At 48.7% G+C, this 140193-nt stretch overlaps 7 protein-coding genes and 1 long non-coding RNA gene across 10 annotated transcripts in view; 4 read left to right on the plus strand and 4 right to left on the minus strand.

Annotated features, from left to right (window-relative positions):
• Positions 1 to 1639, minus strand: part of CBLIF (cobalamin binding intrinsic factor) — a 7690-nt gene extending 6051 nt beyond the window's left edge. The window contains exons 1-2 of the mRNA XM_059721327.1: positions 1633 to 1639; positions 1304 to 1489 (exon numbers count right to left, since the gene is read on the minus strand). Coding sequence (XP_059577310.1) covers positions 1304 to 1489; positions 1633 to 1639 — 193 coding nt within the window. The remainder of the gene's footprint in view (positions 1 to 1303; positions 1490 to 1632) is intronic.
• Positions 1640 to 21579: 19940 nt separating this feature from the next.
• Positions 21580 to 36293, minus strand: LOC106738408 (transcobalamin-1). Its single transcript, XM_059722479.1, has 9 exons — positions 36178 to 36293; positions 27815 to 27997; positions 27105 to 27254; positions 26719 to 26874; positions 24539 to 24708; positions 23951 to 24122; positions 22705 to 22894; positions 22189 to 22307; positions 21580 to 21880 (listed from the first exon to the last, which is right to left on the minus strand). Exons 1-9 carry the CDS (start codon positions 36254 to 36256, stop codon positions 21819 to 21821), a joined length of 1281 nt encoding a protein of 426 aa, XP_059578462.1. The 5' UTR covers positions 36257 to 36293; the 3' UTR covers positions 21580 to 21818.
• Positions 36294 to 39503: 3210 nt separating this feature from the next.
• LOC132243180 (transcobalamin-1-like) lies at positions 39504 to 47069 on the minus strand. Its single transcript, XM_059722481.1, has 9 exons — positions 46938 to 47069; positions 45285 to 45467; positions 44615 to 44764; positions 44236 to 44391; positions 42720 to 42889; positions 42122 to 42293; positions 40632 to 40809; positions 40113 to 40231; positions 39504 to 39804 (listed from the first exon to the last, which is right to left on the minus strand). The coding sequence occupies exons 1-9, from the start codon at positions 47014 to 47016 to the stop codon at positions 39743 to 39745; spliced, it is 1269 nt and encodes a 422-aa protein (XP_059578464.1). The 5' UTR covers positions 47017 to 47069; the 3' UTR covers positions 39504 to 39742.
• Positions 47070 to 52302: 5233 nt separating this feature from the next.
• LOC109282633 (transcobalamin-1) lies at positions 52303 to 56159 on the minus strand. The gene is made up of 4 exons (XM_019485303.1): positions 56064 to 56159; positions 54058 to 54223; positions 53576 to 53694; positions 52303 to 52610 (listed from the first exon to the last, which is right to left on the minus strand). Exons 1-4 carry the CDS (start codon positions 56140 to 56142, stop codon positions 52549 to 52551), a joined length of 426 nt encoding a protein of 141 aa, XP_019340848.1. The 5' UTR covers positions 56143 to 56159; the 3' UTR covers positions 52303 to 52548.
• Positions 56160 to 58031: 1872 nt separating this feature from the next.
• LOC102572504 (zona pellucida sperm-binding protein 3) lies at positions 58032 to 66964 on the plus strand. Of its 2 annotated transcripts, none has more exons than XM_059721379.1 (9): positions 58032 to 58248; positions 60652 to 60830; positions 63206 to 63318; positions 63934 to 64037; positions 64341 to 64512; positions 64871 to 64982; positions 65374 to 65560; positions 65897 to 66142; positions 66651 to 66964. In XM_059721379.1, exons 1-9 carry the CDS (start codon positions 58047 to 58049, stop codon positions 66905 to 66907), a joined length of 1572 nt encoding a protein of 523 aa, XP_059577362.1. In that variant the 5' UTR covers positions 58032 to 58046; the 3' UTR covers positions 66908 to 66964. The 2 variants fall into 2 exon arrangements, with proteins under 2 accessions (XP_059577362.1, XP_014448932.1); XM_014593446.3 differs by having other exon boundaries at positions 58032 to 58116.
• Positions 66965 to 89073: 22109 nt separating this feature from the next.
• On the plus strand, positions 89074 to 100832 carry LOC106737813 (B-lymphocyte antigen CD20). 2 transcript variants are annotated; one of them, XM_014593447.3, is made up of 6 exons: positions 89074 to 89272; positions 92538 to 92697; positions 93486 to 93605; positions 98246 to 98470; positions 99365 to 99439; positions 100078 to 100832. In XM_014593447.3, the coding sequence occupies exons 2-6, from the start codon at positions 92554 to 92556 to the stop codon at positions 100153 to 100155; spliced, it is 642 nt and encodes a 213-aa protein (XP_014448933.1). In that variant the 5' UTR covers positions 89074 to 89272; positions 92538 to 92553; the 3' UTR covers positions 100156 to 100832. The 2 variants fall into 2 exon arrangements, with proteins under 2 accessions (XP_014448933.1, XP_019340840.1); XM_019485295.2 differs by lacking the exon at positions 99365 to 99439.
• Positions 100833 to 114954: 14122 nt separating this feature from the next.
• Positions 114955 to 123285, plus strand: LOC109282631 (membrane-spanning 4-domains subfamily A member 15-like). The gene is made up of 6 exons (XM_019485293.2): positions 114955 to 115208; positions 116959 to 117078; positions 117911 to 117967; positions 119784 to 119915; positions 121406 to 121516; positions 121875 to 123285. Exons 1-6 carry the CDS (start codon positions 115119 to 115121, stop codon positions 121989 to 121991), a joined length of 627 nt encoding a protein of 208 aa, XP_019340838.1. The 5' UTR covers positions 114955 to 115118; the 3' UTR covers positions 121992 to 123285.
• A 13225-nt stretch (positions 123286 to 136510) lies between these two features.
• LOC106738068 (uncharacterized) overlaps positions 136511 to 140193 on the plus strand; it is a 9759-nt gene continuing 6076 nt past the window's right edge. The window contains exon 1 of the long non-coding RNA XR_001371479.2: positions 136511 to 136692. This is a non-coding gene — a long non-coding RNA (uncharacterized LOC106738068). The remainder of the gene's footprint in view (positions 136693 to 140193) is intronic.

The raw sequence follows: 140193 nt of genomic DNA on the forward strand, positions 1-140193 counted from the left end.
CTAAGGAACAGAGAGGTCAGGTGGATTGTCACAGAAGCAGAAGAAGGGGCCTCAATCCAGAACCCAGACTCTCTGCCTTTCTGTCCTCACTGGATTTAGAATGCCCCTTGCTAACCTGTTGTAGGGCATGTCTAGGGTGAGTTATAAAGAGCTGTTCTCAGGAGATAGCTGGATAAACAGATCTCAGTTTCGACTGAAAAAAAGCTTCAGAGCAGAAAGTGTTATAGCTAAGGGTGCCGATACACATGCTCTGATGTGTTAAATTAGAACACGTCGGAGCAAATTTGATTAATGAAGTCTGCAGGAGCATTCTAATTATTCAGTGTCCCAAGTTTCAAAATGGTGGCAGGGGTGCTTTAACTAAAGCTCGTTCAATGTCGAACGTCAAATGAGCTTTAGTTAAAGCACTCCTTCAAACACTTTGAAATGTGGACTGCTGAATACATGTGATGCTGCGGCATTTTAGTTAGAGCGGCTGTCCAGGAGCTGCTCCTAACTATAATGCCCCCACCTCGGAGCATGTGTATAGACACCCTGTCTCTCCTTCCTCCCTTTTGCCTCCAGCTACTCTTAATATAGAGAGGTTTTCACCTTCACGTGGCTTTCTCCTCTTGTGACAGCCATGCAAAAGGACAGAGATGAGGTTCCATATGAAATCTTTATTGGGTTATTGCCTGGCTTTTCAGCACTTGACTGTGGAGATATAACATACTTTTAACAAGTGGAGGTGGGAAGTTTAAGTTAGATATTAGGAAAATCTTTCTCACTCGGAGGATAATAAAGCACTGGAACAGGTTACCCAGAGAGGTTGTGCTATCTCTATCCTTAGAAATTTTGAAGGCCCAGGTAGACAAAACCTTGGCTATAGTTGGAGATGGTTCTGCTTTGAGCAGCAAGTTGGGCTAGATGTCTTCCTAAGATCCCTTCCAACCGTAATTTTCTATGATTCTATAACCATCCCCAAACGCAGCAAAGTGCTGCCATATGAAGGGACATTCTTCTCTGTAATAACTAGGAAGTATCACTTTCATTATTGATTACATGGTGAAAATGGGTCATCAGGTGTTTTTCTCAAGGAGCCAGCTGTAGTTATACGAAGTAGCCAAAGGACAGGACACAAGCATATAGCAGTTCCACATCTATAGGTAGAACACCTGGCTGGTCAGCAGTACTGCTGGGGAAGGGTGATAAGGCCCATGCAGATAACCTGGCTCTCACAACCTTTGGAAACAATGCAGACATCATCCTCAGTGGACTTTGGATCAGATGCCTAGAGAGGAAACTCTAGCACTGAGCCTCCTACCTGTCACTTTTCCAACAGACTCATTCTTTATCTGCTGAATCAGCTTCTTGCGCACTTGGATGTCCGCGTTACCAGCAAGGTTCATAGCAATGAGGATGCTGGGGTTTGGCAGGCTCAGTGGCTTGACAGAGTTCTCCATCTGGTGCTGCAAGTCATTGACCAGGTACTGCTTGTTGGCAGGGATGGCTGGAAACAGAGAGGAACAGACATTTGTCAATACGTATAAGCGTCCCTGGAGCTTCACCTAATGATGGGATAAGGCATCGGCATTCCCGTTGAGGAAATCAGCCCTCAGGGATTCACTTCCTTTGGGGGCTGGGGACAGTCACCAGCCATGGGAACCCTTGAGATGCCATGCCACCTCTGCTGATTTCCTTACCTGTGCTCTGTCAGGAAGGAGAGGACAGAAGCAAGTGGGCCTCCAGAGTAATGCTGAACTACCTTGGATTCCCTGTCTCAGTTAATGTCCTTATAGAATCATAGAAAGTTAGGGTCGGAAGGGACCTCAGGAGGTCATGTAGTCCAACCCCCTGCTCAAACCAGGATGAGCCCCAACTATATCATCCCAGCCAAAGCTTTGTCCAGTCAGGTTTTGAAAACCCCCAAGGATGGAGCTTCTACCACCTCTCTGGGTGACCTGTTCCAGTGCTTTACTACCATCTTAGTGAGAAAATTCTTCCTAATACCTAACCTAAACTTCCCTGGCTGCAACTTGAGACCATTGCCCCTAGTTCTGTCATCTGCCACCACTGAGAACGGTCTAGCTCCATCCTCTTTCGAACCCCTGTTCAGGTAGTTGAAGACTGCTATGAAGTCTCATCTCGGTCTCCTCTTCCCTAGACTAAATAAACCCAGTTCCCATAGTCTTTCCTCATAAGTCATGCTGGAACACCTTGCTTCCAGTGCTGCTAAGGGGTTGGCAGGGGAAGGAGAAGGCCACATGCCACAAGTATGCCTTGACGGCTGTCAGTCCTCCCTACCGCAATCCTAGGGATTCTGAGGTGTGTGTCCATACCACTTCAGACTGTGGGCAGGGCAGGGAGGGATGGGGGAAGGTTCAAGGTGGTGCCAGACTAGCATAGTCTGGTATGGTATAGATGTGCCTTCGGAAGGCCCAATACTCACAGCAGTTCGGTAGTTTGCTGGGGGCAGTGCTGGCCACAATGTAGAGCACTCCAAGAATGCCAAGAACCCAAGGTAACATCCTGCCTTCTCTTTGGGGCTCACGGTTCTTGACAGGACAGGACTTTTAAGTCCCAGAGAACCTCAGCAGCCTGTGTGTGACACAGTGCCTTTGGCATCATCCTTTATATGCATTCTCCAGCACAACTCCCATCCCCCTCCATATCTTTCTCCTCCAGTTCTGATACTATTCAACCTTATTTGCTTATGTCAGTTGCCAACAACATGGACTCTCAAGGGTGTTGCAAGGTGAGGTTGAGAACATATCCAGGAGTTGGGAGCAGGAGGGGGTCAAGGACACTGCTAGCAAAGGGGAAGAAGGTACCAGAACACTACTGCAGCCCATCCTTTGGAGAGCAGGTACCCAGCACCAAGACTTTCTCCTCTAGTTGCCTGAACACAATGGTGTGACTAAGATGGAGTGGAGAGAGGCCACGGGCAACTGGTACCACCTTAGTCAGGAGGGGCATATGCCCCCCTCCCCACCCCCCCGGTGACTGGGGGGGGTGTCCCCTGTGGTCAATCTCACCGACTGGAGCTCCCACCTGCCCCCCCTCCCATTGCTTAAGCAGAGAGCACAGCCAGTCAGGGGGTGCACCCCTGTGCACCCCCTATGTGTTGCCACTGGGAGAAGCTGAGGTGGTGCCTCAGTGGGAAAATTTAGGTCCATGCTCACCCAGTTTTTTTGGCCAGTATGAACCACGCTTTAAAATCTCTCTGGGAGGCTCAGCAGGCAGAACTGGCCCGACTACCCCTCCCATTGAAGAGAAGCTTCCCTTTGTGGGGGGTGGAGGCCTTCTCAATGCAGAACTTGTTTCCTGATTCAATTATGCTCTATTCTAGGTGCAGTTTTTCTGGCCTTTTTCCATAAGAAGATTGTGGGAGGTGATCAAAATGGTGACTACAGGTTTCCTTCATGTTATGCGGTACATGTATTCCCAGAAAACTGTGCATGACTCAAATTTGCATAAGGGGAACCCAGTTTATAAGGTAAGAAATAGGAGTATGTTCTCATGGCAATGAGGGAAGGAGTGGGGCTAGGGCTGAGGCTAGGGAAGGGGTGATGGGAGGGTCATGGCGCAGCCCAGTGGCTGTAAGCAAGTGGTGTTGGTCACTCCTGGGGCTGCAGCAGAGTGCAAAGCAGAGGCAACTGTCAGTGGGTGCGGGACGCGGGTAGGGAGAGCAGCTCTTGCTGCTCCGCACACCCTGGGAGGGCTGTGGGCTGGGGGGCTGTGCTGGGCTCTTTCTGGGCGGGCATGTGCCCCCAGATCTGCATGCGGGATGAGGGCAGGCTGCTACTGCAGGCTGGGGCTAGCAGCGGCACTGGGCTCTTCCCGACAGGGGGATGGGCTGCACTGCACTCAGGGTGGGCAGTAGTGGCACTGGGAGGGGGGCTGCAGCCACCTCAAAATTTGCCATAGCCTGCCAACCTACCGCTCTCAGTGCTACCCACCCCATGCACAGCGCGGCCCAGCCCCTTGCTGGGAGGAGCCCAGTGCCGCTGCCAGCCCCAGCCCGCAGCAGCAGCCTGCCCTTGTCCCATGCGCAGATCCAGGGGCACATGACCCCCAGGAAGAGCCTGGCACAGCCCCCCAGCCCACAGCCCTCCTGGAGTGTGCATTGCAGCAAGAGCTGCCCCCCACCCCCGCGTCTTGCACCCACTGACAGTTCCTTCTGCTTTGCTCCCTGCTGAAGCCCTGGGAGCGGCCGACCACATCTGCCTGCAGATGCTGGGCTGCGCCATGCCCCTCCCCCTGCCCCTTCCCCTACAGACTTACCTTGCATATAACAAATTTTGGGTGTAAAAAGGGTCATCACATAAGAGCGAATTCACATGTACAGAACCCGCGTAAAGCAAGGGGAACCTGTATATAGGACTTAAAGCCCACTTTCTTCTATTCTGTTGCAGTTCTTCCCTCAAAATCTCAAGAAACTAAGAAACCTAGATGGATGCATTAGGACATGATATGAAAGAATTGATCAGCAAGGCCATATGTACTCCAAGACAAACCAGACCTAAGTGCTATACAAGACCCCACTTCTCCTGAAGTTTCTCTAGCCTTTAGAGCCAGAGACTAGCAGTTTTGTGGCAGCAATGTGGAAATTGAGTCCAACAGGACAGTTTTTCCTTATTTTACTGTTGTAATTGACCCCAAGCAGTAGACACCTTGATATACATTGAGCTGTTTTGGAATTTCAGTAGTACCCCGGGCATGCCTCAAACACTTAGCCAGGCAACAGGTGTTTTTGCTGCCAGGCTCATAGAGTTTAGCACATGCTGCTGGAGGAAAAAGATCATTGTCTAGGGCTGATAAAAGAGAAGGGGAACCCGGGCTGTTACTGCTATTCACATCAGCAGAGCTGAGATATGTCCTTTTTCTGGGAAGGGGTAGGATCACAGGAATGTAGGGTTGGAAAGGACCTCATAAGGCCATCTAGTCCAGCCCCCCGCTCAAGACAGGATTGTCTCTGATGAACCATCCCACTCAACTGTCTCTCTACCTTGGTCTTGCCGACTTCCAGGGATGAAGAGTCCAGAACTTCTCTGGGTAGCTTGTTCCAAGGCTTGACCACCCTCATAGCCAGAAAGTTCCTCCTAATCTCCAGCCTAAATTTCCTCTGCTGCATCTTGAGGCCATTCCTCCTAGTCCTGTCCCCAACAGCCACAGAGAAGCATTTATTTCTATCCTCTTCGTAATCATCCTTTGGGTATTTGAAGACTGTCATCAAATAAAAGTGGGTAAAGGGAGCTCAGTGGAGACTCAGTGTTACATCTGCAAAGGGGATATGGAATCAGTATTGTTACACCCAGCTCCTATACATAGCACTACCTAATGGAATCCACCGCCCTAGGGTAGGTGCCCAGACCCCTCCCCAGCTCTTCCACAAAATGGGCACCAGCCATCTGTCACAACCCAAGGGTGTGATTTTGTTTGTGCGCGCTTTGGCACTGCTAAATTATTTCCCGCCACTAGGAGCTTTCTTTGCAGGGTGTATTTCTTAGTTGCAAAAGGAGAAATGCACGGTGCAAAGGAGTTCCCGCCGTTCGCATGCAAATTCGTGTCCCACTATTGGCCAGTTCTAAATTATTCCCACGTGGCGGCTAGCGATTGGCTTGCTAGCCGTATAAGAGGCTTGAGTGGTTTCCGCCCAAGTTGGAGGACTCCACAACCATCTGGAGGAGGAGAACTTCACATCGCGTGAAGATCTCTAAGTGCTGCGGAGCCTATCGGACCCAGCGTATACCTTGAGAAGGCTATAGGGGTCTGATCAACCTCTGGCCTCTCCCCATCGCCGAGCGCAATCCTTCGACTAACCCCTTTTCCCTGCACGCAAGTTCCACGGAGCCTAGCAAACTTCGTGTGAGTGTATCCAGAGCTCTCTGCTTCGAGTTATTTTCTTTGGTTGACGCGACGGGCTTGCGTGTTTAGAGCCTTCAACTGGATTGGGCTAGAGGTTTGCGTGGAAGGAACTCTTGTCCACCTCTCTTCTTTTCTGTCTGTAACCGCAACTCAAGCAAGTTTTTCTGCCTTCACCGTGACCATCTTCGGTGTAAGTAAAATAATCTTTAATCAACTGCTAAGCGTCCGTGCCTAATTCTAGCCCCCCGGCCTGCATTCCTCGACCCGCGTGCTAGGGCTGCTGGCCACAGCCCGCCGCGCGCCCCCGAGAACCTGGGACCGCTCTGGGCCCGCACATGGCGACGAGGATGGGATCAGAGGAAGGCACGCTGGAGCTAGAATTAGTTAAGAACTGCCCTTGGTGCAGTGGAAAACGCCAAGTGGAAAGCTTTATGGAACTGGAGGCGCATATCGCTTACCACCAGGCGGGTAGAACGGGTGAGAGGTTTATCAACGGACGCCTTTCGCTGAAGGGAGAAGAGGGAGCTTCCGAAGATGGAGCCCCGAGAGAGAGGGAAGTGTATCTGCACCCCGCGGCATTTGGGTGTATAATGGGTGATAAGCGGGTCCTGTTCAGGCCCCTCGACACTGTGTCCCTCGCCAGAGTCAACCCAGCTGGCGCAGTAAACCCAACCCTCATCCGGGAGTGTGCCCGTTGCCTAAGATGTGCTCGGGAGAGTGAAGAACCGGTGCTGATCAACCGGTTCGCCCCCTTTATGCTGGCGTCTAGATTAAGGGGTCAAGAGCTTCCATCCGAGCTCCGTGAAGATCTGGAGATGGAGGAACGCGCCGTGAATGAGAGGGTGGCCCCACGATACGACAAGGGGGGAGTACTAACTGCAACTGATTTAATGCAAAAGAATTTAAGTTTGAAAGCCCAGCTGTGTATGGCCGTTCAAGCAGTCACAGAAGCGGCTGCGAAAGAGAATCCTGAAACGCCACGTCAAGATGGCGCCGAGCAAGAGGGAGACCGCGTGGAAGAACCAGAAGAGAAGGGTGGAGCTTCGGAGGAACCTGCAAGAGTTCGGTCAGCAACTCCGCCCACCGATGCAGTGGCGTTTCCGGCGACCGCACCCATCGACGCAGCATCGCTTCTGGCGACCACACCTTCTTGCTGATGGAAGGGAGAATCGAGCGGAGGAGTGCATCCGCCCCTCCTGCCTGAAGAAATAACAGCAGCAATGACTCCCGCAGCAGTAGTTCAGCCTGTAACAACAACTAACTGAGTTGCTACTGCCTACTATGCTCGCACCAGAACTGAACTACAGGATTTGTGCAGAGAATCAAGAATCCAACCTGAAGAAACTCTAGCTGTATGGTTGGGATGTTTGGTCGTGGAACTTGGATCCGACCTGCTAAACCAGGAAGAAGCAAGCTTCTTGGTCAGACAAGCTTCGTGGAGTAGAGGACATGTCACTGACATCAACATGGTGGCGTTTAACGTTCACTGGCCTATTCCACTGCCAGCGCTTGTTGCAGGACTGATCAGTCAGAAAGCCCACGCATGGCATGACGGACGGCCAGAACATACCGGCGCAGAACAACTTATGCTAGCAATCATCGGAGTCTCGTACTGTGCCTGGAACCCCAGAGCATGTGCGCTGGGACTGACATCACTCCAGCGAATAAGACCATGGCCTCACCGTCATCTACGGGATCCTGGAACCGTTCCAGTGACCGTTCACAGCGTAGATAGTTGTCTTGAAGTTTATGGGCGAAAGAACATCGTCGTCCTCCGGATTCTGCTTAACCCAATGGTGAACCAACCCGTGAGTAACCTCCTTCATCAGTTGTCACGACTGCGTATCCTGATGGAGCCAAGATTGTCTAGTGATCGGGACCGTCGACACCCGACCGAGATTCAAGGCACAAGACATCATGAATCCGTCCATCTCTTCCATCATTGCCACAGAGAACACCAGAGGAGCGATACATGTTTGGATTTCTCCTACAGTGTTCTGGACTCAATAAGCGGCAACTTCGGATTTTAGGGGACACAGGCCAATGGCAACTGGCCTATGAGTTAGGTTTTCATTATCTAGAAGAATTAGACGACGGCTCCTCGACGATTTCATCTAGTTGAGCGTGCAAGAGAGGGTAGTTCGAGGTAGCAAACACCTGTATTATATGTTTTAGAAATGATAGTGTAGTTCCATGGAAATTTTGTAAATATTTTGTTATACGTTAACTTATTTTCTGAGAGTTTTGTTTACAGATCCGGAATTCAGAGTGTGTGGTGAAGAGAAGCCCCAAGAAGGATAACATCATCAGAAGAAGTGAGGGCCTGACGCGCGATTTTGCCATGACGCCCACTGAAGCCCTGATCGTGCAGTTCTTTGTTATGAATCTGATCATGTGTATATGTATTTGTGCTGGTTATTATTTGATTCGATCCCTAGAGGACGAACTTCTTATGATGGCGAATTTTGTGTTTACCCGTTTAGTTCGACGACCCGTGGTAAGAGCTCTTGATCACCCGAGTGACGAGCGTGTAGCATAATTCAGCTGTGCCTTCAGCAAGGGGGGATGTCACAACCCAAGGGTGTGATTTTGTTTGTGTGTGCTTCGGCACTGCTAAATTATTTCCCGCCACTAGGAGCTTTCTTTGCAGGGTGTATTTCTTAGTTGCAAAAGGAGAAATGCACGGTGCAAAGGAGTTCCCACCATTCGCATGCAAAATCATGTCCCACTGTTGGCCAGTTCTAAATTATTCCCATGTGGCAGCTAGCGATTGCCTTGCTAGCCGTATAAGAGGCTTGAGTGGTTTCCGCCCAAGTTGGAGGACTCCACAACCATCTGGAGGAGGAGAATTTCACGTCTCGTGAAGATCTCTAAGCGCTGCGGAGCCTATCGGACCCAGCGTATACCTTGAGAAGGCTATAGGGGTCTGATCAACCTCTGGCCTCTCCCCGTCGCAATCCTTCGACTAACCCCTTTTCCCTGCGCGCAAGTTCCACGGAGCCTAGCAAACTTCGTGTGAGTGTATCCAGAGCTCTCTGCTTCGAGTTATTTTCTTCGGTTGGCGCAACGGGCTCGCGTGTTTAGAGCCTTCAACTGGATTGGGCTAGAGGTTCGCGTGGAAGGAACTCTTGTCCGCCTCTCTTCTTTTCTGTCTGTAACCGCAACTCAAGCAAGTTTTTCTGCCTTCACCGCGACCATCTTCGGTGTAAGTAAAATAATTTTTAATCAACCGCTAAGCGTCCGTGCCTAATTCTAGCCCCCCGGCCTGCATTCCCCGACCCGCGTGCCAGGGCTGCTGGCCACAGCCCACCGCGCGCCCCCGAGAACCTGGGACCGCTCCCGCCCCGCACACCATCATCAGCTTTTTAACCAGCTTCCCCTCCTACCCAAAGTGCAGGATACCTCTGCCCCACCAATGGGTCCACACTGAATGCTTCAAGAAGGAATGGGTGTTCACAGAAATGTGCTTATCAAGGGCTGAGCATTCAGTAGCCCTCTTATTTAAAGCATAGGCTACCTTTTCATCATTAAAGTAAGTTGGACTTTTAAATCAGTAAAATCTTTCTGGAAGCATTTTCCCCAATCCTCTAAGAAGCCACCTTGCAACTATGTACAAACACACGAACAACACATCATGTGCAAGGCATTTCATCAGGCACAAGCACTGTTAACTCCCAAGGATTCCAAAAGTCATTGTCAAACAGCATTAATGGTGTAGCAAACTTGGAGCATGTCTACAGGGGTCACAAAATGGGACTGTAGATACAGAAAGGGCTCTTACACTGCAAGGTGTGGCAGTCTCTCTGGTTCTTGAATGGGTGGCTCTGCCCTTCCAGTCCTGCAGAGTGTCAGGAGATACCATTTTAGGGCGTGTGATGCATCCCTTGTTGGCTTTTGCACAGCCTTTGTAAAGAGGTGGCTTCTTTGTCATTTTGTCATACAGAGCAGGGATACTTCCAGTGGGGGGGCTGCCTGCGGAAGTGCGGACACAATGATATGCCTGTCCTCAGCAGAACCCTCACACCACTCCATACAATACCCTGATTAAGCATTTAGTTTGGAGCCAGGCTGTACTGTACCTGGCCCCTTGTTGACCCCATGGCCTAAACCCATTTGCTGGCCCTACAGACTATGGCTCAACACAACCATCATCATGTGGAATGAAATACAGCACAGCAGCTATGCAGCAAGGCCTGCATCATGATTAGCCAGCTCCCTACTGGGGCAAAAACAATAACCACAGATTATCTTTCTTGGCTGACAGAGGGCAGCACCCCCAATGCCTAGGATGCCAGTGATAACCATTTCTCAGCACCTGGTAAATCTGGGAGATAACAAGAAGAGGACAAAGGAAGACATGTCTCTAGAGCAGGTGGAAGCTTCCAAAATGTGGGAAAGCTGCTCAGGAATAAAGAGGATTTCTTAGGCAAGACACAGAAAATGACAGAGAAGGGAAGCAGAAGGGCAGAGAGGCCCAGAAAGGTGGTGATGGTAACCAAGGAGCCAGCAGAGAAAGCAGCTCAGGAGCTGATTGAAAAGGAACTCAGAATGGGAGAAGTGGAGCCTGGCTGTGAGCGAGCAGACTGGAGCTATGAGCAGGGAGGTGCAGAGGCAGCTGACAATGATGCTACTGGAGCATGGTCTACCCAAGCTGCAGCTTGCCTTATACCATCTTCCCTATCAGCACCACACTGCTGCACAGTGGCCTCAGGGCCTACCAGTCCTGCTGCTCTTGACTCTACAGAACATGTCCTATTGGGAGCTGGGGATCACCAATAAGGCACCCTGCTTCAGCTCCTACAAACCTGGCAAGAAGCTGGGCTCCTTTGAACCAATCCAAACAGGGAGTTGGTGCCACACTACAGCCATGCCACAAATTCTCTTACTGGCCTCCCATAGGAAGACAGGTTTCTGTGACTGTGTCTTTCCACTTCAAGCTTTTAACTTAAATGTACCTTGTCCTTAACTTACACCTCTGCTATTTGTTTAGTTATCAGTGTTCTCACTGTTTAAACTTCAGTCACTTTTTGTTCTGTTTGCATTTTTAGGACAATAAAGTCAAGTTGCTTAAATTTTAAAGATGTCCTCTTTTCCTTTCAGCCATCAACCAGAGTTCTGCTGTTTGCAAAATTTGTGGATACTGAAAATAAAAAAGGATCTGCAAAGTGGGTATAACTAACCGCACTTACAGAGAATGACTAGCATAGATCTGCAGGCCTAAAAGGTCAGATTGGCCTTGCACTTAGACGTGGACGTAAAAGCAGGCAGAGCAAATCTTGCAGATCAATCGCATACAGCCCTCTGGCTGCTAATAGACATGCACCATTGTGTTTGGAATGGATGTGGATGGGCAGAGCATGCCAAACCAGCACCTTGTAGCAAAAAGGTTACCCCAGCAGGGCCTGACCCAGCACGTATCTAAAATACATCTAAAAGTATCCCTGATAATAGGTCTCTGCCATTTGTCTCTGATGAAGGTAGCGTATGTCATGGCTTCAGTGTGTCCTGGAAGTTCAGACCTTGGTGAAGCTCTATCCCTTGCTTTCATGGATGTTGTGTAGAACACAGCTGGGCACTTATAATTCGAGGCATCACTCAACAGAGAAGTAACTAACAATTTTTGTTCCCTGGGCAAAGTCCTGCTGAAGAGAGGGGTGGGAGTGCCAAGTACAGGGGAACAGGTAAGGGGGCCAGAGTCCTCAGTCTTAGCTGCCTGGGGAACCCAAAGATCATGGCTGCCACTGCCAGGGTGCAGGGCTGTAGAAAAGACTCTCTTGGTGACTGCCACTAAAGCACCTCCTCTAAGGCACTGCCTGGGACTGCAGGCATGCCCTGTGTGCTGCGCACTGTATTGACTCCATCTGGGATGAGCACTGAATGCAACATCCATGTGGGGCTGGGTCTAGGATATGCACTAGATCTGGCATGCAAAGCCAGTCTGCAGGTCTGAACTAGCCTACATGGCCAGTCTTGCACTATTCATTTGGCCCTGTCTGACATTCGTATTCTAACATTTGTGTAAAATACCTTTTAAATAGCTGGGTCCTCTGCTGTTGGTGCAGCTCCAAGTGTGAATCAATTTATGGTTAGCAGCTGAGTAGTCACAACTGGTATGATGGCCATACTCTACTGAATGGAGAAGATTGCTCTAAGCTCTGGGATAAGTTCTGCAGAAATTTCCAGGAAAGTGCATTGTCATTCTGAAGTTCTGTAGCTGCTGCTGGTCTTGCCACATCCACAGCACAACTCTCTCATGCACTCAATACTCCTTTCCCAAGACTGAAAGTGGCTCTGCATACAGTTGTTTCAGGAAAAGATAGCTTCTCAGTCCCTTCCTTGTCCTTTTTCTCATTCTCTCTTAGGCCCAACTACAATTCAGGAAGGGAAGAGAAGGCAAGAGCAAGAACTTCTGTAGAAACTGGCAGCAAAATTGTAAAGCTATACGGCCATCTGGCAGCAGTACATCAAATGTATCAACGTAAGCCGCTCCATGTGCCTAACTAGCAGCATTACAACATTAAGTGCTGTTCCACACACAACAATTCATTAGGAGTTTGGAGAACATGATGGCTACTCAGCAACAGAATGAAAAGTTGGACCATGGGGCTTTGAGTCTGACACACTCGTGGAGAGCAACAGCTTCCATCTAGCTTCCAGCTTCCATGTCACCATTGGCCATGGGAACAATCCCATCATGCCTAGAGCTAGGCAAGAGAGCCAAGGAGTTACCCACCTGCAGCTTTGAGCACGTGCTTTGGAGGAAATCTCTCCAGCATGTGGAAATAAGGTCTCACAGTGAAAGTGGAACCAGCTGTTAGGTCACCACCTTTGTGGGCCAGTCAGCACAATGCATTTCCATTGATTCTTGCTTCAAATAAATCCCCTTGTACGGACTGGCCTTAAGTTAGCCAGAACAAAACGCTTGCCTCGTGAGGCCTAAGTTAACAGCCTTGTCATTTGTGAGGTTTCAGAGTCCAGGCTCTGCTTAGAGTAGTGATTTTCAACCAGGGTGCCATGCCACCCTGGAGGTGTCATAAGATGCTTTTAAAGTTGACAACAATATTAGCACTATTAGGAGTGCAAACACCTACACAATTCACAAGGTGAATCTGGAGATTTCAAATGGGAATCTATAGGTTCAAAAACACTCTGATGTCTTGGGATCTTTGTGAGCTCTTTTCAATGAAATAATTGCTCTATTATTTTTCTGTTGTCAAAAACAAGCAAAAGCAAAGAGCTGGCATTCTCCAAGAGGTGCATGGACCCTGAAGAGGGGTGCCTTGAGCCCAAAACAGCTGAGAACCAGTGACTCGGGACAAGAGACAGCTGGTTTTTCTCTCTGAGAGATTGCTCTGTGCTGTCTCCAGGTGTCACCCTTTGCTCACATTCAGTTTGCTTCCCTTTGCAGACATCCAGCTGAGTGCTGAACTTGTTCAGCTTTCCCAAAAGCAAGGGAGACTCTCACATGCACAGGGTTTTCTGACCACAAGGGAGCTTGTGTTTTCAGGTTTCCAAACCTCTCTGTAGTGGTTTTCATCATTAACCTGGAGCCCTGGTGCATCCTGAAAGAGCAACCAGCCCACCCCTGCCAAGGCTGAAGGTGTGAGGAGGAGGGGAGGTGATACACCACATGAAAGACTTTAAGGGTCAGATTTGACCCATGAATGATCATTCATTGCCTTGCTACACTGCAGCATCACTGCTCTGCTTTTGCAACCATGGTCCCCGCACCCGCTTCTGTCAGCATGCAGAGGTCTCAGGCATCAGCCTGCAATTGCTGATGACCTGTTTCTTGTGACCTGTAGCCCCATTTGAGCATCCTGTCCAGGCTTCTGATTCTTATTTGTGTCACTGCATCTGTGGCTGCGCTCTTGGTTTCTGTCTACCTTGCAGTTCAGCTGTGATCTGACATCTTGAGTGGAGCTGGGGAATGAGCAAGTATGTCAGCGACAAGGGGAAGATCAGGGAAAGTGTGGGTCCCTTACTGAATGGGGGAGGCAACCTAGTGATAGATGATGACGAACAGGCTGAAGTACTCAATGCCTTTTTTAACTCTGTCTTCATAGGCAAGGTCAGCTCCCAGACTACTGCACCAGGCACCACAGTTTGGGGAGGAGGTGAGCAGCCCTCAGTGGTGAAAGAACAGGTTAGGGACTATCTAGAAAAGCTGGACGTGTACAAGTCCATGGGCTGGATGCAATGCATCTGAGGGTGCTGAGGGAGTTGCTTGATGTGATTGCAGAGCTGCTGGCTATTATCTTTGAAAACTTGTGACAATCAGAGGGAGGTCCTGGATGATTGGAAAAGGGCAAATATAGTGCCCATCTTTAAGAAGGTGAAGAAGGAAGATCCAGGGAACTACAGGTCAGTCAGCCTCACCTCAGTCCCTGGAAAAATCCTGGAGCAGGTCCTCAAAGAATCCATTTCTAAGCACTTTGAGAAGGTGATTAGGAATAGTCAACATGGATTCACCTGGGGCAAGTCATGTCTGACCAACCTGATCGCCTTCTATGATAAGATAACTGGCTCTATGGATGTGGGGAAAGCAGTAGATGTAATATACCTTAATTTATCAAGGCTTTTGATACCATCTCCCAAAGAATTACTGCAAGCAAGCAGAGGAAATATGGGTTGGATGAATAGACTGTAAGGTGGATAGAAAGCTGGCTGGATTGTCAGGCTCAATGCGTAGTAATCAATGGCTCAATGTCTAGCTGGCAGCCAGTATCAAGTGGGGTGCTCCAGGGGTTGGTTTGGGGACAGTTTTGTTCAATATCTTCATTAATGATCAACCCCAAAATGAAACCTGTAATGTGTCAAGCAATGAGTTAATATCTTATGTTCTGTCTGTATATGAGAACATCAAAATGGAAGAGAAATGACATGAAAGAAGAACACATGGAGAAGAAAAGTTCTCAGCAGGTACTGGGATGGAATGTAAAACCTCTATCTAGTCTGCAAGCCCAAACTGGGGAGTGAAGAGCTTAAAAGGGAACAAAAAAACTTTTCTTCAGCGTTGTGTTGCAAAAGCAAAATTTCTGGTTTTGCCCCAGACATTCATATAAGAACAGTACATTCATTTACTATTTACATCTCCTCGCATTTAAGCAGTAAATTTTGTCAGGCAAGTAATCCTTTTTTGAGGGGGGTTGCCAAACTACACTCACAGCAGCCAGCAGGCCTGCTCAGTCAGGACTGACACTACTCAATCAGGACCATCTTTACTTTTAGTCTCTCCACCCCTGTTATTACAAGTATGTAGGCAAAGTTCCAGTTTTTCTGCCCCTAGATGGGCTTCTGAAGACAGAGGAAAAACCTTGCAAAAGTATGAATAATGCTTGAGGATCTCTTGTTCCTAGAAAGATACATCACTTATGAGCAGCTGTGAGAGTTGAGCTACGCCTGCAAATTAATCACAGTCTCTTGTTTTAATATGAACTGGTTAATTTCCTCTTTTTCTCACCTGCCACAACTTTGATGGAATAAGGTAGGGACATAAACACAGTCCTTAGAGATGAAGAAGATATTGTGTCTGCAGTTCAGCAAAATAACTCTTCTGCACAGTTATTATGCCTCTCTTAGACAAATAACATCTTAGATATATTTGGTTCCCTCTCTCTTTGGGAAGTCTCACTTTCTTGGTTGCTTGCCCCTTTCTCCTCTGCACAGGTCCCAAGCAAATGGCAATCCTGTGCCACCTTGTATTTTTTACTGATATCAAAATGTGGGGTTCTCTTTCCTTTGCTAATCCTCATCCGCTCTTGTTTCTTTCGTTTTTGGTCCCCAGGAACCTCACTTCAGCTTCCCAAATAAGTCTCTCTCTGGGACTCTTCTTCCATTCCTTTCTCTCTGCCATCTGTTGTCTCTCTCTTATAGCCTCTATGTTTCTTCTGGGTTTCTTTCTTCTTTCAGGAACTAATTCCAGGCTCCATTTCCCTTAAATTTTTCTGGCTATCTCCTGCATCTCTCGCAGCCAGCACTCTCCCCTTGCTTCCTCCGCACATGCAGCTCTCTGTTTTTTGTTTTCATTCAGGTCCCTCTCTTCTCCATCTGGGTATCCCCGCGCCTTCTCTCCTTGGGCTCATCGCCAAGGTAAGTTCTCTGTTTCCCTTCACTCCCCCGGAGTTCTGTGACTGGGCTGACTTGTTGCCCTGTCACAGTGGCATATATTCCAGTGAGAAGGGAGGAGAAACATTGTACAGTAAAATCTCTGTTATCTGGCATCCCTGGGGTAAGGGTGTTGCCGGTTATGTAAAGATTCTGGTTACCAGAGCCCAACCATGACTTCTGTCACCTGACTTTGCCAGATCTCATGTTATTCCTAGGCCCCTGGACATGGGCACAGAGCTGTTTCTACTTTCCCTGCTTAAATCATTGGCCAACAGAACTTTCTCAACTTCCAAGACTCCCTTCCCCCTCTCCCTTCCTCCCTCACATTACCAGTATGGCGGGCTCACCGCTTTTGCCCAGCAAGTGCAGCTTGGAGAAGGACACTTAGAATTGGTGGAACATTTCGGCATGGGGAAGTTTCGGCATGAAGCAGACAGTGCCGGGGCTAACCTGACAGAGTGGAAGACCCTGAGGCCCTGGTCGACGGCTCCTCAGAGAGAACTGTGAGTTGGTGGCAGAGTCGGGTCCCACAGGGGAGGCATTTCTGAAATAAGGCCCCCACCGCCCCAGAGGGAAGCCCCGGGTGAAAGGTTCCTTCCCAGCTAGACCCATAGGAGGGGAGGCACCCTTGGTAGCTGGAGTCCAGGGGTAGACACGCGTATTATTGTGTAAAGCTGCACCTTATATTTTGTAAGATTATTATCATAATTATGGATATGTTGTACAATATGTGATGGGTTTGGTTTAGTTTTGTATAATTGGTTCCTCATCGGTGTGCTGCCTGTTTACACCATTCCCTGCTTCCTTTCCTACCTGGTTGTACTCTGTCAGTGCTCCCTCTGGGTTCTCTGCAAACTACCCGTTGACCCCAATGCACCTCGTTCACCCATCTGGGTATCCGCCCCTCCTCCTCACATGGACATCTTGAGGACTCACCAATTGTGCCAGGCCTCTGTAGGGCACAGGGGTGAGAAAGCCATCCCCAAGAAAGGTTGCTCATTGGGACAAGCAGTCACAGGAGGTGGTTCTTGGCTTACCATATTGTAAATATTTACCTGTATACACTTGGTGTTGTTGAATGATCTCATTGGGGATACTTATGGGAAGTTTTTCTTTGATACTTATTGAAATATTTACCTATATATATATATTGATTAAGAATAATGTGTATATTATGATTTAATAAACTGTAAATAATTAAGAGCATTGGTGTGGAGTTGACTCTATAGAGGAAAGAGGGACCCGAGCTCAAATCACCAGTGTCCCTCTCACAGCAGTGTCGCCTGCCTTATCTATCCCTTCCAATTGAGGATGGGCACACCGTTGGGTGTTCCTGGGTTACACCTGCATCACACCCACTGTCACCTCAGCTATAGGAATGTGGCCTCTTATCCCTCAACCTGACCTGCTTAAGGGCTCCAGGAAATGTGTTAATTTCATTGGGAAGGAGACATGCAAGAAAGAAAAAAGACAAGAAAAGAGAAAGAAGAAACAAGGTCATGTTTGTAGTGACAAGTATAAAAAATTGAGCTAGACTGGAAGTGAAGAAGGTGCTTACAAAAAGTCAGTCCTTGTTTGTGATTCTACTGGCGCACATCCTGTTCTGTTCCTATGAGTCATGAACATTTGGCTTAACTATTTGGAAATGTAACTCATTACACTGTCTGCACAGTACTACAGACCTTGCTCTTTCCTGTACCCCCACATTCCACAGTGGATTGATCCCCATGGAAACAAGTGGAAAGGTAACAGGCTGGGGTGATTTCCAGATTTTACAACACACACTTGAAACCTGCAGTGGTCTTAAACTGCCACAAGGGAAATGTTGGTTGGATATTAGGAAGAACTACAAATGAGGGTAGTTAAGACTTGGAATATATTCCTTAGAGAAATTGCAGAATCCCCATCCGTGATGATGGGTAATAAATGTGGGCAAATTTCTATCCTGCAGTTCCAGTGGGGAGCACTTTGGGGGGGGTCAGTGTATCTCAGGCTTTAATGTAAATAATACTTGTAAATTGTTCCTTAATTAGGACATCTAGATGCCTTTTTTCACCCCAGGGCTAGATGGTAGTCTAGATCTGACAGTAGGCCACAGAGATAGCTTTTTGACTGGTTCTTCATGACAGTTTCATTGAACTGGGTAAGTGTTGTCCCCAGGTTAAGACTACAGTTTTGTAACTGTTTTGTTGCAAGTGTGGCTGAGTAGGCTTGAGGAAAACCAATGACTTTCTGAAAGAGCTGGGGGGAGGGAGAAGGCCCCAGCATGGACAGAAAAGGAATGGCCCCAGGGTGAGCAGAGTAAGGTCTGAGTGAGGACAGAGGGAACTGGAGTGGCACAATGAAGACTGTTTGTTTGGAAGCAGCGTCCACTGTGCTGTTTGGGACAAAGAAGAAGAAATACCCTTCCTCCTTCCCAGGAGCTGACCAAAAAGAAGGAGCTCCCAGAGGTGCTACAGATCACTGGGGAAGCTGGGACTGAGAAGAGCCAAGGTCTCAAAGCCAGAGGCTTACCCCTTGTGAAGCCATGCTAAGGCTGGCTGCAGGGGGTCCTCTCAGGAAAGGAGAGGGAGACCAAATAAAGCTGCTTCTTGGGGGACTTCCAAGGACAAACTTTCCCCTTCCTCTCTAAAAGGGGCAAGGTGATCTTTTTCCTTGTTTTTGTGACACCATCCTTGGAAGTCCTTAATAGCAGGTTAGAGAAACACTTGACTGGAATAGTTTTGATAGGCAGGGGCTGGATTAGATGACCTCTTGAAGTCCCTTCCCTCACTGTGATTCTGTATGGGTCATTCTTTCCTTCCAGCTCTTGGTTTAAATGGCCAAGGATCAGTTGGGAGGCTGTAGATGATAGCATGGGGGCAGGAAAAGAAAGGCTCCTTCAGTTTTTCTCACAGGGGTGGCCATGCAGCGAGGAGAGTCCCAGTGTCAGCAAGGAAACCTTGTAAAGAGGGTGAGAGGGAGCTTCAGGAGGTGGTATGTGTGGCAAGTCGCACAGTGTCCCAGGATTAGCGAGGATTGCGAGGCTTTCTCCACATGGATGCTGATGATCTCATCATGTCAGGAAGGAGTCATATAGACTGTTTACAGCACAGATTATAAATCTATAAAATATGAAGCATAAATTACAATTTCCTAAAAGGCTTATCAAAACACAGTTCACCATTTGTCCTTGTGCTAGATCCATTTGGCCTCTGCTTCCCCCACGTCTTTCTGCTTTATCACATCATACAGATTTAGAATAACCACAAACATTCTTTCAGGGAAAGGTCAGTATGTTTAAGCAGGATGAGGTTCCTCAATTTCCACAAGGCAGCTCTGAAACTCATTACAAGTCACTGTCCTTTTCACACTGCTGTTCTTGAGCTCTGCAGAAACCAACTCCATGGTACCGCCTGCAGTGTTACTGTCTGTACTCTTACAGCTGTGTGAAGGAGGTCCTCCACAATAGTCCATACCATATTTGCACACACTCCAGGAGGGCACAGGCAGTGTGAGCCCCCAGATCTGCATGCAGGGTGATGGTGGGCTGCTGCTGTGGGCTAGGGCTGGGGAGGCACTGGGCTCTTCTTGGCAGGGGGCTGGGCTGGGCTGCATTTGGGGTGGGCAGCAGTGGTGCTGGGAGTGGGGCTATGGGGGGGTGGCTGCAGCCACTCAAAAATTCATTGTAGCCCCCCACCTCCCAGCACCGCCGCTGCCTGCCCAAAATGCAGCCCCCACCATAGCCCCAATCCCAGTGCTGCCACCGCCTACCCAGAGCACAGCGTGACCCAACCCTCCCACCAGGAAGAGCCTCATGCTGCCCTGGCCCAGCCCGCAGCAGGCGGCCGGCCCTGGTCCTGCGCAGATCCAGGGGTACGCATCCCCCCTGCCTCCCAGGGTGCATGCCTCCCGTGGTGGGAGCCGCCATCCCCTCCCCACACCCCCCAGATGAGCCACTCGTGGCTTTGTCCCACACCCTGCCCCAGCTGTGCAGCACCTGCCCCTGCCTCTGCCACAGCCACAGCCACAGACCCAGCCCCACTCCTTCCCTCATGGCTGGGGCCTTGATCTATGCCCCGCCACACCCATTCCCCCACATCAGACTTACCAGCCAGACCTGACTGCTCTCCACTCTGCCAGCTGCGATCCTGGCTGCCTGTGTGCTGCACTGTGGCTGCACACATGCACAGGGCATTTATTGGCCACATTATCAGCCACATCAGCCAAAAAAAGCTGATTGTCGATACTCTTAATTCTCCTTATATTGGTACTGATCTGATATGGGACCTATGTATCAGTGCACCTCTAGTGTCACCCAGTAAAAGGGGCAGTGTGAATGGGGCCCAGTCATGGTGTGTGAAAGAGGCCCTGTGTAGGGGCAGAGTTAGGGCCTGGAAAAGGCTACGTGAAAGTCAACTGATTGGATGCCAGCTGCAAGGCATGGGACAAGGTGTAGAGATGGTTTGGGGCTGTGTATTACACCTATGGCATCAGGGCATAAATGGACAGCCTCCAGCCTAGACACAACTTTTCAGTCTCAACAAAGGCATGGCAGGAGAGTCAGATGGGTAGACTGCCCTAGGCAGGTGGGTGGGCCAATTATTGGACTGGCCTCAAGATGCTCCCCTGTCACACACATGTAGAGCTTGTGGAGGGCACAGGGTTACAATATGGAAGACCTCATATTTCAAGACTCTGCTGACTTCACCTGGAGTAGGGGCAGCTAGCAGTTCTGAATCTTAGATTATTGGATCTCCACATTTGGCCCCCAAAACTAGTGGTGACTGAAAAAAATGAGGCCCAGAGCACTATGTGCAGTAGTTGTGCAGATTCCTAGGTAACCAGAGAAAGCTGAAAGAAGCAGGGCTCAGCTGCAGCAGAGAGAGGCAGGCTGTCCATTAGATGAAAACAGTACATGATTAGGGAGTCACTTGATCAAAATGGGCAGGGCTCTGGAGCATATAATCCCAGCACCTGGAAGAAGGCGGTCAGTTAGGCCCAGTGCATTGCAACAAACATTGCTCCTAGCAGAGAGGGACTGTAGGAGATACTCTGGCAGGCACCAAAACATCTTGAGGGGTGAGAGCTCCAATAGGAGGATGGCAGGCAAAAAGGGTAGGTAACTTCTAGGAGAGCCCAACATACCGCTGACCATAACCAAAGAAGAAAGGGTCATTTCTCATTACCTCACAGTCTGACATCCTTCAAGAAACTGTGACTTCAGAGAGACCTAGCAAACCGTGAAATAGTGACTCCAAAGCAGGCCTAGTAAGCAGACTGCAGAAAATACCCAGTGCCCATTAGCCAGTACCATAGAGGGGCAGGGAGCTTCAGTGTGAGCCCAGAACCCCACTGGCCAGTGCCATACAGGAGATGGGTAGAACCAACCCCCACCCCCTGAACTGCCAGTGCCATGATGAGGACGGTAACTCCAGGGCTGGAAGCTGTGCTCAGTGCCCAGCAAGCCAAAGTCACTGAAGGGATTGTCACTCAGGGTGTGTGCCCAGTGCTGTGGGAGTAACCCCCCTTTTGTGCTGTGTTTGCAGAAGAGAGGAACAGGTTGGAGGGCTCTTTACCCACCAGTCCCAGTTCTTCCTCCCCTCTCTTTGTCTGGCACAGACCAAATGATGCTGCTTGTTGTTGCAAGGTGTTTATTTCAGGGAGGAGAGAGAGAAAGACAGAGGGCCTGGGAAGGATCACAGGACTGTGAATACAAGGCAAGGCCATTCCGAAAGGCCATCTTATTGAGGGGGAGTCTCGTGCTCTGAGAGGGGATGGGCCTGCACTAAGGAGAAGGCAGGCACCCCAGAGCCCCTGTACAGCAAAGAACTGGAGCTGGAAGCTGTATCCCTGCCACAATGTCCTCAGAGCCTTGGAGCTCAGTACTTGCTATATCTGACCTCCAGCCTCTCCTTGTCAGAGACAATATAGTTCCCAGCACCTGGAGCAAGATGGGAGAGGCAGGGTGAGAGATTGTAAAAGGGGTCAGCACCCCCTCAGGCCTTGTGACCTGGCTTTTCCCTCTGGGCCCATCTCTTTTTCCTCTTTTGCTCATTCTCCCTTTCCTATATACTTCTTTCATCCCTCACCACCCTCTGCCCTACTCCACAAGCTCCCCCCACAGTCTCCTTTCCTTATATACCCATTCCCATCTTACACCCCCTGCAGCCTGTCTACCCCCCTCACACCTATATTCCTTCTCCAGAGCCCCCTGCCACTTCATCTTGTCCCATTTTTCTAGTGTCTCACCTCTGTCCAGTGGAATATTCCCACTCAGGAGCTGCCAGTAAGTTCGTTGGTTATTATCAGCCATCAGCTCCTGCACAGACGTGATGTATGGGCCCCAGCTTGAATTTTCATATGTGAACCTACCAGGAGAAAGAAAGAGTCCCACAGGAGATCTGGTGAGCCCTTGCTCCTAAACACAGCAGTCAGCAGGGACCCTGTCTCTTGATTTCCAATTCAGAGGGGGCATCTGACTTGGGATATCATAGCTAAAAACTTGTGTCTGCTGGTGAGAGATATAGCAGAACCAAGAAGCACCAGAGCCTTCCCTTACCTAGCCTGCAGCCACCTCACACCAATGGGACACCCCCGAGTTGAACAATGCAGAGGAGCAGGTTCCTTATCCTTATCCTCCACTGGGTCTATCAGCTGACAGCACAATGCTTAGGTCCATTTCCCCACTGCCCCTGTGCTGCAGGCTGGCCCACACTGCCAAAGACACCAACAGCATATGCTGGGTTTGCCATGCCAGCAGGGTACCTGAATATGTTCCAATTTTTGTCCTGGGCGACCTTCATCACGTCAAAGAGGGAAGAGCCCTGTGGCACGTGAACAGGGATGGTGCCATTGATAAAGGTCTTGACCTTGGCAGAGACGGTATAGTTGACACAAATACAGGGTGGTGGGCTGGTGGGTGGGCTGGGTGTGGTTGTTATGATGTCAAGATCATCTGTGTGGGGAGAAGGAAAGGAGAAACAAGTAAGGAAATGTCACCTTCACACTGTAGGGACAAGTTTCCCACAGGATAAAATTAACTACAGTTGAAGTCCCTGACAGGTATCGGGAGCATCAGCTTGATGGGCAAACACCAGGGGAGAGAAAGGGGAACATATAAAAAACAGAGAGATAAGCTGTACAACAGCACTTCACCAGGCCTATCAGCTGGAATTGAATCCAGGATCTTGGTGTTAGAATCTACTGTTTGAACTAAAGAAGCGGGACCATTGCTTTGAGAACCACAGGAGATCTATAATCAGTTACACATCTTAGGCCTGAGGAAGGATATGTAGTTGAAATGAGAGGCGTGTGTGTATGACACTTTAAAGAGGGCTAAATGCTTTTGCACTGCATTAATGGTGTCGGTGTTTGCGTACCTTGGCAGTGTATTGCGCATTAATTCTAGCCACTGTAGGAAATTCATCGGCATAATGCACCTTAAATGACTTGGGGCGCTGCAAACTGAAACTCCTTCAAGGAGTTTTAGAATGTTTAGAAAACATTGTAAATGGAAAGGAAATCTTTTGTTCAACTTTGTTCAATCTTTGTTTCTGAATTGTCAGTTTACTTCAAAATGTTGAAGAAATTGCACAACAGGTCAGCCCAACAATGAGAACTTTTGGAGGGAGGGAAAGCTTTGAATTACCATAGGACAGAAAGATGTGATGTTTGCAGCTGTGTTAAAACACTGAGCAACATGCCAGTGAAGTAAGCTGTTCCTCTGCACAGTGTGAAACCAAGATGTCTTATGCAAGGTTAACAAGAAGTCACTGGTCGAGAAGGCACTTGAGGGCACTAGTTCAGGACCAGGAAAACCCAGTATTTACCACTAAATGTCCTTCCTCTCTACTTGTACATAAATGGTGAATTAATGGGCTGTGTTCAGCTGCAGAGCCTGTCAGGAGATTTTCCTTAAACAGTAGGAATTACCAGTTCTCAAGTCTTGTCCTGGCTGGACAGAGCTGCTGGGGTCCCTGCTAGGCTGACGTGTTTAGCTTGCTGCTCATACCTTTGTCTGCAGAGCAGTTGAGGCCAGTTACATTTAGGTAGGTCCGACCTTCCAGGGATGGGATGATCTGGGATGCAGCCATGGGTAAATCGAATGTACCCTTATGAATCTGATCCAGGATCATTTTCAGAGACTCTCTGCAGTTCCATTGGATGCCAGACACAGTTAAGGCCTGTGGAGAAGTAGGGGAGAGAAGGTAGAACCACCTGCCTGGGCTTGGGGAGCCCCTGGCCAGCACTGCTCCCATTCCATGATGGTGGATGAGACAGGGGGAGGGAGAGTGCAGACATGGCTGGAGAGGAGAAAGGGTAACTGGGAGGGGGAATGGGAGGTAGACAGGAAGGCTGGGAACTTAACACCATCTATCTGCTAGTGAGTTTGCTCACAGCCACAGATTGCTGCTTTTCTTTCTGCTTTTATAGCACTGAGAGATGCCTCCATTTGTCAAAATATGTTGACTCTCAAGTCCACTGCTAACATCACCATTGCTGCTGTGCACTGCTGAAGCCAAGCTGTGCTGGGTTGTGGGGGGAGCTTGGGTTCACACCAACCTGCTTTTGGATTCCCACTAGGATTCCTGCCCCTCACCTGTATGGCCAGCCCGGTGCTGTACAGGTTTCCAAGCACCTCGTCATGGGAATGATTCAGGATTTGCTGCACTAGCCACTTCACACTCTTTGCAATATTGTGTCTGACCTTTGGGGTCAGGGTCTTGTTTTTCAGGCAGACCTGAGCAAGGATGGAGACTGCAGCAGTGTCTGTGGGAAACAGAAATGTTGCTTAGATGGGCCTGTCACTGCAGGCCAGGGGTTTCACCCCAGCCCAGAGTCCACAAAGGGAACAGTCACACAGAGCCCCAGCCTCCCCAGCTCCTGAGCAGATCCCACAAAGGCAACAGCCATGGGAGATCACAACCCTACTGACCCCAATGCATACCTTGCAGGAATAATCACATGGTATCTCAGTCCCTCTGACCCCAGGACAGACTTGATAGAGAAATCATAGAGAAGTAGGGCTAGAAGGGACCTCCAGAGGTTATCTAGTCCAACCCTCTGCCTGAGGCAGGATCATCCCTATCCAAACCATCCCATATATCTATAATCTAACCTCTGAGTAAAACTACCATCAACCCTGACATATCACAAGACATAATACCCTAACCTGCCACATGTAAAGTAGAGGGACCACAGCAACCAGCATTCTGCTCCTATAGAAGGTTGTATTATATGCTCAAGAGATCCCAGAGAGAGGACCATGCCTCGCCCCTACAGAAGAAGGCACAAAACCCCATAGTCCATACCAATCTGACCATGGGATAAAATCCTTCCTGGCCCCAAGTATGGCAATCAGTCTGACCCTGAGCAGAGGGGCAAGAGCTTTTTGCCAGGAACCTTCAGGTTTAAGTCCTAGCAGGAGCATTGGCACACCCTGTGGCAGTGCACCTGTGGTGCTTGCCACTTTCAGGGACTTGAGCAGGCTGTGGATCAGCCTGCAGGTGGTCACATGACCACAGAGGGGCCCCCGGATTGGAGGAGAGCTGGGCCGGCAGGATATAAACCCAGGCCCTAGGAGCTGAGCTGGCAGTTACACCTAGGGAGCCAGTGGAGCAATGTTGCTCAGCCAGAGGAGAGCAGCTCCCGGAACACCTGCAAGTTAGGGCAGGAATTATGGGGATGGAGGAGGTTCCTAGTCCTGGGGCATGACCTGAAACTGCACTCTACTGGGGTTGGATGGTGTAGTGGGGCTGTCTGTGGTGGGCAGTCTCCAGGAAATACCACACCAGTGCCTCCCCAGTGAAAGGTGAGGAGGGGGCGCTGGAAAGCCTCAGCCTTGTGGATACCCCATGGAAGGGAAAGGTTAGGGGAGCACACCCTGACAGGAAAGCACAGGAGCCAAGGCCCATAGAGTGGGGCCTGAGGCCCAAAGAGTGTACGGCCCAGGAGCCCAGTGAGGGGGTGGAGATTGTGGCCCCAGTGAGGGGGAGGAGAGGCAAAGGTATGTCTGAGGACACCTGAGGCCAAGTTTGGGCTGGAGGCTGAGTACAGCCCAGCTAAGAGGTTGGAGGATGTTGAAGTGATTTCAGATGCTATCTGTGAGGCATGGGACACAGTGTAAGGTAAGGTTCGGAACTGTGTATTTCACCCTTGGCATCAGGGCAACAAAATGGGCAGCCCCCTGCATATAAACTCCTATTTTTTTTTAAACATCAAAGGCATGGCAGACGAGGCAGGATGGACTGCCCTAGACACATTTGGGGGGGCGGGGCGAGGGGGGCAATGTCATAATGTCATGACTGGCCTCAATATGGCCCTGTCACATACCCCAGTCAAAATCCCCAGCCTTGGCTGCAGCCAACATCCAATGCCTCTGAGGAAGGCTGAAAACATGAACACGCACAACTCACCTCCCCCTCCCCCCACCCCTTGGGTATGGGCATTTCTTACCAGCCCCATGTGGCAAACAGCAAAACCCACAAGCATGGGAAATGCCCATCATAGAACAAAGGAGGGAATTATCATATTGTGGTGTTACAGGAGCTCACAGACCACATGACCCCAAGAAAGACCCTGTGATGACGACACTCCTAGGGGATCCCAGCCCCTCCAACACCAGTGCAGGTGCCATGATTGGGGCAATCACAGGAGATCCTAGACCACTGATGCCCAGTACAGACCTCAGAGGGAGAGTCACAGATGATCCCAGCCTCATAATTTCTCTCCTCTTTACCATGTTCCTTCACGGTCTGGAAGAAAGAATGTGTTACCCACCCACAGAGAAGTTGCCAAGGTAATACTTCTTCTTGTCCTTGTCTGGCTTAAGGAGGTTGGCAGCTTCAGCAGTCGAGAAGTTACCTTCAGCCAAGCACAGGGCTAACACATCCAAGCTGAGTTGGTAGAAGCTGGTGAGGGGGGCTTGGTATTTGTCTGTGAAGTAGAATGCACAGCAGAAAGAAAACAGTTAGACAGACAGAAAGGGCTAAGCATAGAGAGGGTAGAGTAAGGAGAACAGGGACTGAGAAGGGACCAGGACACAGGGGAGAAATCTAGAGACAGAGGTAGAGACAGCAAGAAGGAGGATCAGGTAGGGGGATTGAGGTCAGATGCATTGGCAACAGAGAGGTATAGGGTACAGAAAGGGTTTGGTGGATCCTCACTCAGGTTCTGCAGCTCATCCTGATACTTCTGCTCCAGGAGCCGAACCAGGTTGATGGTAGAACTGGAGCTGGAGACGTGCCGTGGATTGACACAAGAGGCCAGCTGGGCCATGATGTTGAGGGCCACTTTGCCTGAGCTGTAGGACTCCTCTAGAAGACAGCACACACAAAGGGGCAGGGATCAGGGGCCGGCCTGTATCCTTGCTCTTCACTCCCTGCCTCCTGCCCCAGCCTCTGCACATATGCCACACTCCAAACACCAGTCTGTGTCCCTGTTACAGTCTGCCTGGGGCTGGGGCTGCTTTGGGAGATTTGGGGATGGGGGCAGGGGAGAGTGTAGTGCGTCTGTGCCTGGGCACAGTGCTTTATTTAAGTCATAACTTAAAGCACTGGGATATATTTTGGTGTGCTCAGTTTCCAGGCTGCTTTGGGAGACTGGGGGAGGGGGGACGGGGAGTCTGTGCCTAGGCAACCACGTTCTTTATTCCAGTCGTAGCTTTGAGCACTGGGGACTATTTTGGCTAGGGTATATGCTTTTGACTTTCAGCCTCTTGGAATTGTGCTGTCTGTGGTTCCAATATGTATTTTAGGGTGGGGGGGAGTGGCTGTTTTCTGGGTAGACTCCATTAGCTAAGGGGCCAGGGGATGGGGAGAGGGGTCCAGGAGTTGGCTCTAGCAGTAAGAGGTTCAGGGTGGGGGTAGAGCCTTACTGGCATGGGACACTGCATCCTGGCTCAGTCTCTGCAGCAGGTTCTCCTCCACATTACGGTTGTGATTCCTGGCCTGTCTTAGGGCAATCAGGATGCTGGGATTCAGACCGGTTCTGGTGTCCTCTGAAGAGATTACCTTGTTCAGCAGAAAGATCAGCTGGGGACGCTCCTCCTCTGTCACTGCTGCCACGGAGAAAGCAAAAGAGAAGGCCTGTGGTGATTAGGGCTGTCTGTATATGACACGAGATTTCCCATTTATGCTGCTGCAACTGCATTTGCATTTGCATGAGCAGGATTTCCTGCCGCTTTTAAAGTCTTTTTGGCACATTAAACTAAAGCTGTTAGGACATAGTTTAGCTTGTGTCGCTGCCCATTACATTGTCATATCTACGGATTCATGGCGTGTAAACATATGCGACTCAAAGACTTGTATTTACTTTCTTTTGTCACCAGGTGGCGCTGCCCTATTTTTGTAGTTCAGGCCTTTGGCCAGTAGGTGTTGCTGTTATTTACTGCTGTTATATATTTGTTTTCTTTTTTGGCTCCTGCCCATCTCTTCCTCTCTCCCCCTGCTCTAACAGCTGACTGCGGGCAGCCAGGGCATGGGGGGGCGGGGCAGGGGGTGGATATCTCTAGTAGTTACCCTAGCACAGAATACTTAATATAGAAATAAATAAAGAAATGGAGGAGTGACCCATATTGCCAATTACTGGTGTATATTACCGTCTGGTAGTGGTCTTGCCTATACCTTGGCAAGTGAGGAATGGAAAGTGCAGAATGGAGAACAGCAGAGTGAAGACTACTCCAACACGGAGAATCTGGAGGACATGGGTGAGCAGGAGGAGGAGGTGATACTGCTGCTGACTGAACTACTGCTGGCCTTGAAATGAATACAAGGCATGGAGGACCAGATAACAATGATAGTGTATGCATCATTAGTGTTTCTCCAAGCTTTCGCTGAGGCTGTGTGTACAGGCACCTTGTGAAACAGGGGATGGATATATTTCCAGGAGTGGGACAACCAAGAGTCATGCGAGGAAATGGAAGCTGACTGGCCTCTGGAGAAACCTCAGGAGCAGCAACTGCACGGTCTGGGCCCACAAGAGCCTGTTGGGCTCGAACTGGTGGTCTGCAGCTTGGGCTGGCTGGAACGAATCATGCTGACCGCTTGGAACGATCATCAGTGACTAGAGATGTTCTGAATGATCAGGAAGATTTTTTACCATATTGTCTTGATGCTGGGACCACAAACTCAGAGGCAGGACACTAACATGTGTCGGGCCATCCCACCTGACAAGAGGGTGGCCATGGCCATCATAAAACTGGCCACCCTGTCCAGCCTCCACTACACTGCAAACCAGTTTGGGGTGGCTCCCTGCATGCCGGGATGGCAACTCATGAGGTATGCCAGCTGCTACTGGACATTGCTGCAAACAATTTTATTTGCCTCGGGAATCCTCAGGAAGTCATAGATGGCTTGAAAGGCATGGCGTTCCCTAACTGCATGGAGGCTTTAGACAGCACTCACATCCCATTGCAGTCCCCTTTGGGGACGCGGAGGTCTTTCACAAGCTGGAAAAGATTTGCCTCTGTTATCCTGCAACCTGTGGTGTACCTCCGGGGCTGGCTCATGAACATTTTTACTGGGTGGGCTGGCAGCACACATGATTCGCATGTGTTCAGAACCTCTCCTCCGCCTGGCCTTGTGGAGAAAGGACACTTTGTACCCAGAGTCCCTGAGACAGTGATCCATGGTGTTGTCATTCCCCCGCTTATAATAGTGGATGCTGCCTACTGCCTAAAGTCCTAGCTCATGAAGCCTTATGAAGGGAACATTACAGACTCACAGAAGCTGGTTTTCAACTTGCATCTGAGCAGATGCAGGATGGCTGTTGAATGTGTCTTTGGCTAACTGAAAGCACAGTGGAGGGCGCTTACTTGCCAGCTTGAGCTGGAGCCAGAAAATATCACAGCCTTTGTAGTGGCAGCCTGCGTGCTCCACAACATCTGTGAGACCTGCAGAGAGGTTTTCAGCAAGTCGTGGGCTGAAGAAACACAACAGGCAGCAGCCAGACAGAGATGTGGCTGGGCAGCAGTGCAGGGACTGAGGTCTTATCCACAAAGAGAAGCTGGTCAGGTGGCCCTTGTGTGGGATTGCCTGGCAGCTCATATTATGGATATGGATGCTGACAACAACTAGCAGTGGTTTTTCTTTTGATTACAATAAATCCTTTTACTACAGGAGAAGATAGCGGATGGGAGTGGAAGATAAGTGGGGCATGGGGGGATGGGGGGCTCATTACATGCCACTGCCTAGCCAGCCTGAATTATGTCCTGTGGAAGGGTTAATTACACCTCTCATTGGCCGGCTGGAGTGGGGCGGTGGAGACCTGGACGGATGGGGATTGAGTGGTATGAGCAGCCTGCAGGAGTCCATTTTAGGAGTGTGGCTGGGTGGCTGTAGGATATTGCACCCTAAGACCACCACCAACCCACCATTTCAACAACATTTCACAACACCCCTCCAACAAGCAGACAAAAGGGCAGTGAAGGGAAGCATGGGAAGCAACCCGAATGAGGTGTCCCCATGGAAACTGTTTCAAGCCCTGGCAATTTAGGAATACTGGGAAACGTAATCCTAAAAGCCAGAAAACTAACAGCTGTCAGATTTGGCACCACCCCTCTGCCTTCATACATGCTGTACTAATAGTACACCATTAATTTTCACTAAGCGTTCATGGGATACGTCTGCTTGGGACAGCTCTCTGGCAGAGACACATGGGTGCAGGCCTGTTGTGCCCCCGAGAGCTGAAGACTCTGGCAGACCCCTTTGGCGGACCCCTATCTCCCCCCCAGCACAAAGCCAGGAGGTAAGTGGGGCCCACAGCAGGAGGGCCCTAGTTAGGAGCAGGATACAACTGAGACAAGCTAAGGAGTTGTGCAAACAGGTGTGCTCAGGGCCCCGGCATGTAGAGTTAGTGCAGGAGTTTGCGCAGGAGGGTGTGTGGAGGAGCCACCAGTGAGCTCTTGGCCCTAACTTGCCCCTCGGCAGAGGTGCACAGCACACTCTGGGTCTGTTTTGCCCCTGGGCAGCTAGAGCCCCCTTCGCTGTGGGATAGACCTCTGGCTCTGGAACCTGGTTAAGGGAGTCAAGGAATCAGCCCCTGCCACTCCAGGGAGACACCAGGGGACCCAAAGAATCCCCCCCAGCTGCTAGAGACACCGTGAAGCTGGCTGCTCGAGTAGCTGTTGGAGAGGGCCATGTGGGGGTAATCATACCCACCTGATCTTCTATTCAAATAAACGCTAAGGTGCTGGGCAAACAGGATCCACCCAGCAACATGGTGATGGGTACGTGCCACACCCCAAGGCTTCCTGACCTGGATGGACCTCCCCCTCCTGGTGCCTCTGGGGCCCCTATCCAGACAGGGTCCATGGTCCTGGTTTCCATGCAGAAAGAGCCCTTGACTCCAGGCTGCAGGAGCTGCCTGGCATGCCTGCTGAAGGCTGGGGCCTGGGGTACAGGGACTCCTACTTGTGGGATGTGCTCACTGGTGGAGGCTCTGGAGGGCCAGGTGAGGGAGCTCCAGGAAGACGTGAGCAGACTGTGAGCTATTAGGAAGCATGAGAAGGACATTGATGCTTATGGCCAGTCACTGCATCTGTAAAACGATGACTTGGAGACCAGGAAGAAGAGTGAGCTCCAGTGAGATGCCACTAATGACGGAGAGTGGGAACTGGTCACATCAGGCCCTAAGCCACAATGAGTGTCAGCCGCTCCATCAATAGCCCTACAGAACAACTACACAGCCCTCACACCATCAACGGAAGAGGCATCTGCGTCCACCGCACCAAGGACAAGACAGGAACAGCTACCGCTACTGAAGAAGCAACGTGGGGTAATTGTTGTGGGACACTCCCTGCTCCGAGGAATAGAAGGTGCCATTTGTGATCCAGATCCCTTTGCTTGAGAGGTCTGCTGCCTTCCAGGAGCCAGGATCTGAGATGTATTGGCAAGGATCCCAAAACTGGTCTGCCCCACAGACTACTGCCCTATGCTCCTCATCCATGTGGGCACCTACGACATGGTGAGAAACAACCCTGGGAGAACCATGAGTGATTACAAGACCATGGGAGTGAAGTTCAAGGAACTAGGAGCACAAGTGGTCTTCTCCTTAATCCTCCCAGTTAGAGGCTGAGGCCATCGAAGGCAGGAATGCATTGAAGAAGTCAACCAGAGGCTTCGGAGCTGGTGTTGCCATGCTGGCTTTGGATTCTTCAACCTTGGTATGCAGTTCAACGGCACTGATCTGCATGCAAGAGATGGTATCCACCTGATGGGCAGAGGGAAGAAATTCTTCTCTATAAGAATCACAGACTTACTGAAGAGGGCTTTAAATTAGACAAGCCCAGGGGAGTGCGGGAAGATTCTGCTGCTGAGCACAAATCCACTGCTGGGTATAAGTCATTTGACCAAGAGGACCCAGAGGAGGGTATTTATGTAGGGGACATCCAGATAACTACCCATGCCCAGAGACACTTGCAGAGGGACAGAAAACTTGAGATAATTAGGGGTAAGCTCAGCTGTCTTTATGGGAATGTCAGAAGCATGGGCAGCAAACAGGATGAACTGGCACTCCTTCTGGCAGATGAGGAATTTGACCTCATTGGATTGACAGAGGCTATGGGGGATGATACATATGAATGGGCAGTGGATATTGAGGGCTACAGGCTCTATTGGAAGGATAGGATTCAGAGGAAGGGTGGAGGGGTGGCCCTCTATGTGGAAGAGCAGTACCCCTCCCTGCAGGTTACATTTGATGGCAGGGGGAAGTCCCTTGAGACCCTCTGGGTCAAGATACAAGAGGGCTCATGAGAAGGGGACCTGATGGTGGGAGTCTAGTATAGACCTCCCCACCAAGAAGACAAGAGCACAGGAATCTGACCAGAGCAGCCAGTACTAAAGACTTGATTGTCATAGGTGATTTCAACTACCCTGGCCTCTGTTGGGAAGACCATTCAGTTAGGTCCAGCAGATCAACCAACTTCTTGGCAACTATAGATGACCTGATCTTGACACAGGCTGTGGAGGGGCTGACTAGGAGTAAAGCCACTCTGGACTTGGTGCTGATGAAAGGGGAAGACGTGGTAGGTGACCTGAAGATTGGAAGTGCTCTGGGTGACAGGGATCATGATTTGATTAGATTCACCATCCACCCAAAGGCTGGGAATTCTACCAACAGAACAGAAGTCATAGACTTCAGATGTTCAGACTTTGGTAAGCTCAGGAGTCTAGTTGGTAAGGCCCTTTGCAACCAGCAATTGGACAACCTGGGAGCTCATGAAGGATGGGGCTTCCTCAAAAAATTATTCTCACTGCTCAAAAAGAGGCCATCGCCATTCAGTCAAAAAGAGGAAAAGGGGCCAAGAGGCCCGTCTGGCTCAACAGCCACATTAGGGAACTTCTCAAAAAGAAAAAAGAAGTGTACATGTCATAGCCCACGTATACCCATGGGTGTGCCCTGATCCCAATCACAAGGGAGTGGTGAGAGGTGAGGGTGCTGTAGTAGGGGTCACCACCACTGACTCATGGTTCCCTCCTACCTCTATGGAGTTAGACTTGAGACAGGCTCTTAACTATTTACAGTATTTATTAACATATACTATACATAAATATAAAACTAAATATTATATACATATATTTACACAAAAGACATTAACCAATAACCAAGGTCAAACCCTAAATAACACTGGGGAAGAATCACTCCCAACTACAACCCCTCCAAGGAAAACAATGTATATCCACAATGAACCCACAGCTTTCCCACCCCACAGTGGAGAACCCGTATTTAATTAAAGGATCATGCAAAATATAACAGCAGAAATGTGCTTTTACCCCTACAGAGGAGAGGAACAGTTCCCTCTTTCTTTAATGCAGAATGATAGGCATCAAATGGGCCCCTACCCAGTTAGGGGACCTAACATTCAAGAAAAACCAATAGGGTGTTTTTCAGAAATTACTCTGTCCTATGATAGCACTATTTACCCATCACAAATAAACAGTTTCAGCAGCATCACACAATACAATATCACAGTACAGCATTTCAATATAAGGTGCAAACATAAACAATCTTAATAACATCTACTCCTTAACTGGGGGGAGTGTGTCTAGGAAGCACCAGGGGCCCTCCTCTTAGGGCCTTGACTGGGTGAGGGGCTGCTCACCCAGCCCCTTCTCTGGGCCTGCCCATCCCAAATTTCTTTCCCCTGTGGGACCCAAGGGCCCAATGACTCATGCTCCCTCAGATGGCAGTGGTCAAGGCATAGCTTGCTGAGGTCTCCTCTGTGCTGTTGCTGGAGCACCCCTCCGGGTCTTCCCCGCGCCACTGGGCTCCTCCCCACCCTGTGTCCCGCTCTAGTCTCAACCCTGTATATTTGTGTTATCATATCCTATATACAGTTACAAAAATTCATGTATAAATTTTCATTACTATGTAACATGGGGGGAATAGAAAGGGATGGGAGGGGATGATTCACATGGCTTGTCATCAGGATCACTAGGAGACTGGCTCGAGCCTAGGTTGGTGTAAGTGGCAGGATTTTGGGGTGACTGTGGCCTGGCATGGGGTGTGTGGGGGGGGACTTAGCATTAGACTCTCAGTGAGGGGGAGGCAGAGGACGGGAACTGTGGAGGCTGGTTTACCAGCAAACATGCGCCTCCTGCTGTTATTCATTAGAAAACACATTATTACAGGTTGATTGGTATTTGGCTCCCCCTGGTGGAATCTGTGGGGAATTACACATGGGACTTAAGTCATTCGAAAGCCCGTGGTGTGCAAACACAAATGCGATGCATCAAAATAACCCAGGTTAAAATTTTTAAGGTGCATTAAATTAATGAGGATCAAACCCCATGTTGTGTACAAATGCCCTAGGACTTGTAATACCATAATCACTACTGCCACTTTGTGGCCCCTGCCCCATTCCCAGACCTAGCTATGGACAGGGGAGAAAGTCTTTGGTCATGAGCCAGGCAAGAGGAATCAGTCCTGGGTAAACTACTTAGCTGAAGTATCAGTACTTAGCTTATCAGTCCTGGGTAAAATACTAGAGCTTTTGATTTTGCTCTACAAGATGTTGGCTCAGATCAGCCAAAGCTAGAACCTATGGTAAATTCCTGTTGCTGGTAGCCAGTTTCAGTTACAGAAAAATATTCTAAAAATTGAAAGCTTTCAGGTTTTTTCCATCCTAAGCTGGATTTTGCTTCAAAATAGACTTTATTTTTAATTGACTTCATAGTGTTAAAAAAGTTAATCTGAACTTGAAAATGGAACATTTTTTATTATTATTTTCTGATTTTGTGGTTTGCCCAACCTTCCAAAAACACATCAGTTCAAAATAGATATCCCTCACTCCCATCTCCCTCTGTGTTTTGCAGTTGCCAGTGACCTGAAATATCAATACTTTGTATTACTCTATTTGTGCCCTGTTTATTTTTCCTTTTCTTCCTTGGCCCCCTCAACAAGTCCCTTGGGCACACGTAAGTCTTTCTATTACAGAATAGTTCTCATTAACAAAGGCATGATCTATAAGCCCCCTGCTGTACCCCAGGAGTTGGGGGGTGGGAGTGTGGAACCAGAGCTAACCAGGGGCTGGTGCTCCCACAGACACATGCCATGTCCCGGCACAGAGGTAGCTGCCCGCTTTACCACCCTGAATTCTTGGTCTGCTATGTGGCAGGCATGTCCCAGAGCAGGTGCATGAGAAAGTTAGAGGGGACAAGATGCTAGGCCTGGTGGCTGGGGATAATGGGACTCTTGTATTGTCCAGGGATGACAGCAAGGCAACCTGTCTGTCCCATGAGGCATCACAAGGGGAAATTCCCCCCTGAGTCACCAGTAGCAGCTTCCAAGAAGTCATTGCATTAACCCTGTTTTACCAGTAGTACAGAGCAAGACAACAGCGACCGTCTCTTTGAATCCAGGCTACCTGGGGTGGAATAGATCTCAGCAGGGTCTGCTCCCCCCTCCCACCCACCTCCCCTCCCCAAGGTGATGCTATCATTGCTGGTTCTGCCCATACCACTTACTCAGCTGACTACTCAGCTGGGAACGGGAAAGGAAGAATCCAGCAAAAATTTCCCTTGAGGAGGGGAAACTGAGGTGAGCAGCAGTATAGTGGGGTGGCTGACTGTTTGCCACCCAGCTGAATCCCTTCTACCTCTGTGCCTCAGTTTCCCCACATGTCAGAGGAAAGGAGTTCCACTTCCTTTCAGACAGCCCTCAGAATACAAGCCCAGCAGGACCACCACAAAGTACAGGGGTTAAGGACACATGGAGACAAGTGCAGCTCATTCTACTCACCACAACCATAGCAAAGCCCCCCTGTCGGGAGGACCAGGAACAGGAAGCCTGCCAAGGGGATTGCCAGAGACAGCATCATTCTTCTGGGACTGTTTTCCTCTCCTCAGTTCAATACTGGCTGTGCTGAGCACTAGACCTGGCATTTATCAGCTGGAAGGAGGTGGGGACTCCACGATCTCCTCCCCTGGTTTGCCTCACCCTGGGGCTGCTGCTTCCCCATACCGGAAGAGGGCTGTTAAGCAATGCCATACTGTGGGTGTGCACCACTAGGAATGCAGGTACACAGAGATGCCAAGGGCTGCCACCAGAGGTCTAAGTGGACTTTTCCAGGACACATTGCACTTCTTTTCCCCTAAGGTTGAGTTGGTGTCTCCTACTCTGGCAGCACTGATCCATGTCCAGCCCCTACATAGGAGTGTCACCCACCTCACCTGTGTCCGGCCCCACACCAAACCCCCTCTTCATGTCTGGCCCCACGCCATCCCTCCCCCTTGCTTCATGTCCAACTGTGTGCCACCCCCACAGCCCGCTCCATGTGGGGTGGTGGGTGGTGGCGCTCTGTCCTGGTCCTCCTCACCTGTCATTCTTGATGGACATTTTTGATGCACCACTGGCTGGAGCTATGCCTCGCTGGGAGCCATGCCCCCCAAGAGCATTATGGACAGACACACACACACACTGAAAGATGAACTAAGCTTTTTATATATAGATACCATGGAAGAGATAGTAGTGTATGGGCACAATCATGACTGGTATCAGTACCAGGTCAAGTCAGGCAACCTGAGGGAATTTTACAAGTGGGCTTGGATGCCAACTAGATCACAGATGCCTATTCAACAGTGGGTGCTTACTACAAAGGGCTCTATCATATCCTTCCAGGGGATGATTGCAATAGTGCTCACTGCTTTGGAAGAGAAGATGACTTTAGCATGTGCCTAGCACCATAATGAGGGCATTCAGTGTCTCATTGCCTAGCAACACTGACAGGATGGCAACAAAAGGTCATGGATAGCTCTCCAGGGACCTGTGACTCCAGGGAGTATCCAGCACCTCATATGCCTACATGAGGTTGAGGATGATAACTTCAGGGAAGTCCCACTGTCCCATTGATCAGAGCCATGGTGGCCCCAGTGACTTGAATGTGAGCCCAGCCCCACTGACCAATATCATGGAGGGACAGGGACTTCAGGGTATGTTTAACATCTCCTTAGGCAGTGTGTCAGAGGGATGGTGAATCCACGGTGTGCTCTGTATTCCATTTGCAAATGCCATGGAACATTGTAGCACATTGTGGCAGAACACTTTGGGTGCCTGCCACTTTAAGGGCTTAAGCAGGCTGCAGATCAGACTGCAGGTGGGAGCAGACCCAATCAAGTGGTCACATGGCAGTCAGGAGGCTTCCTAATTGGTGGGGGGCTGGGCAGCCTGGGTATAAGACCAGACTCTGAAAGCATAGCCAGCAGTTGCCCCAGGGATGCTGTTGAAGTAATGCTACCCAGACCTACTGCTTCTGGAACATCTGGAGGTCAAGGGTAGGAACTATGGGAATAGAGGAGGTTCCTGGCCTTGGGTAAGACCTGAAACTGCACCCTGCTGGGGTTGGATGGTGTGGTGGAGCTACTTGTGGCAAGGCAGTCTCCAGGAAATGCCACACCTGTGCCTCCCCAGTGAAAGGTGAAGGTGGGGCACCAGAAAGCCTCAGTCCCCACAACCTGGTGGGTAATCCTGTAGAGTGGACAGGCTTGGGGACAAGAACATCAACAGACACCTGAAGCATGAGTGGGCTGTAGGCTGAGTTAGGGGTCCAGGTACAGTGACAGACACCTGAGGCCTGAGTGGGTAGTATGATGAGTTTGGGACGCCCAAGGCCAGAGAAGGCCAGGGGCTGGAGTCAGCCCAGAGTGTGGAGTGGTAGGCCTGATGCCTGAAGGGCTGTATGAAGTAGGGCCAAAGGGCCTGAAGAGCCGTACAGAATAGGGAAGAGTGCGTGTGGCCCATAGTGGGGCAAAAATGGGTGTGAATCAGTAAAAGGGGCAGTGTGAATGGGACCCAGTTATAAGGTGTGAGAGAGGCCCAGTGTAGGGGCAGAGTTTGGCTCAGGAAAGAGCCACATGAGAGTCAACTGATTGGATGCCAACTGCGAGGCATGGGATATGGTGTAGGGATAATTTGGAACCATGTATTATGCCCTTGACATCAGGGCATTAAATGGGCAGCCTCCAACCTAGAAACAACTTTTTAGTTTTAACAAAGGCGTGGCAGAAGAGTCAGGTGGGCAGACTGCCCTAGACAGGTGGGTGGGCCAATAATTGGACTGGCCTCAAGACGGCCCCCTGTCACACACATGTAGAGCTTGTGGGGGGCACAGGCTTACAATATGGATGCTGCTGACTTTGTCTGGAGCAGGAGCTGCTAGCAGTTCTGAATCTTGGACCATTAGATCTCCACATTTGGCACCCAAAACTAGTGGTGATTGAAAAAAACAAGGCACAGAGCACTCTGTGCAGTAGTAGTGCAGATTCCTAGGCAGACAGAGAAAGCTGCAAGGAGCAGGGCTCAGCTACAGCAGGGAAGGGCAGGCTGCCCATTAGACATAAAGAGTGCATGATTAGGGAGTCACCTGACCAAAAGGGGCAGGGCTCTGGAGCATATAATGCCGGCATCCAGAGGAAGGCGGTCAGTCAGGCCCAGTGCATTGCAAGAAACAGAGCTCCTCGCAGAGAGGGACTGTGAATGATACCTTAGCAGGCACCCTGAGAGGTGAGAGCTACCGGAGGAGGATGGCAGGCAAAAAGGGTTGGTAAATTTTAGGAGAGCGCAACACACCACTGACCATCACTTAGGAAGAAAGGGACATTTCTCATTACCTCACACTGACATCCTAGAGGAGACTGTGACTTCAGGGGTACCTAGCACACAGTGTGATAGTGGTTACAGAGCAGGCCTATTAAGGAGACGGCAGAACGTACCCAGTGCCCTTTATCAGCCAGTACCATAGAGGGGCAGGGAGCTTCAGCGTGAGCCCAGAACCCCACTGGCCAGTGCCATACAGGAGGTGGTAACTCCAGGTAGAACCAAACCCTGCCCCCTGAACTGCCAGTGCCATGATGAGGACAGTAAATCCATGGCTAGAAACTATGGTCAGTGCCCCACAAGCCAAAGTCACTGAAGGGATTGTCACTTAGGGTGTGTGCCCAGTGCTGGGGGGGGGCACTTTTGTGCTGTGTTTGCAGAAGAGAGGAACATTTGGAGGATTCTTTACCCACCAGTCCCAGTTCTTCCTCCCCTCTCTTTGTCTGGCACAGACCAAATGATGCTGCTTGTTGTTGCAAGGTGTTTATTTCAGGGAGGAGAGAGAGAAAGACAGAGGGCCTGGGAAGGATCACAGGACTGTGAATACAAGGCAAGGCCATTCCTAAAGGCCATCTTATTGAGGGGGAGTCTCGTGCTCTGAGAGGGGATGGGCCTGCACTAAGGAGAAGGCAGGCACCCCAGAGCCCCTGTACAGCAAAGAACTGGAGCTGGAAGCTGTATCCCTGCCACAATGTCCTCAGAGCCTTGGAGCTCAGTACTTGCTATATCTGACCTCCAGCCTCTCCTTGTCAGAGACAATATAGTTCCCAGCATCTGGAGCAAGATGGGAGAGGCAGGGTGAGAGATTGTAAAAGGGGTCAGCACCCCCTCAGGCCTTGTGACCTGGCTTTTCCCTCTGGGCCCATCTCTTTTTCCTCTTTTGCTCATTCTCCCTTTCCTATATACTTCTTTCATCCCTCACCACCCTCTGCCCTACTCCACAAGCTCCCCCCACAGTCTCCTTTCCTTATATACCCATTCCCATCTTACACCCCCTGCAGCCTGTCTACCCCCCTCACACCTATATTCCTTCTCCAGAGCCCCCTGCCACTTCATCTTATCCCATTTTTCTAGTGTCTCACCTCTGTCCAGTGGAATATTCCCACTCAGGAGCTGCCAGTAAGTTCGTTGGTTATCATCAGCCATCAGCCCCTGCACAGACGTGATGTATGGGCCCCAGCTTGAATTTTCATATGTGAACCTACCAGGAGAAAGAAAGAGTCCCACAGGAGATCTGGTGAGCCCTTGCTCCTAAACACAGCAATCAGCAGGGACCCTGTCTCTTGACTTCCAATTCAGAGGGGGCATCTGACTTGGGATATCATAGCTAAAAACTTGTGTCTGCTGGTGAGAGATATAGCAGAACCAAGAAGCACCAGAGCCTTCCCTTACCTAGCCTGCAGCCACCTCACACCAATGGGACACCCCCGAGTTGAACAATGCAGAGGAGCAGGTTCCTTATCCTTATCCTCCACTGGGTCTATCAGCTGACAGCACACTGCTTAGGGGAGCAGATCCACTTCCCCACTGCCCCTGTGCTGCAGCCTGGCCCACACTGCCAGAGACACCAACAGCATATGCTGGGTTTGCCAGCAGGGTACCTGAATATTTTGCATTTTTTTTCCATGGCAACCTTCATCACATCAAAGAAGGTAGAGCCCCATGGCACATGGACAGTGATGGTGCCCTTGATAAAGATTTTGACCTTGGCAGAGATGGTATATCTGACATGAATAAGGCGCGGTCTGGTGGGTGGGCTGGGTGTAGGTATGATGTCATCTGTGTGGGGAAAAGGAAAGGAGAAACAAGTGAGGAGAAATCACCTCTACACAGTAGGGACAACTTTCCCACAGGATACAGTTAACTCCAGTTGAAGTCCCTGATGGGCACTGGGGGCATCAGCTTGATGGGAAAACACGAGAGAGAAAGGGAAAATATAGAAAACAGAAGGATGAGCTGTACAACAGCATTTCACCAAGCCTATCAGCTGGAATTGAATCCAGGTGTCAGGAACTGTTGTTTGAACTAAAGCAGGGGGACTGTTGGTTGGGAACCACAAGAGATCTATAATCAGTTACACATCTTAGACCTGAGGAAGGATATTATGATATCAAAAAACCTTTCCTTCATTTTTGCCAACCACTCAAAAGGTCCAATAAAAGTTGTCCCCTACTGGATCATCACAGCAACATGACCTCAACACTACCCTTACACATCTTAGTCAACAGAGGAAGATACAGAGGCACACAACCTTAGTACAGGTGTCCAATGGGAACCCTCAGCCTGAGCTCCATGTGTAGCCTGAGCTACATCTGCATCCTTGACATACAGATATGGGCAATAGCTTTGAGTGAAATGTTTTTCAAGGGAAAAAAAATGAAGATTTGGCATCACCAAGACTCTTTTTTTTTTTGGTGAATTTGGTTCAGTTTTCCAGAGTTGAAGGCAGAGAGGGGAGGCTGAGGCTCTGGGAGGTTTGGTGCCAAAAGCAACTACCCAGGAGAGAAGACCAGAAAAGAGCAAAAGATTATGGTTGAAAATGGTTTCTTGAGAGTTCTTTAACTTTAAGGGAAACATATTCTATATGGAAAGGAAATGGTTTGTTCAACTTTGTTCAATTTTTTTTTCTGACTTTTCAGCTCACTTCAAAATGTTGAAAAAAGTGCACAACAGGTCAGCCCAAAATGTGAACTTTTGGAGGGAGGGAAGGCTCTGAATTACCATTGGACAGAAAGATGTGATATTTGCAGCTCTATGAAAATACTAAGCAATATTCCAGTGAAGTAGGATGTTCCCTTTGCACAGTGTGAAACCATGAGGTGCCTTATGCAAGGTCTAACAAGGAATCACTGGTAGAGAAGGCACTTGAAGGCACTAGTTCTGGACCAGGAAAACCCAGTATTTACCACTAAATGTTCTTCCGTCCTCTATACTGGTACATAAATGGTGAATTAATAGGCTGTGTTCAGATGCAGAGCCTGTCAGGAGACTTGCCTTCACAGTAGGAGTCACCAGTTCTCAAGTCTTGTCCTGGCTGGACAGAGCAGCTGGGGTCCCTGCAAAGCTGACATGTTTAGCCTGCTGCCCATACCTTTATCTGCAGAGCAGTTGAGCCCAATTACATTTAGGTAGGTCTGGCCTTCCAGGGATGGGATGATCTGGGATGCAGTCATGGGTAAATCGAATGTTCCCTTAGGAATCTGATCCAGGATCATTTTCAGAGACTCTCTGCAGTTCCACTGGATGCCAGACACAGTTAAGGCCTGTGGAGAAGTAGGGGAGAGAAGGTAGAACCACCTGCCTGGGCTTGGGGAGCCCCTGGCCAGCACTGCTCCCATTCCATGATGGTGGATGAGACAGGGGGAGGGAGAATGCAGTCATGGCTGGAGAGGAGAAAGGGTAACTGGGAGGGAGAATGGGAGATAGACAGGAAGGCTGGGAACTTAACACCATCTATCTGCTAGTGAGTTTGCTCACAGCCCCACACCCCTGCTTTTCTCTCTGCTTTTATAACACTGAGAGATGCCTCCATTTGTCAAAATATGTTGACTCTCAAGTCCACTGCTAACATCACCATTGCTGCTGTGCACTGCTGATGCCAAAGCGGCGGCTGGGGCTTGAGGTTGTGGGTGAACCTTGTGTTCACACCCACCTGCTTTTGGGTTCTCAGTGGGATTCCTTCCCCTCACCTGCATGGCCAGCCCCGTGCTGTACATATTCCCAAGCACACCATTGTGGGAATGAGTCATGATTTTCTGCACCAACTGCTCCACACTCTCTCTGATCTCCTTTTTGACCTTTGGGGTCAGGGTCATTTTCTTCAGGCAGACCTGAGCAAGGATGGAGACTGCGGCAGTGTCTGTGAGGAACAGAAGCATTGCTTAGATGGAGCTGTCACTACAGACCAGGGGTTTCACCCCAGCCCAGAGTCCACAAGAGGAACAGTCACCCGGGGTCCCAGCCTCCCCAGCTCCTGAGCAGATCCCACAATGGGAACAGCCATGGGATATCACAACCCTACTGACCCCGATGCATACCTTGCAGGAATAATCACATTGGATCTCAGCCCCTCTGACCCCACGACAGACTTCATAGAGAAATCATACAAATCATAGAGAAGTAGGGCTAGAAGGGACCTCCAGAGGTCATCTAGTACAACCCTCTACCTGAGGCAGGATCATCCCTATGCAAACCATCCCATACATTCATAATCTAACCTCTGAGTAAAATTACCACCAACCCTGACACAACACAAGACATAATACCCTAACCTGTCACATGTAAAGAAAAGGGACCACAGCAACCAACATTCTGCTCCTATAAAGGGTTGTTATTGTGTGCTAAAGAGCAGGGGTGACTGGTGCCTCCTGGGTCTGGGGGGGCACAATTTGTGGGTGGGCCTGGGGGCAGGCCAAAAGCCCCATATCTACTCCTATGCTTCTGTGCCGCAGCTTAGTGTCCAGGTCCAATCCCCCCCCAAACACGGCACTGGCCCATGTGGCAAAAAAACTGCCGAGTCCTGAGTGATGCTGAGTCAGGGGCCAATCCCCTTACCCTCCCTACCAGTCGCCTGTGCTCAAGAGATCCCAGAGAGAGGGCCATGCACCACCACTACAGATGAAGGCAAAACCTCCCACAGTCCATACCAATCTGACCATAGGGTAAAATTCCTTCCTGGCTCCAAGTGTGGCAATCAGTCTGACCCTGAGCAGAGAGGCAAGGCCCTTTTGCCGGAAACTTCCAAGTTAAAGTCTCAGCAGGAGCACTGGAGCACCCCAGTCAAAATCCCCAGCCTTGGCTGCAACCATCATCCAATGCCTCTGAGGAACACCTGGCCCATGTGGCTGAAAGGGGTGGGTGGGCAACCAGGAAAGCCCACAAGCATGGGAAATACCCAGCATAGAACATAGGAGGGACTTATCATATTGTGGTGTTACAGGAGCTCACAGACCACATGACCCCAAGAAAGACCCTATGATGAGGACACTCCTAGGGGATCCCAGCCCCTCCAACACCAGTGCAGGTGCCATGATTGGGACATTCACAGGAGATCCTAGACCACTTGTCCCCAACTTGTCCTAGACCACTTGTCTCCCCAGAGGGGGAGTCATAGATAATCCCAGCCTTCCCTGACTCTCTTTATAATTTCTATCCTCTGTACCGTGTTCCTTCAGGATCTGGAAGAAAGGAGCTCTTGTTACCCACCCACAGAGAACTGGCCAAGGTAATACTTCTTCATGTCCTTGTCCGGCTGAAGGAGGTTGGCAGCGTCAGCAGTCGAGAACTTGCCTTCAGCCAAGCACAGAGCCAGCACATCCAAGCTGAGTTGGTAGAAGCTGGTGAGGGGGGCTTGGTATTTCTCTGTGAAGTAAAGTGCACAGCAGAAAGAAAACCGTTAGACACAGACAGAGAGGGCCCAGCATGGAGGGGGTGGAGTAAGGAGAATGGGGACTGAGGAGGGACCAGGACACAGGGGAGACAGGAGGCAGAGACAGCAAGAAGGAGGATCAGGTAGGGGGATTGAGGTCAGATGCATTGGCAACAGAGAGGTATAGGGAACAGAAAGTGTTTGGTGGATCCTCACTGAGGTTCTGCAGCTCATCCTGATACTTCTGCTCCAGGAGCCGAACCAGGTTGATGGTAGAACTGGAGCTGGAGATGTTCCGCGGATTGACACAAGAGGCCAGCTGGGCCATGATGTTGAGGGCCACTTTGCCTGAGCTGTAGGACTCCTCTAGAAGACAGCACACACAAAGGGGCAGGGATCAGGGGCCGGCCTGTATCCTTGCTCCTCAATCCTTGCTTCGTGCCCCAGCCTCTGCACGTATGCTGCACTCCAAACACCAGTCTGTGTCCCTGTTACAGTCTGCCTGGGGCTGGGGCTGCTTTGGGAGATTTGGAGGGGGCAGGGGGTAGTGAGTCTGTGCCTGGGCACAGTTCATTATTCAAGTCGTAATTTAGAACATTGGGATCTATTTTGGTGTGCTCATTTTCCAGGCTGGGGTATATGCTTTTGTTTTGCAGGCTCTTGGGATGGTACTGTTTGTGGTCCCAATATGTATGGGGGGGGGAGGGGGGGGAATAGCTGTATATCTGTGTTTGCTCGGGAGACTCCATTAGCTAATGGGCCAGGGGGTAAGGGTGGAGAGGAGTGGGGCCAGGAGCTGGCACCATGTAGGATTATGACCAAGTCCCACTGAGTACGTCATTAAGATGAGGGCAGTAAGAGGTTCAGGGTGGGGGTAGAGTCTTACTGGCATGGGACACTGCGTCCTGGCTGAGTCTCTGCAGCAGGCTCTCCTCCACATTACGGTTGTGACTCCCAGCCAGTCTTAGGGCAATCAGGATGCTGGGATTCAGACCCGTTCTGGTGTCCTCTGAAGAGATTATTTTATTCAGTAGCGAGTTCACCCAGGGGCGCTCCTTTTCTGTCACCGCTGCCATGGAGAAGCCAAAAGAGAAGGCCTGTGTGGATTAGGATTTGTAATACCATATAATCACCACTGCCACTTTGCAGACCCTGCCCTGCTCCCAGACCTAGCTAGGGACAGGGGAGAAGGTCTTTGGGCATGATCCAGGCAAGGGGCATCAGTCCTAAGTAAACTACTTAGCTGAAGTATCAGAATTTAGCTTATAAATCCTGGGTAAAATACTAGAGATTTTGGTTTTGCTCTACAAGACGTTGGCTCAGATCAGCCAAAGCCAGAACATGTGGTAAATTCCTGCTGCTTGTAGCCAGTTGTTTCAGTTACAGAAAAATATTCTAAAACTTGAAACTTTTCAGGTTTTCTTCATCCATAGCTGCATTTTGTTTCAAAATAGACTTTATTTTTAATTGACTTCATAGTGTTAAAAAAGTTAATCTGAACTTGAAAATGGAACGTTATTATTATTATTTTCTGATTTTGTGGTTTGCCCAACCTTCCAAAAACACATTGATTCAAAATAGATATCCCTCACTCCCATCTCCCTCTGTGTTTTGCAGTTGCCGGTGACCTGAAATATTAATACTTTGCGTTACTCTACTTGTGCCCTGTTGATTTTTCCTTTTCCTCCTTGGCCCCCTCAACAAGTCCCTTGGGCACACGTAAGTCTTTCTATTACAGAATAGTTTTCGTTAGCAAAGTGTGGGCATAATCTACAAGCCCCCTGCTGTACCCCAGGAGTTGGGGGGTGGGAGTGTGGAACCAGAGCTAACCAGGGGCTGGTGCTCCCACAGACACATGCCATGTCCCGGCACAGAGGTAGCTGCCCGCTTTACCACCCTGAATTCTTGGTCTGCTATGTGGCAGGCATGTCCCAGAGCAGGTAAATGAGGAAGTTAGAGGGGACAAGCTGCTATGGCCTGGTGGCTCTGGATAATAGGACTCTTGTATTGTCCAGGGATGACGGCAGCAACCTGAGCCTGTCTGTCCCATGAGGCATCACAAGGGGAAATTCCCTTCTGTGTCACCAGCAGCAGCTTCCAAGGAGTCATTGCATTAACCCTGTTTTACCAGTAGTACAGAGCAAGACAACAGCGACCGTCTCTTTGAATCCAGGTATAGCTCTCAGCAGGGTCTGCTCCCCCCTCCCACCCACCTCCCCTCCCCAAGGTGATGCTATCATTGCTGGATCTGCCCGTACCATTTACTGAACTGGCTACTCAGCTGGGAACAGGAAAGGAGGAATTCAGCACAAATTTCCCTTGAAGAGGGGAAACTGAGGTGAGCAGCAGAATAGTGGGGTGGCTGACTGTTTGCCACCCAGCTGAATCCCTTCTACCTCTGTGCCTCAGTTTCCCCACATGTCAGAGGAAAGGAGTCCCACTTCCTTTCAGACAGCCCTCAGAATACAAGCCCAGCAGGACCACCACAAAGTACAGGGGTTAAGGACACATGGAGACAAGTGCAGCTCATTCTACTCACCACAACCATAGCAAAGCCCCCCTGTGGGGAGGACCAGGAGCAGGAAGCCTGCCAAGGGGATCGCCAGAGACAGCATCATTCTTCTGAGACTGTTTTCCTCTCCCCGGTTCAATACTGGCTGTGCTGAGCACTAGACCTGGCATTTATCAGCTGGAAGGAGGTGGGGACTCCATGATCTCCTCCCCTGGTTTTTCTCACCCTAGGGCTGCAGCTTCCCCATACCAGAAGAGGGCTGTTGAGCAATGCCATACTGTGGGTGTGCACCACTAGGAAGGCAGGTACAAGGAGATGCCAAGGGCTGCCAACAAAGGTCTAAGTGGATTTTTCCAGGCCACATTACACTTTTTTTCCCCTAAGGTTGAGTTGATATCTCCTACTCTGGCAGCACTGATCCATGTCTACCTCACACCTCATGCCAGATCTGCACAGGTGCCCGGTGCTACCTCAGCAAAGTTGGTGTCAGAATAACTGTCAGGAAGCCTGCCTTGTCCCTTGCTTTTGCTCAGGTCATTGAACAGAGATGGTCCAGCTACAGGGCAGGTTGGAGAAGCACCTGCAGAACCCCTGGAGAGCCCAAGGCTGGGATGGCAGGGGGCTGTAGCTCAGGAGTGAGGGGCACCCACAGAGCTCTGGGCTGGCATGGCAGGAGGCTTTGGGTTAGGATGGAAGGGCACTGTCAGAGCTGGGTAAATGAGGAACAGGACTGGAGCAAGAGGAGAGGCATGGATCCTGATTTAAGTGCACTGGTAGAGCTTGTTGGGGGCACAGGGTTACAATGGAGGACCTCATATTTCAGGAATACAATGACTTCACCTGGGGCAGGAGCTGCTAGCAGTTCTGACTCTTGGACCATTGGATCTCCACATTTGACACCTCAAACTAGTTGTGACAGAAAAAAACCTAGGCCCGGAGCACTCTGTGCTTTGGTTTCTGAACAGGAAGATGGGGTAACGTTCCTTCCTGGCTCATGAGTGAGGAAGGGCTGATTTTTTCATCTGTCAACAAGAATGGGTCAAAGCTGGTCAGCCTCAACTATTTTTCAGTGAAAAGTGCTGATTCAGCAACTGTGAAAGCCAGGGCACTTGAATTAACTTAATTAATTTAACATGAATTAAATTGGCAACAATAATACTAATAATGACCTGTACCAAAAATGGAAACATCAAAGCCTTTTGATTCTCCAATTCTGAACAATTATTTGCTTTGTAATTCCTTTGTTGTTCATTAGTAGTAAAGAATGCATCCCAAACCCTCTCAAAATGTTGACATTTTCCTTTTGATTTGGGTTTGCAAAATCTGTGGAAAATTTTTGTTATGGCTCAACCCAAAATTATATTTTTTGTCCAATATTTTGGAATGGGAAAATACTTTGTTTGAGGGCTGTCCTTGCCTTGGAGTACAAAAGAAAAGCAGAACACGTAGGCCAGTGGACACCAACATTTAGGCAAGCATGCCACAAATTAAGCCTGCATCCTTCTCAGCTGCTAGTCCCTACCCTTTCCCTGCCTCATCTGCAGCTGTGCTTTCTGCCCTGTGCTCCCTGCCCGGTCAGCTGCTCTGCTTTCTGCCATACGTGCTATTGTGTCACCTTTCCCCTCTCTGATCTGTTGCATACAGACAGTGGCTGCCTCTGCTACTTGTAGCATGTGCCACAGGTTGGTCACCCCTGATTTAAACTTTTGCCTGGATGTAGGGGGTCCAACTATTTGCAGGAAACAGACAGTGTGACAACAAGGGAGGCAAACTGCCACCCTCATACTCTTCTAGGAAAGGCACCTGGGGTCACTAACCAATACATAAAACATCACAGTGAAAGGGCATTTAGTTTGCCCTCAGAGAAGGGTGGGGGTAGAAAAATAAGTACTACTGAGATTTGCACAGTCAATCATGAGTGATTGCACATGCTTGTTAATGCATGGGCACTTGCATGCCCTGATCAGTGCTTACTCCTCTCCAAAGTGAGAAGAAAGGCAACACAGCTTTGAGTAATGCTGGCAGTGGCTGTCCTCTCATCGGAGGAGTGGCAATCACCTGAGTACTGCCCCAGGTATAAAAGCAACACATGGGAAGTAGCAGGCTCTCAAGTGGCTGCTTCTTTTGCAGTGGTTGCAGAATGAAGGCTCCTGCGGGGAGCTGGGCTTTGCTTCTCTTACTCATTGTGGCTGGTGCTCAAGCTGTTCTAGGTGAAGCTGGGAAGCAAAGGGTGTGAGCAGGAGCAAACTGGCTTCCCACTCTGCCACATCATTTGGTTTGTGTGAGAGGAGGGAAGAGGGACATTCTAGCTCAATGTTTTTGGCCAGAGATGGAAATGCTGGATGACAGAGGCTGTTCGGTGTACTGTAGCTCTTTGTGGGGTGGAAGGAGGTAGTCTCCAGCCCTGGCACAATCGATCCTGTTGCAAGTCTGCATTGGACATTCATGCTGTGACCCATCTGCTGAGTTAGGGGGTGGATGTTTCCAGCCCCTTCTGGGAAATGCCAGTCTCTCAACTGGTGGTGTGGTGTGGAAGCTGTTCTGCTGCTCTGGCACTAGTTTCAAAAGCTGTTCCTAAGGGAACTTCCCTAGGCGGCTCAATGACAAGTCTCTAGTCTGCCCAGATTTTATATTTAGTTTAAGTGAGGTGAGCATTTTGCTTGCTGGAAGGGGAACAGACAAATGTTTGCATCACATCAGTCTTCTGAGGCTTGTAACGTGCTAGAGCCTTCTTACTCCATCCACTTGACTTCCTCCTAGGCTGTCTGAGTGAGAGGTGTTCTGGGTTATAGGTCTTCCTCCTTCAAGCATGAAAGCTTAGCATCTGGCTGGCCAGTACTGTGTTTTGGTAGCAGTCTCTATAACTCTATGCCTAGAGAGATTTGATGAGACAGTGATAGTGTTGTTTCTTTTATGGTGGTTGCAGCTGGAGAGGGAAAGGATTGGCTGTCTTGCAGGTGTATAATACAGGGAGCTGTCCTATGAGTACTCTTATCTGCTGACCTTTATTACTTGTGAAATAAGCCCAGACCAAGGGGGAGTCGAGTATTGATAAGAGAGATCTGGCTTTTGTTCCTTAAGGCATATTGCATGACCTTGTTGCAGTTACTGAAATCCTTGCAGTCTCTGGGTGCCTCAACCTGAATGCCCCAAAGCTCAGGCACACATGGTTCTTCTTTCCCAGCTCCAGTTCCTTCTTGAGATGTACAGCTGAACGTTGCCACATGTATGAATTGGGACACTGCCTTGAACCTTGGACCTTGGCTTGGGCAGGATGGCCACTCATCCAGGCCTGCCACTCTACAGTTGGCTACTCATACAGGACAAGGCTGGCATGAGCCTCCAGCAGGGCCTAACCTTCTTACCACAGATTGTCACCAGAGCGGCTGGTCAGGGTTCAATCTGACTCAAGACTACGTTGATGTTTTCTTCAGCTTCCTCTACTCTATCTCCCAGTTTCTTGACCCATCTTGCTTTCCAACTCTGCTCTCTGCCTGTTCTGGCTTTCCAGCTCAGCTCACTCATGGGTCCCACTTCCAGATTGACATTCTGGTTTCCTGACCCAGTTTGTACCTGGATTCTGTTTGCCCCTCCTGGCCCTAGTCGGCACCTTGATTCTGTGTGGCCCCAGGCCTGGCCACCCATGTCCCAGTGTGATAGTATGTGCCTTTTTGAGGGTTAATTCTCTTGGTTGTTCTCTGGGATGCGGAGTAATATTGCATCAGTATAAACTATTTACTGCTGCTGATCGTGTTGAAAGTACAGGTTTTCCTCGCTTTATGCAAGTACTGTGTGTACAAATTCACTTTTATGTGATGATCCTTTTTATACCAAAAATTCGTTATGTGCGAGGTAAATTTGCTCTTATGCTATCGGTGTGGTGGAAGCCCACAGCCTGTTGTTTTGTGTGGTGCATTGCAAGAGTGACACACACCAAAATATAGTCTCCTGTGTGGATCTGTGCTCCTCGCTTGTTGTCTGCAACATGTGTTTCTGTAGCTGCCATCCCCATTATGATAGTGCCCTGTGCTTGTGTGTACTGTCTGCTGTTGGTGAGTACCAAACTTGTCTTGTAAAAGTGGTAGAAATGGGTCTGGAAGTCAGTTCAGTACAGTCGAGGTCTTGGAACATATCCCTATTTGTTACATTGTAAAGTGGGTTCTCTTTATGCAAATTTGAGTTATGAGCCTTTTTTCCAGGAACATGTGTATAGCATAAAGCAAGGGAAACCTGTAGGTGATAAAAGGCAGCTGGCAAGTATTCCAGACTTGCTCGGAATGTATACGATATGTACTTATAATGACAGCACTTCTGTTTACACACTCTTGGCAGAAAATGTGACAGATGGTGTGTGGGAGACTCTGGTCTGTTTGGGAAGACTTATTTTGTGCAGATGGAGTCTCTTTCAGAACAAGGAAGAAAACTGGATTTTTCAGTTTGACAGTCTTCTGGTCCAGAGCAAATCTTCAATGTTCAGCAAGTCAAAAGTTCAAGTTCATTGGGCCAAAAAAGAAGGAAAAAAACAAGTCTTTGCTTTCAAGTTCATTGTCTTCTTTGTATTGCACTGATTTCTTTAAAAGAAAGCTTGGAACAAGGTTTCTTAAACCAAAATATTAGAGTTTAGGATTACACCAAACCAATGACCCTAACAATCTCCTATTGATGTTTCTATGGCCAGTGCTGTCAAGGGCAGAATCACAGTCCAGGAACCCACTGCCCAACCCTCAAGGGAGAAGTGACACTAAAGTGAGATGAGTGCCCTATTTGCCAGGGCCATAAGGGAGGAAAATGACTCTAGGGCATATCCCATGTCCTAGAGGCCAATCTCACAGGGGGTCTTTCGGATGGTCAACCCATGGAAGGGACAGTGAATTTTAGGAAAGCACAGAACAACAATGACCATCATCAAGGAAGAAATGGTCACTCCTCATTACTTCACAGTCTGACACCCTGCAGGATACTGTGACGTCAGAGGTACCTAGCACACAGTGGGATGGATAGTGACTCCAGAGCAGGCTTAGTAAGCAGCCTGCAAAACATCCCCATTGCCCATTAGCCAGTGCCATAGAGGGGCAGGGAGCTTCAGTATGAGCCCAGAGCCCCACTGACCTGTGCCATACAGGAGACGGTAACTCCAGGTAGAACCACCCCCCTGCATCGGCCAATGCCATGATAAGGGCTGTGACTCCACGCCTGGAAGCTGTGCTCAGTGCCTCATAAGTGAAAGTCACTGAAGGGATTGTCACTAAGGGTGTGCCTAGTGCTGTGGGAGGGACCCAGTTTTTTGTGCTGTGTTTGCAGAAGAGAGGAGCAGGCTGGAGGCCCCTTTACCAACCAGTCCCAGTTCTTCCTCCCTCTCTTTTGTCTGGTACAGACCACATGATGCTGCAGGTTGTTGCAAGGGGTTTATTTCAGGGGGGAGAGAGAAAGAGAGAGAGAGAGAACTTTGGAAGGATCACAGGACTGTAAATACAAGGCAAGGCCAGTTTCACAGACCATTTTGCTGAGGGCAAGTTTCCTGCTTTGAGAGGTGATAGACTTAAACTAAAGAGAAGGCAGGCACCCCAAAACCCTGCACAGTGAAAAAACAGGAGCTGAAGACTGTATCTCCGCCACAATATCTTCAGAGTCTTGGAGCTCAGTACTTGCTATATCTGATCTCCAGCCTCTCCCATGTGGTGACTTTGTAGTTCCCAGCACCTGGAACAAGAGGGGAGAGGCAGGGTGAGAGACTGTTAAAGGGTTCAGGACCCCTTCAGGCCTGGCAGCTTGGCTTCTCCCTCTGGGCCTGTCTTCCTCTTTTGCTCATTCCCTTTCTCTTGTTCTTTTCTTTCCTTTGTGTCTCTCCAGTCCTGTCCCCCCAATTCCTTCCCTCCCCAGTCTGCATTCCTTATACCCCCCACCAGCCCCTCTATATCTTTCATATGTGCATCTCTTCACCGGACAGGGTTGCCAACCGTCTGTACATTTTGGAGACTCCATAAAAAATGCTCTAAAAATGCCTGTCCATAAAATCCCTAAAATCATTTTCCCTTCTTTAAAAACAAAAAGCAACCACAACTTTACACTCCCCAGGAAGAAAAAAGGTATAGCATACCTGAAAGACAGGAGCACAGCAAAACCATCTGCAGTCTGAGCCAATGTTGCTCTTTGCTCCTGCTCCCTGCAGGTGCACAGCTCTAGTCGGGGCTTTTTGCTCACTGTAGCCTGATAGACCTCTCCCTGCTCTCTAGCCATGTGCTTGGTTCCTATGCTATCTAGTGTCTCTAACAGCTGCTGGCATGAGGGTACAGAGAGAGGGGGCAGTGTGGATAGGATGGAGGTGTTGGCCAGTGGGGGAGAGGCGGTGGGTGGGGATCCATGTAATTGCAAGGGAAACAGGGATAGCAGGATCAAGGCTGGGGGGCAGGGGGCAGCAGGGTGTAGGGTGCAGTTGGGGGGACCCCTGTCTCAGGGGCAGAAGGGTGTAAAACCACTACTGCAGTCACACAGTTGCCAACACAAGGCATTTAAAAAAGTTACAGTAAAAACACACCGGGAAAAAAAACTATCAGTAAAAACTGTGTAGATTGTCTGTAAAAAAATTAATTCTTGGGTTGGCTCCCTGCACCAGAGACCCTTGTCAGCTCTCCTGCCCTATCACCTCTCCTGCTCCTGCCCCTTACCTTTGTCCAGGCGGACATCATTACTCATGAGCTCCCAGTAAGTGCGCTGTTTGTCACTGGCCATCAACCCTTGCACGGATGTGATGTATGGGCCCAAGTTTGAATATTCATAAGTGAACCTACCAGAAATAAAAAGAGTCCCACAGGAGACCCAGTGAATCCTCACTTCTACACAGGGCAGTCAGCAGGGATCCTCTCCCCTGACTACTGCTTTAGAGTGGCACGTGACCAAGAATACAGTGCAGCTGGAGGCCCATGTCCCTTCCCCAACCCAACCTCCAGCCTTTCCACTCTTAGAAGACAACAGCAAGATGAACAATGCAGAGGAACAGGTCCTCCATCCTTACCCTCTCCCCAGTCTATTAGCCATCAGCAAACTGCTGAGGGGAGCAGATCCATTTCCCCACCTCCCCTGTGCTGTGGACTAGTCCACGCTGCCACAAACACCAACACATGCTGCATTTGCCACTCCAGCAGGGTACCTGAATCTGCTGCAGTCTTTCGCCACAGCAGCATTCATCACATCAAAGAAGGTAGAGTCTCGGAGCACATAAAGCAGTACAGTATCATTGGTGAAGGTACTGATATCAGCAGAGATGCTATACAAGACAAAGACTTTGCGTGGTCTGGGGAACAGGCTGAAGTCTTCTGTGTGGGGAGAAGGATAGAGAGGAACAAGTAAAGAAGGGTCACCTCCACACAGCAGGGAGCAAGTCCCCTGCAGGGTACAAGGACTCCTTGAAGTCAAGGAGGATATTCAGATCCTGATAGGCATTTGAGGACACAGCTTGATGGGAAAACATCAGGGGAAAGAAAAGGAAAAATACAAAGACAGAGATATGAGCTGTGCAACAGGACTTTACCCACCTTATCACCTGGGATTGAATCTATGGCCTTAAGACAGTGATTCTCAACCTTTTTAGGCTCAAGGTGTCCCTCCATAGCTTTTCTGAATTCCTATTTGAAATATCTGAGATTATCTTGTGAATCTTGTATAAGTCTGCACACCCAACAATGCTAATATTATGCAGTACCCTGCCACATCCTTAAAAGGAACTCATAGCCTTTTGGGGTGCCACAATACCTTGGCTCAGAATCACTGGCTCAGATCCATGACTCAGAGTCTTTACTCTTTCAGCTAAAACAAAAGGACCATTGATTTGAAAGACACAGGAGAGCTATAATAATTTACACATTGTAGTCAATAGAGGGAGAGAAAGAACTCCTTTAGCAGGTAGCATCTCACTATTAGCTGTATCTATAGCCTGTCACACCTTCCTTGACACTCAGACTTGGGTGAATTTTTTGGGCTGAAATGTTTTTCAAGAAAAAGAAATATTTGGCAGCACCAAAACATTTTTTTTTTGCAAATTTGGGTTAGTCTTGTTGGGGCAGGGGGGCAGGTTAAGTGCTACCACTTCCCGCCACAAAAACTCCCACTCAGAAAAAAATACTATGGTTTGCCAATTTAAAAAAAAAAAAAAAAATCTCAAAACAAATCTCCCCCTCCAATTCCACTAGTGTTTTAGAGCTGTCAACAAATTGAAAAATCAATACTTTGCACAGCTCTAATTGTACCCCATTGATTTTTCCCTTTTGTCCTTGGCTCCCCTCAAGCTTCTCTTGCATATGCAGGTTTTTTTATTACAGCACCTTTCCAACTGGCAAAATGTGGGCACGATCTACGAGCCCCTCTAGGAGATGTGGGATAGGAATGTGAAGCTAGAGCTAGACAGGGGCTCATGTTGCCACAGACATGACATCCTGACCCAGAAGTAGCTGCATCATTTACTTTAGTGTGCCTTTTTTCTTCCATGGGCCAGGCATGTAATATTCCATGGCAGGTGCAAGAGGAAATAGAGATGCAAGGGGACAAGGCACCACGGCATGGAAGCCAAAATCAATATGGCTATTATAAATTGCATTTTGAGGATGAGCCTGCCCATCTGATGAGGTGTCCAGAAGGAAAATTCCTTCCTGAGTCACTGAAAGCAATTTCCATGGAGTCGCTATATTAACCCTGTTGTTCCAGTGCTGACTTTTCTCTAGCGCAAAGCAAGAAAAAGAGAACTGTCTCTTTAAATACTAGTTTGCTGAGCTGGGGTGGCTCTCAGCAGAGGTCTGATACCCCTCTCCCTGCCTCTCCCCCTTTCTCCTCCCTTCCCCTCCCTGGATTGATGCTATCATTGCTGGGTCTGTCCATACCAGTTAATTAAACCTGGAATAGAAAGGCAGGAACCTGGCACAAATTCCTTTTGGGGAAGGGGCTCTAGGGTGAGCAGCATGACTTCAGAGGTATCAGGCCTCCCGTGTTTTCCACCATCTGCATCCCTTCTACTTCTGTGCCTCAGTTTCCCCACATATCAGAGGGAAGGAGTCCCACTGCCCTACAGATGGCCCACTGGCCTCTGATTGTGAGCCCAGCAGGACCTCCACAAAGTACAGGCATTGAGGACACATGGAGACTAGCGCAGTTCATTCTACTTACCACTGTCCTGGCACAGCCCCCCTGTGGGGAGGACCAGGAGCAGGAAGCCTGCCAGGGGGATTGCCAGAGACTGCATCATTCTTCTGTGACTGTTTTCCCCTCGGTCCAAAACTGATTGTGCTGAACACTGGACCCAGCATTTATTAGCTGGAAGGAGGCGGGAACTCCATGATCTCCTCCCCTGGTTTGCCTCACCTTGCAGTTGTTGCTTCCCTGTAACAGATGAGGGCTGTTGAGCAATGCCATACTGTGGGTGTGCACCACTAGGAAGGCAGGTACACAGAGATGCCAAGGGCCGTAGGGCCCCCGCCTGCCCTTGAGAAGTCTCCACTGCTCCAGGGCAGGGCGCTGCCAGCAGAGGTCTAAATGGACTTTTCCATGCCACATTTCACTTCTTTTCCCCTGAGGTTGAGTTGGTGTCTCTTGATCCATGTCTGCCTCACACCTCATGCCAGGCAGCCTCTGTACAGGTGCTTGGTGCTACCTTAGCAAAGTTGATGAACTATCACAAAGTCTGCCTTGTCCCTTACTGTTGCTCAAGACATTGAACAGAGATAGTCCAGCTACAGGGCAGGTTGGAGAAGCACCTGCAGAACTGCTGGAGAGCCCAAGGCTGGGATGGCAGGGGGCTGTGGGTCAGGATAGAGGGGTACTGGCAGAGCTATCGGGGAGCCCTGGGCTGGCATAGCAGGGGACTGTGGCTCAGGAGTGAGGGGCACCCACAGAGCTCAGGGCTGGCATGGCAGAAGGCTTTGGGTTAGGATGGAAGGGCACTGTTGGAGCTGGGTAAATGAGGAACAGGACTGGAGCAAGAGGAGGGGCATGGATCTGAATTTAAGGGCACTGGTAGAGCTTGTGGAGAGTACAGGGTTATAATACGGAGGATCTCATATTTCAGGAATACAATGACTTCACCTGAAGCAGGGGCTGGTAGTAGTTCTGAATCTCAGACCATTCTCTCTCCACATCTGGCACCCCAAACTAGCAGTGATTAAAAAAAACAACCCAACCTAGGCATGAAGTTCTTTACACCTTGTGTTTTTAAACGGGAAGATGGAATAATGTTCCTTTCTGGCTGTCTGAGAGGGGAAGGGCTGCATATTTCTTTTGCCACGATGAGAACGGGCTTAAACTGATCAACCCCAACTATTTTCAGCAAAAAAGTGTTGATTCAGCAACTACTATAGCCACAATAATTAACATGAATTAAATTAGCAAGAATAACACTAATAATAATCTGAACAAAAATGGAAATGTCAAAGCATTTTGATTTTCTGATTTTGAGCAACTGTTTGCTTTGTACTTCCCTTATTGTCTGTTAGAAATAAAGAATACATAAAAAAATCTCTCAAAATTATAACATTACCCTTTTGTGGGGGGGGGGCAGGAGGGAGGGAGGGTGTCCAAAAACTGGAAAATTTTTGTTGTGGATCAGCCTGAAATGATATTTTTTTTCTGGAATCTTTTTGGAATGGTAAAGTCCTTTGCTTTAGGCTGAATCTCTTTGCTGTCTTTGCCTGGGAGGAACAAAAGAGAAGCAGATTATCTAGGCTTTTGTCTGTATGTAGGGGTTTTGGTCTCAAACTGCTTGCAGGATGCAGACAAGAAGACAGCAGGGGAGGCAAACTGTGCCACCTCCCCATACTCTTTTCAAAAAGGCCTCTGAGGTCACTAACCAATATATAAAGCATTGTAGTAAAAGTGCACTTGAAGGGCAAGGAGAGGTATTACTCCTGAGATTTGAACCATCAACCACAAGTGATAGCACATGCTAGCTGAGATGCACCAGCACTTGCGTGTCCTGATCAGCACTTGCTCCTCTCATAGATGAGGAGAAAGGGAACACAGCTCTGAGTGATGCCTGGGGGTGACTGTCCTCTCATTGGAGGAATGGCAGTCACCTGAATACTGCCCCAGGTATAAAAGCAGGGTAGAGTGACTAGCAGGTTCTCAGCTGGTTGCTTCTTATGCAGTGGTTGCAGAATGGAGGCTCCTTGCGGGAGCTGGGTTTTGTCTTTCTTAGTCACTGTGGCTTGTGTTCAAGCTACTCTGGGTAAACTTGGGGAGCAAAGGGTGTGGGTAGGAGAAAACTCACTTCCCACTTTTTGCCTCCTTACTCTGTTTGTATGGGAGGAAGGTACTCTGGATGACAGAGGCTGCTTGGTGTTCTGTAGCTTTTTGTGGGGTGAGTGGAGGTAGTGCCTGGTCCTGGCACAGTTGAGCCTGTTATGAATCTACACTGGATGTTTGTGCTGAGACCCATCTGCTGAGTTAGGGGGTGGATGTTTGGCATTTCCTAGAAGGGGCTGGAGTCTCCCAACTGGGGGAGGGGGGTGGTTTAAAAGCTGTTCTGCTGCCCAGGCACTGGCTACAAAAGCTGTTACCAGGGGACCTTTCCTAGGAGGCTTGGTGGAATGTCTGTAGTCCATTCAGATTCAATATTTAATTGAAGTGTTGTAAGTATTCTGTTTGCTAGAGGGAGAAGAGACCCCTATCTACATCACATTAGCCTTCTGAGGCTTGTACTGTGCTAAAGGCTTCTTACTCCACCCACTTGACTTCCTTGTAGGCAGTCTGAGTGAGAGCTGTCCTGGGTTAATACATCTGTATCCTGCAAATGTGAAAGCTTAGGCAGCACTGTGGCAGCCATAAGCTTTCTGCAGCTGTTCCCATGTTCCTGGGCCTAGAGAGAGGTGATGAGACTGATAGAGCTTTTTTCATCTGTGCTGGCTCCACCTAGAATAGGTGCAGGGAGTTATCCCATGAGCACTCCTACCTGCTCACCTAGATAGGCAACAGCATCTTTCACAGGTTAATGGGGTTGATATGAAATATCTGGCTTCTATTTAGCGCTGTCTTCCTAGTGACTTAGTGATGGATCCAAGGCGCTGCAGTGATGTAGATGCACCCCTACTCTTTCCTGCAGCTACTGTTGTTTTTAGCTGACCCAAGTGCAGGAGGAGCCTCAGAGCTGCTTCCTCCTTGCTCTAACATTGGGCTGAGCCCATGCAGGGTGCCAGCCTTGGTAGGTTACAGTGGCAGAAGTACACAGGTTTCCCTTTCCTGTCCCTGCTGCCAGCCAGTGGGGGGATACCTATTATGGAGGCAGGGTATAGTGGGAAGGGGAAGCAGGTCAGCCTTACTGGCTAAAAGCGGGTGCTGGAAGGAGGAACCTGCATGCTGCTGTTGTCTCTTGCCAAGCCTGGTACCCCAAGCTGTAGCTCCCCACAGCCCTGACTGGAGTGGGGCAATTGCTGGCTTTGACCACCCCCGGTGACAGCAGTGGTGTTAGTGGGGAGTGAGTAATCCCCCTGTGCAGCTCCCTGGTGTCCACTGATGACTCAGGGGCTCTAGCTGCTCCTCACTCCAATTCCTTCACCATCTGATTGGGAGCTGTGCCCCACACCACTTCAGTAAATCCTGAATCTGCCCTGTTGACTTATTGTGTGACCTTGTGGCAGGTACTGAAATCATTGCAGCTGAGTTGCCTGTCAGTCTGTGCGTAATGTGACAGCTGGCATGTAGGAGATCTTGGTCTGTATGAGAAGTCTTAGTTTGGGCAGATGGAATCTCTCTTGGAACAGGAAAGAAAGCTGGATGGTTCAGGTTCAGTCTTCAAATTCTTACCTTCTGGTCCAAAGCAAATATTTAGTGTTCAGCAAACAAAACCTCAGCACTTTAACTGATTGAAAAAGAAGGGAAGAAAATAAGCCTCTACTTTCAAGCTTATTGTCTTTTTTTTTTTTTTTTTTTTTTTTTTGTATTGCACTGATGTCTTGAAAGGCAGCCTTGGGACTTTGGTTTAAAGAAACATTCTAATACAAGGTTTAGTTTCAAACCCAGTTGCTTTTTACTTACTTATTTTCTCCAGAACCTGTTTTGAAACTGAGACACTTGAAAAATATTTTGATGTTTGGACCCCCCTAAAATGCAAAAATAGAGATGGGGCAAAAGACTCTGCAGACCCAACATGGCTACTGTGCTCAACTAGTTGCAGAAATATAGCGTGGCAGGTAGGGTCTGCAAAGGCGGTCTTGCTTTCATGATGCCTGGGTCTGTTTTGAGGTGGGAGAGATGAACTAGTAGCTAACAAGTGCCAGTTCACTGACCATATGCCAAACGACTCGCCCTCTCAGCCCTACCTTCTTCTGTTGGTACCAAGCAAGACTTCTTGCACTCTGTCAGTAATACCCATGGTAGAGGAAGAGAACTCTGTTATCCAAAGTCTGATGGTTGGACACTGGTGTGAGGTGTTGTATCAAATTTTCCCAGCAAAAGATCACCTACGTGATGACTCCTTGTGAACATAGGAGGAAGGCTTATTATGGAGCAAAGGGACCCAGTGTGCCCCTAGTTGAAGTAGTGTGAATCCAAGTGCCCGATACGTAGATTGCTATCGGTCTTATTTGTAGCATTTGCTTCCTGGACATCAGTATAGCTGTTGCAGGAGCCATCAGCACCTGCTCCCATGTTCCCTGGACTTAGGGTCATTCCTGGGGTGATTCTTTGGGGCTGCTTCACTTGGAGTGGCATCCCTACAGCAATGTAGTGGTAAGTCTCCACTGAGTCCCCTGTGCCCTCTCTGCAGTCTCTGTGGCATGTGGCAACTTCCGGATCCTGATCACAGTGCTTATAGACCTCTTTGGGAATGGTGTGCACGTTGCTGCAAATGAACTGACCCTGGGGGCCAGCTGTGCTGTGACTGCTGTTCAGCCAGATAGATTCCAGCTGAATTACCCTTTGTCTGCCTGCGGTGCCACCATGGAGGTGAGATGGAGACCAGCAATGCTGGTGGGGGTCAACCTCTTGTTCTATGGGCTCAATGTGGGGCTCCTGAGTGAATTGCCTTAGCAATGTCTCCTCCCCTGAGTGCACAGGAATGCTTGGTTCCCATCAGATTTTGCCTACTTGACTGTTTGGGATCCTCCCTGAATACAGATGATGCCCTTTCCAATGTAGGCTGACAAAGAGCCATCTAGGAGCAAGTGCACCAATTTTCTAGGCTTGCTGGACAAACAGAGCATTTTATTTTCTGCCCACAGCCAAGATCAGGGCAATGGTGCAGTCTTTCTAGTGCACTGCAGGGCATGTGGAGGGCTTGGTCCTGTGGGTAGGTAATGTTGACAGTGTCAAGTGCTGCAGCAAGGAGCTCTGTGAACCTCAACTTGTGAAATCACTTGGGTAACTTCTGCATTTCCTGTGTAGAATAGATGGGCTAGTCTTGGAGAGGAAGATAGACTTTAAATAAGGGCAAAGGGTTAGAGGAGTGAGAAGAGTCCAGGGCTCATTGCTCTGATTTATGGTCTTTCCTCGGGAAGTGAATCGCCCATTCATCAAATGGTACATCCCACTTGCCATGGAAGTAGCTATTATGGGTCTATATTAATATTTATGTGTGAGGTGTCATTGTAGCCCACTATCCAGGGATTGCATAACTCCTTTAGTTACTTGTCCCTAAAAGTTTGACTTGGCTACAGCTAGAAGACAGGTTCCTCTAGCTCATGGGTGGCCAGTAGAAGCTTGGACTCCTAGTAATAAGAGTCCTGGGTTTGAGTCCCATAGCTAGCCCTGTAGGGCTGATGGCAGTTTCCTCTTACTGGAGTTAGTTACTCCCTTCACTAGCTGGAGCATCTTGGGGGGGATGGAACTGCCAAGTTTTGTTAATTTAACTTTATAATGACTTGTACCCCATTTGGCTGATATAAAGGGTAGGTCTCCTTAAAAAGTCTCACCTGCATGTTTTAGGGTGTCTATAGTCCTTAATATAATAATATCCTATTTAAAGTCACATCAAATAGGAGGCAGAACCTTGCTAGACAGCTGTATGCTTATCTTTTTATCTAATGTTAATGGTCATCAACTGGCCAAATCGTTACTCTGACCAGAACATTCCAATTAGTGGTCATGTCAATGAGAATAAGTGACACTTTTGACTCGGACATCAACACAACCCAGTTAGTACTACATTAAAACATTTGAACAAGACCTGGGGCTTTGAGCAAGGAAACTCTGTCCTATACAGAAAAATCAGGAGATGGTGAAAAGCACCTAAAATGAAAGTCTCCCTTAAATTTATGCTTAATAATGTCTCTTACTCCCTTTTTTTAAGCTAATGAGAATATTTATAAGCAACATGTTACTGTTCATAAGTTTCTTAGGTTGTAATAATCCTTTTTTATCTACTAAGGAAAGCTAAACAAGAGGCTAAATATGTTGCTGTCAAATTCTGCTTTCCTGATAAGGTCTTGTCTCTCCTCTAAGAGGAAAAGAACAGGAGAAAAACAAACTGAAGTTTGGGTCTCTGTTGACTTTGGCACCTAGAGGCAAACCTGGCATATGGTCTGTTCTGCCACTTTGAGACTTCACTGGACCCTAACCAGTCTTGGCTGTTCAGGGCACTGCTTTTGACTGCCTTGACAGTGGCACAATCACAGGAGTGATGCAAAAGAGGCAGTGCTGGCAGTCCAAGCCAGACTCTGATTAATCAGAAGCAATGAAATAAGGAAGTTTGAGAAATGAGGGCGGTGTAGGAAGAAAAGATGCAAAAGCAGGAACAAATATTCTGTGCCAGGTGGCTTTCGGGCTGTAGCTGAATCCAGTGAAGTAGGGATCTCATTGGAGTCCTACTTTCTGGAATGGTCTGGTCAGAACATTTTGCAGGATCAGGGCAATGGAGGACCAGTGTCCTGTCTTGTGGGCTCCCGTGAAATGGTGTTCATGGCTGCCATGATGGAAAGACTTTTTCATTCCAGTCAGTTTGAGGTCAGGACATTAGACTAAGGACTGCAAAAAAGGCAGAGCAGCCATTCCTCTCATTCTGGTCAGCATTTTGGGGTCAGGCATATAGGTTCATTTCTTGTCCCATGTCCCTCTTGTTTAATGGGCATTACAATGCTATCTGGAGAACTACTTTCTCCTCTCAACACAGTTGCATGGGTTGGTTGGACTCAACTGGTTTCTCCATCTTGCTGAATTTTTTGTAAACAAACTCTTTAACAAGCTGAATGAGCCTATGGAGTGCAGGCCCTGGCATAATGCTTCCATTCTGGGATATAGCTGAACAGATTTCCTTGCTGCTGAGTAGATGTGGGGGAAGCAAAATAGACTTGGGGGTAACTCTGGGCTTTGTTTGCTTTGCATAGCTCCTCCCAGACAGCATCCGCTACAGAAACATCCTCTACTACAGACCTTCTGCTGTAGGGGGTGTGATCCGAGCCAGTCCCTTCTCCCTCCTCATAGACTGCCTCTACCCCAGGTGAGTGCTAGGTCTAAGTGCCTACTTGCTGAAGCTGGAGGCTGAGATTTGTCCCAGATTCTTTTAAAAACAAGTTGTTGCTCCCCACCTTTCCTGAGTTTTCATCCTTTTACCTGGCGTGATCTAGCCATTGCAGGGCCCCCCTGAGTTTTGCAATGGGTTAGTGTTCCTGCATCCCTGCTTTCACTCTGAAAAGTCTGCTCCAAATGGAGCATGGTTTAGCCTCTGCAGATGTGGGCAGGTTCGTGGCATGCACCTGACTGAACTGCAGGAGTTTACACCTGACCAGAGGCTTGGTGGGAGCTTCACACTTGCTAGTTACATAACTTGGTAGTGCTTGGCACCAGTATAGATGTTGAGGCAAGAGGATAAAGATACAAGCCCTGGATGCAATAGATCTCCTAAAAGCCTACTAGTCCAAGCCTGCCCAGCTCAGGAAATCTGGAGAGGGGAGGGAATTTTGACACTAAAACATGTAATTAGGGGAGCAGGACAAGAGGGAGGGGGGAACAAAATGGCTCCTAGCCTTGTTGTACAGGAGCGCTACAGAATAGAGCATTCAGATCTTGGCTCACCAGGTATGGAGAAGTGATTTGAGACTCTGCTTCATTCCAGGACAGGGAATGTTTCCACCTTAGGACTCCAGCCTACTTGGGTCCCCTTTAGCTCTACCGTAATTCACAGGCAGCGCTTGGATTTTGCCTTGGACATCTATGACAGTGAGTGTTCACTTGATTTCAGCAGGCTACAGAAGCCTTTTGGGGAATTGGTCTCCTCCACATCCTAGTTAGTCTCTGACTAAATATAAAGCCCTCTAGTCAGGCTTCACTCAGGCCTCCATCTACAGTGTAGGTAAAGGGATGGGAGTTGGGAGCTTTCTGAGTTTTGGCCTGTGTCTCAGTCCTATATTCTCCCACAGCTCTGCCAGTGCCCATCAACCCAAACTTCATGCTGTAGCCAACATTTTGTTCTGGGGTGGGAATGGAGAGATCTGGGTGAGTGTGTTCTCTTGTTTCCTGCAGGTACCTGGTCATCCCCCCTGTCTGACCCCTCTTACCACTTTGGCGACTTAATAAACATCCAGGCATCAGTAAAAACAGACAGCCATGTACCTCTGAAAATCTATGTGGATGAGTGTGTGGCCCAGCCAATTGTGGAGTCCTCCATGAAATACAAGATTATCACAAACTATGGGTGAGTCTCGGAGTAGTGAGCAGATGTCTGTGATGGTGTGTGAAGTAGTATAAGCTGGTGCTTGGGTTCTGGGTACTTATTAGAGTTGAGTGACAGCTGGGTCATGGGGCTTTAAAGGCAAGGGGTGGGCAAGCTGGTTGGCTTTTTGTAGGAATGGTATGGACTGCTTCTGAACTATACATCTCCAGGCTTTTAGAGGAGGCCATGAAACTCCCTGCTTGTTGCTTCAATTTGACATGACTCGTGACATGGCAGACCTGGGGCATGTGCACATCGCAGCAGACTTAAGCTGTTTCTTGGATCCTGGTTTGGGCAGCCAGTGATCTTATCCCTTCCCTGTGCCTTATCCTCTCTTCAGGTGCTTTGTGGATGCAGAGCACAGCCGCTCCCGCTTCCTTGCTCCACAAAGAGACAACTTCCTCCGCTTCCAGCTGGACCCCTTCCTCTTCACTGGTGCTCCCAACAACCAGGTGTCTACTGGGAGGAAGTGCGTTTGGAAAGGGGTGGTGGGCAGGAAATCGCAGACTTTCCCCTGCAAGGTTGGGTGGCAGTAGCAGAAGATTGCTGCCATCTTCAAGCCAGCCTGAGGTACTTTCACTGGCTTCTGAGAGGAGATGAGACAAGCTCTCCTGCAATCTCTTTTGGAGACCTAGATGGCTAGGAGGGATGGCCAGAGGGTGGGTTTTGGATGGTGGAGTAGTTGTAGGAACTTTCTCTTCTCTTGGCCTCACTTAGAGTGACCCTTGGTTTGCTGAGCCACTTCCCTAGTGGGAGGGTATTGTGCTATGTTGTCTCCATCCTGGACCTCAGCTTGTTCCCATACAGAGCCACATCCTGTTTTGACATCTTGTGTACTTTCAGATCTACCTTTTCTGCCACCTAAAAGCAGTGGCTCCCGGCCCTGCCAATGCACAAAATAAGGCCTGCTCTTATGACGGCACTGCTGCAGCCTGGCACTCCCAGGAAGGGGGTGACTGCTCCTGCTGTGCTTCTCCTGTTGGTTGTGGGAGCAGGAGAAGACACCGGCATGCACTTCACAAGAGGGAAGGTAAATCTTGCCCTTACCGCCATATACATTTGGAAGAGCACATACAAATTGTGCTAATTGTTGGTGAGGTGAGGGAGACTGTCCCTGGGGTTCTACATCCTTCACGTGAGCAGCCCATCCTCTGTTGATGGACTGTGAAGGAAGGGAATTCCTTCCCCTTTTCTGCTATGACAAAACACCTCCTCTGTAACTAGCCCCTACAGAGCTGAGCTCACCTGCTGCTATCCAGCACACTTACTGGAGTGACAGATATTCTTGCTTCTTATACATGGAGCCTCCACCTCCATATGTTGCTAGTATTGGGGTTGATGTAGCTGACTGACCTTCCTTCTGCAGGGCTCCTTGATGAAGCAGACATCCAGCTTGGTCCCTTCCAGCTGGCTTCTATTGTATCCAGCTCCCCTGTTACGTTCAGTTCCAGCTCTATGAAGATTGCATCAACAGAGTCCACCTCGGCCATACTGGAGACGCTGACATTGGCTTCCACTATCCCCAGCACACCAGATGCCACCAACCCAATCTTATTTTCTCCACAGCAGCCAGTGAACCCTATTGTGAGAGAGGAAGCCAAAGAGACCTCTGGTTTGTGAGAGCTTTCCAGTCATGGGCTTGAACTGAGGAATTCCTAGGGGTGATCCAGTGACCAAATGGCTCCCAGATCTGTCTTGCTGTCAGCAATCTGATCAGCCTGTTTAGTTATTGACCCAATTCACAGAATTGATTTGTTTAATAGGGTCATGGTGACTTTTAGTCTAGGCCCAAAACCCTTCCCTTGGGGGATGGGGGGGGGGGTGGGAATGGGGAATAAGAGGGAAATCGGAACTTGGTGGCTTGAAGCCAAATCTATTGCAAGTATCTCTGTGCACCACTAAAGTGAAGGAAACTAGGACAGTGGGAGTCTTGGGGCTCTCCTACCCTTCCCACCCCCACAACTTGGCCTCATTTAGAGGCAGTGCCTGGAAGAAACAAGCCTACCAGCCCAAATGGCTGAGGCCAAACTCATGTCTGAAATGATTTGGGGAAAGGTCTGTCCAGCCCAGTTGCCTTGAGCTTTCACTCCTGAGCATTTCTCTGCTTTCTCTTCCCACAGGGCTGCATCTCCCTTTCTCTGTCACTACTCTGACCATTGCGGTGATGAGTTGCTTCTTTGTCTTCCTGGGGATCCTGGGATGTTACTGCTCCATGAGACACTACCAGAGGGGGTACCCGATGGGAGCTGCTGATGCTGCCCCCACTGAGTCTGGTGCTGTTGCCATGGCACCCACAGCCTCTGGGGACCCCAAAGCGGCCTCTGGAAAAGATGATGCTGGGGTGGCTGCTTCCTGTGGTAATTCCAGATGTGTGTGAACTCTTCAGCATGTCTTTAAAAAATAATAGTTGTGGAATAAACCATTCAGAGTTGAAGAGGATGTCTTGTTGCACGGGAGCAGCTGCTGGGGGAGCTGAATGGGGATTTTAAAGAGCCAAATAGCTGGCTGTGAGGAAATCTCTTCTGATGCAAGCATGTTACTTGAACTAGATTTAGAGCTGGGGGGGAAAGGGGACAATGCAAATACAAAGAGCTGTCTCTGGAAGTCTGATTCTTTATCCTGAATATGGTGTTGATGACTCAATTTTCCCCTTAAGGAACAGCTTCCACTGAACAGGGGACAAATTGCAGCCTTTTGCACCATGCTGACCATGACCACAGGCCCTCAGCTCACCAGCAGTAAACACTTAAACATTTGTACAGTGATGCCATTACCATGTACACATGCTGAAAATTGTTACTTTGTGTCTTAATGGCATCACACTGTACAAATGCAAGAGGTTTTTTGGGGGGCTGGGGTTTAAATGAGTTTGCATTGTGTCAAACTCAACTACATCCTGATGTTGCAAATTGCAATGATGCAGCTGTTGGATTGGGCCCCTCCCTGCTTCTGCCTTCAGCAGGATCCTACAGCTGGCAGGACACCTGGGGCTACTGGGAATGGGCTGGCTTGCCCCTGGAGCAGCCTGCAAAGGCAGCAAGAGGGTGATTGAGTTTGCTGGTGGCTGGAGAAGGTGGCAGGGATGGTGCATGGGGCACTGGAAACCCGAGTGGGCTGCTTGCTGGTCAGATGCTTCTGCAGCCTGGAGGTACCTGATCCAAAAACTTCCCTGAGCCTGCCCAGGCTTCTAGCACCTTGTACACCATCCCTGACACCTTCTTTGGCTGCCAGCACACCCAGCCACCCTCCTGCCACCTTCCCACGCTGCTGCAGAGGCAACTGGGTGTGCTGGCAGCTGAAGAAAGTGGTGGGGATGGTGCATGGGGTGCTGGAAGCCTGGATGGGATAAGGTAAGTGCTGGATTGGGTGCCTCCGATCTGGGGCAGCACCTGGCCAGCTAGCAGCCCACGTGGGCAGCCCCATGCCCCGTGCACTATGTCTGCTGCCTTCTCCAGCTGTTTTCCTGCCGCCTCCCTGCACTACCCCAGGGGCAAGCCGGGGGGGGGGGGGGTGGGTGTGTGTGTGTGTTGGGGGGGGGGGGTGGCATTAGCTGCTGGTGTGCCAAGTGACCTCTGAGCTGTAGGGAGCCCTGGTCCTTCTCTCCACAGTAGCAGTGCCCCATAGGGCTGCCTAGTGGGCTGCTAGCAGGCTGGTTGCTGCCTGAGCTCAGGGTCAAATAAGGGTTGGATCAAGCCAGGTGCTGCCTCCGAGCTAGGGCAGCACCCGGCCCATTAGCAGCCTGCCTGGGTGGCCCCAGGGGCACTACTGCTGCAGGGGGAAGGACTGGGGTCCCCTGCAGCCTAGGTGCCCTTTGGGTTGCCAGCAGCTTTCCCTGCCCCCCAACCAGTGGGCATGCTCCAGCTCTGACCAAAAAAAACCAAGGATCGGGCCCCTTGCCATAATGTGAAGGAAAAATTGGAATGGTTTAGGCCTCAGGGTTTTATTCTATGCAGTACTGTTTCCATTTAGGGGGCATAGAATAAAACCCCAAGGACTAATCCCTGTTATGTGTACAAATGCCCTTGGAACCAAAAATTTCAAGCTTTGCCTTCTCATCAGCTGTGCAAGAAAAGCAAGCTTAATGCTTTCCAAAAAGAGCCAGGGCTGTTAGCCTGGCTCTGGGTCCTTCCTTTCCTCCCCCTTTTCCATGTTGTCTTGGTACAATAATAAAGCTCTTATGACTAAACTGAGACCTTAACATCTCTTTGAAAGCAAAGCTCAGGACCTAGTAATGGACAGAAGAAGTGTTGTCTGAACTCTGTGTTCTCAAGGGAATTCTGTGCTTCCTTCTCACTAGAGCTGGAGGCTTGGCAGGGACCTAGCTCAGGCCAGCATAGTTGCTTCTGTTTTCACTCCTTTGTTAATGAAATACTAGGATTTAGATGTGTGCGGGGTGGGGGGAAGAGGGGGGCGATGCCTCCTAATACACTAAACAACTCTTTTGGTTGACTGGGGAAAAGAGGTTTTGTCAAAACTGGAAGAAAAATAGTCTAGAACGATTACAAAACGAGCCTAACTTGAATATGGATTCTTTTGGAGGGAAAACACATGTCTTGGGGTGGCAGGGGGTGGGAAGAAGGGAAGAGTTTCTTATATTTATATTGGTTTAGTTTCAAAATCAAGTGTCTCTTCTTCTTTAGGTTGACCATAAAGAAATCCGGGCCACTGCCCCCCCAGCCTGCACCCTTACAGGTCAGTGGGGGCAGGGTGGCATGCCAGGCAGGCAGAGATGCCGGCATGCCTGCCTGCAAACTGCTTTGTGCTACTCCAACTCCCAGCCACATAGGGCCTCACGCTGCTGCATTTCCAGGACACGCATTATAATTCTCAACAGCCAGCTGGGACTGACCTCTGAAATCTGGGATTGTCCTGGCTAAATTAGGATGGTCACCCTACTCTTTTTTTTTATGTTTAAAACAAACAAACAAACAAAAAACCAACAAAAAAAAAACCACTCCAGTTTTTCCTATTTAAACTCATTCCTCCCTGTTCTTTGCTGTTTCCAGGAATGATGGCGGCTTGTCTAAGCACACAAGTGTTTGAAACCCAGCTCTGTTTGAGGTGGGTGATGATAGCAATGACTGCAGCAATCTGTATGGATACTTTCCCACCTCTCTGCTTCTTTTTACTGTAATGCTTGTTCTGCATATCCTGCCCATTTAGTCTCACTAAACTATATCTAGCAAGTCAGTTAATCAATCCCTGACCCCTGCCCTGCTAGTGAGAGTGACTGCCCTAGTTCTGAGAATGAGGACTACCATAATTGATGGCATGGCTCCATTTCTGTCCTTTCCCTCTTCCCCCTGCTCCCCAAGGAGGGAGGAATTCCTATTCTAACCAGTAGGGGTTGCTGTTGAACAAGTCATTGCTATGTATAGCCTCCCATCCTAGCTAAGCCCTGATACATGTTTCTATTAAACTGCTTTATTTAGGGTCCCTCAGTCTTTGCTGCTCAGCCCAGGATTCCCCATCATCATTCACCAGGGCAGAAAAAAGCATGACGCTAGTTGGAAATCAGCGCTGTGGGAAATCAAGGGAGGAGGGCGATGGTAGATGGCCCTTGCATATTTGCCTAGCCTAAAAATGCATTGTGTGTGGTGAGACAGAAGTAGGAAGGATGCAGGGAAATGTTTCTGGGTGGCACAGCTACTTTTGGGTTCCTACAGTAGTGACATAAAGCCAGCATGTCCCCCATCATTAAAGGCCTAGTAGGACACCAGCCTGTATATTAATGCCTAACCCAACACCAAGCGGGCAATGGGTGCTCACGGCTTGGGGGCGTTAGCTGAGGGAAGGGTAGATGCTGAAGCATTGTTTTAGTGAGCTGGGCAGGACAGACGAGACAAGATCAAGTCTTGGGTCAGGGCTAAGAGAAGTATGTGAGAGCAAGGCAGGTGGCTTCCAGGAATGTCTGGTGGTTGTGGTAATCCTCCTCCATCTTCCCTTATTGAGGACTGAAGGGTCTTCTCTATTTCTAGCACAGACATGTTGATCTATTGCCCCTCTCTCTGTTTGTGTGTTCTTCTGCCTTCCTCCAGAGTTGCTGATCCCTGCACTTGCCTTATGTCCTCCTCTCCCATTCCTTTGAAGTTGCCCAAACCCACAGACCATTCATCTTTTCTTCAGATGACCTCCCTTGCCCCTGAGATCTTAGCCACCTAGTTGCAGCTTTAGCAAATGAGGGGCCCTGAGCAAAAATCGTCATAGAGTATCTATGGGAGAGAAATTACATGCAAACTGTAGAAGAAAAGGAAAAACAACAAAAGCTATGGGGGGAAAAAAAATCCACACAATGTTCTGTTACTAAATACAAAAAAAAAAAAAAAATATGTTGGAAATGTGCCCTTTAATTTAAATATTAGTGGGGGAAAATATATAACCTAATTTAGACTCTATATGGAATTTAGTATTATGCCTACAACATGAAGTAAATTATAATTGTATAAAGACAAGTGAACCAAACTTATCTTTTGCTTACCCTTTTGAAGTTAATCAAGAGCAAACCTTTAAGTGGTTTTTTTTTTTTTGGTAACAGTTTTCTCATTAACCTTATTCCCAGATTGCAACAGGGCACTAAGGTGCCTGCTCCTTTAAGAGCAGAAACTGCCTAGAGAGAGGGCCCTAGGAGCCAGGCAGAAAACCCACAGGTGCAGGTTACTGTGGCAGCGGACCTAAGGAGGGAATTAGCCTGCACCTGCACTCAGTCCAGCTGACTGGAAGGAGGCAGGGGTGGGACTGAAGGCAGTTAGGGTCCTGGCATCTGCCAGGGGGAGTAGAGCTTGTGGAGAAAAGCTCCATGGAGATACCTGGGTGCCTGTGCTTCTGCTGGTGAGACTAAAGCATCCAGGGTTATGGTTGCTGTTATAGCCCAGGGGTCATATTTATGTTGTTGCTTATAATTCGGTGAACCGGACTGAGGCTATTGGGGAGGGGGAGGAGGCCTCACTGGGGCACACTACCATGCAGAGCCCCAGTGCCAGAGGGCACAGCGACAGGGGTGAGCAGACCCCAGTGCCAGATAGTTACTGAGGCTGAATTAAGCTGCCAAGGCCTCATCATGAGAAACAGCGTCAACATACCATATGTGAGGCATGGGGTATAAAAAAGGGATGGTTTTGGAGTCGTGCATCTAGCCCATAAGGCTTGGGGTGTCCTGTGAGGCACTTACTTAGAATGGGTCCCAGCAAAGGGTCTAAGAACCCACACAGTTCAGTGGGGTCCATCAAGATGGCTACAGCATAGTGCCTTGAGGGCAGCCTCCCTATTTACTATCTACGATCTCAACCATCACGATGTGGCAGGCGAGAATAGAAGGCACTTGTAGGACAAAGCTGGCAAGGGACCCCACCCAATGACACAGATATATTTATCTTATTATTTTGTGGCTTTTATTCCTCCTGCTTGTTGCTTTGATTGGTTTGAAAGCAACTTTACTACTTTAATTAAATAGTTTATCCTGCACATTTAGCACTTTTGTGTTCTTGGAAGCCATTATAGTGACTGAAAGTTTATATTTTAAGGTAAGACCATAAGAAATACCATACAGTGGCTATGTCTACACAAGATGCTTTACTGTGCAGTAGACTAATCTACTGCACAGTAAAGCATCACTGTCTACACATGCAGGTGTTTACTGACCAGTAAATTAGTCTACTGTGTAGTAAAGCCAAATAGCATTAATTGCATGTGTAGACATACCCAGTGTGAAGTTTATTTAGCCCAGTATTCTATATTTCACAGTGGCAGAGCGAGTGGTGTCAGCACCTGCTTGGTGTGGAAGAAAGCCTCCCCTACCCCCTGCTTGCCGCGCCAGGCAGTGTTTGATGCTTTTGCCTGCCCAGAGCTTGCTCGCTGGGCAGCACAGCGATGGCGGTGGCAAACACTCTCAGGCGCGACAAGCAGGGGGTTCACTTTCTTCTGCACCGAGCAGCTGCTCCCACTGCGGCGCACTCCCGACAGGCGAGCCTGGAGCCAGCGCAGGGCCCAGACTGGCAGTGGGGACGGGTTACAAGCTGGTGCTGAGTGTGGGGGTGGAGGGGGGGGGAAGTGGCCCCTCACCTGCCCCATGGCTGGCACCCCATGCTGCAGCTGCTCACAGTCTGTGTGGGGCTGCCTGTGCCTGCTCGGGATAGCCCCATGCAGGCTGCAAGCGGCTGCAGCAGGGAGAGCTGGCCATGGGGAGGAGCTGGGGCAGGGGAGGAGCTGCTTTTCTCCACGCTCGGCTCCTTCTCTGCCGGTGAGCAGGGAGTCCGGGCTGCGTGCTGCCCCCGCCAGTACCATGGGGCTGGGGGGGCGCACTGTGGGTGCGGGAGTGTGGGAGCATGAGGCCTGCACCAGTGTCCTGGGGTCACTGCCAGTGGGGCCCAGAGCAGGGCAGCAGGAGTACAGGGTCCTGGCTAGCCGGGACCCCTATGGAGCTGGGCCAGCTCCCCACTCTCCCTGTTGGTGCAGCCCAGCCTGGCTCCACAGACCCATGCCAGTCTGTGCTCTGCTCTGGGCCCCACCGGTGCTGGCCCTGGGACATTGGTCCCAAGACGGTGAACAGGGGGTGGGGCACCTGTCAAGGGGCAGGGCTACCCATGCGGCCGTTTACAGCTTGCCAAAACTGAGTAAGCAGCCCTCCGCCCAAAATAATTGCCTGCCCCTGGTTTAATGGCTATCTAGTTTCATTAATTATACAAGTTCATTCTGTATGTTCTTTTCCAAGTAGTGCTCTGAGACCTTTTCTTCATGCACATGTTTTTGCTTAACAGTCAGATTTAGCAAAAAGTTGAACAATACCCAAAAACCTGACATTGTGTAGGGAGGAAAGCTGATCTATTTTGTGCAATGCAGTTGTGTGTTGTTAAATATTTTATTATAGCAATAAGCTTCTCTAGCACATTGCACCAATATTATTTATTTATTTATTTATTTATATATTTTTTTTATTGAAGTGATTGCTGATTTTGGTGGTCAACAGTAGTGAGCTTACATACTGTATGAGCTGAAACTCTTTCTACATGATAACCATGAAATTTTTGGGAACTTTATGCAGAATTCTATTACCCTTTATGCACCTAAATGGCACTTACCCGGCCACGTAAGTGGTATTTTTGATACCTTTGTACATCTTGCAATTCTTTTATCTGTGCAGTATGAACACTCTGGCTATGTTCGTGCACACATAAGTGTAAGGCGTGGCAAACAAACGGGAAGCTAGGGCAAATACCCAATATCTCACATGTTTTAGGGCTAGTTCCAATACCCAAGGAGTAGCTTAACAGGCACTCTGTCAGGATGTTAAAGACATGGATTCTAGCCCCCCTCCCTCCCCGGGTATTTGAAATTTGCATCTTTCTCACTTAATACATGTTTTTGAAATTATTGTGCAGCAGGTTAAGTAATGTCTAGCTATTTCTCCTTTTGGAGCTGAGCCACTATACCTTCCAATGACAGTTATAGTCAATGGATAAAAGGATCCAGACTGGAGCCAAGGGCCTACTCCTTTTATTTTTTTTATTTTTGGGGCGGGGAAATCTACCCCACTGAGTCACCCATCCTTTCGCTCAGTGATTCTTAACCACTTTTTAAACTGAAGGCACCCCTCATTAGACTCAAACCACTTACTTTACAATGGTTTTTTGACTACAGAAAATTAATATAGCAATTCTTCTGTTGCAAAGAACTCAGACCACAACAGGTCAGAGGTTTTTTTGTAATGCTGTGAATTCTTATTTGAAATCTCCGATTGTGTTCCCACAAATGGGAATGTGCAGTTTGCAGCTCCTCAAAACCTTCTGAGGCACCGCAAAATACATGTGGCACTCGGGATTTTGTTTGCCGTGCTGCATACTTGCAGCATGGTGGCAAAATAAGATACCTGGAAATCCTGGTATCTAAAAAAAAAAACCTACAGCAGAAAGAAGTGGGGAAGTGCAAGTGGCTGCAGCGTGTGTAACCTGAAACCAGAGCCTGGCTGGCCAGAGCCACTTTCCAGGTGCTGGCCAGGATCTGTGTACCCAGATCACTGCTGCTGTAGCCCTAGGAGGTTCCTAGGACCTCAGCTAAGGCTACTGGGGTCAGCCCAGGTGTTGACATCAGCCTCCCCTACCCCACCTGGGGCAATTTGCTGCAAACTTAAGCATGCATACAGGGGTGTGCCTGGGGACAACTAGCAGCAGTACTAATATGTACCACTGCTATTTGTCCTCAGAGAAACATATGTTCTCACTCGTGGGGATGCACCCTCTTGTTTATCTTATGAATCATATTGAAAGAATATCAAGGGACCCCAATTGAGAATCATCACTTTAGTTCATGCTCTTTCTTCTGGCCTCGCATATCTCCTTCAAGTGGATGCCTAGGGGGCCAGCTTCAAAAGTGAGGGTCTAGAGGAAAGTTTTGATGGTGCTTAACCCATGGTGCTGCAGGTAGAACAGTGTGTTGTGAGACTCAAACTCTAAAGGTTCAACCTCCTCTGGGTGTGGTGTACCTAGAGCAGTGTTTCCCAAACTTTTGGTTACGGAGGCACACTTTTTCCTGGATTAAAATTGGTAGCACATTTCACTCTTGCACACCCACACACCTTTTTGGGTGCATTTTTTTCAAAACGTACCCTATTCCCCTGCCTGAGGAAATCATACCAGTGCTGAGATGCACTGTTAAAAAGCTAATTTAATAACTTTTCCAAATTTTGCAGCACCCCAGTTGACAATCACTGAGCTAGATCTAAATTCAGACAAGAACTTGGGGGGGGGGGGCGGGGCTTGAGGCTAGAAATATTGACAACTGCTGATCTAGCTGGTGCCACTTAAGAGCAGTGGGCACAAGAATTTGCACTGCTGTGCCTTGCTCTTTCCACTGTCTGCCAGCTCCAGACCCCCTGGTCTGTACATCAGGGGGCAAGGGCAGTCCCTGCTGCCAAAGCTGTTCCTGTAGGGTCTTGCATGCCAGCGACTGCCCCTGCAGCTCCCTCTGGCCCCGGGGGTATGGAGATGAACCAGGCTGCAAAGCATGTCTCTGTCTGTGAAGATGCTCTCCTGCCCACTCACAGAAGAGCTTGGTGCTGGGAATGTTGTAGAGGGCCAGCACAGGGGCTGCCTGGCAGCAGGAAAGGGCAGGAAGAGGCAGCAGAAGCAGTGGCAGCCCCCAAAGGACAACCACAGGCTCAGCTGGAGTAGCTGGGGCAGGCACAGGGTGTCAGAGAGGGGAAGAAAGCATTTACCTCCTCACATAGGGATCACGTGGCACACTTCTGTGTGCCACGGTGCACCTACTAGCCTAGAGCTTGGATGTCCTGTTTCTTGGACAAGTGTCTTAACCACTTGGCTAGTAAATCATAGAAAATTAGGGTTGGAAGGGACCTCAGTAGGTTATCTAGTCCAACCCCTACTCCAAGGAGGACCATCCCCAACTAAATCATCCCAGCCAAGGTTTTGTCTAGCCAGGTCTTAAAAACCTTTGAGGATGGAGATTCTACAACCTCTCTGGGTAACCTGTTCCAGTGTTTCACTACCCTCCTTGTGAGAGTTTTTCCTAATATTTAATCTAAACTTCCCTTGCTGAAACTTGAGACCATCGCTCCTTGTTCTGCCATATATCACCAGTGAGAACAGTCTAGCTCCATCAGCTTTGGAACCCCGCTTCAGGTAGTTAAAGGCTGCTATCACATCCCCTCTCAGTCATCTTTTCTGCAGACTGTTAACTAGTTCCCTCAGCCTCTCCTCTAAAGTCATGTTCCCCAGCCCTCTAACCATTTTTGTTACTCTTTGCTGGACTGTCTCCAATTTGTCCACATACTTTCTATAGTGGGGGGCCGCAATACTGGGCACAATACTCCAGATGTGGCTTCACCAGTGCTGAATAGACGGGAATAATTACTTCCCTCCATCTGCTGGCAACACTCCTACTAATGCAGCCCGGTATGCTGTTAGCCTTCTTGGCGACAAGGGCACACTGCTGACTTATATCCATCTTATTGTCCACTGTAACCCCCAGGTCCTTTTCTGCAGAGCTGCTGCCCAGCCAGTCAGGCCCCAGGCTGTAGCGGTGGATAGGATTCTTCCATCCTAAGTTCAGGATTTTGCACTTGTCCTTGTTGAACCTCATGAAGTTTCTTTTGGCCCAATCCTCCAATTTGTCTAGGTCATTCTGAATTCTAGCCCTACCCTCCACCGTATCTTCTACATCCCCAGCTTTGTGCTATCTGTGAACTTGCTGAGGGTGCAATCCATCCCATCTTCCAGATTGTTAATGAAGATATTGAACAAAACTGGCCCCAGGACTGACCTCTGGGGCACTCCACTTGATACTAGCTGCCAACTAGACATTGAGCCATTGATTACTACCCATTGAGCCCAACAATCCAGCCAGCTTTCTATCCACCTTACAGTCCATTCATCCAACTCATACTTCCTTAGCTTGCTTGCAAAAATGCTGTGGGAGACGGTACCAAAAGCCTTGCTAAAGTCAAGATATATTATGTCCACTGCTTCCCCCATATCCACAGAGCCAGTTATCTCATCTTAGAAGGCAATCTGGTTGTTCAGGCATGACTTGTCCTTGGTGAATCCATGCTGACTGTTCTTAATTATCCACAGGTATACATGTGCACAGCTGCATACTTGTCCCAACAGCGCATAGGCTACTGAGAAGATGCAGTAGCCATGTGGCTACTCACATGTCCGCACTATATTTGTAATGGAATTGGAAACTGTGCATAAATATAAAAAATGCTTACTCAGGTGGCTGCAAAACTTCCATTTTGGCACTCAAAGGATAAGAGAACTCCCTGCCCTTCATGTTTCTTTTAAATGTGAGCTATCTCCATTCACAACACCTGGATCTCTTAACCCATAGTTGGAGTGGCCTGGTTCAAAAAGAGGCAAGGGCAAAAACAGAAAACCAAATGAGATGCAGAAATATGAACCAGCCACTGTCTCACTCTTCTGCATTACTTAAAACTCTTTTGTTATGAAAGCTGCCAAAACAGTCTTCCTTGGTTGTTCTTTGGGAATGTTTCATTTGTCACCTGCACTGGAAATTTTGTCACAACTTCAGGGCAGCTAAAATTTCCTATATGTTGTGGGTCACATTGCAGTTTCATCTATGTTGAACACCAGTTTTTTGTTCACTTGCATCCAAGGTGTACTTCTAGATAATAATTCCAAACTTTTCATTTTCTTGAGGACCATCTTCTGTGGTAAGCAAGCCTATTGGTTGTGGGGTGCACTGTCCACTGTGTTTGAAGGTATCTTTGGCTCCACAGGAAGCTGCCTCATGTTTGTTTTGGGGAATGAATACTCACACATTTGACTCAAATATCCTGTGGACAATTCTGATTTTCCTCTCTTTACTTTCTTGTTATCCTTCAGTGCTCCCCTGATGCTTACATCCTGAACATGTTGCATTTTCAAAAAGCAGTGGTGAGCAAAGTGACATGTGGCACACCACTGACGCATTTTGGCTTCTAGATGGCCTGGGGCAGTGGTAACAAAAGGAGACTTATTTGGATTGGCTTTGTTACAAAGCAAGGGATAAAATTTGTTTTATCAACTGCTAATCATTAGCTCTGCGGTGAATCTGACACAATTGGCTGGAAAGCAGCCAGACTCTGTTGGGTTGTCTTGAAAGTGCTTTTCCTCTGTGCTAAGCATCCGGCAGCCCTGTGAAAGATTGGGGTATTTCCTGGCAGTGGCACCTTGGCTGCCATGTGAGGAGGGGGTTGAACCAGCCTGGAAGCAGAGGTGGAGGGGAAACTGTCCTATGGTAAACAGTAGTAGTCAAAGAGCACTGCATTGGGAGCCCAGAACCTGCCCCTGAGCTAGGACAGATCCAGGTTGGTTAGAGCTGGGATGGAACCAGTCAGACCCTGGTGGGAGAGAAGAATGGGCAAGGTGCAGTGGATCACATGAGATACTTGGAGTCAGATAACTGGGTGGGAGATGTGGCTGGGGTGTGAGGTGATTTGTCTGTGGACATGTGTATCTGGACTCCTGTACAACAGAAGTCAGAGAATTTCACTTGTTTGGGTTAGGATAGGCCTCTCCCTTTACTACTTCTGTCCGGGGATGGGGGTTCCAGCTGTAATTATTCACCAAATTTAACAATAATTTGCAAAAAGTTTTGGCCTCGTGAAACTCTCTTTCAGAGTTCTCTAAACTGCTTGCAAAAAATATTTCCCTGAATCAATTCTTTGCACAACAGTAAGAACAGGAGGAAACCACATGGACAATATTGGTTTCCAAACAACAGCATTAACTAAGAAGATGAAAACATCCGAGGTCTTGCTACATGCATACAGTGATGCTCTGTGGCTTTTAGAGTCGGGAGATGAAAGCCCAGTGTGGCAGCGAACAGACTATGAGGAGAGGAGCCCTGAAAGGGCAGGGTAACAAGCCTGCACAGTTTATTATGGGGATTAATAAGCAGGGAGTGGGAAACAACCCCCCTGGTTAAGGAGGGACATTTGGGCAGACTGATTTAGTAGCCACCCTGGAGCTGATAAAACAAATAGTGAAAGGAAGAGGAAGGGACTTCCTCCACAGTAGAAGCGTCCCTTCTGCAGGGAAGAGGCTGCTAAGACTGCAGAGACAGGCTTAAGAGTGCCCAAGCTGGACAGACAGAGAAAAGCCTGGGAAGATCCCATTCTTGCAGAGTGTGCCTTAACTGTCCCAGGCAAAGGAAAGTATCTTTTCTTTAAAGGGCTAAAAGGGCCTGACTTTTATTTGCTTCCTGGACAACTGGAGGGGTGGGGGGACTAAAAAGGGGTGAAGAGGAGGTCCTCATAGGAGCCCAGGTAGGCTCAGCTTCACAGTAAGAAAATGACTGCTAGTTGAAGAATACAGACTAAGTGGGCAGAAGCTTAGTAGGCAACTGGGACAGGGTCCACCTAGAGAGGCAAGGCACAGCCAGGTCCTGCTGACAGTGAGGAGGACTCTGAAGACAGAAGTACAATGGAGCTCACAGACCATGGTTCAGACTAGAGGGATAAGAGGACTACAGAGCAAGAGAGATCGCCGAGCCTCCAGGTAACATCCTCGTGAGTGGTGAGCAGCCTCCCTTCCCAAACCACCATCTCCCTTGAACTGAAACCACGTGGCAGGCACTGGAGCAGAGGCAAGCTTTACCCAAGATGAGGTTCAGGGTAGGAAGGCCAAGCAAGGACCCTACCATCCTGTGACACCCAGCAAAGGTTCACAAACAATTTGAAGAGATATCACTATATTCTTATATTCTTCGCATAGCAACAGAAAACCAAGAGAAGTTATTGGCATCTGATTCATCGAGGACTTTCTTGACCACATAGTCTTCATGACCCTGGACTAGGTGATAATGATTTACCTGATGATGTGTATCTGCCTCTGAGGCTAACCTAAAAAGCAGAAGGTCAAGGGAAGGGAGGAGGAAGCAGAAAGACCATTGTTTGTTTTATAAGCTTTACTTTTCATACATTAAACTTAAATTGTTAACAATTTCCATTAAGCGTGGTAGTTAATGGTTTGACCCTGAGGCAACTCCTGCAGTTAACTGGGCAGATCAGTTCCCAGCTTGCAGTGCTTATTAAAAACAGGAAAACCACCAGCTGAGCTGTTTTATCACAGCAAGACACCTGGGAGGTCTGCAGCACACCCACATGGCAGTTAGGGTTTTCACAGACCTGGAGAGATTCAGAGCTACCAGATAGATATGCACCTCCCTGGCTGTGGTAGTAGCAGTAGTAGGAAGCTATCGATCCTTTTGGATCATGGTGTATTCATGGGAAGTCATCAGAACCTTCAACATGCATCTAGGCAGGAGTATGGAGAAGCAGTGGCTGCCCAGTTCATTCATCCTCCCTTTCTGCCACTGAGACCAGACCAAGTCCAGACATTGATGCTTTCTTTGATGGCTGTAATTACATGCACATCTGCGAAGATAAACCCTGGTCTCCTGCATAGCAGGAAAGGATTCTACCACTGAACCACAATGGCAGGGTTGTAGTATTAAAACATGATAAATTATTGCAGAGGCAGGATCTCAGCCAAATTAAAACCATTAGGCACAGCAAAGCAAAACCATTGGCCTTAGTGGACCAATGCTGATTCACACTAACTGAAGATCTGATGCCCTGATTGATAGGGAGGTGATGCCCAATGGCACCAACCCCACTGAGTCAAATGGACTGAAGACTAAGTGGGGGTGTCTCTACATGCATTTACTCTGGCCTAAGTTTATTCTGGTATAAACTACTCTAATTTGCACCCAGTTTCCTGTAGCCCTGCAATAGGCCCCTGATGCTACTGGGAGGTGAGGGGGAGGGGAGTCAGCATCTGGCAGCCTTCTTCACAAGCCAGCTATGCTCTTTGACCAGCACCTTTCTTGCCTAGGAGCAATGTAGCAAGTGCAGAGACAGTATGTGGCAGCATTCTCCTTGCCCACTCTGTCTCCCTGCACAATGGCTGCTAAGCCCCTGCCCCTGGCAGCAACGTCCAGTGCCTCGGGCTCTTTCTGGCCATGGTGCTGGCCCCAGCAGGCCCCTCCTCCTCCCCACCCAGGCCCGAGGAGAGCTATGCACCTGTCAGCAGGGGCTGGGGCAGCACGTCCAGGAGGGCCTGGTTGACCACCTACTCCAGCACTCCCCACTCGATCACCTGCACCACTGCCCATGGACCCTCAACCCCACCTGCCCATCTCCTGCACTATGCGCACTGCATTCACATGTCAGAAGAACATGTCTCTATTTCCCTCACATCAAACAGACATTCCCCCCACCCCACTCAACAAAGAGAGTCCTTTCACCACCCATTCCACCCACCAACAGTAAAAAACCCTCTTCCCTGTGCAGACTATTTACAAAGTGATTTTTGTGGTGGCTGAGTGGGGGCCATGGGGGCAGAACCTGGGGCCAGGCAGGCAGTACCCCAGTTCCTGGCCATTACCCTGTGGATCTGGATGCTGTGGCAGGTGCGGCAGGTAGGGGGCTTACCCAGGGGCGAAGTGGCTGGTGCTCCTCCAGTGCAGGTGGCTCCCCCTCTGGCTGGCAGAGTCCAGGCCCAGCAGGGCTAGTGTGCAGTTCTGGCACCATTCCAGTCAGCTCTGGCTCTGCGTCCATGTGGAGCTTGGGCAAGTGGCAGGACTGGGCCCTGGTGGGGGACCTTGGTGGCAATGGACCCAGGGCAGGGGCCAGGCCAGGGGCTCCTGGCAGCTGCAGGTGCTGAAGGACCTCTTTCCAGGCATAGGTAGGGGCCTGCTGCTGGGTGGCAGGAGGTTGCCAGGGGACATGTGGGGGTAGGGGTAAGGTTAGACACCAGGCAGCAGGCAGAATGAATGTGACCACCAGAGCCAGAATGGTATCCAGGACTTGGTCATTATCTGTTGCCTGCACTGCCCGGCTCAGGATGGTATTCTGTTCCTGCAGCACCTAGAGATGCTCACACTTCAGGGCCAGGAGCTCAGCCCAGAACTCCTGGTCTGCCTAGTCTCGCTTCTCTTCATGCTGGTCCTCTGCATCTTTGCGCTGGTCCTGTATGTCCTCACGAGTGATGTCCTCTGCCTGCAAGGCTTGTGCATCCTCTGTATGCTCCTCCAAGACCACTACTAGCCACTGGAGAAGGATGAAGTGATGGAGAAGGATGTGGAGGAGGATGCGCTTCTGGTGGAGCCGGCACATCCGTAGCACCCCAGCTGTGGTTGCTGGTGACCCTGACTCTGCATCCCTGTTGCCAAGTGTGGTCTCACCCCCTCATCCAGCTGCAGGACCTGACGAACCATGAGACAGAAGCTTTTAGTGAGAGTTTGCAACATTTCATAGGTAAGATGTGCTATACCAGGGGTCATGTACTGCCTGGCCAGCTGGGTGCTGGCCACAGGCAGCCTGCCTCCTCTGCCCCATTCTTGGTGGGACAGGCCAGGCTTCTGGCAGCATCTGCTGCTGTGACTGCAGACCCCGCTGCCCCTCTTTTATCTTGCAGGCCAACTGTGGCAGAGGCAATGTCCTGCAGCACCTGCAGGAGGAGGGCAGGCTGATGGGGTGTGCTGCAGGCAGGTGGTGCTGGCCCTGCTGCCCAGAAGCTACCTGCAGGTGGCCCTGGGGGGCTGACCGGCCTGGCCAGAGGCTGCAGCAATCTGCAGCACCCTTCAGCATCTAGCTGGCCCTGACACCACTACCCTGGCAGCACGCGGCAGGGCGGTGCTAAGCAGCAGTGCTGGGGTGCTGGAAGGCAGGCACAGGTAGCCTGTGTCCTGCCCAAGGGAACACACAGGGCCTGCAGTGCCCTCAGCCTCCCTGGTGAGTGTGTCCCAGGGCTCAAAATGTCTGTAGGCTTTTATACCCTGTAGACAGGGGCTGTCATAGAAGCAGCCCATCCCTGAGCCATTAGAGGCTTCTAGCCTGTAGCCCTGGGGCTGGCCTGAGGCCAGCCCCCTAGTAGCTGGGCAGACACGGGAGCTTGCTCCTAGGTCATGTCTATACATGTGCTACTGTGCAGTAACTAATCTTGCTTACATTTGCTATTTTGCATTTGCAAGTAGCAAATTTAAGTGTGATTAATGGTTTTTACTGTGCAATAAGCATGTGCATGTGTAAACATGTGCACTTACTGTTCAGTAAACTATACTAATGCGGAGTACCATGTCTCATGTAGACAGGGAATATGGCTCATTTATTCCAACAGAGCTGTGCTGATTTATATCATCTGTGAATATGACCCCCAATAGCTCCTGCAGAGAAATGCTAATTTACTCCAGCTGGACATGTTGCCCATTGACTCCAGTGGGCAGTGCCAATAGGCACCACAGGTCAGATTTTCAAAATTCTCAGTCCTCAACTTCTTTCTTTTCTCAGTATCAGCTGCTGGGTTCTCCACACTTTTAAGGGTCCCGTTTGTTCTTGGATCCTGCCTAGAATCCAAGTGGGTTGGCGGGTTCTAAAATGTTTGCAAACTTGGCCACTTCATTCAAAGGCCTGAAATGGCAGCTTAACATTTTAAAATATCTAATCGTTAATTACCAAAAGCTTTCTGCAATGGTCCATTCACTAGCCTGGTATATTTTTGTGTGTTAATATATAGTACTTCAGAGGTGAAATACTTGGAGTTAGCTCTAGAGGAAATAATTTGGTGGCTGGTAATACATTGTACAGCACTTGAGAAACATTTGCCCCTTAGAGATGTCCTGATCCAGTTTCAGCTGGATCATAACATACTTTTTAAAAAAAGCTTACCACAGAGAAGGTAAAAATTCAACTGGTACCTGAAAGTTGTTTCTTTCAGGAGTGAATAGACCTGAAAGGCTGTGCTGAGCCATTATTCTGTTTGGCTTGGCTTGTGGCTGTGTGTGCTTCCCATCTGATGGGATTAAGGTAGGGTTGCAGCTCTGTTTACATCTGTTCTAGAAAGTTTCATCACATGGCATGCTGATGTTAATTACGGTGCATAAACTTTATGTCAGGAAGGCAGATGCACATTGCTATTACATTTGAAAAACCCACTGGACTACTGTATACATCAGATCCAACATTTAATATAGATTTTAATGAATACCCTACCCTATAATTTATCTCCTGGATTACTTTTAGTAGTTTCCTGGAGATTTAATCTAATTCCTGGAGACTCCAGAGCAATCCTGGAGGGTTGGCAACCCTAGATTAGGGCTGCAATGGTAACTGTCACAATGCCTTGTAGAACTGCACTGCTGTGTCCCACGGGTGGTCAAGCCCTGAGATATCATTGGGCTTGGAGTGCTGCTTTTCTTGTCCACATGGCACCAGCCTGGGGTGAAATCTCATGGTAGGGCCATGATTTTGAACCAACATTGTCGGCTGCAGAGGTATCTTCATAGAAACAGCTCCAGTGTCTCCTACAAGTTAGCCCCAAACACTGGGTAGCAGAGAAAGCCCAGTGGTTGGGGAAAGCTTATCACTCCAATAACAGTCTTTAGGGAGGCCAGTGTGGACAGATAGAGGGGATGCAGGATGGAAGGCCTCATGGTGCCTGCAGCCACTTTCATAGCGGTGGCAGCTTCCTCATCAATACCTCATGACCTTCTCCCAGCCTTCTGCTTCCCTGACTGACAGGCAGGGACAAACTGGAGTCCAGATTTCTCATCTAACCAATCATAGAATCATAGAAAATTACAGTTGGAAGAGATCTCAGGAAGTCATCTAGTCCAATCCCCTGCTCAAAGCAGGACCACCCCAAACTAGATCATCTCAGCCAAGGCTTTGTCTGGCCAGGTCTTAAAAACCTTCAAGGATGGAAATTCCACAATATCTCTGCGTAACCTGTTCCAGTGCTTTACCACCCTTCTAGTGAGAAAAAAATTCCTAATATCTAACCTAAACTTCCCTTGCTGCAACTTGAGACCGTTGCTCCTTGTTCTGTCATCGGCCACCAGTGAGAACAGTCCAGTTCCATCCTCTTTCAAACCTCCCCTCATGTAGTTGAAGGCTGCTATCAAATCCCACCTCAGTCTTCTCTTCTCTACACTAAATAAGCCCAGTTCCCATAGCCTAGTCTTTTAAGTCATGTCCCCCAGCCTCCTCGCCATTTTTGTTGCCCTCCGCTGGACTCTCTCCAATTTGTCCACATCCTTATTGTAGTTGGGGGCCCAAAACTGGACACAGTACTCCAGATGTGGCCTCACTAGGGCTGAATAGAGGGGAATAATCACTTCCCTCGATTTGCTTGCAGCAGTCCCACCAATGTAACCCAGTATGCTGGTAGCCTTCTTGGCAACAAGGGCACACTCAGTCATGACAGGCAATTTTCTTGGGGGCCACCACTGGCCATGTAGATGAGATCCATGTAGATGAACAAACAATACTTTCCTTTGATAGCAACCCCCCACATGCATACACCATTGGCCATGTGGATAAGATCCATGTAGATGAACAAATTATACTTTCCCCCACATGCACACCCCCCTCCTACTCCCCCACTCCCAAGCATGGGGAACAGTGTTTTTAACTGTCCCCAGCCAGCAGCTGCTATGCAAAAGGGGCATTTGCCTGCCTGGCTGTGGAAATAACTGGATGACAGCAGTTCATCTCCAAAGAGAAATGGCAACAAGCTAAATAAACAGTTTTCTCTCTACCCAGTCCAACCTGCGGAGAGCCACAGATTGTCCTGGTCACATGAACATGCTGCCAGGGTCAGTTTTCTGCTGCAGTAAATGGTTAACCTGCTAGCTGATCTCTTGGAGCTGATCTCACCTAAGCAGAAAATGTGGCTTATAGGTTTCTTTTATGTATGGAAGGCCGGTCCTATTCCACCCATTAGGGGTCTGTGGGTTTAAGAGCATTCTGTTGCACCCTACTCCACTCCTGAAAAATGGTTACTTTTGTATGTGCCTTCAACCTGAATCACAAGGAGTGGCAAAGAGGAAGAGGAGGAGGATGAAGAGGACCTACCACACTTTTGTTATATTCCTTACTTAACAAAGAATACTGAGACTTTTCTCCAGGCCTAAAACACCAGGCTGTTTTATTCAGCAACAAACAACACCTCACTGAGAAGATAAAAATAACTCTGGAACAACAGGGGGTGAAGTTCTAGCTCTCAAGCTCCATCCTATAATAATGACTAACAATTTAATGCTATAATAAGTGCCCAATTACTGCATTCCTCCCCTCTTAATTTACAACCCGGACATAATCTTTCAAATAACTAGGAGCTCTCCATTCTCTGGCTGGATAGCGCCACTCCTCAGGAACAGGCTTCTCCTCTGGCCCGGGGAGTATATGTCTGTCTCCAGCATCTCTGACCTCCTGACTAGGAGAGTTTGTGGATAGTTCCTCATTACTGCACCCGAAATTCTCAGTCATTCTACCCGATTCTGGGTCCTCCAAAAACCCCTCCTTCTCAGGCAATTGCTCTAGTCCCCCAGGTAGGCTGGTTCAGAAACAGATGTGGTCCTGATGTCATCTCACCATTTGGCCATTACTGACTCCAATTTTAAAAGATAAGAGTCCCGTTTGTTCTTGGATCCTGCCTGGAATGCAAGTGGGTTGGCGGGTACTGAAATTTTTGTGTAGACAGGATCACACCCACACCAAAACTCTTTCTTTAGCGTGATAATCATGGTTGTGTTTTTGAAGGGTCTGTTTTTTCTGCACTTCTTCCTCCATATTGGGATACAGTAAATCCAAATGAGTCCTGATCCTCCTTCCCATTAATAGCTGGGCAGTCAAACTCTAGTTTAATTGAAACCAAAGGCAAACATCCCATTTAATGAGACCAGGAGCTGATGCCAAGAACAGCCATTGGGGTGGAAGGCTCATGCCCAACTCTGAGTGTTTGGCTTTCTCCTGGTGCCATACATGGTGTCATCACAAAAGTCGTTTCACCACACTTCACTCATTATGCAGGGATCCAGGTTTCAGTTTGCCATGGAAAAAGGGGGATTTTCTCATTTAAAGGAGGAAACCATGGGAAACAGTGGGTTTCCCTTTGCAGGCTGGCTTCCTTTCATTGTGCAAGAGGCTGCTTGAGGCTGGGGCTGTGGGATGCAGGGGACACTACATGCATGTGTTTGAGTGCGCACGTGCATGTTGCAGGCAGGCAGCAGTGGAAAGAAGCTTCCTCCAGGTAAGTCTTGGGGAGGGGTGGGGGGCATATGTGTCCCCAGATTTCTGTGCCCACAGTGGGACATGGGGCTGCAGCCAGGCCAGACCAGCTCCAGGCAGGAGCTTCCTCTGCAGCCCAACAAAGTGGGACTTGGTGTGGGAGAGAGCACTGCACCACCATGGCTGCCAAAGTGAGGTGCTAAAGCAGTGGTGCAGAGTTGTGCCCCCTGCTGCTGCCATAGCAGGGCTACTGGGGCTGTGGCTTGGGAGTGAGGGGCACCAGCATGGGTAGGGACAGAAGTAGGGCATTGGCATATCAGTGCTGTTCAGTGCCACAAAGCAGTGTCGGGGGACAGCCGCAGCTGGACCTGTATCCTGGTGAGCAAAGATAAAACAACCAAAATCAAATGTCAACATTTATAGGTATTTAGAATGTATTTTATTATAATGATTGAGGCACTGGTAGGCTTAGAAACTGCCTTAAAATTGTAAATATATCAATCAAACATTGTGTTCAACTGATACTTACATATACAGTGGCATTTCATTTTAAATGTGGAAAAATGTGAATTTGGGGTTTTCTTAGAGAATCTGGGATTTTTTTATCAGACAAATTGCAATTTTTAAACAGATAAAACCAGGATCCCGGTCAGCTTTCAGTGGGTGTGTCTACATGTGCCATTAATGCACAGCAATAAACTCCAGAGCTTTTTCCTTTGGAATTTGTTGCTCCCAGTGTGTCATTTACATGTGCACCTGGACTGCAGCACACTGAGCCAGGTCAGAGCAGCCTGGTCTGGCAGGGTCCTGGGGGTCAGCTTGCCAGCCCAGGGCTGCTCCAACTAGGCTCAGTGTGCTGTGGAGGGGCTAGCTGGGGCATGAGGATACTGTGCGGGCCGGGCCGGAACCCGGGCCCTTTCGTCGCGCTGCACGCGGGCTGTGGCCGGCAGCCCGGGCAGGCTGGGTCGGAGAGGGCGGGCGCCGAGCTAGAATTAGGCACAGACACTTAACGGTTGATTTTAAGATTGTTTTCTTACACCGAGATGGTCGCGGTGCAGGCTGAAAAACTTGCTTGAGTTGCGGTTACAACAGAAAACACGAACAATCACGTGGAGTTTGCTAGGCTCCACGCAGCCAGAACTCCGGATGTCCAGGACAAGGGCGCCTCAAATAGAAAATTCATCGATACGTCTTATAGAAAGTTACCGCTCGAAGACGGGAAGAGGTGGGCGGTGGATCAGGCTGCCAAACTCCTCTGAGCAACACACAGGGTTTCTATTACCCTGCCGCGCACACCCAGAGTCCCCACGAGATGGATGCGAAGTCCTTTTCGGCTTGGGCGGAAACTGCTCAAGCCTCTTATACGGCTAGCAGGCCAATCGCTAGCCGCCACGTGGGAATAATTTAGAACTAGCCAATAGCGGGACACGAATTTGCATGCGAAGAGCGGGAACTCCTTTGCACCGTGCATTTCTGTGTTGCAAAGAAAATGCACCCTGCAAAGACAGCTGCAAAGTGGCGGGAACTCTCCTTTGCACGCGGGTTCTCCACGCAGCAGAACTCCACCGTGCAATGAAGCTGTAAACCCACGGGGATAATTCTTAGTGCCGAAGCACACACAAAAAATCAGACCTTTGGGTCATGACAGATACTTTAGCATGGGGCTAGATGGCAGGTAGCCCCGACACTGAAGCACTCTCATGCCCCAGCCAGTCCTGTCAGCATCTACATGTGCGCTGCTGTGTATTTACAAGTACTACCCTGCTGTGGAGTTTATTAGTTTCCTGCGCCCTAATAGGGGTGGCATGTGTAGATGTTGAGACATTACTGTGGAGCTAATTAGTCAGCTCTGCAGTAAATGTCTCAGGTAGATGTGTCCAGTTAGTGGTGTTTTGATACTTTTTCTGCAGGAAGTGAAACTGTTTCTTTGTTTTTCTCAGAAATCAGGTGACCAAACATAATGTGCCTGATTGGCTACAAAAACTAACAACCCCCCCCCCCCCCCAAAACAGGTTGAAAGGAAGTTGAGCTGCTTGTTTTCTTTGAAGGTTTCCCTTGCCCACCTGCTTTTCCTCCCCACTTGCTCTGCCCCTCATAAGAGCATCCTGGTCCTAGTCTGCTCTCCCATTTGCTTGACTTCATTCAGACTAGGATAGAAAGCAGCGTCTCCAGTCTTCATTTGGACCTTGGACAGCTTTTCATTGCAGCAGGACAAAGGTAGTTTCGCTTCTTTGAAGGGACAGGTATCCTGTGCTATGTATGTGAGCTTCATATAATAGCTAATATTCTTCAATAACTTCCATGCAAGGGGCTTTAACCAACCCCGCACGCCAACTATAGATCAGGAAAGCTGAGGTATTAGCAGATTCTGGTGGCAGGATGGACTGAACTATTTTTTTTTGATGCTTATAGATGAATGCTTGATCTAAAACTGATCCATCACTGTGAACAGGTTCATTCTCACTCTGGCTTAACCTATACAGAATCCAGCTGAATTATTGGGGTGGAATGACACGCGTTTAATGACTCATAAATTGGATTCAGATTTGGACTTTGGTTACATCAGTTTTAAATCTAAAGCTGCTCTGTTTCATGACTTGGATAGATTCCTGATTGACTCCAACATAAATGAGATCAGAGCCTAGCCCAGTGCTTCTCAGGGTGTGTCTGCCCTAACGGCCACAGGTGTGACTGCAGCTCTTACTGATATACCTGAACTAGCTTTAAATAAGCTGGCTTGGGTACTAATAGCAGGGTAGCCTGTGGCATCATGGATTCAGTGTAGGCTGCCAAACCCACTTAAGACTTTGGGAAAGTATCCAAGTGCTTAACTCAGGCTTAACCTGCAGCTGGGGCAACCTTTTTATCAGTATCTTAGCCAGGCATTTAAAGCTAACTCATGCGGCATTATGAAAGCTGCAGTTTCACCTCTGGTCTACAGTATGGATACACCCTCCATAACAACGGGCTCGGCTGTGGTGGTTTTTACCCTGCAGTAGATCAGGGTTATCATTGCTTACTTCAGTGGAGTTACTGCAGGTTTAAACCAATGAAACCAAGATCAGAATCTGACCTCCTGGACCCAAGCATGTGACAAAGTAAATGCTGTATAACCATGTGTGTAAGCACAGGGATTATATTTCATGTGCAGGACAGATGGTCCAGTGGTTAGTGTGCTTGGTTTAGGACTTGGGTCCAGCTCAATGATCTTGGGTAGGTCATTGAGAGCCAGATCCTATTCCACTTATTAGGTGCATAAGTAGACTAGGCACCTACGTGCAATCCTGTTCCATGCTGCTCAAACCCCTGAAAATGACTTAATCCAACATGTGGGGTCGGCTTCCCCCTTCTTTTTTTTTTTTTCCCTCAATCGTGAAGGCAAGATGGCGATGTTTTACAGACAGGGGCAGATACAGGATTTGGCAAAGGGGGGTGTGGGTAATTGCACCCTGCGCTCAGCCTCCTCCCCTACCTGCCACCAGTGTGGGTAGACCACACTGAGGGAGCCTCTGGGAACTTTTCGAAAGTCCTCAGAGCAGGTAAGAATCCCACTCACCCCACAGACACTTTCTCCTCCATGCTCAAAGGCACGGTCACCTTGCTCCTCCTTTGCCTGCCACAGTTGCTTTCCCTGCTGTCCTCGGGAAACTTCAGAGCCACTCCTGCTTGCTCTAGACAGGTTGAATGGAGGTTGAGCTCAGTTGGGAGCAGTGATGAGGTAGCAGTGATGGGTGAGGGCATTCCCCTTCTCACGCCTGCTGGGGGACTGGGCAGGATGGGGGAACCTACCACTCCAGCCACAGGATGGGGGAACCCACCACTGCACTGCTGCCACTGTCGCTATTCCCACCTGAGCCTGGCCCCTACAGTCTGGAAGCAGGGGGAGGAGGGTGCAGCTGCACCAGTTCAACCCCTCTGGATCGGTCCCTGGTTACAGAAGTAGATGTATTAATGGATTTTCAGGGACTTGAGCAGGGAGGAACAGAATAACACGCACCTAAGTCCACCTAAGCCATGAACGACGCATGCCCCTGGTGGCTGGGGGGCACGGCGGTGGCGGGAGCATGGCAGTGGTGGCGGGAGCAAGGCAGTGGTAACCAGGGAGTTCCCACAGATGCTGCTGGCGCTGTCGGCGGTGGGGGTGTGTGGGGGGTGGTGGTGAGTGCTGACCAGGGGTCAGTGACCACCTGCAGGTGCTGTTGGTGGCAGGGGGGTAGGGAGGGGTAGTGAGCGTCGACCAGCCACACTGTCAGCAGTGCCTTTTCATAGGGGGTGCACCGTCATTCTCAGGGCACGCGCCTGCACTCGCATGTAGTCCCTACGCATCACCAATGACCTAAGCAAAGGGTAACTAAACAGACTGATGTCAGAATGACAGGATGTTTAAAATAGGGTTCCACCAGGAACTGTCCTGGGACTGGGGCTGTTTAACGTGTTTATTAATAATGCTGGAATAGAGGGCTTCTTGATCAAGTTTGCAGACAACATGAAACTGGGAAGGATCCACGCTGGGGGATAGCAATAGAATGCCAAAGGACACTGCAGTAAGATGAAGTGTAATACAGACAAATGTAAGGTGCTACACCTAGGGAAGAATAACCACATCTACAAATAAAGAATGAGAAATAACTGGCTGGGTAGCAGCATTGCTGAGAAGGGTCTTGGGGTTTGGGTGGATCACACAGAGTGGACATGATTCACCAATATAATGCTGTTGTAGGAAAAGCAAACATAATTTGCTGTATTATCAACCAGCAGACATGGAGCAGTCGGAGCAGGTCCAGAGACAAGCTGCAAAAATGATAAAGGTGCTGGGAGGCAAGCTGTGTAAGGAAACAGTAAGATACTTGGGTATGTTTAGCTTGCAGAAAAGGAGATTAAGACGTGGGACATAATAGCAGTCTTCAGAGATTTGAAAGGCTGCCACGAAGTGGGAGAATAACTGTTCTCTACTGCAGAGGGCAGGGCACAAAACAATGGTTTTAAATTGCAGCTGTGTAGGTTTAAACTAGATTTCAGGAAAAAACCCTTCCTTGCTATTAGAACAGTGAATCATTGGAACAGCTTCCCCAAGGAAGTTGTGGAATCTCCTTCCTTGGACGTTTTCAAGAAGTTTAATGAATATTTGATAGGGATGGTTTAGGAATAGCACTCCTGCATTCGTGCAGAGGGTTGGACCCCGATGCGGGGGTGAGGGGGAGGAGTAGAGCAGGTGTAGAAGTACTTAGGGTGTTCTCTTTCTGGGTACTACAGAATTCATCCTATGCTCAGCTCTAGCATGCAAGATGACTGGGGTATGAGGACAGGACAGGGAGGAAAAGGATTCAAAGCCCATGACTGAAGATGCCTGGCATATGCCAAGCCTAAGTGGATACATTGCCTCAATGACCGCATTACTGGCTAGGGATGTGGCTGCTCATTAATAACCTCCTCTCAACCTTTTCCTCTGGATAAGCTCCACTTCTGCCATGTCTTTCTGCAGCATTTGCTAATACACCATGGACATGACTGAGACCAAGGCTAACAGTGTGTTCAGGGCTGGTCCACCAAACAACCCAAACATCATGCAGATGGGACATGTTGTGTACATGTCCTCTCAGACCAGTAAGAAGAAGGTCTCAGGGCAGAGTGAAGCATATGGGGTAAGTCTGTCCACTTGTTAAATCCACCTGCATGACAGGGCTTTAATAAAACCATGGCCTGACAAGGCCTTAGCTTTTAGCTGTTTTCCCTTTACCCCTCTCCACCTCTTTTTTTTCCTAGTCTACCCAACAATGCCATGTGGCCCAGTCCCTGTGTGGTAGCCTCCACTGTGCTTGCAACAGCTCTCACTACATCAGGGGACTTTAATTATTCTTTTCTGGGCTCCCCCTCCCTCCTCCAGCTGCCACTTCCTGTCCTCACCCCACAGGCTAGGGTGGCATGGCATATGACAGGAAGCTGAGGGTGAGCCCAGGCTGCATGCAGAGGGGGAACTGGCACCATGTGGCGGGGAAATCTTGCCCGCATAGGGGAACGGTGGGGTGGGTTGCCTGCAAAAGCAGATATTGCAGCAGCAGAGGGAGAAATCACGCCCCTGCAACCATTTCCATTGCAGCAGTGGGAGGGGTGCCCATACAAACCCTGGAGCAGGTCGTGGAAGCATCTGTGCAGCATACAGCCTGGTGGCCTTTGGCTTGCCTGGTGTGGCCCGTGCGGTGTGTGGCTTTTAGGGGCATAGAAGTTGGGCAGGCCTGGTCTATAGATCCAAAACTGATGATGATTGTCCATCACATTTTTCAGCATAAAAATGCTTTTCCAGTCTAGAGTGGGTTGTGCACTGCAGGTAATTAAAGTTGGTGATGCTTTGGGTCTTCATTCAGAGTAGATGCCTCTTGCATGTTACAATATTATTATTACTGAACCTTCTCACCTAGTTCTTTCTCTGCAGTCCATGCAGATCATCGTTGCTTTTGTCCACATTGGCCTTGGAGGCATCTTGTTGTACTCTGCAAAGGATTTTGCCCCATTGATCATGACTTACGGGTACCCGTTCTGGGGCAGAGGGCTGGTAAGTGGAAAAGATGGCTTTTTCTGAAACATAGGCATGGCTAGAGGAATGCTAGCTCTGGAGGTAAGAACAATCCAGGGTGGTGGCTTACTGCTGGTTAGATGTTGCAAAGAAATGAGTCCTGGGGACTGATCTTAGATCGTGGGACTCCTTATACAATTGTCATTAAACAGTTATTGGATAAAGTGCATAAACAGTCCTGTGGGTAGGGGCAGAGCCCAGGATTCCCTCTCTTTTAGGGGACTGCCCTCCTCAGTAGGCTACAGAAGCAGGCTCTCTGTCTTGCACTCACGAATCTAGCATTCATTACCATTTCAAATGGAGAGTATACTTAGTTCAGCCTATTTGTTATGTGGATTCAAATTCCTTTGGGGGTCAGGTGAACCTAGAACCCAGTTTACCTGCTTCCCAGGTCATTGTCTTCTCTTCTTCCCCACCTCACTACTCAGCCCTGACAACAAGTCAGTCCTTCTGTGCGCAGGCAATGGCTGTAGTTTAGGTGTAAAAATTAGTTTTCAGCATAAACCTAGGATAGCTAAGACTTCTTGTGTGCCTAAATATTTAGGCAGTTTTGCGTTTTGTTTGTTTTGTTTTCAGTTAATCAATTGGAATTAGAGAGAGATCTAGCTTCCAGGTTATAGAAACACTATATTTTTCATGGGGTTATTTGATAAGTCTTCAAATACCTGAGTCACAGATTCACATTTATAGATTCACATAAGTTTAGGGCTGGAAGGGACCTCATGAGATCATTGGTCCAGCCCCCCTGCTCTGGGCAGGAAAGACTGTTGGGAGTCTTCAAATTACAGCGAGGATGGAGATGAGTTTTTCTCTGTGACTGTAGGGAACAGGACTAGGAGCAATGGCCTCAAGCTGCAGGAGAGAAAATTTAGGTTGGAGATTAGAAAGAGCTTTCTATGGGGGTGGTCTAGCATTGGAATAAGCTACCTACAGAACCTGAAATTTTAAACCTTGCAAGTTTTCATGAGCAGGTTGGATAGACATGAGTCTAGAGCAGGAATTGAATTTATGTCCTAGGAACCATAACAAGATTCCTTACCTGCTCGAGTATTGTGCCCAGTCTCAACCTGATAAGCAGGGATTTGGGTTTTCCATTTCCCGTGGATTTTACCTTTTACTGGAGGCAAACATGGATTTCTCATTTTACCGGAGAAATCCACAGATTTTGCAGTTTTGCAACAAGCTCTCTGCAAGCTGGCAACCTGCAAGGGGCTGGGAGGCAGCAGGAGGGGGATGGTCAGGCAGAGGGCACTATGTCATGGCCCCAAGCAGCCTGGAGAGGAGCCCTGCAGGTAAGAGTGAGAGTGAGTGTGTGTGTGGGGGGGGTTGTGATTGAGGCTCCCAAAGGGAGGGAGGGACAGAGTTTGACGGGCTGGGGCTGCTGCCCAGCTAGAAAGTGCTTGGGGCCTGAGGCCCCAAGATATGGTCACAGGGCCCCAGCAGGGAGTGGGATGGGGCTGTGGGCTGCTCATTCGGAGGTGGGGGGGCTGGATCCCTGCTGCTGCACGCGCTCCCAGAGGGCAGGGAGGACCTGTGCCCCCCAGATCTGTGCACAGGGCACAAGCATGGGCTGCCCGCCTCAGGATCAGGTTCCCACCCTGATGCCCTGCCTGGGGGCCTCTGCAGCGCGGTGGGTGTGACCCAGCACTGCACAGAACTGTGGGGCCGCACAGGAAAGTTGTTTGCCATTGCAAGCTCTGCGCTGCCCTGGTGCGCCTGTGCAGAGGACGGGTTGCCAGGGCAGTGTGGAGCTTGCAGCGACAAGCAGCTTTCCTACATGGCTCCACTGTTCTTTGCAGCACTGGGTGGCACCCACCTGGCTGTGGAGGCCCTGGGAAAGGGCAGCAGGGTGGGAGCCTGCAACATGTGCACAGATCTGGGGGGCACGGGTCCCCCCTGACCCCCTGGGAGTGTGCGCTATGGCGGGGAGCCGGCCCCATTCCCACCCAAGCCCACAGCAGGCAGGCAGTAGTGCGGGGGAACTGGGCTCCACTCCACTGCAGCAGCTTCAGCCTCCTGCCAGGGGTAAGAGGCTGTGGACGCGGGTCCCTGGCCCCATAGCCCTGGTAGCTGGGGGCCCTCTCCAGGAGGGCTGGAGGAGTGGGAGGTGAGGGGCACAAGCAGGTTGGGGGGGCTGGGGGGGAGTGGGGGGCACATCAGGGCCAGGGGCCTGTTGGGGGACGGTTAGGGGAGCAAAGGGCATGAGCAGGGCCACGGGGCTGTGGGGGGATGAGGGGTACCAGCAGGGCCAGGGGGGCTGTGGGGCCCTTTTCATTTTAATCATGTGTTTTGGGTTTTTTTTATCAATTTGTGATTTTTTTATCTGGGAAAATCAAGATCCCTGCTGATAAAGAAAGGAAACAATGTGAAAACAAAAAAAAAAATTTCAGGGCAATAAAACCTATTTTCCTCCAGGCTCTGAGTCAAAGCCTGGAACAGTATTGTGCCAGCTGTGAAGCCCCAGAAACTGGCACAAGAAGCAAGGGGGAATTCCCACTCATATACAGAAAATAATAGGAGTTAGGTTCATAATCCAATGAACCTGCAGGAAGGAATAGATAAAAGGTAAAGAAACATCAATACTATAGTAACATATAGTCAGCACCTACATTTCCCCCTGTTCCTCCAGAGGCAGCCCTAAACAAGTCACCAGAGTGCTCAAACAGCAGCCTGCAGCTGCCCCCAAGTCTGATTTCCAGATCCTTTAGTCCCCAGTCCTGGCTGCCTGATCCCTCTGTATAGGGATCATCCAGTTTCCATGTGTACACCGTTCTCTCTTCCCTTTACTTTAGCCTTAAGCTTCTTCCTCCTTTTTCCCTAATTCTTCTCAGCCCCTGGGGGTTTCTGAGAGTTGTAGTCCAAATTAACAGTCAGTAAAGTTTTGCAGACTGCCTTCTGGTTCTTCCTGCTGTTATGCACATTACATTTACATTACAATATTTTTCTGCCAAGGAGAAAGGAAAGAAAGAACAGAGATGCAAAAGACAGTCCATACGATGTCCTTATAATCATTTTTTTTTATTTGACCTGTTACGCTTCTCATCGCAGACACCTGGTCACTGTCTGAATCATAATACAACAAAGTGGATGGGAACCAGGTTTAGGGTGCAGAGGAATAAATTACTTTCTGTGTACAGGTGAAATAGGATCAGGACAGGAAGAAATACTATAGTCTTAACCCAGGGCACTCTGAAAGGGCTAATTGGTCACTGGAAGGTAATACATAAAGGGCAGATAAGAAAATGTGAATGGGGATGAGAAAGGTGAGTACGTATGCGTGAGGATGGTGTTGTAGATGGCTGGAACATTTGGATAAGTGGAAGGCATTTCTGCATGATCTCTTGATCTTAGAAATAAGAGTTTCCTCTTTTCTTTACAGTTCTTTCTTTCTGGGTTGCTTGCATCGGTGAGTTCCTGTGTTTCCTGTTATCAGGAAATACAACTCTGCAATTTATACATGTGCTTCAGGAGTGTGTGTGTGTATGCGGGGGGTGGGGGGGGGGCAACACTTTAATTAGGGTAGCTCCAAGAGCCACTCTAATTAAAGTGCCCAGAGCATCATGTGTATCAGTGTCCCTGCACTGAAAAATGGTGGCTGGAGCACTTCAAATAAAGCTTGTCAAACCAGCTTTAGTTAAAGTGCTCCCACCACCATATTTCAGCGTTAGCATGCTGATACACATGATGCTGGAGTCTGCTGGAATGTGGTAATAACCATGCTCCAGCAGACTCAATTAATCGTGTCTGCTCCAGTGTGCTGGATTACCATGCATTGGAGCAGCCTCTCTGCATGTGTATAGGTGCCCTAAGCAGGAAATAAATCAAAGTCCCTCTCTGCCAGAGGGTCTTTCTGGGGACTCGGTGGTATCCCATGGAGGAAGAAGCACATGAAGTGCTGTCACCCAGGGAGAGATGGACTGCTTGAGAATTGCACTGGGGTTCATTTGAGACAAGATCCTGTATAAAAACATGCTGAAGTCTGCAATGGGAAAGCCCTCAAAGGCTAGAAAATGCCAAGTTTAAGATTACCCACAGCACCTTAGCTGTGTCCCTTTCTACCCCTTGGTCATTACAGTACCCTCTATTTCCTCTGCAGGGCTTCAGCTGCAGGCTGTTTGGTGGGGCTTATATGAGCTAACTCCCTTCACTATTGATTATCATTCTCTGTTCTACCATAAATGACCCCTCCCCACCTCCTAGCCTCATTGTCTGCAGACCAGACAGACTGTGTGTTGAGTATAGCAGAATATGACAGGATATAATACCCTTCAGGAACCTGGCAGGGTTGGAAGCATCTACCTTGTTTCCAGGGTTCAGAGGCAGCTTGTCTAGGGTAGCATGTCACTGGCTGAGTGAACTGCTTCTGGGTCTAGTAAACTTACTGTGCGAACATGGGCTTGGCAAGGTGTCTTCAAGGGGAGTTCTTTTTCATAAGTTTGGTGGTAATTGCAGTCTGTGTGGTGGCAGATGGATGGCTCAGTCACCGGGAACACTGAGGATACAGCTTTGGCATGTTGCGGACATGGGTAGCCATTGTTATATGTGCCCTCTGTTCAAAAGTCAGTGGGCATACATCCAAGCAGTGATATAACGGTATGCCCCGTGTCTCTTTCTTTCAGGCAGTCAGTAGCCATATATTCAACACCTTCAGTATCCTTGCTGCATTAGCTGGTGGAATACTCTTGGGAATTGATTTGTTTACAATTTCCATCCTAAACATGCGGCAGCTTTCCATCCCGCTTCTGGAAAAAATTGGTTTACCATCCAGCTATTTCTTAGCTGTGCGCTGCGAAGATGGCCTCATCCCTCTGGATTACTGTCGGGCCCTCAGATCTTATGAGACGGTATGTGTCCAGATCCCCACACAGTGCTGTGAACTCTGGTTTAGAACTGATGATGTGTGAAAACTTTGAGGGTGAAGGCATAGGGAATTACTCTCCTTGCAGCCTCCTGTTCTGAGGTATAAGCATGTCAGCAGAATTTACAGAGAACGGGTGCTGCCTGGAATTTGGAAATGTCTTGATTTCATGGATTTCTAGGGTCAGAAAGGACCTATTGTATCACTGATATCCAACCCCTGCTCTGGGCAGGAAAGAGCGCTGGAGTCAAATAACCCCAGCCAGGTGCTTGTCTAATCGCCTTCTGAACACCTCCAAGATAGGGGAAAGTACCACCTCCCTTGGAAGCCCATTCCATATTTTGGCAACCCTCACCATAAAGAATTTTTTCTTAATGTCCAATCTGAATTTACTCTCCTTCAGTTTATGGCTGTTGTTTCTAGAAATCCCAAGGGGCGCCCTGGTAAAACAGAGTATCCCCTATTCCCTGCTGACTCCCCCTGATGAGTTTATAGACAGCCACAAGATCTCTTGCGGAGGCTGAAGAGATTCAGGTCCCTTGATCTGTCTTCATAGGATCTTACCTGCAGGCCCTCAACCATACCATTTGGTGGAGTATTGTTAGGATAATTGTAATAACTACTGATCAGGCTTGCTGAAATTTTGGCAAAGATTTCAAACTTGTTTCTTGTAAGCAAATTACATCTTATTTTTCCCTTCCTCATTGATCCACTTGGGTCTGTGTATGGGCTATGGATTAAACTCTGATTACACTGACTTCAGTGGAGTTCACTCTGGATTAACGTTAGTGGAGATGATCACCAGTTTCAAGTCTAGCCACCCCTAGATCTTAAATGTCATTAACTGTATCCCTTTAACTTATTCTTTGGTGTTGCACAGGGGATGTTGGCCTTGATGTTGATCATCACTGTATTCCAGATAATTTTTTCCTCAAATACTTTCCGCTCTAAGTCGGTAAGAACTTAATATCTTATAACTATTTAGGTCGTCACCTGTCCTGGGGTGGGGTCTGTCTTGGAATTAATGATTAGACAGACTGTGGATGCCCCTCCTTGGTGCCATATTGAATTGCCCTACTGCCTAGACCTATAGCTGGGCGTTTCTGCACCTTAGGCAAAAATGCTGCACAGAGAGAGCAGCTGCAGATGGGATGCCAGCTGTGGTGGCAATGCCAGTGACTGGTTGGGCCAGCACCGTGGGGGCTGCTCTTTCTGCACTCACCTTTAAGTCACCGCCTGGGGCTGGTGCCCCAGTCACCCCTGCCCCCCACATCGTAGTTATGCTACTGCCACTGCCAAATTGGAGTCCAGCCACACACCCCTACCACAATACTGAAACTGTGCCAGGAACCCCACTCCACCAGCATACTCCACCAACATACTGAAATCCCCCTGGATATTCCTCTGTGCCACCATTTTGAAATCCCTACTAGATAGCTCTCTCTGCCATCAGATTGAAACTGTCCTGGGCACCCCACCCCACTGCTATATTGAAACTGTTGAGGGAACCCCTCTCTACCTCCTTATTGAAGCTGCCCCAGCACTCCTTAGGTGGTGGAAAAAGATGGCAGTGATTTTTCTCTATCTTTTCAGGGCAAGAATAAGGTTGCAGGAGATCTCAATTCAGAGAAAGTGCAAGAGTTTTCCTTGATGCCGACAGCATATCAATGAAAACAGGTCCCTCTGAGCCACAACTCACCACAATCAGCTACCACTATACATCCAAGGACAAACTCTAAACAGCTTCTATTAATCAAGAGCACATGTCCCTACTGGAGAGATTTCCTTCAGTCCCGTTCTCCTCCCAGTCACAGATGGGATTCCTCCCTCATTGTCTGTCATATCCGTCCCAGGTGCTGTTTCCATGTTAAACAGAAAGCAAGATTGATAATGACAAGGAGAGGCACTCGCTAGCTTTATCCACCCCCTTGAAAAATGCCTCCTGAGCATCTCTCATGCCTGCTTCCTCAATAGGAGGTTAGAAATGGATCTTGACTTTTCATTTTGCTTGATATGAGTGTACTAGGAAAGACAGGAGTTTACCTTGCAAGCTACAAATGAGCTGGTTTCCCTGATCACTTTGCAGACTTTGAAAGCTATCATGATTCTTTGCTGAGATGGCATAAGGTATGTTCTGCATTGTGTTCCCAGTACATATTGTGTTTCCAGTAATGATCATGGAGAGATTTTATAGCAGAGACAATAAATGTATCAAATGCTTTTTTCCCCATTGCTTATACATTTTAGGGTGATTTATGCAAGGCAGGTTTTTGTTTTTATATCTGCATGACAAAGTGGTTCACCTCCATCTGCGAGTGATAAATATACATTCCCTATTTATAAAACGACCCATGTGGTATTCTGCTGAATGATTCCTTTGCCTACACCGATATGAATAGAAAGACTAAATTTCATGAGAAGATTCCTTGTCTATTTTGATTAATGTTGGTCTGGATTGAGAATGCTATGGGTATTAGTAACGCATAGTAACAAATCTAGTCAGTAATGTTTTAGCTAGACAAATATTTTAAAAAACCTGGAAATTCCAAAATAAGATTAAATTTACAAGAACTCCAACATTCAATGATCCAGAAATCCACAGTTAAAGTGTGCAAATGACCCCAGAATCCCAGTAGGACATATTTGTTGGGATTTAAACTACGTAGCAGCTGTCTGATTACTCCCATTGATTTTATTGGGACAAATTGTTCCCTCTGTTTAGCAGGATTCTCCAAAGGAATCCCAGCCTCTATGCTTTTCTTGTTTGATTTTGGTGATATTATTCAACACTATCCAAGGGAGGAAAGCACCCACCTGCCTTCAATTCCTTTGGAACAGGGATCTTCAACCTTTTTAGTCCGTGTACCCCCAGTGGCTGGAAGGGGGAGGAGGGTACAGCTGGATGCAGAGTGGTAGCAGCATGGGGTGGTGAGAAGTGGTGGCCGCCGCATGCAAGTTTTCCCTCCCTGTCCAGCCAGCCAGGCAGGACTTGTGCGGCCCACAGAGAAGCACCACTGCCCTCAACCCCCCCCGCCCTGCTCCTGTGAGGTGCTGGTACCCTGGATACTTTGCAGGATTGGGCTCTCTAGGAGGATCAGAGAATGATTGCTTCTCATGTGCTATTTGCCTAGTAGCATTGAGAAGCATTTTTTTCTTTCCCCTGGTGGCATGTGCATGGCTATCAAGAATTGTAAAAGTGCGTGCAGATATTTGTGCCTTTATCATAGCTGACAAGATGACACCAGGTAGTCTGAACCTAATTGTCCATATAAGCTGGTCACAAGACACAAAACACTATGTCAGACTCAAATGTGCAACATCATCTCTACCCCCAGAGATTCTGTATCACATGCTATGTTAGCATGTGCTTATAGGGCAATATGCTCTTGTAGAGAGAGAACATATTTCTTGGAACTTGAAGACATCTTTTATCCAAGTTGCCTAATAGTTTCCATTCTTCTAATTCCCTTGCTGCAGTTATTCCCATCCAAAGCTTTCTTGTGTTTTGTATTTTTCCTTTTCGGGCCGATTTTTCTGGTGATGGGTGACTTTCATTAGCAAAAATAGCTCAGGTACTCTGCAGAGCAAAAAATACTTCCCACATATCCCTCTACTGCATCCTGCTCAGCTCTTTTATTTTTTCATTCTATTTTCATTCTTCTTTCTCAGTATCTTTTCTTCTTCCATCCCTATCACTGCTGTTTTCCCTTTTCCCCAAGGGGAATGAAACAAAGGAGATGGGGGAGGTTTATGAGAACCAGGACAAGATAAGATAGAAGAGGAACAAGATTGCAGGTCGAAGTTGTAAAGCAAGGGAACAAGAAGGCAACAACAAGCAGAGAAACCTGGACAACAGCCAGTGCTCTTTGAAGAAGTCAGTGGATGCTGCCCAGAAGAACACTGCCAGAGGAGAGAAACGATCAGGACATGAAAGACGGATGCATAGCCACAGAGAACTTTCCATCTTGGTTATGTAACCTGGGCGGTACTCCAAAAGGTACCCCCCTCTCCAATTGAAGGGATCAAAGCAGGTGCACAAGCACTGTGAGAGGTGTAGGGACTCTCCTCCTCATATAGAGCAGAGCCAGACCACCACTGGGGACTTAACCATATACCTTTTAATGAGGGAACAATACTGGGAACAACAAGCATAATCAGGGGGTATAGTGGACACTACAATGCCCCAAGGGAGCAGGATTCAACAAAGGTTAGACACTTAAAATCATTGACAAAAGACAGGGTTAACAAAATATAAAACACAAACAGCAGAGCAAACAATACTGGTTGGGGAAATATAAAAAAGACACCAAATACAGAATGTCAAAGGACAAAAAAATATAGGGCCTATGTGCCAGGAGGGGTAGAAGACACAGTGGCTTCTTTCTACTGCAAGAGGAATTTCTCCTTGTTAGCTCATTCACCCCAAGTCACCAAAGCTGGGACTTGAACTCATATCTCCCACATGGTAGGTAAGAACACTGCCACACAACCACCAGTGCTGGTACTGCTCTAAGTTGCTAGGGGTCCTGACCTTCCTGGAGCCCCGGCCTCACATCAAGCTGCCTGGCCTCTGATTGGAGGAGCTGGAAGCTGAGCTGGGAACCCCTCAGGTCACTGCTCAGATCCTCCTGCTGGCCACAGCCTCTCGTAGGGGATCCTAGAGCCCAGTAGGCAGCCTCTCCTGCTGGCCACACACCGTGCTGCTGAGGGTCCAACTGCTGCCTGCAGGTCCTGCTCCTTCAGGCTCTTCTGGGGCAACTGCTTCCGCCCCACTGGCTCAGCTCTTTGAAGCTCCTTCCTCGTAGTCCCTCGCTGGTCTCTCCCCTGAGTCAGCCGCGCTGCCCCTTTTATCCCCATCCAGGTGACCCAAGGGGCCAATCAGGGGACATGAGGGGTGAATCTCTGGGGCCTGATTGGTGAGGAAAGGGAATCCCAAGTCCTCCAATCAATTTTTGCCCTTTCAAAACCCCTGGGCTAGGTCACTGCCAGCTAGCCCGTCACAGTTAGCACCAGAAGGAGGCTAACAAGGCAGAAGAGAAAGGTAAAGGACCTTCCAGAAGAAGCTGGAGAAGTAAGGCTGCAAGGTGGAAGGCTGCAGGTTGGAGCGTATCAGGGTCTCCCTTTTGTTGCAAAAGGGACAGGTGTGGGTTGTACTGGTGAACCCCACCAGCTGTGCCCTCATGCTCAGGGCTCTTCTGGAACGTGTAAGATCACAACTACTACCACCCCTGACATGCAAAGCTTTTTCAGGCCCAGCAGCAATTTCCATGGGGTTACTGAGGAACATGTTTCCCTGAGGATCAGGGCTAGAAATGTCAGCTTGGTGCACTGTATTGCTTCCTGCCAGTCTGAGGGACTCTGGCACCATACATACCATAGCAGAGAGATATAGTTAGCTATGTTAGTTTGAAGTCAGCATGTGATGAAGCAAATCTCAGCTCACAAAAGCTTGTAATCTCTCTCTCTCTCTCTGGGTAGTCTGTAACATTCACATTTACCCTCCCTTCTAGTAGTCCATGAGTGCTCAACTATCAGCCCACAGGCCTGATTTGGCCCCTGGCAACGTGTCTTCTGACCCAGAGCACTCCTCAGGCTATGGCCCCGTGTGCTAGATCGAGTGTACAGGGTAGTACCCTGCAGGGCCTGATCCCAGAATGCTGGGCTAAGGAATTGTGCAGGGCTCTGGAGCCCAATTCTGTCAGGCGGAACTAGGTGACAGTAGCACGGGGTTCCTGAAACCTGATCTCAGCGAGTGGAGGCAGCACAGGGCCCCCTGGCCAAAAAGCTGAGTACCACGGTATTAATCTATAGGGCGCAAATCTACCCTGCCTTCTACTGTATGGACCATGGGCCAAGTTGTTTTGCTCATTGCTGCCACCCAGTGTCACTCCACAATATAGCCCCAAGAGCTCTTACCTGCCTCTCAGCTCCCTTTGCCTTGAATTGGACTGGCATCAGTGTCGCACTAAGTGAACATTAAACACAAAAAAATCATTTGAGACATATTGAAACAATCTTGTCACACCATTTTCTTTTGATAAGGTTGAGACACCTCTTTCTGACTTTGTATCAACTGTTATTAATGAGTTGAAAGCAAAAAACTTGGATTATTTTAGCTGATGATTGTGATGAAATGGCTACACTCTAGCAAAATATTTTGCTGTCCTTGAATTGGCATTTTCCAAGACGAAGCTGTTTTCTTAGAAAAATCTGAACTACTTAATTTCATAGCTCTTCCACAAATTTCCATGTCATTTTTCAGCCTGAGGAAAGATAAAGAGTAGGATGCCTTGAAGAATGGTGGCATGTAAGTGTATCTATTAATTATCAGAGCAATGGTAAAAAGGAGTGAGAGGTAGTTAGCCATGGTAATTTGTTAGAAGGCAGGGTAGATACACCTTTAGGCTAAATACAGACAGTCAAAAAGCCCGAGGCTGAATTGATTTAATCTTCATAGTTTAATCTAAACTGCATAGCAAGTGAACAACTGGCAACTGACTCCCCAGCCCAGCCCCTGTCTTCTTTACTTTTCATTCCATCCAGCAAGAGCACACACCAACTGCTGAAACTTCCTTAGCCTGCAGAAGGGTTTTTGAACTCGAAAGCTTGCTTAATAACTATTCTCCAACCATTTGGGTTGGTCTAATAAAAGATATCAAATTCACCCAAGGAACCTTGTCTGCCTATGTCCTTAGACCAAAACGGCTACAACCTACACCCTTGTAGCAAGTGAACAGACATTCACTTTTGGTTCTGGAAATGCAGCCATGTGCCTGCAGTGGCCCAGGCCAAAGGGCTAGAGCACAGCTCCTCGCTTGGCTAGAGGAAACAGCTTGGGCCAAGGCTAGCCCACCCACCCTGCGATGGGAGGCTCATGGGGGGAGGTGCAAAGCATCCTTGGAGGCTGGGGGATGGTGAGTTAACTTGAATCTGGAGGGGATCTGGGACAGAAGTTCAATAAATCAATTTAACCTAAATCAGTTAAGTCTGATACTATGTCCATCCAGGTTTATCTTAAACTGGTTTTGGCCATTTTGAAAGTGGTTAATGAGCACTGAATTTCTGTTATGTTACAGATTTGAATCTATTCCTGATCACTTATACTGGTTTATGTTTAATTTTTGTCTCTAGTCCTATAGACTAACTAAATAAAATATATAGAGAAAGCACACGCGTTCCTGAACCTAAGTTCAGTTCATCAGATGCAGAAATAGAGTATAAAAAAGGACGAGTCACAACTAGTAATTTTTGTAGGTGCCAGGTAAGTTTCATTAGAAAGAATCAAGCAAGCTTTGTATACATGTTGCCAAGATGGAAATGCACAGGCTTCACTGAGAGAAAAGACGTTTTTGTGGACAGCCGAGATCTGTGTTCAGCATGGTACAAACAGCAAGCAGAACGTTCAGTTGCATAAAGAACAAGATGATGACTAATGCTAAAAATATTCTACTGCCCATCTGAAAATCAATGGTATGCCATTGCCTGAATACAGGATACCAATCACCTTATTTAAAAAAGGGAACTGAAATAGAAGGCAGTGGGAAATGGGGAGAATAGGAAACTTCTATACCTGCCTCTTCCCATAGGGATTTTTCAGCTGTGAACTAGAGCAGCTTCACAAAATGGCACTGGCTAATAATGGTGACTGGCACTGAGGGGCATAGGAGATGTCCCCCATCAGTATGGGATATACCCAGTAGATGTCCCTTTTGATTTGGGATCAGTGGGCCTACTTTTGGCCTTCTCTCAGGAGACTGGTGAGGTGTGCAAGGAGCTTAGAACTCATCAGGCTTTCTGGAGATGGGAGGGGTTGGAAGAAGAACCCCGGTGAACTTAGGCAAGGGCTTACAACATCGCGGGCAAGTTCCCCACAATGATTTCCTTGCAGCAGTTCTGTGACCAGCTTGGTCCTCCTGATGCAAAAAGGAAAGAACCTGTATAGCTCTTCAAAACTGTATTGGGATGCAAACTGTAGAGGCAGAGAAAGAGAGGGGGAGTCTAAGCGTAAGGGAGCCTGCCCCGACTGGAAGCTCTGTCCCAGGATCATTTCACAGCAAGGAAGCTGATAATTCTCCTTTGGCCTCCTTGTTTAGTCACAGTTTTTGGTGCCCCCTTTTGTGTCTTAGCCAGAGCTGTGTCCTCATATATTAATCTTGGGTCTTAGATGCTTAGAACTGACCCTTCCTGCCTCAGTCTCCTGGGGTAATTGGTGCCCCTTTTGCAGTGTCTAGTGAGATATGGACATATCCATGATCAGCTTGCCTCCCTAAACCATGCTGATCTTTTCCAGCTATGGTAGCTCTTAGCCTCTGCAACCTGGTACCAGCCCTTAGGCACCCTGTAAAGGTTCCTCTGGAGGGGCTGCCCAAGTCGGTGGAGGTAAGCAGCACCGTACCTAGACTCCTGGTGGCCCCGGGCAAACTTTTAGTAGCAGGCCTCCTGTGACAGGGGGCCATCTCGGGACCGGATCTTAACACTGGCCCACCCTTCTGTCTAGGGAAGTCTGCCTTGCCTCGCCTGCCATGACTTGCTGGTTAATAATATAAGGTGCAGAAGGCTACCCATTTAAAGACCCAATGCCTGGGGTGAAATACACGGCTCCGTACCATTCCTACACTGTGTTCCATGCCTCGCAGATGGCACTGCAAATAGGTAACAGCTCCAGTCCAAGGTCGGGCTAAACTCTGCCCCTTGCTGGGCCTCTGACATTGTATTCTCATACTCTGCCCCCTCTCATAAGGGCTTATTCACTCTGCCCACTCTCAATGGGCCTCTTCCACACTGCCCCTCACTGGGCCACTCTCAACCTGCCCTGCTCCTTGAGTGGCCCCCTCAGGCCCTTACCTCCAAGATGATCTGAGCAGCAGCTCAGCCGACTATTGTCCTTCCAGCTGCCAGCAGCAGACTGCTGGCTCAGCCCTGGGAGCCTGAATCTAAAATGGAGGCTGCTCTGCCCTCTCCTCCAATCCCAGGACCCTCCTGTAGTCATGTGACTGCCTCATTGGGGCTAGCCCACACCTGCAGGCCGCCCTGCTGCCACTCCAAGTCCTTAAAGTGTCAGGTACCAACGGTGCTCTGCCACACCCCTATTTGCTAGAGATAATGATAATAATAATTTTTAAAATTACCATTTTTGAGCCCCTTTTCTGTCCAGGCAGCTTCCCAGTTTGCCCATGCCTGTGTCCATCCCTGGAGGTTAGTTTGCCTTCCCCTCATAGTACAGTCCCTGGGGAATGGCCTACTTCTCAGCAGATTCATGAGTGGGGCAACTGCTGAAGGCACAGCAGGGTGGGGAGCAATATGGGAAGCATCTTATGGATCTCAGCAGTGACTGGTCTCCTCCTTTATCATGTGTTAAGGAGAGGTCATATTATTGCTGGTCTCCAAAGGTGTGGGTCCCAGATCTCCTCCTCCTCAGCCAGGTTGCTGGTGGCTACAGGCTAAAGATAAGGATCTGGCAAAGGATCCTCAGGGATCCAACATAATGCCTCTATGAGCCACCCATGCTGGGGTAGGGTAGGTATAGCAGGTGTGGCCCCTGGGGTTGCTGCTGGTACCCCTTGGTGGCCATGTAAAACCTGCCTCACTGCAGCTCCTTACTGTATTCTCCCTGCTCCTTCATCTGCCATGCCTTGATGTATATGAACTGGGAGGCTTCCCCTGAATCCTGGAGTGATCCCAGTTGCCTTTAACTGGCCTTGCCAGATCCTCAGCTCTCTTGGTTGCTCTCTGGACCCTTAGTCTGCCACCCAGCTATTTGATGCCCTGCTGGCCTTTACCCTGCCTTGCAGGCACCACTCATGGTCCTTTCTGTGCCTCAGGACATGAAGATGAGCATACCTACATATGTTGGCGGGGGGTGGGCTACAGACCTGCAAGGAGTTAACATAGTGCTCCATAAAAACAAAAATAATGGGTTCCAACTCCTAAATTGGGGTAATTGGGCTCAGTCTGGTGAAGGATTTCCCTTGAAAGAAATAGGATAAAACCCTACCAGGTCAGCTTGCACCAGTTTAGGTTGTATCTGTCTGTCTGTTCTGGAATTAAAACATGGCCAAGGCAATCCCTGCCACTTACTGTTGAGGTGAAGCAATAGCCATTAACTGTGTGAGTTATACCAGGATAGCTCCAGTTTTATATATTGGTATGTAAAAGGGATGTAAATTATAAAACTATACCAGGTATAATTTACATTGCCTGTCCATGCCCTCAGTTTGAATCTGCTTCTAGATCTCAAAAAGGCCATGTGAGTGAAGGAAATTTTCTATGAACACTATTGAAAGATTCTCTCCTCCCTCTTTGGTGGCCAAAAAGGATAAGAAGAAGGCTAAAATATGAAAAACTGTTCTTTTTTGGATGGCTATATCCTAGAAACTCTTATATTATATGAAGGTTGAATGTGGGTGCAGAGCCTCACTGCAATGAATGGAAGGGTGGGTACAGAGATGCAACTGCTAGAGGATTATTCTTTTATCTTGGGTGAAAGATGTAAGGCAAAAAAACCCCACAAAGATCTATTTCTCCCTTCTGGACAGCTCGTCACTTCTGGATCCTTCTCAATTGCAGGTGAAAAAAAAAGACGTACCAATACAATGCCTCTACACTAATGCTTGTAGCATGGGAAATAAGCAGGAGGAACTTGCCCTCTGGATAGCTAGTACAAACACAGACATAGTAGGGCTCACAGAAACCTGGTGGGATTCATCCCATGACTGGGCAGTAAACATTAGGGGCTACAGACTATACAGGCGGGTTAGAACAGGGAGGAAAGTTGGGGGTGTGGTGCTCTATGTCAAAGAGCAATACATGTCCTCAACTAACAGAATGGGGTCAGAGGAGGGGCAGGCTGAAGTGCTCTGGGTCAGAATACAGTGGGGTCATGTGGAAAGGGACTTAACAGTGGGGGTCTACTATAGACCACCCAACCAAGGGGAAGAGCTGGACCATGAATTCTCGGGCCAGCTTGCGGAGGCACTTAAGGCAAAGGATGTAGTCGTCATGGATGATCTAAACTACCCGGACATCTGCTGGGAGGAGCAGTCAGCCACGTTGGACCACTCACGAAAGTCCTTGCTGAGATACAGGACCTCCACCTAACCCAGGAGGTGCACAGTCCCACCAGGGGGAAAGCCCTGCTGGACCTGGTCCTGGTCACTGGCAATGACCTGGTGAGGGGACTCCAGGTTCTTGACCACCTGGGTGACAGCTATCACCGCCTACTGGAATTCACCATCCAGTGCAGGGTGTCAAGGGCCTGAAATAAGGCAGTAGCCCTTGACTTCAAGAGGGCCAACTTCAACGAGTTGAGGAGTTTGGTAGGAGAGGCACTGGGGTCCTGGAGAATTGGGGAACTGGGTGTCTGAGATGAGTGGTCATTCCTTAAGGAGATGATCCTCCGTGCCCAAGAGGTGACAGTCCCAATGAGAATCAAAGTGGGCAAGAGTGCTCAAAAGCCCCCTGGCTCACCAAAGGCATTCAGGAAAGCCAAAAAAGAGGCGTACACCCAGTGGAAGAGAAGGGCTATCACCAAAGAGGAGAATACCTCCATCGCTCGGGCTTGTAGGGGGGCTGTTAGGAAAGCTAAGGCAGATATGGAACTAGGGCTAGCATCAAGGATCAAGGACAACAAAAAGTCCTTTTTTAAATACGTAGGGAGTATGAAGAAAGCACCGGGTAATGTGGGGCCCCTGAAGGATACGCTAGGCAATCTGGTGGTTACACCAGAGGAAAAGGCAGACCTTTTAAACAATTTCTTTGCCTCCATTTTTTTGTGCAGGGACCAGGACTCCCCCACTGAGATTCAGGATGGACTCAGGCATGACTCTGACAGGCCTAGGGTTGGGGAGGACCGAGTTAGGGAACTTCTGGAGGGGCTAGATGTGTTCAAATCAGCAGGTCCAGATGCTCTTCACCCCAGGGTGTTGAGGGAATTGGCAGGGGTTATTGAAGGACCTCTGACATGGCTTTACGAGCACTCGTGGTGCTTTGGCCAGATGCCAGATGACTGGAAGAGGGCCAATGTGGTCCCCATTTTCAAAAAAGGGAGGAGGGAGGACCTGGGCAACTATAGGCCCGTTAGTCTTACTTTGGTCCTGGGGAAGCTCTTTGAGAATATTATCCAGCACATCTGGGAAGGACCGGCTGGAGGGACTATGCTTGGGGCAACCAGCATGGGTTCATTAGAGGCAGGTCCTGTCAGACCAACCAGATTGCCTTCTATGATCAGGTCACAAAATCATTGGATGCAGGTGTCGCGGTGAACGTAGTCTTTCTGGACTTCAGGAAGGCCTTTGACATTGTCTCCCATCCCATTCTCATTAAAAAGCTAGGTGACTGTGGCATTGATGTCTACACAGTCAGATGGGTCGCAAACTGGCTGAGGGACTGCACCCAGGGAGTAGTAGTGGATGGGTCATATTCAACCTAGAGGGATGTGGGCGGTGGGGTCCCCCAGGGCTCGGTCCTTGGGCCCGCACTGTTTAATCTCTTTATTAGCGACTTGGATGAGGGGGTGAAAAGCACACTGTTCAAATTCGCTGACAACACCAAGATCTGGGGCTAGGTGGGCACGCTAGAAGGGAGGGACAGGATGCAGCTGGACCTGGACAGGTTACAGGGGTGGGTGAATGAGAATAGGATGGGATTCAGTACTGACAAGTGTAAGGTCCTGCACTTGGGCAGTAAGAACCAGCAGTATACCTATAGGCCGGGGAACTCCCTTCTCAAAAGCACAGTGGCAGAAAGAGATCTTGGAGTCATTATTGATTCCAAAACGAACATGGGCCGCCAATGTGAGGATGCGGTCAGTAAGGCCAACCGCACCTTGTCATGCATCCACAGATGCATCACAAGCAGGGCCAAGGAGGTGATCCTCTCCCTCTATGCGACACTGGTCAGGCCACAGTTGGAGTACTGCATCCAGTTCTGGGCGACGCACTTTAGGAGGGATGTGGCCAGCATCAAGAGGGTCCAGAGGAGGGCCACTCTCATGATCCGGGGACAGCAGGGCAGACCCTATGAGGAGAGGCTATGGGACCTGAACCTGTTCAGCCTCTACAAGAGAAGGCTGAGAGGGGATCTGGTGGCCATCTACAAACGTACCAAGGGGTACCACTGGAGAATGGGAGAAACCCATGCACCTCCCAGAGTAACAAGGAATAACGGCCATAAGCCATAGATTCATAAGAGTAGATTCAGACTGGACATTAGAAGGCACTACTTCACAGTCAGGGCAGCTAGGATCTGGAACCAGCTTCCAAGGGAAATGGTGCTAGCTCCTACCTTGGGGGTCTTTAAGAGGAGGCTGGATAGTTACCTCGCTGGGGTCATATGAGCCCAGTATTCTCTCCTGCCCAGGGCAGGGGGTCGGACTTGATGATCTACTTAGGTCCCTTCTGACCCTACATCTATAACTCTATGAATCTATGAACAAGATGCCCCCCTGGCCTGTGGAGATTCTGAGAGAAACATTCTTTCCTGACTTCATGCTAAAGGAGTCTCCGTGTAACCAGGTCCTTGAAAACCATGCCCTGGAATATCATAACGCAGGGGCAGGCAATTATTTTGGGCAGAGGGCCGCTTACTGAGTTTTGGCAAGCCATCGAGGGCCTCATAACAGGCAGCCCAGGACAGATTAATATTAATTTTCTAAATTTTTTAGGGGCCCCATGGGCTGGATAGTATGGCCTGGTGGGCCACACCCAGCCCCTGGGCCACATTTTGCTCACCCCTGTCATAACGGATGCAGCTACCTGAAACATTTACTGTGCAGTTGACCAATTAATTGAACAGTAAACATATCAGCGTCTACACGTGTGCCCCTACTAGAGTGCATGAAACTAATGAGCTGTGCAGCAAGGTAATTTTGTAAAATAAGTACTACCCTGTTGTGGAGTTTTTTCATGTGCAGCAGCACACGTGTAGACACTGCCTCAGCTGGCTGAGGAACAGAGGCTCAACGAATGGCTAGCCAGCAGGCAGCCCTGCGCTGAGGCACCCTGCATTTCAGCCAGCCTCTCTGTAGCCTAGAGCTGGGTCAGAGCAGCCCTGGGATGGCAGGCTCACCTGCTCCCCCATCTTCATGTGCCACTCTAGGGCTGGCTGGGGCACAGTGTGCCTCAGCCCAGGGGTTGCATGCCAGCCCCCACCCCTGCAGCACATAGAGCCAGGTCAGAGCATCCCTGAACTGGCAGGCTGACCTCATGAGTCCCCTGCCAGCTGGACTGTCCTGACTGGGCTCCATGTGGTGCATACAAATACATTTCAGAGCAATTTGCTCTGGAGATTTTGCTCCTGGGTACCCATTCAAACAGTGTACTCTGGAGCCAAAAACCTTTGAGCAATAAGCTTTAGAATTTATTGGTGCACACGTAGACGTGCTCACAGGGATCTCACCCCAGAGTGCCAGACACCCAGATCTAACAGACACCCAGGCTCTAGGGCAGCTTGACTTCTCTTCACAATGTGCAGTCACACTGTGCTAACTGTACCTGTGGTTTTTGGCTGCAACCATAGGAAATAGTTGGGGAGGGAGTGAAAAGATGAACAGTGGCCAGATAATAATTAGTATCATTTTAAAAAGAGTGTTTTTTCTCAGTGTACCAATTTTGTGACACACAGCTAATTCATGTACTCCCCATGGTCTATTGTCCTTTCCCATCAATGGCCATAAATACTCATCTCTGGCAATGGTTAAGTAGGTCTCATTTTTTCAGATATACCATATAACAATAACCCATGTCCTTTATGATAACTCATGACTTTTCAGGCGAAGAGCACCCTGTGGATGAATATTGGTTGGGATAAGCATGCTGAGGACGAGAATGGTGATGCATCATGAGGTATTACACCAGCTGTCTGTCCATGACAAGGGTCATAAGCTCTATTGATTGCTGCTACTGTTCCAGGGCTGGAGAATTTTCATCAGTGAGTGCCATAAAATAGGCTCTAAATTCAGAGAGGTGAAGCTATGGGGAAGGTTTAGGAAAGGAGATTGTTAATAATTAGACTTCACATTGCTCTGATCATAGCCAGTTTTAAAATTAGAACAAAGGGCTCAAGATCTGAGCACTGTATCTTTTATGAGGAAATCTCAAGGGGACTGCTATTACCTGGTGAATGCTGGGTTAGGAACAAGTGGTACTGCCATTGTGTCTCTCACTGCTTCCCTCTCCAGCCAACAGCTGGAAATACAGAGCCAAGAGGAAACATTTGATGCTGAAAACCTAGTTCACCAAAGATCCTGTCGGTCTACCAGTCCCACGCTCTTCCCCCAGCTCTGCCCTGAGATCTCACCTGGATTTAGGCCTTCAACTGACTGGAACAGTGATGAATTCTCAAATAAATTTTCAGATATGGGCAACCTGAGATCACTTATTAATTATAATTTTAAATCTGGAACAGGAATAAAATGGGAGTAGAGGTTCAGTTGCTCCTAGATAAGGTACCCTCTATGGCTTCAGTAGGAAGGAAGTTGTGCTTCTAAATAGGCACCAGGTAGCCCATATTTAAATTCTAGTGCAGACACAGAAAGGGCAGCATTGCCGTGGTGGATTACCTCTTAAGGTCCACCTAGGCCAGTATCCTTTTTATCACAATAGTCATCTTTGGAGGAAGGGATAAGAAACGCACAGTAGCAGTTGTAGGATAATCTGTTTCCTAATGTTGGTCTCATTTTGGAGTCCAGTTGTAAGAGATCAGCTTCAGCCTGGAAGTAAGGAGTTGAATATCCCTGCTAGAATGTACTGTCCTCAATGACAGCAACACTGAAAATACTGATTGTCCATATAACTGCTCTGTCCTTTTACAAATGGGGTGAAGTTCTGGACCTCAGACCTTCTATAGCAGGGAGGTTTGCAGAGTAATTATCCCCTGTGAATAAAATCATACATGGGGATCAAAATGAAATTAATTCCCTGCTCCCCTCTCCCCCAACCCCTTGCTGCTACTCCTACCAAAAGAGGTTTTCACTTTTTTTTTGCAGCCTGGGGATCCAGCTGACCCAGTAAATCTGGTTCCTACAACCTCACGAGTCTTCAATCGTGACATACCCCCCATCATGGAGACGGTGGCATTCCTTCTCCTCCCCGCAATCACAAAGTGTTCTTACAGCTCCCGGAGTGTGTGCACTTGTGCAGCTGTCAGGATGATTACATCTAATTGGGCTGAATTGGGTTGGATTGGCTTGCCTGGCAGCAGCCAAAAAATGGGTAGGGGCTCTGTGCAGCTCATTCACCCCCACCCCCATCCCCTGGAGCTGCCTCTTCTCAGCTGCTAAGAAAGCAGTTCTCAAGTGCAATCAAGGGACTGTAGTGAGGACCAAGGAATGATTCCCCACCGCCCCCCTTCAGCCCACCACCCACCCACCCACCCACCCACACACACACACACACACACACACACACACACACAGACATGTCTTTCCCTCCTGTCTGTGTCTTGCAGCATCTCTGACTCTGACATCATTCTCTGCAGCAGCCAATGGCATTGTCCCGCCTCCTTCCCTTCTCACTGCTCTGATGCTGAGCAGCCCTGTCAGTCTTGTGGTCCAGGCTCAGGGGATGGGGGCTGATGCAGCGTAGAGCCCAGCCGCCCAGGACCCTGCAGGCTGGCAATTCATCACCCCAGCTGATCCCATGCAAGAAGGGGGGACGATGCGGCTGGGCAGACGTGCCATAATGTACACTGTGGAGACGGTTCCCAAGGGGAAGAACAGAGTGATGGGGGTGAGTACGGCAGAGCCAGGAGCTGGGACATTGTGTGGAGGGGGCTACATAGGGAATGGGGAGTAGGGAGAATGACTCATCCTGAATTGGCTCCTATAGGTGCCTCCAAAAGCCAGGGAAAAGGGACAAATCTTCCCCTCTGTGCTGTGCTGTGCTGTGCAGGACCTCAGTATCAGAGGATCATATTGCTCCATTCTAGCCTGAAATCTCCTGGGCTACCCTTGTGCTTCCCCTCGCCCTCCTCCCCCCAACCAAGCTTATTGCCTTGGGTGGCAGGGGTTCTGCTGAGACCCTCCATGAGCTCCTCGCCCTCAAGTGCCCGTGACCATCAGCCTGTGTGTGTGCAGGTGGATCTCTGACATCCTGATTCTCTGGCTTGCAAAGCAAGTGAGGAGGCAAGGGCTTGGGTAGCAGAGACCGGTGCTGGCATCTCTTCCAGCCTGTGCCTCTCACACTACTGACAAAACAAGTAATTAGGGATGGGGGTCTGTGTGCACTTAAGGGGTGTGGTTAACATCCAAAGAGCTAGTTCTCATCTCTCCCACCCCATCCACCAAGTGAACATGGGGTTGGGGAAGGGCTCAGGGAGATAGGGCATCTAACTAGCCAGCCAGACAGGATGAGGGTCCCCTTGTACCTCAGCAGGTGTCTTGGCTCTGTTTTGGGTTCCAGCTTCTGCCCTGCTCCCACATTCAGAGGGGGATGGCAGAGGCTGGGAGCCTTGTGTACAACCAAGGCCCTGGTCCTGTTGTAATCTTCCTCTTCTCCCTGGGAGCTCCAGAGGTCTGCAGCCTGCACCCAGCCAGGTAATGCTGAGCGCCTGCAGGTTTGCTAAGCTGATAGGAGTTGGGGATTTAGGTATAGCCTTGGTCCAAGCTATAGCACTGGTGCAGCATGTAAGGGGAAAACCTTTCTTAGAGATTTTCACTGGTTGAGGACACTGTGTGTAGCTCACAGGGATTAATGCTGGGATAAATGGGCGTGAAATGGAAAGCAAGGTCAGGCTGCAGCAGAAGGAGAAATCTTTGCACAAGTCCATTCAAGGGGCCTTTGGTGAGGCTCTTCCAGAGACCACTGAAGAGATCAGAACTCATTACACAGTGATCATCCAGTCCTTGCTGTTGGGCCCTGGCTATAGGCCTGGAAAGGATGGGGCCATGAGTCAAACACTGCTGAGCTCTAACTCACACGTGATAGGGCTGCAGCAAGTCAGCTTGCTGCTCTGCCTCAATATCCTCTTCCCACCAAACAGGGTAGTCACTTAGCCAGCTTTCCTTGGCTAATATTTGTGCTACCAACACATGTTCAGGCTTGAGCCTTGGATCTTCAGAGTTAGACGTGCACCTCTACCACTTGAGCTAAAGGACGCACTATCTCCAGTGCAAGCTGCAACAGCTTCATAAAGAGACTCCTTGCGGATGCTGGTACTGTGTCCCAAGCACTCTGGAAACAGAGGGCTTGAGACCAGCCAGAGTGATGCTCCCAGAATGGCCCTTTTTCTGGGCTTAGTGCACATGAATGTCAGTAAGTGGGTGGAGAAGAGTTAGGAACATCCCCCCCCTGACAGCACCAGAGATGCAACATAGACATACCTATTCTCCTCTTGCATGCGCTACACTGACATTGCTTTGACCATGCAGGTCGACTTCAAAGTCTGCCCATGCCCATGCCCCTTGCATCCTTTTCAGAGCCAGTAAGGTGTGGCCAGGGGTGAATATAATGCACATTATTGCTGCAATTATTCTCTCAGACCATCCAGATCATGACTGGCTTCATGCACATCGGCTTCGGGATCGTCCTGACAACCCTCACAAACGTCTACAGCTCTCTCTTTGTGGTTGGCGAGATCCCATTCTTGGGAGGAGTGTCTGTGAGTAGCATGAATGGAGCTGAATGAATCTGAGTTGGACTGGTTTCCCCTGGCCATCTCGTGCCCTGCCCTCTCCACCTGCCTCCCCCTGAGCTTCCCATCAGCATCCCATCTCTGGTTGGGGTTTGTCTCTTAGATGCATATGCAGAGGACTGGGATGCTAATGGAGCACATGGATTATTAGCTGTATGATGGGAACCAAGGTCACAGATCAAGTCCCTCTGGTCCTTGGTACTGTCCCACCCCAGCACAAAAAGATGCCCTGCCTTAAAGAACTTAATCATGTGTACACAGTAACATTTTGCTAGCATTGCCTCATCAAAAAGATAGCACCCCATAGGCAATTTAGTTTGCCAGAAAGATCCCTGGTACAGATGTGGCTATACTGACAAAAACATTTCCATCAGCTCAGTCTACATTGGCAGAGGTGGTACAGAGGTACACTGGCAGGAAAGTTCCTTCTGTTGGCATGTTCTGTGTCTCCACAAGGGGGCACGGCAGCCTCAGCAGATGCTCCTCTAGTGTAGACAAGCCCTGCGTGATGGATGCTTAATGCCCTGATCCAGATTAATCCTACCCCTCAGCCACACGGCAGGGAAGCTCCTGGTTTTGGGCATCCAGAGAGGTCACTGCTTTTGGGTGGACGGGATCTCTGTCTCCTGCGCTGCCCAAAGGATTCAGACCAGCAGGGAGGAAGATTCCAGTCTCCCCCTCTCCCTGATTTCCATCACAGACACTGGAGATGGGTCCTCAAAAAGGGAAACTGAGCTGATCCATGAAATGAAAGACAGTCACAAGTTAATGCACTGATTGTTTCCTCTTTGCCACTCAGTTCATCATTTCTGGATGCCTCTCAATTGGAGCTGAAAAAAGCCCTACCGAGTGTGCGGTGAGTCCTAAAGGATCTTTGGCCTGAGTTTAATTCTCCTCTGACCAGGCTCAAATCAGAAATCTTGTGCATGCAGGACTAAAGGGACAGGGGGCTGAATTTCAATCTTGTTCCCAGGACAGAGCTGAGGGATGCCTGGGTGGGATCTCTTCAGGGCAGGGCAAGGGTTCACATGAAGCCACTGTTGGTGCAACAGGAAATTCCTCTTCAGTGCATTGGCCAAATTTCAGCCAGAATTTTATGCAATGAAAACATGGGGACTCAGCGAGACTGAAGCATTTATAGATGTGTCTGTTTGCCACATTGTTCAAGCTGGGGGCAAAATAAAAATTCCAAACAGTTTCTTTTTAATATTTTCTAAAAGAAGGATTTCAACTATTTTTTAAAATCCAAAGTGACTTTCATTTTGGATTTTCTTTCAATATTACTTTTAAAATGATAAAAAAAAGAGAACACTTGGAGTGTTGTGGCTTAAACAAAATGTTTTGATCCCCCAGAACAAAATGTTTTCTACTTTTTAATTCACCAAAATGTTTTTTGTTTGTTTGCTTTCTTTTTTTACCTTTTGGAACTCTCAGTGAGCCACAATAGTTGCACAGATCTAGTGTAGTGATTTTATTCACCACTACAGGTGCAGGATGACAAGACAGAGATGTTGCTATCCCTGTAAATTATCCCTGTAATATTGTAATGTTGGGAGATGGCCAGTGCCAATGAGTTCTCTGCAGACTACAGGATTTGTAGCCTCCATCCACTAATCCCATCTCTCAGTCTCAGCTATGTGAAGCGCAATAACCAACCATGTACCAGCCTAATATGGTCTAGAGTGACAGGCACCCAAAGGCCTCCAAACTAGAAAAAACGACATTCATGTACAGAATGGATTATCTTTAAGATCCTTCTAGCCCTGTATCCTGTCTCTGACAAAGGCTGGTATCAGATGCATCAGAATGTGTAAGAAGCTGCATAAGCTGCCCCTACTGGAAGCTCTTCTGTAGGATGATGACGCTCATAAATAAACGGTGACTGACTTGCTCTCTGAACCTGCACAGTTTAACTCTTCTAAGTATACAGTATGGAGACATAACACATTTATAGTGGTATAACATACATCCATTTAAACACAGGTTTAAGTTACACGGGTATCTGAAGCAGACAGCTAGCATATCTCTGAGGGTTTCTGTCTGCAGTCGGTGCTATTACAGTGCCTTCTCAGTAAGTGGAAAGGAGCCATTGATAACCCGTTTGCACTGCTACCCTGGGATGAAGCTGACTAGAGCAGTGGACACACAGCCCATATGCTGCTATAACTTACATCAGTGCATAGCTTTGAAGTTGATCCTTGGAAAGTCTAACATCCCAAGGTGCAGTGACATTGGGGTAGACCAATAATGTAATTTAACCACTTAACATTTACACCAGTGTAAAGGCAGATTATAATGGTGTAAAGGTCCCATGTGTCCATGCCATGAATTATGTGTAGTCTTGTCTAATGTAATTGTGATGTTCTTATTTTCCCTATAAACATCCAATCCTATTCAGCTCTTGCGACTTCAGGGTGAGGGCTGCAGGCATCATTCTATTTGAATTCTGCTGCTCCCTATTGCAGGTCAGCTCAAAAAAGGATAAACTATCTTAGGGTGGTTGAGCTTCCAGTGTGTGGATTTTCACTGGCTTCAGTACAGGCAGAGCCAGGTGTTCCAGATACAAACTGGGTGGCACGGGCACGTGGTTCAAGTTATTTGCCAGGATTCCATCTGATTAGTATTTCATCTGCATCTAGCAACTGCATTCACTGTCAATTTGTGTCTTCCAGGTGAAAGGCAGCCAGACCATGAATGTCATCAGTGCTATCTTTGCACTACTGGGGATCACGTCTTTTATAATAGATCTGAATTTAAATGGCCTGTACCGTTCAGAGTTTGATTATTACAACTATCTAGTGATGGTAAGTGAGGGTCCCAATCCTACCAGCACTCAACATTCCTTGGTTTGGGATGCTTGTTGTTGGACGGTTTTGGGCTCTCCTAAGCTCACATGTAAAACTACTGATGAATTGATGGAGAGAAGGAAGGATCTATTAGGGGGAAGGGACCTTGAAAGGGCCAACCTCTGGCACAGAACCAGGGTGTGCTATTGCTAATACACCCCAGGTAGACTCCTGTCCAGCCCTCTTCTTGAAAACTTCCAGTGAAGGAGATTCCACAAGTTCCCTGGGCAGTTTGTCCCATTGTCCCACTGCTCTTACAGTTAGGAAGTTTTCTCTGGGATTTCATCTAAATCCGATAAGCCTTTACCTCTTGTCCTGCCTGCTGTGTCAAAGAATGACTGTTGCTTCTGTGTAAACTTTGGTGACTCCTGCTCAGTGCTCCAAAGGGCCGAAGTTCCTGCCATTTATCATTTTTATGGTAGGCCTGGAAGGGCCTGAGATCTGGGACCTGCTGTGCTTGTTGGTCTGCAGGCACTTAGGGCTGGGAATGTCTCACAAATCCTTGAAGTAGGCAAACATATACATGCCATTGAAATTAGTAGAATCAAAGGGTATTTTCATGCCTAAGTTCCTCGAAAGATCAGGGCCTTTCAGTCTAAATGGTCCACGCAGTGTAAAGGTGGGAGGTGAGAGAGGAAGGAAGCATTCAAGCAGAGCATTTTACTAGGTAGAAAACATCCAAAACCTGGGGTCTGGTTCCAACTTAGCTTGATTTATAGGAGAGCAGCCCTGGGAGGTCCCACAACAAGTCCCCATTGTGCAAGGTGCTGTGGAAGACATAAGGAGACAAAACAGCCAAGGGGATTTGTGCTAACACTCACCCAGAAAACCCTCAGTGGACCTTGAGCGGGTGCTTTTGGCCTGATACTGGGGATCTGCTGATTCTAAGCAGGCTAGTTGTGAAGTTCCTCATCCCATGCTGAGGTCACAGTCCAGCCCAGCACTTTGGCACATGCATGATGTTGATGAAATATTATTGCATAAAGTAGCAAATCTCCCAAATCTCTGCCCCAGCATGCACTGGGCAGGACCAAAAGCCTAGTATGGCCCTCCTAGGGATATGTAGGGGATGTGCTATGACATTAAACATATGCAGTGAGGATGAGGAGATGGGATCTCAGCTGTTGAAAACTGGCATAGCTTCGCGGAAGTCAATTTGAAGCTGATTAAGACCACTGAAGTTCTGGCCCGCAGGGTGTAGAATCCTGGCAGAAGGTGAAGCCTAAATCTGGCACAGGAAACCCACTGGTATGACCCCTCCAGAGCACCTCAATGGGGGAGAGATAGAAGGAGGATTTTGTTCTGCCAGGGATGTTCTTGGGGCAGGGGGGCACCCCAAGGAGGAGTCAGTTGCATGCAGTATGCAGTAACCAGACCTGTAGGCCACATCCACTGACAGATGAGTGATGCTCATGGACATGCTGTTGTGGGTCTCTCTTTTCGAGCAGGCAGGAAACGGGATCTCCATCGTGCTGCTGATCTTCACGATCCTAGAGTTCTGCATTGCAGTTGCCACTGCACATTTTTGGTGCCGAGCGACCCGTGCTAACTCCAATGAGGTGAGCAATTTAAGGTCCAGGGGGGCTTTGGCCAGGTAGGACTATGGGAAGCCTGAGGAGATGCTCATTTCTGTTGATTCTGATCTCTGTTTAGTAAGCAGTGGTTCAGGGAGGCCCAATGGGGCTTGACTAACATGGGGTTCAGGAATAACTTGATTGTTGGAGTGACAAAGACAAGGGAAGGGGCTTCAATGATGGGATAGTACCTGGTTGCACTGGTGAGCAGGACACTGTCTAGTGGAGTCATTCTGGGGACACCCAGCAACTTCAATGGGTACTAGTACAGGGTCTATACAGGAAGATGCAGGTGGTAAGTCTTGGTCTTGCTGACAGAGAGTGCCAATTTCTTGTTTTCCAGGCCATGCTGATTGTGCCGAATGCTGTCAGGGCAGATCCCCTGGTTCCCACCACAGAACTGCTCCAACCACCAAATTACAACGAGGTGATTTATGATCCCAAGGATGAGGCTGAGTAGCAGGGCTGGGCAGGAGAAGGTACCTGTAGGAGGAATCATCCTGACAGCAGAAGCAGCTGCTCCTTCTCTGGGGAGCAGAAACTGACCCCTGCATGATGAACCTCCTTCAATTACTGCAGATATTCTAGCCCCTGCCTGTTTCCTCTCTGAGTTCAAAGAGGCAAGGTCTTTCTCCCCTCCTCCCTGCCCTCCCAGCACAGGGCCGATTCTGTCCCCTAATGAGAGTTTATTGAGACCCTGGTATGCAGGAGAGCCCAACAGGCAGCTATGGAATAGTCAGTGTTATTCCCCACCCCAAAAAGCTTCATGCTCTTATTCTGGTCTATGAGGATGTTGCATGGGTTGGCCAGTTGCCTGCTTTGCAGGGCAGAGCATAGCCAGGGCAATAGGGTGAAAGCGTGGCTAGGAGTCTACTGCTGTCTCTTGCTTCCTTTGTCACTGAATCCTGGCGTGACCCACTTAGGCCATGGTAAAGGCACTGGTGTGGGTAGGTAGAGGGTACAGCCTTCATAAACCCTTTCATCGCACCTTCTACACTCATCCTGCACCAGGTCAGCCATGAGTGCACCCTACTATCATCTTCTGGCCCAGTCTCCTGTGCAGAATGAGGGCCAGATCTTAGAGGGCTGGCAGCCACAGAAGAAAAACTTCCCTATTTGAGCTAGGATAGGCCTCACTTCATGGGTCATCCACTGCACAGGAGAACAGGATATGGTGTTAGAGGCACAGACATTTGCAGGTCTATTCTTCATCCCAACCCTCTACCCCCTCCAGCTAGAAGAACAGGATGCTATATTTACACAGAGAAAATGAAGCCTCCCACACAAACATGACAGCCACAGACAGGAAACCAGCAATATCTTATGGAGTTTATAACCAGGCTGTATACCTGATTTACTCATCCCTTCAAACAGCAGGGTATGGCTTTTTTTCTCCTATGTCACATGACCACAAAAGTTATATGCCTTTTATTGATCATCAGTAAAAGGTGTTCTTTGGAAAAGGCAGGTGGGGAATCCCTCCCCTAAGTTCAGTAGGTCTTGGATAGGGTTTTAAGAGCAAAGCTTAATTTCTCCTGGCTCTTAAAAGCCTGGTGGAAATTTCGGATTATTAGTCTGAGGTGACCATGGAGTGGTCAGAGTCATGTAGTTGTATACCTTGTGTCTTATAAGAGGTCTTGAAGTATATCAGGACCTACATACATGCCCTACATTGACCCAATCTTTTTACATTTGGTTGTATTTTTGTTGGTTTTATTAAATGTTTAAATTAAATTATTTGTTTGAAACTTTCAGTTCTGGATCTTTGGGTATTTTGTGCCACTTCTGAGTGAGATCTACACACACTCTCCTCGGCAGTTACTGTGGAGATGCCACAGACAGGCTAGCTCATGGAGTTGCAATGCTCTTCTCACCACCGCTGGCTGTTGTTATTTCTATGATGACATTCCCACGACAACATCCCATAGTATCACTGACTGACCCATACAGGTGGTGGTCTCATGCATCGTGTGCCTACTTTTGGGAAAGGCTTTGCCTATGAAGTTCTATGCAGTTGCACTCACAGTTTATGTATCTCAACATTTTAAGACCCCACATAAAAGGAACTGAAACCAAAGCTTTGCCTGCCTTGGATATGTGGCATAGAAAAGAAGGGAGAAAAATAGTGAACTCAAGACAGGGCGGGGGGTGAGTGTTAGGTAAGCAGCTTATCCTCTGAGTTGAAACTGTTAAAAAGAAGTGGATCTCTCAGCAGGCTAATTTGTCTATAGAAATGCAGAAGCAACAATTTTGTGGGTGTAAACTGGTGCAGCCTCTTTGACTCCAGCTGGATGTAGACCAGTTAAGGGTCTGCCTTTTAGACAGCTCTCGCTCATTATGAAGGAAGAAAAGAACTTGGACTCCAGTCCATGGCTGCGGGGCCCCTCTTAATGCAGTAGCTAATGCAACAGAGAGCTGGCAGCAATCAGAACAATCCATCCATAGAACTCACAATGTGAACAACCTCTGCGTTATCAGCCAAGCGCGGCACTGGAGAGCGAGCCATGCCATTACATAAGCAACTAAATATAGGCCAGCATACGCAGTCTGTGATAGAAAACAGCTTTCAGTGTCAGTTAGATTATGTCAGTAAGTCTTCACCTGGTAGATGGGTGTCACACGACAGCAGGAAGGGTTTAGAAAAACGAGTCTCTGGGGTTAGATATGGAAGGAGGTACTCGTCAAGGAAAGGACAGCAGAGTCTGGCCTTTAGTAAGCAAGGACAGGCAAAATTTTGGGCTGGGGTTTTTAAAAATGAGTAATACCAAGGTGGAAGAGAGTTGGACTCAATTACAGTCACTGGCTCAGGATGTTACAGCCAAGACTTAGACCTAAGGTTAAGAGTAACTGTCACTGCCTCAGGCACAGGTATATCGAGCAGACTGCTGCTGCTTCCCTGTGGGTCCCTTAAATGGCTGAGCTACCTCCACATGTGGTAGAAGTTAACAAAATCCAAAGGCCGGGTGGTCACCCAGGCCACAGGTTTGTGAGGGTGAGTCGTTCTACCTGAGTGCAAGGTTGAGAACTTGAGAGCACGTAAACGATCCTTTCAAAAGTCTTGTGAGCAGCACTTTCTGGCTTGAAGGTTGTCTGTCTTCAAGAGGTGTCCTGTGGAGTACCACCAGTGCTGTAATCATTTTTGACCATAGTGACCTTCAAACTGTGGTATTGCTACTGCCCTACTCAAGAGAGCTGTTCCCCAGGTTCCCCCATTTAACTATGGTAACTAACACAAAAATAATTTCCCTCTCCTGTGCATGTTAGTCCTGTAGGTCCAGCACAAAGACAGAGCAGGGCATTAGGTTTCATTGTGGCCTGGGTATCTTTAACAGAATCAACTGTGAGAATCAACAATCTTCTGCTTACATCCGTGACACATCTGTGAACACAGTGGCTTTGCACTGGAGTACTCTGCAAGAAGAGTGTGAGGCAGGTAGGGCTGCAATGGTGTAACCATTAGGAAAATCTGGCCAACAACATCGTTATTACTGATTAAAAATGCAGAAGCACAGTTCTACTTTCAGAGCCCAAAGTTACAGAGTAAGTAATCACGTAGTCACTGCTACAGTACAGGGCATACTCCTACCACTTGAGGTAAAGGAGTATATGTGGTATCAAGCACAGTAGGTAAGCAGTGCCCTTTAGAGGGGTTTACTGTTCAGAAAAGCATGCAGTCCAAGCACTTCGTTCTGATGTCCTCTTTCTTTGCACTCTGGGCCCAGTCAGAAGCCTGCTGATCTGTAGGGAGAGGTTCCTACTAGGTCAGGCAGATGTAGGCTCATATCCCTAGGGGAGCATTATTTCCAACCTTGCAGACATGTGTCCCCTACAGGAAACTCCTGCCCCTCAGGACAACTACAGAACTGCCAAGTATTTCAGTAGCTCCTGTTGTGCCTGCCTGCAGCCCAGGGGGACCTCACACAACCATTCATCTGGGAAAGGCAGCTGGCATTTGCCTACAGCTTCTCTTTCTGACTGCCCAGGGAGGCTGTGACCTCCGGTAACCAATGGCCTCCTGTCTCATTTGCCCACACGCTCCTCTTTGCAATGGAGTTTCCTCTGGGAAGGAGTAGGTGCAAAGAGGGAGCTGCCCAAGTTGAGGCCTCTGGGTTCTGGATACAGCTGGTTTAAGTAAAAACTTGGACCCCCTAAGTACCCGGCAGCCTCAGGCACCCTTCCACACATGCTCCAGTAACCAGTAGCCCCTTACTACTAGGAGGCACCCTCTCTCAGCTCCACCAGCTTCTCTCCTCAGACAGTCCTCCCCATCATGTTTCCACCTCCCGATAGCCCAGTTGTCCTGATACTTCTTCCTTCCAGTCCCAGCCCCCCACCCAGTTCCATATTGTACCTCTGCCACTGTTTTGGAGGTAAGTGTACTGGAATTTTATGGCTATATGCAAAAAATGACCTGTATCTATACAAATTGGCTAGTTTTACTTGCATGAAGACCATGCATGGAGTTGTGCAAAAGCTGGTAGCTCAGTAGCTGGTCAAAAATGGACAGTGTCCTTGGCCCTGTAAGATGCTGCTGGCATTTGGCAGAGCAGCACGCTGCACTCTGCCCTTCTCTGTTCAGGGGCAAAGGCAGGAATCCAGGTCTTCCCCTCCCCACCCTCTGCTCTGTTTTACATCTGAAAGGACCCTGCAAGCCATTCTCCCTCAATCCCCTGGGGGGGGGGTGGTCTTTAATCCACTTTACAAGATTGTGTTAGGCCAAACATGCAAAGAGAAACATACCTGGCATCTGGGGTGAACCCCAAGAAAGAAGATCCTATTACACTGGGGTAGATGGGCTCTGTCCTAAACACACTGTCATGGCTACTGCCAGGGGTTGCAAGATCGGCTCACCAGACAGACAGAAATCCTGAGCCTCCCACTTCCCACACCGACTTTGGGTTTGCTACTTTAACCATTGTTTTGAAACGATCATGGCTACAGACACGCATGCTCATCCTGCCACGTGAGTACAGCTACTCTACTACAAGACTGCTTATACCAGCCTCTTGTATGCTCGGAAATGTAATGGGAACAAGCAGTGCTGCTGTAAAATGTCCTTTAGAGTGTCCTTTAAAACAGTATAATAGCACCTAGCTCTGCTCCAGTGCTTTTTGTCTCTTGGTCTCAGGGCATTTTACCCAGGAGATACTGTATTTTGTTGGCAGTGTGGGGGGTAGAATTTTCTGTTTGTCCAAGGCCATTCACAAATAAATGACTACAGCCACAAATATGGAAAAGAGTGCTGCCAGGATGGCAGGCACAGAATATATTGTAAACATTACATAAAAGTATGCATGCATTGGCAGTAGCAGATTCAACAGAAAGTAACTTAAGATTCCTACATGCAGATTCAACATATTTACATAGCTTGCTGGGGAAGGGAGCAGGGGAATCTGCAGCAAAGAACAGAGCCACATCAGTGCTGTATCACTCTGCCTTAGAACAGGCTACTTTGCTTGTCATGGTTGAATCAGTACCAAATGCACGTTGTGCGGCATGTCTAAATGAAGGTGGAGCAAACTAGGCATTGTAGGATGGGGTTCAAACAAAAGAGCTAAATCAATTCAGTTAAACATAGGATAATAGGATCATAGAAAAGTAGGGCAGGAAGGGACTTCATAAGGTCATCTAGTCCCGCCTGCTGTTCAAGGCAGGATTACCCTGACTAAACCATCCCGACCAAGTGTCCGTCTAACCCACTCTTGAAAATTTCCAAGGATAGAGATTTTGCAGCTTTTCTAGTTAACTTGTTCCAGTGCTTGGCCACCCTCATAGTCAGAAAGTTCCTCCTGATCTCCAACCTAAATGTCCCATGTTGCAGTTTGAGGCTATTGCTCCTTGTCCAGTCCCCTCTCTACCTACCCCCTGCCCCATGCACTGCGGGTCTGGGGCCTGGGGGCAGGGGGCAGCAGGTCAGGAGTGAGGGGCACTGGCAGGGCCAGGGAGTGGCTTTCTACTTTCTACTTAAACAATTTACTGAGCCAGGACTGGACATCAATGTTTACAAATGGGCCCTGGTACAAAAATAGGTTGAGAACCACTGTTTTAGAGGAATGTGTTTCCAAACTTTTAAAAGATTGATACACTCTGAGGAAAAAATGTATTCCCTTTCATTGTTATAAATGGAATTATATGAGTTAAATGTACTGCATATTATGTTGGGGTTTTCAGAGAAAAACTATCCGGAAATAGATTCCAGTAATGGGATTTACTGTTTTTAGCCATATTTAATTGGCACAATCTCTTGGGCTGACAAAAGCTAGAAGGAGAAAGATCAAAATTCACTGACTTGATCTACTGGATCCCATCAGCAATGTGGAGCTCACCTGAGGTGCAGGTGTGGAGTAGCAACGGGGACAAAGACACCTCCCCCGCCCCAAACCCCCATACCCCAAACACACATTTGCTCATGCTCTTTATATGAGAATTTCTGGAACTCCCCATAGGATGCTAGAAACAGACGGGAAGTCTATTTTAGTGACTGAACAAAACTAAAAGCTATGTTTTGTAATCCACAGCTGTAGAGTGGGTGGGCCCTTGTGGTGAGATACCTGGAGGAAAGCTGTAAGTGGGCAGTATACTCTGACGGACTCCTGGAAGTGCAGAACATGGAGTCTTGTAAGCTACAAGCTCAAGCTAGGAAACAAATGTGGTCACACATAGCTGGAGTTGTGACTTCCCTCTTTTTCCTGACTGGGGAATCCAACAGGGATCCTGAACCTAGAGCTCAAAGGGCCTTTTCTTTCTTTGTTGGACCCAGAGTCAACAGTTGGTGAGAATCACTTCAACAAATCCAGCGTTAAATTCCATCTACCACATTCTTAACTGGAGTTACATAGTTCACATTATGAATGCAAGTACAGGTTTCCCTCGATTTATATGGTACACGAGTTCCTGGAAAACTGTGCATAAATCAAATTTGCATAAAGAGAACCCAGGTTATAATGTAAGAAATAGGGATATATTCCCATGACAGTGAGGGAAGGAAGGAGGCTGAGAGGAGGGAAGGGTTTGGGGGAGGGATGCAATGCAGCCCATCAGCTGCTCCTGGGGCTGCAGCAGGGAGCAAAGCAGAGGGCACAGTCAGTGGGTGCAGGGCGCAGGGCAGTGGGGGGCAGCTTTGGCTGCTACATGCACCCCGGGAGGGCTGCAGGCTGGGAGGGTTCACCAGGCTCTTCCTGGGGGATGCGTGTCCCTGGATCTGTGCACGGGACAAGACCAGGCTGCCACTGCAGGCTGGGACAGCAGTGGCACTGGGCTTCTCCCGGCGCTCTGAGCGGGTGGCAGCACTGGGAGGGGGGCTGCTGCCAAATTTGCCATAGCCCCCCCACCAACCTGCCCTTCCAGTGCCACCGCCAAGTGCTGGGAAAAGCCTGGTGCCGCTGCCAGCCCCAGCCTACAGCAGCAGCCTGCTCTTGTCCCATGTGCAGATCTGGGAGCACATACCCCCTGGGTAGAGCCTAGCGCAGCCCCCCAGCCCGTAGTCTCCCCGGGGTTCATGTAACAGTAAGAGCCGTGCCCTCCTACCCTGCACCCCACACCCACTTACAGTTCCCTCCGCTTTTCTCCCTGCTGCAGCTCCAGGCCTCCACTTCTCCCCACTCACTCCAGCCCTTGCTGCAGTGGCCCCAGGAGCAGCTGATGCCAGCTGCTGGGCTGCACTGTGTCCTGAACCCTGGGGCTCTGCTTGTCCCCACTCACCCCAGCTCCTGCTGCGGCAGACCTAGGATCAGCCAACACCACCTGACTGCACCATGTGCAGCCCAGGAGCTGGGGTGAGCGGGGACAAGCAGAGCCCTGCGGGGTTCAGGGCACGGTGCAGCCCTGCGGCTGCGGGCAGCTGGTGTTGCCTGCTCCCACAGCAGCTGCAGCAGGGGCTAGGGTGAGTGGGACCTGGCCTCACGGCCCTTTCTCTTCCCCCACAGACTTACCTGCTTGGGGGAGGCACCTATGCTGATCACACAAGAGTGAATTTACCTCGCATATAACGAATTTTGGGTATCAAAAGGGTCATTGCATAAGAGCAAATTTGCATATACAGAACCAGCATAAATTTGAGGGAAATCTGTAGCAGGGGGCAATAGCTACACTTCAAGTATTGCTTTCCACCTTTTAAAGAGTCTTTTAAATACCTTGTACATGAAAAGAAATTAGAAATGCCTATTAACCACTTCTTTTCTGGGGCAGGGGGCTGGACTAGATGATCTTCGAGGTCCCTTCCACCCCTAACATCTATGAAATCTATGAATCTATGAAAAGAGAAATCTCTTTCTAGGCAAAGTGATCTTGCTCTTTATGAAGCCAAAGCAGTGACTCCCTATACTCACCTTTTCAAACAGACCTTTGAATCAGCTGTTCTTAGATACACCACCAATATGAGAAGTGTGTTAGTGACAGGAAAGATGGTGATGTCTTTGTCCTCCTGCCCCTACCTCACCCTCCAACTATTGTTAATATAACTCCCATATTGACCTTACACCCAAATGTGTTTGTACTCAGAAGGTCTGTGTAAGAGCAGGAGTAAGTCAACATATCTCAGAGACTCTTTGCCACTGCTCCAGGTATTCTAATAACATTGAGTTTTGAGGGTTTGGGGGGTTTTGTGTTTTGTTTTATATATGACACTGACTATGTGCAAACTACTGCACCCTCTGCTCCCCACAACACACACATGTACACACACTTCTCTCAGTCTCCTCCAGAGCATAATCTGATTTGCCTATTTAAAACAGAAGTATTTGGCTGTACAGGCTCTGTCTGCATGGCATGGAGCATCAGAGAGCCCTGATGTGGGCTGGGGTTGATGCGCTATTCCAGACTGCACAGCAAATTCTTGTTGTTGCCATGGGCAATTCTGGGTAATCAATGAAACCTTATTCCTTTGTGCCTCTTCCTGCCTCTTCAGTTCCATATTTAGCTGGTGTATACTTGAGCTCTCATCTGACTGCTTTTTTTTTAAAGCAGCTCTTCTGTCAGAGAGAGAATACTGTTGTCTTTGTTCTTAAACAGTTAGTAAATGAATAAATACCTATCCAAGGCCCAGATTTTCAAGGATGTGACATCCATCATTAGAGCCTATTTTTTTTTTCTAATTTTATTTCCACAAGATTTCTACACTAAAAATGTAGAGGTCTTATAAAAATTTCTCATTTTGTTTCCTCCATGGGTGAGGTGGCCAGGACTCACTCTGGACCCATAATGCTTATCAGAGGCCCTCTTTCAGGGACACAGCTGCAACTGTCTCTGCTTCCCAAAATGCAATGTCCACAATGCCCCTTCTCTTTTCTTACTGCCTCTGAGAAGCTTAAGCTACATAATGGTTTAATTCCCAATACAGCAATGGGAGGGCAGGTATCCTAAATATCCAGTCTGGTGTGTCCTCATATAGAATGGCATCCTGACTGATGAAACACAGATTAAGAGAAGGAAAAAGAAGGGAAGATGGGAGAGAGGAATTGTCCATAACATTCCTTGGGAAGAAACACAAAAAATGGCTGTAGTAAAAAATTAAAAAGGTGATTAAGGGATTTAGATTTCTGTTTTTTTCTGAGACACCAAGGCTGAAAGGGACCTTTTTTTTTGTCAGTGCTGTCTCTTGCTGGTTCAAGCCACCACACCCTGTAATCTCATTACTAAATTGTTCAGTCTTCATTTTTGACACCACCCCCTTCTGCTCCTATTTCAAGGCTGTTCCAGAAACTTGCTGTAAAGGTTAGGAGCCTTCTTTTAATTTCCAGCCTTAATTTAATTATGGAAATGCAACCAAAAGTGACTTGCTGTGGGGTAAAGTTACCTCTGGCGAAGTCAGTGAAAAAAGAACTGGTGTACAAATGGTGCACTGCAGCTCTAGTCTCATCCCTCTGCTTCAGTCAAACAAGTTATTATTGACCTCCACCCCTAGTGGCACAGCACTGTAACAGCACCTGCTGTAGGTACCTACCTGGGGCAAGGGGGTGCTCCATCTGCTGCAGGCAAAAGAATAATTTAGGCTGCTGTACAGAGATGTAAGCTGAGTGTATCAGCACCCTTACACAACCTGTTGATATGTCCTTCCTCATTTGCAACCTGCCAGAGCCTTGTAAACACCTTCAGTTTATTAATCCCGACTTCTTGTGTACCATATAAACTCCTTGGCCTTTTTTGTTTGGTTCTGTAAACTCAACATGTGAAACAGCAACATTTTGTTTCAATGTTTCAATGGGACAGTTTTTCATTTCAAGTTTCATTTAGTTTCGAAGCACTGTTCCGTTTTGTTTCATCGAAACTTTTTTGCTGTTTCAACACTGTTTCGATGTTTTGTCCGTAGGCTATAATGGGGAATCATGAAACTGCCTATAACTTTGACATTTCTTGCCTGCTGTGGGTGAAAATTTCAGGGATGGTAGCCCCTTCGGAGGGCATGAAGCCTGACAAGTTTCAAGGAGATAGGTGAAGGAGTTTTCATGAAACTGCACCTCAAACTGTTCAAAGCAAAACTACTACTAGTATCACTGGCCGGCAGAGGCAGCCTGCTGTCATCCCGTGTGCAGATTGGAGGCCCGTGCCCCCTAGGAGGAGTCCGGCAGAGCCCTGCAGCCCTCCTGTGGTGCACAGGCCCCTGGATCTGCGCGTGGGATGACAGCAGGCTGCCATTGCCAGATGGGGCCAGTGCCAGCATCCAAGTCTGCTCCGCACAGCCGGCGCCAAGCACAGCTGGAGGAGCCACAGGAGAAGCCCCCATGGCTGCCCTGCCTGGCCCCATTCCCTGCCTAGTCCCAGCACTTAAAAAAAAAAAAAAAAAAAAAAGCCCCGTATTCATGGGCTGCAGGAGTGGCAATCCTGGCTCTGGGTGCTCGTGGCAGAGCTTCCCCATGCAGCGCAGGGCAGTGGGGGGCACTGGGGATCACCCTCCTGCCTGGCACCCACGTGGCAGCTGCCCCATGGTGCAGGTGCAGTGTGGCTCAGCAAGGCATTGTGCGCTGCCTGGGAGCTTGGGCTACTGGAGCTGAGTGGTGCTGGGCTCTGGGTGACTGCTGGAGCCACCCCAGCTTCCACACAGCACGCGGCACGCTGCCGAGCCGCACTGTATCTGCGCCATGGGGCAGCTGCCGTGCAGGTGCCAGGCGGGGGGGCAATCCTTGCTAACCCCCACTGCACTGCGCTGCATGAGGGGGTTCTGCCTCAAGCACCCAGAGACCCCAATCATCGCTGCCAGAGCCAGTGAGTGTGGGGCCCCCAGTTCGATTTCCCCAGCTCCTGGTGGGATCCCCTAACTCTCTGATCATTTCCCCAGCTCTTCCTTGAGGGGTGTGGGCCCCTGGATCTGCGCACCCCTGGGAAGACCTGGAGAAATGATCAGAAAGGTGGGGGAAGCGATCAGAGAGCTGGAGAATAGAATCCGGAGCTAGATATCAGAGCAGTCCTTCCCTGCTCTCCCCCCTCCCTCTCCTTAGTTTCTGTTTAGCTACAAGCTAGCCCAGCTTTGAAACTCAAAATGTTTCGAAATGTTCACAACATTTCAAGTGTCCTCATTTTGAAACTGTTTTGAAGCCTTTTGTTTCGTTTTGATTTTGCTGCTTCGAGCTCCAAACGTGTCAAAACAGCTTTGAAACAAAACACCAGTTGAAATTTCGCACAGCCCTATAAAGCAGGGTATCAAACTCACTTTGTGGTCTGGGCAGATCTGGACTATAGGAGCTTCTTGCAGGCTGGATCCAGCTCCAGGAACTAGGAAGCTGCTACAGCAGCTATGTATCCAACCCGAACCATGTAGCAAGGTGGCAGCAATGGCAGCAGCTCCGGTTTCATCCCAAAACACACGGAAGGAACAGGAGCTCCAGCTATGATCTGGAGCATGCAGTGGTAGCAACAGCCCCTGCCATGTGCCCCATGCCAGAGCCAGAGCTGCCACTGCCACATGATGAGGGCAGGAGACCAGGCAGGAAGGCCCATGGCAGTAAAGACAGGCAAAACAGTCCAAGGGCACCTGGGTCTGTGTCGGCCCTCACTCATCCTCCTGCCATTGATCACCATGTCGACCAGGGCCAAGGACCCTGGAGGCAATGCACCACGGGCTATGCAGGTAGTCCAGCCAGCTGGTGTTATGACCCAGAGGCCTTCAGGCCTGGGTTTGATCTTTTTGCTCAGTTAAAGCTGTGTGCTTAGCTTAAGATGTGGTCAACACCTGCAACCAGTGGAAGGAGCACATGCAAAAATTGTCCCTAACTTAAAATGAACCAGGAAGTTAGCTAACTAAATTGAATAAATATAACCTGAGAGAAAGAGGAACTGTCAGAGCAAAACCTACCCCCACCAAAGAATGAAAATATTACCTTGGAATAGAAATTTTCAGTTAAAGGTAACCATATTTGGCAAACAGAAACAAGGTTATGAATATGCATTAGGAGGAAGGTTTAAGTTAATTTTATGTACAAAGAAATGCAAGCTATATGGTATATAAAGAGAGGTGAGAGAGTGTACCCTTTGAAACACTCCTGAAGAAAACCTGAAGAGATCCTGTCATCAGTCCAAGATCCTGTCTTGACATCAGACGTGGGAGCCAGGAGCCCTGGACAAGACTTTACAGCCGGATCAACCAGTGAAGTTGCGTTTGCAACATTTTGCTGTGGTAAGCTTCTGCTTTGACTGGCTACAAACCTAATTTTTTTAAACTGCTACTGCTACTTCAGTTTTAATTTGAATTGTATCTGTTAGGGTTTAATAAACTTGCCTTTAGTTTATGACAACTGTGTCTTAGTCTCCTTTGCCTGGTATAAGATCCCATATAGCATCATAGGGATACAACACTGGGTATAGCTGTTTGGCGGGCCAGATCAAGCTCACATGTTTGACACCCTTGCTGGAAATCAATTGCTCAGTCACCACTGTCTGACCTTCACTTTGATTCCCTGCTCAGCTGCAATCTGAGTGTCTTGGAGATGGTGTAAAAAGAGGAATGATTAAATGATGCAAATATATACGCTGGAGTAACTCTACTTAGTCTACTCCTGAAAAAAAACGAGGGTAAAACTACACTGGTATAAACTGTATGGGCATACAAGTGGAATTTCCCAATTCCTGTCTGTTTCATCTCAGTGTAGCTATTTTTGTTCAAGGCAATTAGAATATTGGCTACCTAGTGGCAAGGGTCTGCAATAGCACCTACTGAGTGCTGCTTTGTCAGGACAATTGCTGCTCATCTATTTACTCCAGGTCCCAGGATAACATACACCACAGTACAAAAATAATGATATCTATGCATTTATCTTATTTTCATACCCTGAGTTGACTTTTCCCTGTCTCTTTCCTTCTCCATTTCTTCCCCTTCACTTTTCTTTTAGCAAGAGACACTAGAAGACAGTGTGTCCTTGTGTCTGTGAGGTCTTTGAGTAGCCAACCTGTAAGAGGGATACAAGATTTATTGAAAGAGGAGATGCCTGTGGTTTTGGAACAGACAGCTCAGGGATTCTAGTTATGGTTCCACAAGAAGGATCATTGCTTTACATGAGCTTATCACAGTGTAATCCATTTTGCCCATGAATCAGCTGTTTCTCTCGCCTCCTAGCACTATAGATAATCAGTGTGTCTCCTTTTTATTTTTTCAGTCTCTCCTCATCACCATGGCAGAAGTGATGGACAATAGTGGGGGCCAGCACTTTGTCCAGGTGCCCCAAGCTATGATCTCTAGTGCCAATAACCAGCCTGTAGTAATGATACAGCCTTCTGCAATACCAATGCAAACTGTGCAACTAGGGAACCAGCAGCTAGTCACCCTGAGCCCAGTAAATCAGTCTCCACAGATCCTGGAAAACTACCTCAAAGCAGAGCACAAGGCACTTGGGGTAAGTATTTTATGAGCTGTTATCCTCTGGATCTCAGTGACACATGAACCTACTGAGGTTGTGATATATAATTTTTGATATGTATATGTATGCATGTGTGTGTGTGTGCATGCACATTCAAATGCACACACAAACATGTGCCCATGCTCACACACAAGAAATATATTAGCCACATTCAAGAATAATGAGAACATCCACAGATGCATAGGTTGATGTAAAACATATTCAAACAGTCCATAAAAGCATTTTGAAGGTATGAAGTAGTTTTACAATGTAGAGCAGCAACTGCTGAACTGCTAAGAACGACCAGCATTGCAAAATTCAGTGCATCATTAGACGGTGCTCTTCAGCTTATGTTCTACGTAGATTCTTGCGTGTAGCCATCTCCTTTCCATAATACTCCTGTACTCTATTTAAGAGCATAAACCAACCAAGAAAAAACAGTGTTTAGGAGGCAGCTTCTGTTTATAAGAAGACTAGTCCAAATTGTCCCCTACAAGGCTTTGTCAACAACCTTCCTATAGGGTGCTGGGCTACGGGGATCACAGCAATGGCAGAGCACAGCAGTTTGTACATTAAGTGCAGTGAACAAAGATGGAATGAGGAAGTCAGGAGGTTAGCTGTTTTTATCCATTTGAAAAAGACTGGAAAGTACAGTTACCCAGGATTCCTGTAAATCACTGTGGTGCTTTGAGTCTGACCTTAGGCCTGTTGATGCCAAGCTAAGGCTTTCTGCTGGCAGAAAAGGGCTTTGGATCAGCCCCAGTGTAAGCAAGTAGCTAAAGAAAAATCAATAGCAATCAGCATTTCAAACCAAATGCTACCACTGCCTGGCAAGTACCTGTGATTGCACTGCAGCTTCAGCAGGGCAGTACAACGCCGTTTCAGTTGTCTCAGTGACTGGGCATAGGCAGCTTAAGCAAGAGAGTGACCTGAACACCATCCATCCTACGGAGTGCCAGGCAGCATGTTTGGAGGCTTCATAAGACCATAAGCTCAGCTTGCATCCAGCTATTGCTTTAAAGCATGAAGCAGGGACTTCATGCATAATTCAGTTATTTCAAAAGTAATTGAATATAAGTTACCTTCTTATGCTTTCTTTTTCTTTTCCCCAGAGCACTGAGCTGTGAGGAGGCTCTGTCAGGCAGCCTGTTTTAGAGCGATCACTTTGCAAAAATCACTGCTGTGTACAACAGCGGTGCTGGGATCACTCAGAATGAGGCTTAAAAGCTGAGGACAGGGAATGGATTCTGATTTTGCCTACCCTGTTTTGGAAGCTGAGTGACTCCCATTGGCTTCAGCACCTCTTGGATTTAAGTATTGCAGTCCCAGTTCAACAAGGTATTTGGGATCATGTCCAGCTCCTTAAACTTGCGAGTTGTCACAATGAATTGGGGTTAAATACGTTGGAATTACTAGGCCGTTTGTTGCTTGCAATGCAACACTTGCTCCCTCTACAACAGAGGTGGGCAATTATTTCAGGTGGAGGGCCACTTAACGAGTTTTGGTGTGAGGCTGAGGGCCACACAGGTAGCCTCACCCCCCGATCACCATCTTGGGATCTGACGTCCCGCCTCCAACCTCTGACTTTTGCCACTGGAAGTCCGTCCCCTCACCCTGGAAGGGTGGGGAGGGAAAGGGGGGTTCCCATTTTGGAACTGGAAAAAAAGAAACAAATTATATACTAAAAATCAAACATCCACCATAACATATTTTAATTTTATTTAAAAAAAAAAATTGTCCTAATGTGTGTGTTTGTTTTGTGTATATAGTGGTGATTGCATAATAGCTCAAAATGAAGTCTTACTCTTGTATATAGTGGGGGTGTGAGTAGGTGCGGGGGGTTATGGGTGGGTGGGTTTGGGGTTTGTGGGTGTGTGTGTATAGATGTGTGTATGGGAGGTGTGGGGTTATGTATGTATGTGGGTGTGTGGGTATGGGGTTTGTGGGGTGTCTGGAGGGGGAGGGCAGCTGTGTGTGTGGGGGTGGGTATGGGGTGTGCATCGTGTGTGTGCATGTGTGTGGTAGGTTATGTGTGAGTGGGGCTCTCCCAAGGCATGCAGGGGTGTGTGGGGAGGGGTATACGGGTGTGGAGTTTGTGGAGAGGGAGGGCGTGGGTGGGTGTGGGGTGTGTGATTGTGTGTGGGGGAGGATGCGGTTGTGGAGCCCCAGGCTGTTGCAGATCCTGACTGGCTCAGGGGGGTTTGGGCGCATGGGGAGCTCCCATGCACACCCCACCATATCCACAAACCCTCCCCCACAAACCCCACAACCTCCTCCCCATCACCGCTGCCCAGTGCTCCCTGCTACAGCCACTCGGAGCCTGCACTGGGCCGCCCTATGTCTCCACTGCTGTTACTGCCGCCTTCAAGCTGCCCCATGGGGCAGCGATGGCAGCACAGAGAAGCCACAGGACAGCCTGGCATGGCCTCCAGGCGGCTGTAGCAGGGAGTACTGGGCAGCGACGAGGGGGAGAGGCTGTTTTTTCCCCCACACTGAATAACAGTTTCTGCCTGGACAGTGCTGCTGCTGCTGCTCCTGCTGCTTAGCGTGAGCAGGCAAGTCTGGAGCAGGTGCAAGGCACGCCTGGTTGGGGTTGTGGGATGGGTCTCCACTGGTACCACAGGGCTGGGGCCAGCGGTGGCGGGAGATGGGAGAAGCTGCCAACATCTGGTCTGCTTAGAAAGGTAGTCCAGCTGCAGAGTTGCCCTGGCCCCACTGCAGGGTCACGGGGTGGCAGGATGTGCCACAGCCAGAAAGTGCCTAGACCAGGCAGGACTGAGAGACCTTCTGTGTGCTGTAAAATCCCCTCCGTGGGCTGGATTCAGCCCATGGACCATATTTTGCCCACCCTTGCTCTACAACAACGTGGACTATGGTTTGGACTGTTTGGGGTTTTGCCTTCCCCTCTAGCAGGGGTGCATGGGTCTCTTCCTTGCATCTTTCAAGCGTTTAAGAAATGTTGTGGCAGCTGGATGTTGGATACTGTGGTCCTCCTGCTTTTCCTATGGCAGGTTAGGGTGTTGTGGCGTTGTGTCTTCTGGTTGTGTCAGGGTTGCTAACAGGTTAGACAGTGAATTTGTATAGGATGGTTTGGATAGGGATGATTTTCCTGAGGTAGGGGGTTGGACTAGATGATCTCTGGAGATCCCTTCCACCCCACTTGTCTATGATTCTATGAACACATATTGCAACAAGGTCCTCTTCCTCTTAGCAAACACATGGGCTACATGCTTAGCTGGTATCTGATGTGTAGCTCTGAGTTTAGTGGTGTGACACTGATTTACACCACTTGAAGATTTGTCTTTTTGCTACCAAACTAAATCAGAGGAGGAGGCGTACTGTGTTGTATTCCACAGTTCTAAGTCACAGCCAGGAATCTAATGTGATGTTTGGTTTCTTTCACCCTCTGCTGGTGACAGCCTGTTGGGGCAGGCTGCAAAATAGAGATTTAATAAAAGTAAGCATTAAATATTTATAGAGGGAAACATTTGAAGACCGCTTCATTTTTTTGCTTCTTTTCAAACTTCTCCACTGAATTGTTCTTTATTTTGTTTTGGAAACTTGTACATTTCAGGACTTTGCCCTGGCTCTGGAAAAAGCTGCCTTCATCGCAAGATCCCTGTGATCCAGAGCAGCCCCCTGCCCTGCTCTGCTGTGTGCCCTGCCAGCGTGGCAGGAGCTGCTCACTATGGCAACCCCAGCCTTGAGTTTTCACCCACAGCTGTGGCTGGGGTGTCCATGGAGATCGGCCCCAACTATGCACAGGGCAGGGAGCGGGGTGGTGGGAAATGAAGTCCACTGCCAAAAGGATTTGGCTCATGGGCTGGACTTTGCCTATTCCTGTGCTATGGTGACATAGCTGGCGATCATGCATAGACTCATGTGGTCACTATGTAACTGTAGTGCACTTTACAGTGATGTAGCACATTGCTATGTCACCGTAGGGCAACATGTCGACATATCCCTTGTCACCTTACTCCTAAAGGTGAGCCACAAAAATGCAGTGGGGAGAACCCACCCACATTTTGCAGTAACGGTATTTCAGGGACTTGAATAGGATAGAATAGAATTGAGCTTAAGCACTTAAGTCCATTTAGGTGGTTCTTATTTTGTGACCTTTATAATTAAGAATGTAATTGGCAAGTAACTAGCTTATGGTTTCTGATTCTTCAGGAAGGGTAGTGTTTTGAAGCTTGTCTTTTAAACTTTCCTTATGTCTTTTAAACTCCTCTGCAGATGGCAAAAATCATAACAATTCAAAGTCCATCTAGTCCTGTAACTTAGTTTAGTGCCTAGTGCCAGCTGCTTCCAAGGAAGATACAAGAATCTCTGCAGTGATCTCCTTTCCAGAGAAGGAGAAGGTTCTTCTTGACCCCTGCTGTTGGTGGCCGACATGTGCCTTGAAATACGAAGAACCTTTTTTTTCTTATTTACCACACCACTTTGTCTGATGTAACAGTGGATGTTCTCATTATCTGTATAAATGCTTAATCTTTCCTCGAATGCCAGTGCCTGCTTGGCATCAGTGATTATTATGGAAATGAGTTTTGTTGCAACGTTCTTGTCTCTTTCTCTTTCTCCCCCCTCATAGATTGTCCAGATCATGATAGGCCTGATCCACATTGGTTCTGGGATGGTTTTTGCACTTGGTTCCTATTTTATCTCCCTGGCACTTGTTAGTGGTTACGTATTCTGGGGCGGCCTGCTGGTGAGTGGATTACACAGACTGATCAAGGCAACAAGATTGGACTGCAGGTGTGTGGGCTGCTAAGGCAAGGCTTCCAAGACTAGGGGAGCCACTGGCTGTAGAAATTGGGTTTAATGGTCATGCAACTTGAC

This window comes from Alligator mississippiensis, chromosome 2 (assembly GCF_030867095.1).
Source record: "Alligator mississippiensis isolate rAllMis1 chromosome 2, rAllMis1, whole genome shotgun sequence".
Taxonomy (NCBI): Eukaryota; Metazoa; Chordata; order Crocodylia; family Alligatoridae; genus Alligator; species Alligator mississippiensis.

Bases quoted from the DNA above. Each gene is read 5' to 3' on its own strand.
- LOC106737813 (XM_014593447.3), top strand. From the start codon at position 92,554: ATGGACATGACTGAGACCAAGGCTAACAGTGTGTTCAGGGCTGGTCCA. The intron at 92,698-93,485 runs GTAAGTCTGTCC...CTTTCTCTGCAG, and splicing joins GGCAGAGTGAAGCATATGGG to TCCATGCAGATCATCGTTGC. The intron at 99,440-100,077 runs GTAAGAACTTAA...CTATCTTTTCAG, and splicing joins ATACTTTCCGCTCTAAGTCG to GGCAAGAATAAGGTTGCAGG.
- LOC106738408 (XM_059722479.1), bottom strand. From the start codon at position 36,256: ATGATGCTGTCTCTGGCAATCCCCTTGGCAGGCTTCCTGTTCCTGGTC. The intron at 27,255-27,814 runs GTAAGGCTCTAC...GCTGTCTTCTAG, and splicing joins GGATGCAGTGTCCCATGCCA to AGGAGTCCTACAGCTCAGGC. The intron at 21,881-22,188 runs GTGAGACACTAG...ATCTTGCTCCAG, and splicing joins GAATATTCCACTGGACAGAG to GTGCTGGGAACTATATTGTC.
- LOC102572504 (XM_059721379.1), top strand. From the start codon at position 58,047: ATGGAGGCTCCTTGCGGGAGCTGGGTTTTGTCTTTCTTAGTCACTGTG. The intron at 63,319-63,933 runs GTGAGTGCTAGG...GCTTCATTCCAG, and splicing joins ATAGACTGCCTCTACCCCAG to GACAGGGAATGTTTCCACCT. The intron at 65,561-65,896 runs GTAAATCTTGCC...TTCCTTCTGCAG, and splicing joins TGCACTTCACAAGAGGGAAG to GGCTCCTTGATGAAGCAGAC.
- LOC132243180 (XM_059722481.1), bottom strand. From the start codon at position 47,016: ATGATGCTGTCTCTGGCGATCCCCTTGGCAGGCTTCCTGCTCCTGGTC. The intron at 45,468-46,937 runs GTGAGTAGAATG...TCTCCATGGCAG, and splicing joins GGGGCTTTGCTATGGTTGTG to CGGTGACAGAAAAGGAGCGC. The intron at 42,890-44,235 runs GTGGGTAACAAG...TGTTCCTCACAG, and splicing joins CCTTGGCCAGTTCTCTGTGG to ACACTGCCGCAGTCTCCATC.
- LOC109282633 (XM_019485303.1), bottom strand. From the start codon at position 56,142: ATGATGCAGTCTCTGGCAATCCCCCTGGCAGGCTTCCTGCTCCTGGTC. The intron at 54,224-56,063 runs GTAAGTAGAATG...CTCCCCACACAG, and splicing joins GGGGCTGTGCCAGGACAGTG to AAGACTTCAGCCTGTTCCCC. The intron at 52,611-53,575 runs GTAAGGGGCAGG...CTCTTGTTCCAG, and splicing joins TGATGTCCGCCTGGACAAAG to GTGCTGGGAACTACAAAGTC.
- LOC109282631 (XM_019485293.2), top strand. From the start codon at position 115,119: ATGCAAGAAGGGGGGACGATGCGGCTGGGCAGACGTGCCATAATGTAC. The intron at 115,209-116,958 runs GTGAGTACGGCA...TTATTCTCTCAG, and splicing joins GGAAGAACAGAGTGATGGGG to ACCATCCAGATCATGACTGG. The intron at 117,968-119,783 runs GTGAGTCCTAAA...TGTGTCTTCCAG, and splicing joins AAAGCCCTACCGAGTGTGCG to GTGAAAGGCAGCCAGACCAT.